Source organism: Xiphias gladius, chromosome 16 (genome assembly GCF_016859285.1).
Source record: "Xiphias gladius isolate SHS-SW01 ecotype Sanya breed wild chromosome 16, ASM1685928v1, whole genome shotgun sequence".
NCBI classification, from domain to species: domain Eukaryota; kingdom Metazoa; phylum Chordata; class Actinopteri; order Istiophoriformes; family Xiphiidae; genus Xiphias; species Xiphias gladius.
In genome coordinates this window covers 21,637,520-21,781,698 of record NC_053415.1, presented here as the reverse complement: position 1 = coordinate 21,781,698, position 144,179 = coordinate 21,637,520, and the positions used below count along the sequence as shown (strand labels likewise).

Sequence of the window (144,179 nt, the reverse complement as noted above, 5' to 3'; positions counted from 1 at the left end):
TACAAACCTCCTGATTTAAAATGCCACTTTAACCGCCTTCATTACCATAATCTTATTTAACGGGAGTAAACACGCGGACGCGAGGGACAGAGGAAGGAAAATACAAGCAAATATAACGATGAAAAAAAACAAAACAAGGGGGCAGTGTGTGTGTGTGTGTGTGTGTGTGTGTGTGCGGTAGTCGTCGCCCCCCCCCCACCCAACGGACTTGATTTTGTGACATCTTTGACCGACCGATGTGGATGTGACACCTGACTGATAGTTGAAACCGAATATGCCCCCCCCCCCCGAAAAAAAAAAAAAAAACGTAGTTCCGGTCAACTGGTCACCAACGCGCTAAATCAGTCCGCAAGGTGTACTAAGCTGAGGGTAACCATGGCAACAGCCCGGAGTCTTGATTCTGGGCACAACTAACTACAAAATGAATGAATGAATGAATGAATATTTAATTCATATTTAAAATATTCGATTGTTAAAGAAAAAAAAAACACTTTCCTGCTTTTTCCCGTTTTAAAAAAACAAACTGTCACTTTCTTCCAAAGTCAATGTTTGTTTATTTATCTATTTATTTATTTTTCGTTTTTTTTTTTTTGTTGTTGCCCCCCCCCCCCATACACACTGTTATTTCATATCCCAGAGCAGTGCTGTGTACTGGTGTGTTTTCTTCCCCCCCCCCGCTTCCTTCGTGGGAAATAAAAACCCCCACCGGCAATCAAGTAACACCGGTCAGTGGTTGAAATCAACCCCCCCCCTTTTAACTTCACCCCACAGGCGGCTGAGTCGGTAGAACAAGACATTAACTGATGAAAATGATTAGGGTCACCTCAGACATTTTGTTTTCACCCGCAGCCCGAGCGCACGGAGGACGTTCCCACCTCCGTGCTACGAAAACGGATAAACTTGCAGAGGCAATTAGCGCAGGATTAAAGTTTGTCATATTTCGGGACAATGCCGCTGTCAGATCCGGTTAGGTCCGAGGGCGAGTCGCCGGCCCGGGCCCTTATGCCGGCCAGAGGCCCTCTCAGCGCCAGCAGCGGGCCACACCGCGATCGCTCGCCGCAGACTAATTGAAATGTTACAGATCATAACCGTTAAAAACAATTTTGCACACCTCATTAATTAACGTTAAAGACGCACTTTAACGGCAGCTGCTGGCCGACAGCGGGGTAAAAACGGAAAACACCACATTTAGTCCCGAACTGCGAGCAGGAAACATATTGCGCCGCTTATTAGGCTTCGACCCGTTGCTGCTGCTCGTGTGAGGGGGCGACGTGATTTCACGCTCGGAGAGGTTGTTGGCAAAAAAAAAAAAAAAAAAAGAGAGAGAGAGACGAGGAACGAATATTCGATCCAAAAAAATTAAAAAAAAAAACCAAAAAACAAAATTTAAAAAATGGCGCAAATTAAGCTGATAGGATGTTAAATTAAAATATCTCTATTTATTTAGAGATTCCTTTTTAGTTATTTAGTCGCGGTTTCGGCACGAAACAAATCAATCATAATTCGTGTGATTGATTAAAATGAGGTCTGATTTATTGCATGACTGTTTCCGGAGCCTTGCGCTGACAGAAAATGACAGTTGACTCCCGAAGGCGCAAACTGCGGCTTATTCGGTGCGTCATGACGGTCAAAATCCGTCCGCGCGCGGGCCCAGCGTTTTCACGAGAAAGGGGGCCATGTGCAGGAGGAAGTGTGTCTGATTTCACTTAATAGTGATGCTGTGTGTTGGTAATTACATCAGGCTGGAGAGGACCCCCCGCCCCCCTCCCCACCTCCCCTGCACGGAGCTGATTGGTCGCAGGGTGGCAGCCGGCACAGAAACTGCGTTGTCCCGGTGAGCCGGCCTCTGTGCGCCTCAGCCCGCTATAAAAGCCCGCGGTCGCACGCAGCCGTGCCAAATGGGCTGTCACACGCGCTTTGGAGTAACAAGTGGATCCGACGTTTAGGTTTTCTCACCATCGCGCCTGGAAACACTCTCGGTAAGTGGTTGTTTTTATATTAACCTGCTTTAATAATTACTGGCGTTTTTACCAGACTTTATTTATGAGTCAAACGGAAATAAAGTGTAGAAAAGGACAAGCTGGGGACACTCATTGATAACTTGTCTCTTATCCCCTACCTGATGACCCAGTGTCAATATAAAGATGAAAAGGGATAAAAGCAGTTTCGCCAGACATGTTCCTGTAAGTGGAGTTTTAATTCGAGGGTCCTGCAGCATTCAGGATGAATCTAATCAGAGGCCACGACGTGTCTGTACATAGCAGCCTACTTTTAATGATCTATTCAACGGATAAAATGGCAATAACCAGTCACCGTGTGCCCAGCAAATAACGTGGATTATTTTCTGTGGCGGTGCTATGAGATGTGGATTCTGGGGTTCATTAAATTAACTAAAAAAAATGATTGCTTTTTTTTTTCTCTCTCTTCAGACCACCGTGCTGTGGACCAGAACCATGGACTCCGATACGAGCCGCGTGTCGAGCAGACCGTCTTCCCCCGAGGTGGACGACATCTTCATATCCACCCTGAAGAAGTCTGTGCACGGCTTCTCGGGTGCCGTGTCGTCCACGCAGAGCGACTCTCCGTCAGAGATCCCCGGCCTGCGTGGCCTCTCCGCCACCGACGAGGACTCCCTCTCCCTCCGGATGGCGTCCAAGAAAGACCGTAAGCTCCTGTCAGAGAGCGAGCTCCAGACGATCCGCCTCAAGATCAACAGCCGCGAGAGGAAAAGGATGCACGACCTCAACGTGGCCATGGACGGGCTGCGGGAGGTCATGCCCTATGCGCACGGACCGTCGGTGCGCAAACTCTCCAAAATCGCCACCCTGCTGCTGGCGCGAAACTACATCCTGATGCTGAGCAACTCGCTGGAGGAGATGAAGCGGTTGGTCAGCGAGATCTACGGCAGCAGCGGACACCACGGCGGCTTCCACCCGTCGGCCTGTGGGACTATGACACACGCGGGGCCCGTGCCGGGACACCCGGCGGCCTCCCACGCCTCCCACCCGGGGGTGCACCACCCGCTCCTCCCGCCGGCGGCCGTCTCCACCGCCTCTCTGTCCGCGCCCGGTATCTCCGCCGTCACCTCGGTCAGGCCCCATCACGGACTCCTCAAAGCCCCCGCCGCCGGCGCGGGGCCGCTGGGCAGCAGCTTCCAGCACTGGGGCGTTGGCACCGGGATGCCTTGCCCGTGCAGCATGTGCCAAGTCCCGCCTCCGCATGTGTCCGGCATGAGCGCCGTCACCATGCCGCGGCTGGCCAGCGACTCCAAGTGACTCCGAACCGAGTGGAGACGAACTTTTCTGGGGTTGTTACAGACTCTCTCCCCGCACTGTTACTCTCTTAATTTATCTTTGTTGCCGGATCCGGTAAAGACCGATGCATTGATTCCCCTCACTTCGGGACTTCGGGGGTTTGCGACTAACTTAGTGTCTTACGATGATTAACCTCAGTTTGTAACAGGTGTTCCTTCACAGAGCTCCTAGAGCACAACGAAATCCACCTTATCCCTGGAAATCTCCGACGGTCCAGGCATCTGTGTGTCTCTACAGTTATTTAAAGATCCAATTTTAATCGCCGGTGATCAGTTGCTTTTCTGTTCTGTGGGGGCCCGCTGAGGGGAAACGGTCCCAACCTCGAATCAAACCACAAATATAGAGTGTAAATATGTAGATTGATAATTCTGTTTAAATATAGTCGAAGATATTATATATTAGAGTCTTGTTAATGTGCGGGAAGACTCCCCCACCCCTCACATGTTGCACCTGCTTTATTCTGTCCATCTAATTCAACGCATCTCTCCTTATTTCTTCCGCCCAGTGGGCTGTCGTTCAACTGCCCGGCCAACACAATGACCACTTCTTTATTTTTTTAATAAAAAGAAAAGGAAAAAAGAAAAAAAAGAAAATGATATTTATTTACTTATTTTGAAGGGGAATTTCAGTCGAATCTCCGATTGTGTTGGGGTTTGAAATGTAAAATAAAGACGATTAATTGAAAAAGGGAAAAAAGAAAAAGTCTTTGGTGATGTCTTTGTTTTTAATCCCTATATTACCTTACACGATACAAAAGGGGGGGGGCGTGTTGAAGTGAGATTTAAAGCGGCACTGATACACATCATCAGGTTTACAGATCACTGGACGTCGACATTATTACAGGGGGAAAAGCAGATCACAACATCAAACATACAAAACACATCTGATCAGTGGTTTTATAACAGAATAACTGAAAAAAAAAACCTTTAAACGGTTTGGGAATCGGTCTTTCGTTTAACATAATGAATAACAAATTTAATGTATTTTAAGCTTTTAAAAAGACAAACACTAATCTGAAAAGTGACTTCTATCATGATTATCATACCTTTGACTTAGGCAGACCACTGCCTAGACTTTAATAGCCGGGCATGGTCAAAAAGGTTCATCTTTTTTTTTTTTTTTTTCACCTTAACTACAACCTAATGGCCTCCATTAAGTTTTTGTGTATACCTGCCATTCATGACAATAAATTAAAAAAAAAAAAATTGCTAAACCTCATGAACCCTGGCTCCGTGAGACACTTTTGTGAGTTTGAGGGATGTAAGAAAATCCCTCCAACAGAAAACAAAAATATCCGGGCATCCGCCTCACGTTTTAATAACTTTACTCTCAACCTATTATGATGAGTCCCGTGTCCATGTAGATCTAATAATGATACTTTTTATGAATCAAATTCATGATGTACATCACAACAGAGGCCGTTTTTTCGTAGATTTAATAAACAGGATTTATTAAAGCGTGATTTAATGAACACGTTTTATATAACCTTAATATTTTATGACAGTCTGGCGTTTGTGTCCTCGTGAAACGCGCTGGTCCGGAGCTCGTCTCTGCTGCCGGATGCCACCCCGGACCACAGCACGTCCAGCGCTCGCGATCGCTCACGCTTTACGCGCCAGGTGACCTCGGCTGGTCGGAGATTGGCTTCGTCTCAGCCGCGAGCCACCGTCGCCGGACGGTGGACCGACGTTTTTGTAGGCACCTGCGCGTCCAACCGGACTTTCGTCCCGCGGAGTTGATCTGCTTGTAACGAGCTTAAAAAAAAAAAAAAAGGTGGTGTGTGTGTGTGTGTGTGTGTGGGGGGCACTTTTCTCTCACCTGCATAACGAGAGGGCGTCCGCGAGAGAAAACTGCATTACGGAACCGTCATCTTTGCAAAAGAGGCGTGCAAACAAAAAGTTCTGGTGGCAGAAGGAAGCCAGTGATGAGTAAAGGCCGGTACACTTGAGGAAAAGGTAGCAGCTGCATAGCAGATTGTGCATGCTGTTGCAACGTTTTCCAAAGGCTTCTGAGGCTGGAACGATACGAACTGAATCTCTGAATATTCATGCAGGCATTTGTTTATTCGTCTCATTACTGGAATTGAATTATTCAGAGTCCTTCAGCGTTTTTTTTGTAGGACGTTTCAAAGAGGAAGGGGTCATTCGGTGCCATGCAGCAAAAATACAGTCTATTCACAGGTGAGCCATAAGACAGCAGCTCTCTAAAAAGCCTCAGCCTCTGGAAACACATCAGAAAAATAGGAGATATAACCCTGGCATTCCTTTACTCTTAAGTTCACACTTAGTGTACTTCATACTACCATTTTTAAGGTCATTTTGTGTAACTACAGTCATGTGCAGTCCTAAAAGCTGTTAAACGTTCGTCCCAGCATTCAGCATTCAGCTCGACATCGCATCACTGTTTAACTCTGACTCCCTCTGCAAAACAGCCAGAGGGATCCACAATGAGGACAGAGTGACAGCTTAACCGCAGCTCGCCACAAAAAAGGGGAGCCATTTCCAGCTGCAAGCTGTCGCTCATGTGCTTTCCAAAGAAAGTTTGACTCACACTATGGCAAAAATACTATCTGGTTTTGTATGAGCAGGGGGGCAGTAAATAGGAAAAATAGCTTAGGAAGATAGTTTGGATGTTAGTCACATCACAGTCACAACCTTTTACGTTGTAAAACAATTTCACGACATAAATATGGACATAAATGAAGTGGTGTATTTGCAGCAAATGCTTTTTTCCTTGTTTTGAAAAAGACATCATTTTGGTCTGTGGCAGAACCGTAAAACAGGCTTGAAGGTTTTCGGTTACTCTGGCTGCTTGCCCCTCCTCAGGTTGCAGTTGGTTGCTGTCATGCTGGCGATAATGCAAAAGGTCAAAGTCAGCTAGGTGAAAAAAGGTTTGCACTCTTAGAATTTAGTCTTCTCGGTGAAACAAAGCTCCTATGAGTCAAACCTTTACTTTTCTTTAATTTTTCAGACGGTGTCATCGTTTGGATATTCAGTAACTTGACTAAGTTTTTGCATCTGTGTTTTTTTTCTTCAGGTGAATGTTCATTGTGGACTTTTTTCTTTTTCCATATGTGATAATGCCAGGTCACCAAACTCCATTCACGAATAGGAATCTTAGAGGCGTGAATTGTCCCACTCAGGGAACCACGCGGGCAGGAGATTGAGGGACGGTCTGAGCACGTCCACTCAGGCCTGAGAAGAGGTGCGGGCAAGATAAGGGATAACACCTGTGTGAGTGGGGGGACTTTCAGCCCTTCGTACTGTCCATCAGAACTCTGTTTGTCATCATCCAACTCATTGGTGAGCTCCCTACTGTGCGTAGGCCTTTTTTCACAGCAGACACCTTGACTTTTCAAAGCACAGGTGTCACTAATAAGACTAACGTTCGCCCCGTTGGGTTCAAGTGTCCCTGTGAACTGGATTATTTAGCGCGCCCACTTACTCTTTCAGGTTTTGAATGGTTACATGAAACGCTATCAATGAGAGAGAGAGAGAGAGACGGGAATAAATGTATCCTGCAATATACTTTGTACACTTTAAATCTAATGGCAGAATTAGCCGATTTGTTGCTCAGCTCAGGTCGGATGTGGTTTATGTGGACAAGAAACATCTTTCAACTGATTACGAAGTTTTCCCTCACGTCATTGCAGCTCGCAGCAGTGTTTTGTCTTTGTCCTGCCGTTTAGTGTTACAACGCTGACGGTATTTGTCATGCCATTGAGATTTCCAGAACGGCTCCAAAAGAGCGTGACGTTGGGCCGTTTTCAGCTACTTAGAACATCACAGCAAATACCATGAATCGAACATCAAACAACCAATTTGCATCCGCAGAAAAATCCATTATAGAGAACACTAAGACCTCAGATACTCACCTTACAGAAGCCTTGACAGTACACAATTCCAGGCAGTTGCAATGAACAAATTCCCTTTTTCTCAACCTGAAAGTTTTATTCTCTCTGGCTTTTGGTCATTTTTGCCAGCTGTGCAGCTATGTACGGCTGAGTGCAACATGTCTGAGTCATTTTTGCCAGGGATGCTGAAAGCTATCCTGGAAAAATGAAGAAAATAAACTAAAGTAATAACATAATAACACGTGGAACAGAGAGATTGATGACACTGTACCAAGTGAGGTTTTACACAAGATAATCCACCGTCTACTAAAGAGTTGAAAGAGTCTGATAGTTGAGTTCTACACACGTTCCATCCGCAGTCTACCGTGGCCTTCACCTCTGATTTTGGCATACGGCTGCTTTGACAATTAACAAACCATTTTGATGGCACATAAAGGCATAACTTGAACGATTATTTTGTCTTAGAACCTCTGCTGTACCTCAGGTATCTTGTCCCCAGAGCCATCCAAGCACCATTTTGTCAGTGCAAAATGTAGTTAACGTGGATTACAAAGTATCACATTGCAAAAATAATTAGACCTCCCTCTCCCCCATGATTCCCTCTCTTTAGTGTAAATTTCCACAATTATCTCTTCTGTTCTTAATAACTCAGATGTGCAGGGACCTCAAATTCTAAGCTTCGCTGGTCAGGAAGTCATGATTACACGACATACTGCTCCCAGTCGCAGCTGCAGGTGGTCGGTCGATTAAAGGAAAAAGAAATAGCACCTTAGGAAGGTGTTACCTCATCGCAATTAATTCTCCAAGTCTCTGAACTCTGCTTGAGAGATGAGCACCATTTTTTTTTTTTTTTTAAAGATATTGTACAGACTAAAGTGAAATAAATTTTAGAGGCAGTGCAATTTAAATTCAATGGAAAGACACGGGCAGACGCAAATTTGCGCTGGATGACGCACATTGAGGCGAAGATGCATGTGTGTGAGTTGAAAATGTTTCCACTGGAGGAAAAAACTCATGCCTTTCCGAAGGTTTTATGACTACTTCACAAATATTCAGAGACAAGAAGAGACACTGGAAAGAAATAAACGTTCACCTGGAGTAAAAGTTTTTAATCTGCAAAATCACCAAATGTTCATGCACATTCACCAACAGTGTATTTCATTTGTTTTTCCTACAGATATGCTCACGGTAACTAAAGCATTGATTATCGTTTAATGGTTATGTTTAGACCATCACAGCGCTTGGTTAGGTTAAGAAGAGATCATTGTTAAATATTCAAAAAGTCGGTACTGACTTGAATCTTGAGACAGGGCATGTTAACTTTTTCAATATTTGACCAAAACTATTTTTTTTCTATAACTGCAACCAGAGTGTTTGTCTAAGGCCAGATGATGTCCAATCTCTCTCAAACACTTTGTATGCTTTGCCCACTGCGCACCGTTACACACTGGTCCAAAATCAACCATACGTTTTAAAGTGGGTTGAGATCTGGTGACTGCAAATGCCTCAGCATATGAGCTACATAGTGTTCATACTCGTCAGCCCCTTAAGTGAGCCCCTTGTGCCCTGCGTGGAAGCATCTGCATTCGGTCACATTTGTCCACTCATTTGTCAAAATAAACTCAACGTAAATAGCAGTCGTGGCTTTTAAAATAAATGACTACATTAAACAGTTGCCTTTTTAGAACAGAATTTTATTGAGGGGCTCATTTAGTAAACTAAAAATTACTTAAGCTCACAGTGATTAATTGGTATTAATAGTTACTTCATTCAGATGGGGAAGAAAATAATTAAGAAACGTCCTTTTTGTGGTTGGTTTATTTAACTATCAATGAATATTGAAGACAATTTGTCAATGCAATGACGCTGATGAGAAAGTTTTTTCTACGATACACCCAGATAAACATGGTGCTAAAGTTAAAAGAGAAACTGACTGAGTAGCATCTTTTCAGCTCTGCCTTGATGATCAGGCCAATAGCAGCTGGGCTTCACATCCCTGTGACTGGATTTGAATAAACAACTCCTTATCCACTGTTGGTGGCAGGCTGACTTATCCATTGACGCTGAGAGTCGGAGGTTGCTTCTGTGACAGTTTAAATATTCATAACTTTGGACAGAAGGGGAGCATCAGTCTTACACTGTTGTAACTGGATTTAAACCTTCCTGAAAACACTGCACAGATGTACACCCTTTCAGCTCCGTGCATCATGTTGTGTTAGCCGAAAGGATTAAAGATCGGTGGGATGCATCAAAGGTGGCGGAATAGCAGAAAGAGAAACTTAGTCTATGATGGAGCAAAGGAGGAATAAGCGAGAGAAGATAAACAAACAGAGAAGCTGTCAGAGACAAAGGCAGGATTTAACACTTACAAGGGAATAGATGGAGCTCTAAGGTGAACATGAGACCTCAGAGTTCACTCTTTCCCATGGGACCGGTGTTTATTTCAACACAGCTCATCTGCTCACTCTTTACCAACATTAAACACTGCGGTGTACTCTAACACACACTAAGAAACACTGACTGTATTGGATAGATAAGCAACAAGTGGTGGCTTAGCTAAGAATTTAGCTATTTTTGCTGTTCCTCACAACAATTTGATGATGCCTCTTTTATGTCGCCTTGTGCCAGTTAGAAGACACGGTTAGACCACAGCCGTAAGTGCTTTGCGGGTGGTTGGCAACCGTTAAACCTAATCCACACTATGTGGGAGTTATGGTAATTACCCCTTTTTGACTCATAAATAACGCTCACTTCAGCATACAAGTGGTGACTTAAACTGGGAAACTTCGTTTTCCAACATCTGGCTTTGCACAAATATTAATGCCATGTCAGCAGAATGGGAAGAACAGGAAAATGTCCCATTATTCAAACTTGAAATGTTATGACATTATCCCAAAATGGTCACCTCTGTATTGTAGTCCCAACAGATGAAGGAAAATTAAGTATATATGAGATATTTTTGTTATGTTACAAATTTGAAGGAGTTCATTAATACATAAAAAATGATACAAGCAGTGTATAGCTCCTCTCTAATTAGCTGAGACAGTGCTAATTTTAGATTTAGATTTTAGATAGAACTGCCGGTGATATTGGCTTTGCAGCCACTCGGACACTGGTTTTGTTGATATTATAACATTGTTTTTTGGAGAGTGTGAAATATTCCTGATATCTACAAATTTGAATTATAACTAGAAATCTGACATGAATGATTTTTCCCATTCGGCTGCTCGTAATTACAGTCTGTACAGTATGAACTGAATGTTGCATAAGTCCCAGAATAAGCAAACATTTTTGGTTGCATGATGTCAACCAAAGTCAATCCATGAAAGTTGTTAAATGCTAATTTAATAGATATATTGCTACACTGAGCATTAACAGTATTTTCTCACATGACCTCTGCTGTTCAAAATTAAATGACTAGCTATTTATAGTGTTTAAATTACACTTGTTCCTAGTAGCCATTAATTGTATAATGTTAGCAAATATGTTAGTAGGTTGTATTATTACTGATGTACTAGGTTTGTGTTTGACTTCCTACTTTGTTAGAGCTTATAGATGGCAAAATGGGGCTGTTTTAGGATCAAATAAAGAAGGGGAATGCTGCACAGTCATAACTCTGATACAATACTTTATTTTAAAATAAAATAAAATTATTAATAAAATATTTTTGAACTTTGTGTCTTATTCAGGATAGGACTTGCTCTTGGATCAAAAACACCGGGGAGCTGAAAGAAAGTCAGTAAGACTATAACACAGCTGGTATTGATGAGTAAAAGCAGAAACATACCAACATTTGAGTTGTCTGATGACTGGAAGTTCCCAAGCCATACCACTATCTGTATATCAGGTTCTTTGCTGACCGAGTTGGCTCCATCACTGTTTTGGTGATGTTGATAGAGAGGTGTCATTGTGGGAATCAAGGTTGAGCTTTAGGTGCTGAGACATTTTCCACGCAAGCAGTGATACATGCCTTCATCCGAATGGAACAGCTGGGTGTCATCAGCATAGCAGGGGCACAAAAAGCCATTCAAATGTATGCCATAACCTGTGTTTCTGTGTTGGCTGAATCATGTGCCAATCCTGACCTCAGATTCCCCAAGCCTGTTTGATTATTGGTACGGGTCAGGTTGCTGGTCTTACATGAACAGATCAGGTCCAGAACTGACAAATGGATAGTTATGAGTAACACGTTTGTTATGTGTTTGCAATCTGGGCCACGTTTGAGACCTGCAGCCTCAGAGTGATTTGTGCTGTACCAGGCAATTGAAGTTGACACTGGGGCAGTCGCAGGAACTGTTGAATTTCATAAAGATTTCCTCTGATTCAGATTCTTTTGGTGGTCTGAATTCTTTTCAACAAGGAGATGTCCGCCACTATTTTAGTTTAAACTCAGATGTGTGTACCAGCTTCCCTATGTGTGCTGATGGCACGAAATAAGAAGTAGAGGTACTCGTTGGCAAAAAGGAGAGGTGCAGGAACTCCATAGCATTATATCATTTATGCAAACTAAAGTTAAATACTTAAAACACCCCTGATTGGTTTGTGTGTATTTGTGTGTCTGCCTAATAATCTATGACGAGCAGCAGATGAACTACTCGATCGGGTGGATCAATGTGTTTAGTAAAAGCCCAGAGGGACAAAGACAGAAGGGAGTTAGAGAGAGAGTAAAGGAAAATGAAAGAAACAAAGAGAGAGAGCAGAAGATCCATTGAGTGTGTTTTTGTGGCTGAAGAATTGTCCCCAGTGGCTTTGAAAAGAGGGATAATCCTGTCAAGTAAGCAGACCTTTGGATATTCATGACTGGCCGAGCGGCTCCGTGGACTGAAGGAGGACACAGTCAGGATGGGATTAAACATCAAAGTGAATCTGAGGAGCTCAGGACTGGGACGTGAATCAACCAATGCAGAAACACAGAGGTATCAGAGGGGTGTGCTGGGGGCCAGCGGGGGCCAGTGGGGACCAGTTGTCTGGTGGGTGGACAGCACTTTGAATGATTCCAGGATGAGGGCCTCCTAAATGCCATTCAGTAGAGTGATATTGTGTGTTCACCTGCCCCCCCAATCTGAGAAACATATCCATACATAAGCATCCATTGTAGTTAGAAAATAGGTTCTTGTCATCGTCATCTTCAAGTCTGTTTGGTAGCTGAGGAGGAGTGTTAAAAATGTGATAAAAAAGTGATAAAAGTGATAAAAATGAAGATGTGGACAATCCCGTCCACATACTCTTTTTTAGGTTTAGTCCAGGCTTGTTCTTCATGGTTTGGACTAGACTAGACTTAATTCCAATAAAAGTACATATTAATGCTACAACAAATCATCTTTTTTGATCTTTATGGCAACGGTTTGTGTTTGGCGCTTGTTTCAACATAACAGTGCCCCTGTGCACAAAACCATGTCCATAAAGAAATGGTTTTCCCCAGTTTGATGGGTAAGCACTTGACTGGTCTGCACAGAACCCTCACCTCCGCCTTATCTAACGTCATTGGGATGAAGTGTAACACCAGTTATTACAACCCATCATCAGTGTTGGAACTTACTAACGCTCCAGTGCCTGAATGGGTTCAAATCGCTGCATTCAGGTTCCAAAATCTGGTGGAAAGCCTAAAATTTAGAGGAGTGTAGGCTGTTATGGCAGCAGAATCATGCCCATGCTTTATAAATGACACATTCAACAATCACCTATGGGTGTAATGTGCTGAGGTCCACGTAATTTTAGCCGTGTGGTATATATGGCCTGGCAATTGTTTTGGTTTTATTTGTCCAAGTCTAGAGATATCTGCCATTGAGATCTTTGCTTCCGCTGCAATATTTTGGGGGCAAATAGGATTTAGCTTGTGGTGCTTGTAGCATTAAAAAAAATAGTATTTAAATAATTCACTAGCAAAATGTCTTTCCAGAAATGATGTTGTGGTACCTCTGGATAATCGACAGATCTCACTGTAAACAGTTTTGTTTGGACCTAAATATGAAGAAATAGTCCCTATGAAAGCAGTCCACATTTTTTTAATTGCAAATTTTCTGCTCAAGTTGACACGTTCAACTTGCAGAGCTGGGTCTTCACCTCAATTTGCACCATGAAAAGTGAATAAGATGGTCATCTTCATATCTGTAGGCCCTCCGTGACTTTGAGTATGTAAGTGTTACAGCACTATCAGATACCTTGTGAATGATGTCCCATATGGTTTGTTGACCATGTCACGCTCATGTCTGTCCCCTGGCAGTGGCCCTGCCAGCTCTGATTGCTGCTGCCAGCTGGGACGTTTGGACAAAGAGACTCAACCTGACAGGATTCAGGGAAACACACACACACACACACACACACACACACACTGGGTGTCCTGCAGTTTTAAAAAAGAGTTTGAATGGGCCTTTATGACATGTGTTGCATTAAGTGAAATGGATGGATTGATGTGTGCTCACACTTGAGTCACAAAAAATCTATTTAGACAGGAGTTGTATTCAAATCTCTTAAACACACAAATCAAACATATTTAAATCTGAAGAGCCAAGATGTAAACAAGATATGATGTAGGTAACGTTTCCTTATTATATTTTATAACTGAACATTTCCATCCTTAGCAAATAATTAAAGGAACACATGAAAAAAATATACATAGATCAATAAGCCTCTCATTATGGATTAAAAAATATTTGACTCTATGAGAGAGCTACAGCCCTTACAAAAACCTTCATTTATGAACTGCTTCCTGATCTGCCACCGCTATGGTTAAGGTTTTGTTAGGTTTTGGCAAAAACTGCTTGATTAGGGTTAGGGAAAGATCATTTCAAAATAAATGCCTTGTCAATGTTAGGAAGCGATTGTCGTCATAGTTAAAAGAAACCCTTGTTGACTGTCGCTACAAAACAGAAAACGGTTTCACACTTTGGTGACTCAACCATCTACTGAAATGTTAGCAAATACTAGCATGCTAACATACTAAACTAAGATGCTAACCATGATAAACCTTATACCTGTACACCTACACCTGTAGCGCAAATTTTAACCAAATTTCGAGAAAACCCGCAAAAGAAAATGCCAATTAAAATTTGTTTCCATCGACTACCGTTATGTGAATATTATGTCGAGATAAAAAGTTGATTGTGCCAATTTTCCAGTCAGTGACATCAAACCATTGCAGGTGAAGACGGCACAACGAGATTTTATATAGACAGTGTAATGGAAATATGGCATTTCTGTTTCATGTATTAATTTGAGGAAGGTCACAGTCTCCTGACCATTCCACACAGATCTGTTTTGGTCTGTCGCTATTTTCTCCTCAGTGGAGCAGAAGCTTCAGTGGACATGTGGGTAACATGCTTGATGATGTCTGTTTCTATTGCACTTTGTGGCATTTTTGTTTTATAAAGACACCAAGTTTTCGACCTCAGCCAAGAGTAAAAACGTGCCATGGTTCAAGGTTTTTTTCAATTTTTCAAAGTTCCAGCTCAAGTTTTTCAGGCGCAAGTTGTAAATGCACATAAAAACAGTTTGCTGGAAATAATACTATCATAACCCTTTGCTCAAAGACTCATGCTGACATACAGCTTCACAAACCCACTAGATACTTTAGAGTTCAAGGTGTCATATTATTAGCGACATACTTTCTGTCTTACCACATGTATTTTCCAGTTGGTTTTTAGTAGCCAGAAACGAACTTTCTTTGGTTTGAAATTTAACCAGTTCAGTGTGGTTAATTCTGCCTCTACAGCAGCCATACCACCATGAGATGTTTTAATAACTACAACCCCAATTTGTCAAGTTACTGAAGCCTGCTATCATGTTGCGCTGCAACATATGTCTGCTCTCTGAGTTGTTGCTTCCCCGGGGTCTGCTGTTTCATAAATGAAATTAGCACCGCACTCAGAATGGCTGTCATCTGATGTGCAAGTAAGCTGGACAGAGGTAACCCAAAATTAAACTCAGTAGTTAACAGCCCTCTGCAGGGGGGGCAGTCACGATGTTGGCAACATCTGTGATAAACCTGCTGCAGTTTGATCAGAGTGGAGGGTGAATAGAAAGGGAGAGTGGTGGCTGCCTCAGTCTGATCTGTCAGGTCTTAGTGTGGATTTTAAATGTGCCGAGAGTGTGTGAGGAGCAGGAGCACAGTGGGAGGTGAATGAGCTGAGGAGGAGGAGGAGGCGGCTCTAAGGAATAGAGGAGAGATTCTGGGTTGTCTCAAGGGGGAGGGGGAGGTAACTGTGTGTGTGTGTGTGTGTGTGTGTGTGTGTGTGTCTGTGTGTGTGATAAAGGGTGTAGGCTGACAGATGTGTCCATCAACTCCTGAAAGAATCATCTTACATCCACTGCATCCATCTGCCAGCTTAGAGTGGCAAGATTTTGTGAAATCAGAACAGTGTGTTGAAATGCAAAATGACATTTTCTGTTCATGAAACAAGGGGAAGAAAATATTTTTCACCACATACAGATAACATTAACCTGTTAATTCTGCCAACGTTGCCAATGGCTCCATCTGCAAACTCGTGTCGTGCAAATACAAACAAGTAAGAAATTACAAAATATATTTACGATTCTACTCAAGGCCCCAAAATTTCCAGAGATACCCAATATGTCAAGCTGAATTTTGAGAAAATGTTAACAAAATGCTGCACAAGCCGTGTTAAATATTTCTTTTTTTCTGGATTGATGCAGCCAAAAAAAACACAGTTTCTTGAGGTTTAACATTGCAGTCACTATAAGCATCACATAGTTGCCGTGAAGTGTTGTAACACAGATAGTGAACATATATTCGTCACTTTCTAATAGTGCAGTTTTTTTTCTAAAAAAAAAGTTCTAAAAAGGCAACCCCTCCTGGAGGATCCCCCAGCGCTCCCCTGTCAGCTGGGAGACGTGATCCCCTTGTCCAAAGGGGGGCTTCTCTGTCCAGGGACCATCCCTGGGTTTTAAATTATTGCTCCTGGTCAAGCCTGAAAATCATACATCGGCATTTTCACAGTGCAACAGGACCCTAGCATATTCAAACTCACCAACTCAGGAGGGTACTCCCAATATTTATTCCGAGATTGGAAAATGCCGCCTCTATTTGGATGGATGGCCAAAACAGAAAGAGGCATTGTCAAACGTAGACATATTAGCATGGATAAATTTGTGAAGGACTAGTGGATGAACATTCAAATCTTGCCAAAACTCTGAACCTCTCTCTGTATCCTGCATTGCGAGACCAGACACCCACGTATGGTGTCTGATCTGCTCCATAACAAGATTCAAAATCACTAAGATTCTCATAGGATAATTACTGTTTATTAGAAATTGGTCATATGTTCATAATTTTGGCCATAGTTTCTAACGCTTAACGTAAGAAAGTACCATCCAAATTAATTGCTGAGATCTCAGCTCATTTCATGAAGGCAAGAAGGAAGAGCAGTCAAATGATCAGGCAGGTTGTAAATAGTCATCAGTTTATCCAAATTTTTATTGGAACAGTTTGTTCGGAGGTGAAACAGAAAATTAGTGCATTGAAATATCGCAACTAAAGCAAATACAGTAGGTCAAAGTAGAAATTATGATGAGAGTTTCGGCAATAATTTTACCGTTCACCTTAGATTTCTCTTCCAAGTATGTTTGGCTAGCTTGGAGGTTTGTTTAAAACCTGTCCGATTGTGTTTCTTCCATCTGATTTCTTTTTATGGATGTCGCTGCATTCCCAGATCTCAGCGATTAACTTGATAAGTACATTGTTATTTATTACTTTTGGAAATTGAAAATAATTCATTTATCTTTTAAATTGAGAGGAAAAGAGGTTTGTCAGTTTTGGTAGAGATTGAAGTCAACTCTTGGTCACTTGATTAAACATTCAAATTCAGAGTGTCCAATGGCAGAGTTTCCTTTGCTAAAATAAATTTCCACCAATAGATTACGCAGGTAAACATCAGTGTTTAAGCCGGTCAGCCAGCAGAGACACTATGACAATGTCTGTGCCTCTTTTGCTCACCGAACTGCTTCACTACAAGAGGCCTAATTTCTGGGATGTGTATCCTCATCCATCATACTGCTATCAGCTTTCACTTTAACAGTGACTTTGGTCTCGCTGCACCGCCCTCCATACAGACGGGGATAACCCCTGAAAACCCACCCTTGGCCTTGTACCGCTAATAAAACCCGAAAAGAAACATTGCAACCCGCCCCCACAACGTTTGGACTTTAACTGGGGTGCCCCTGGCCTTGATTGCTTGGTGAGAAGAAGAAGAAGCTCAGTGTTTGACTTTGGATAAGGATTCCTGTAGAAGTTTAGTGTCCGTGAATCCATCATTGTCACGGTTAAATAGGATCGGGGGTTTTAAGGGTACTTTGTGGGGGACGGGTTAACTAACACTTTCCTATTAGCAGTCACCATGCAAATCCCTGGTGGCATTGTTTCAGAGAGGAACATCTGCTATAACAATAGATAATCACTGAGTTAGATTTTGTTTTGGGTAATTTAAAATGACCACAATGAAAGGTTAGAGCAGTTCAGTTTGACTTTTGCAGAGAAATCTGGGAAAAAAAATTTAGAGAACATTCAAGAATATTCTTAAATATTGTAGAGTTTTCAGGCTTTTAATTTGAAAGTGACAACATATATATACCATGCAGGAGTACAGCTATCAGACACAAGCAAAAGGGAAAAAAGCAAAATGACAGAAAGTGTCAGCGGAGCAGTTAGCAACAGGAAATATGAATGTGGCAAATGTCCATCTGTATTTAAACAACTGTGACCAACTGAGCGTGTGCAGCTATTGAGAGTGAAGCATTTAGGCTCTCTTTCACAAAGGGCCCCAGGGCTAAAACCTTACACCCCTCCCACCTTCATTATCCCTGCCACACTATGATCAGCACCAAATGCTGACTATCCCAGGCCAGCGCGCACAAAGCATGCTGGGAAGGACAAAAGCAGACCTTCAGCAGATCGGTTCCACCTTATTAACAGCTTGTAATCTTCTCATGTCTTTGGCCAGGCCTCACAGAGCAGGAGTTAGGACGAATAGACAAGTATGTCCTCCGTCCCTGCTTTGATGCAGAGCAGTCTTTTCCCACTGAAAAGTCCTGCTCTGTTATATACCCATTGTTGCTGCTGCACCTGTTTGCCTGCGGGGACACATGGACAAATTCAGTCACTGGCAACTGTTAATTTCTCATTAGAGTCTCTTTGCACGTCGTAAACAGACAGTTTGGGATGTAAAGCCTATGGCAGGTGCACCTCCTCGTTTATCTTCCTGGTTATCTAATCTGTCAAAAACCCTGGAGAGAAAAATGACCACAAATACTGTTTATTAATGCAAACAGGATTTTGCAGGGTTTGGACATTATTATTGAGGCCCAAAATAAACAAATTACCTGTCTCTCTGAGAGAATCTGATGCAGTTTTTTGGATGTTATTTGAACATTTGACTTGCGCTCTAAATAGCGTTCTTTCCACTTGACCGTTTTTCGTCAAAAAACTTGCAAGAAATTGGTAGAATTTCTGTACAACCTTGTCATTCCTTCGAATTAATACATTTTTCATGGCTCTTCCCTGGCAGGTTACAGTTTCCCATGTGTCATTTTATGTGGGGTTTTTCCCACTGAAAATTATTTGTTTTAAGATCTTTTTGCACAGTTATAGGATCCAAGTAAGAAGGAGTAAAATGAAGATGGAGCAAAAAAAAACTTTATAGAGCTGGGACAGCGATACTTGTGAGCTGGAAGACTGGATTAACCACTGAAACAGTGTGTTAGGGCCGTGTATCGCGTCACACGTGTGCAGGTGCGAGCGTGCGTCTCCCCCTTGCACATGCATGAGATAAGCAAAACCGGGACCCGCTCATAGAAAAACGCCCCCTGACTTCTACTAGACGAACCTTTAAGTCCCACAACATGTCTCCAACATAACCTGCTTAATCCCTAAACGTTTTCGGCTACCTTGCCTTCATCAGGGTGGTATCTGAGGTGGTTTCTGGCTTCTTTATGTCCACCAACTAGTCATGTGACTTGATAATCATCCATATTTAAAACAACAATTCAATTATCATGTTAAAATAGTTATCGAAGAATACAACATTTTCAATTGTGCATAAAGCATCAATATTGTTGCAATGGTTAACTACCTACCTCTTAATATACCTGAAGCAATCATTTAAAACAGTGGTCATACTGTTAATCAGAACTATGTCTGAAGTGACCTGACATATGACATTAAGTGCTGTAATTAATTAATCATTTAAATAACTTTGTCTTATTCGGGAGCTTTTTTCACCACAAGCAAGACAGTCAGTGACAAACAGATGGGGACACAGAGGTAATTGTGCCAATTTGGGGGATCAGAACGCCTCTTTTAGACATTAACAAACATGATAAGTCCTCCCGCAGAGGCAAAAAACACATCGACACACCATCAACTGACACACAAAAGAGCTCAATCAGACACCTGATGTAAATTGACTCCATTAAGTCAAGATTGTGTCCGGAGCAGCAGCAGCCAGACTGTGGCTTGACTTAATTTGTGAAACTGTCTCTTTATATCAAGTGAGGTGGATATATAATTATGCCAGTTTGTAGTCAATTAATGAGCCATTCGAGGTTTTTTGTGTGTTTATCAGCAAGGAAGTGTCTACTCCGCTCTTTAAGAAAAAAACCTATTTCCTCTGGGTGGTCCAAACTGAGGATTCAGTATTTTCAGTTTTTACTTTTCCCCTCAAAATAATATGTGAATTATTTAGTAATATCTAAGATTATATTTAAAAATTTAATAGTACACAATCCAGGATAATATTTTGAAATTCATTTTTTTAATAAATGGCATTGTTTTGTTTTGATTTTATTTTGTAATTACTAAGAGTGAATCTGTTTATTAGCTTTTTTTTTTTTTTTTTTTTTACAATTTTCACTTCAATTCCTACCACGATGAAAGTTGCAAAACCTTATGTTCTTAAACCTTATTTTCTGCAAACTTTTTGATGCAAAATCTGGGTTTAAATCCGCTTGACCAGATTGGATCCATCTAAAAAAGTTCTGCTATTATTCAGTTCAAATCAATACAAAACACAAAGCAAGAAAACTTAACTATACTTGAACAGCACCGAAAATCATACAAAGAAGAAAAAATAAAGCAAATGGAAAATGCATTTTTAAAACTTTTGTTTATTTCTTTCATTTTTTTACATTAGGTTCTTTGATTTTAAAATCTTTTGCTGGTGTGCGAGTTCCTAGATTTGCATAAGAACCTTCAATTGATGAACGCCAGGAAGAAAGAAAAGAATTCATAACCATTTTTTTCAGTGGTATCACTCTGGGTGTACTTTTCATCCTGTATTGGTGGATAAATTGACCCAGGAGTTTGGCTGAGGTGTCTTCCTGTCTGTCAGCCGCAGGAAGTGTCTCAACACAGACGAGGCATTTAGCCCCCAGGTGCAGACCCACCATTGGACGGCCTTACCCAGATGGATAGTGCTCCTTCCACCATAAAGACACTAGTCTTCCCCCTGCCCTGAAGCTACCGGTGCTCCTGCCCTGGTCCAGCCTCATCAAAAGGAGCCTGGAAGCTGGGAGGCGGATATGCTGGACTGCAGCCCCAAATCAAGCTCACTTTTCTTTCCCTTGTGGATAAAAAGTGGGGGAGGTGCACTTTTCTGGTAGACACCAGCGTCTTTCTTTCTCCTCTTTTCCTACTTCTGTATGTGTGGCTCCTTGCAGGTGTCCTTTTTTTCCTCCTGACACAGAAACCACATCCCAAAATACAGTCAAAAGCATCGCGGCTCGTTTTCTTTCATTACTCAGTTTATTACCTCTCATTGTTAGACAGGCACTAGAAATCAAATTGAGCTCACAGGCACGCACACAAACAGACACACACGCGCGCGCGGACCCCCACACACACACACACACACACACACACGCACACGCACACGCACGCACGCACGCACGCACACACGTGCACACATACACACACATGCACACATTCATCCTGGCTGCCTGCACTCTGTTCTCCTGCAGGTGCGAGGGCCATCCGCCTGGCCCTTTTCATGGGGCCCTCCCTTTCCTGTCCGTCTGGAGTCCGTCCATTCAGCTTCAATCACAGCACCAGCCGAACGCCACCGGACCACTGGCGGGGAAGGGAAGCGCCTCCACACACATCTTTCACTTGTTGAACGACAAGAGAAGAGCGGCTGGGGAAGAAAGAAAGGGTCTTCCTCCTCTGCATCTCCTTCTGCTTTCATCGTAAACAACTTGCTTTCTGTGTGTAACTGTGCTGTCCTTCCCCTCTTCCCCCTGCCTTCCTTTTCTCCCACTCAGATGGGCTTTACAAGGAGGAGGAGGGGAGGGAGTGCAAAAAGAGGACGGCCAGGCTCACTGCGCAACAAAGTGACGCTGAGGTCTTTTTGTGGCTCATGAATGGCACATCTGAGGTTTCCAGCCTTGCTCGGTGCCCCAAGCCAGCTTCACCTGTGGTTGGAGTCAATTGGCCTGTTGTCTGCTTGTCTGGAACCATGCCCAACTCTCTGCCAGCCAATTTGTTTAGCGTAGCCGCTCAGAACTGAGCAACAATAACCTCCACCTCAAAACCATCAATTAACTCCCAACACACAATGATGTATCCATTGACTGTTTGCCAAAACTGTTCTTTGACACAATTAATACCTTTGTTAATACTGCTAATACCTGCTCTCTGGCACATAACAAAGTACTGATGATTTTAAAGGCTTCCAAATTGTAAAATGGCTGCAGCGGTACATTCCATTAAGCTCAGAGTGTTGTCTTTTCTATGTGCACTCTCAGTTAAATTCACATAAAGAAAAAGTAAAAACAATGTTAGTCATGTTGACAGGTATTAATAAGAGTCCCCAGCTTCGCTGTTGGTTCTTTGAGGCTTCATTTAGGCACAGCAGTGCATTGAGCTAAATGCTAACATCAGCATCCTAACATGCTCACAAAGCAAAACGCTAACACGTTAATGTCTAGCAGCTAATGTTCACCATGTTTGCTATCTTATTTTAGCGTGTTTGCAGATTGATATTTGCTAATTAGCACTAAACACAAGGTGACTGATGGAAATGTTGTTATATTTGCTGGTATTTGGTCATAAAACGAAAACATCAGTCAGGGGATCACCAAAGTCATCGGGATTCATCCTCTGGGGACCATGACTGTCTGTAGAAAATTTGATGGCCATCGAATATATATTTTAAATTCTGACCAAAGTGGTGGAGGGACCAACATTACCATAAAAAAAGTCAAATTGTACAAAAACAGTAAAACTTATCTTGTCATGCAAACAACTTGTCAGAGCTATGACAATGTCCTTGTTTACCATTATTCACTAACTTCTCAAGCAAAAACCCACCTCCTGTACTGAGACTCTTAAGTGTCTGTCATTCCTGAACACGTTTATATTTATTTTTCGTCCAGTACAATCTGCAAGGAAGGGATTATCCTCTTCTGTGCTTGGAAAACTGCTTCATTCTGATCCCAGTGATAATGTACCCACTGGATTAACTAAATAATTCACTGATTTTTTTTTCTAATGTTTTGCCTTAAATTCTCCCAGTTTTCAATAGGATTCTGCTGGTGTTGTCACCATCTACCACTTGGCTTTCATTTCACTGTCAGATTTCAAAAAGTCAGACATGCATACGTGTGTTTCTAAAGAGCACATCATGTGTTGGGGAGGAGTTGAGCTGAGGTGGGTGTATGTGAGGGGAGCATTTAGCTCACATTTCCACTGTGTGAGCTGTTATTCTCACCGCACGCAGCTGTGGAAATGAGATAAAACTGAGCTGCCACTTTAGGAAGCTCTCACTCACTCACTCATGCTGCCAGAAACCTCTGAAGCCAAAAGTAAAAACGTTCGGTGACTCATCATTCGGCTGGATGGAATCTGTTTTCTGCAAGCAAAGAGGAGATCAGCAGGTTGACGGAATAAATATCTGATTTTTGCAGTTTGTGGATTTTTTAAGAGTGGAAGTCTTTGTCTTTGACTGAAGAACAATTTTTGGTTTGTCTCTCAAACTTTACCTGCTGACGAAGACTACTGAACTACAACTCTGAGGAATAGCACACCTCTGAGGAGACTATGAACGTGTTGTCAAACCCAGTGATCAGGGCCCAGGAGCAGTCTCTACCTCTCTGTGGTCCCGGGTCCGTCCAGGACTTACCCCACTGCTCTCCAGGGTACAGCCTGAGCTCCCGCCTCAATCCTACACCAATGCTTGGCCTGCAGAGCGGCCAAAGATCAACCAAACCTCAGAGGGAGCTGAGCCCTGAGGAGCAACAGGAGCTAAGGAGGAAGATCAATAGCAGGGAGAGGAAGCGGATGCAGGACTTGAACATTGCCATGGATGCCCTGAGGGAGGTCATGGTGCCTTACGCCTCCTCACCTTCCTCTGCCTCCTCCTCTCAGTCCCACCAGCCTGGAGCTCCTCCAGGCCGCAGGCTCTCCAAGATCTCCACTCTGGTCCTGGCAAGGAACTACATCCTCCTCCTTGGTTCGTCTCTGCAGGAGATGCGGCGGCTGCTGGGCGAGGTGAGCATCGGGATGGGTGTGAACACAGGGCCTGTCCCGCGGCTGTTGCTTGCTGGAGGGTGGCCCCTCATCTCCGGCCCCGGTCAGCTCCTCCTCACCCAGGAATCCCTTCTCACCTCAGCAGCCTCCTCCTCCTCATCTTCCTCCTCCACTTCATCGTCCTCTGCAGCTAAATGTCCCCTGCTGTCTACAAGCCCCATGGACGCCTCGCTGGCCCCAGTGCAGTGGAGCTCTGCAGGGGCTTCAGGTGGGCCGCTGTGCCCCTGTGGAGTCTGCAGACTGCCCAGATTCAGCCATTCCACTCCGGTTCCCAGATTCCCAAAGTGACACCTTGAAGTTGAAGAGAAGAAGAATGGACTTGATGACTGTTACATGTATGCAACATTTTTTTTTATTGAATTGTTATTTTTCTAACTTTTTTAACATGTTTATAATATTTTACTACACTATATACTCACAATTATTCTTTGATCTTTTTAAATATTATGCAACTATTCTGTATTTGGTAAGACAGGCGCCTTAAATCTAATAATGCCCTTTTGTTTCTGTGTCGCAAAACATTTTATGACATTTCTTATGTCAAAAACAGAGAAATAATGAACTACTTTGGAGTTTGTTGCATGATAAATGTAAACTGTAATGACCTTGTGCATGTTGCATATGACTACAGTGTTGTACTGGAGCTTGCTGGGTGAAAGTTGGTGCTAACTTTAGGGGCCCACAGTTGGAAAGGGTCCAAATAAAGGGCTCTTGTGAAATAAAAAATATGCTAGTTATTAAAGGCTCTGAAAACCAATTTCTCAATCTGCTTTCTACTATGACCAATAGAGTCCTACATGGACACATCATTTTCTCCAAAAGTTTGAACGATTTTTGTTATTTCACAGTTTCTGAATTAAGGTTTTTGTCTGTGCTCTAAACAGTGGTTTGAAGTGGCCAGGGCTGCACACCACTGTTGTCAAACTCAGAATTTTACTTATTTGAACATTTAATATCAGACAAACATTAAGAAATACTTAAGATTTGAAACCCAGGTTTCAGGAACTTTCAGGAAGTAGAAGAACGATGTGAAAAACACTGTTTCATACTATATAGTAATCCTAAGCAGGGCTTCTGAAGTTCACACTGGGAAAGACAAAACTGCGTATACTCAAATAAAAATCAGTATCCATAATAAAAAATAAAAAATCCCACTTTTGAAACATTTTTGAGTTTGCTGTGGAGATGTGGTGTTTTATGCCACAATGCAATGCTGAAAGGAAATAGGAGATGCAAAATACTGAACAGCTGATCTCCTCTCAGAGTTGCTGGGGGCTAATCAAGTCTCGCACGCACTGCAAGCATTGTATAATAAAGCAACCACTTGTCTTTCTCCAACAATTTATGTGACTTTTTTTCCAAACCCCATCCTTTTTTTTAATGTACCAGTAATTCCTGGAGCTAAAATTTGAGTACTGATCTTTGCATCCAGAGATTTTTTTCACAGTGAGTAAAAACTAAACTTCCATGTTAGCATTGCTTTTTCTTCGTCGGTTAACTGGTATCACTCTGGATTTTTCAGGCAAATTTTGCCAAAATTTGCATACAGTTTTCTAAAATTTTGCAACTCTCAACCCCTAGCTTTTCTCACGCCACTGTTAAATCCTGCATTGCCGTCTATCCCATGAGGCACTGAGAAAAGATCCTCTCTCACAAAATGAAGAGGGGCAAACTGCTCCTCACGCCGTACCATGTTCGTTTGGGTGTTCAACGTTGTAATTTCTGATATTCTTCAGACTCTGACAAGATGCTGAGCTGAAAAGGTCCTTCCAGCCTCCTCACCAACTCAAAATAGTGAAACAGTCCTCAGCTCTTCCCCCATTCACTGCTGCAACAAGCAAAAGATCAAAACCCACCCGTGTAATTACTGCTCCGCAGAAAGGAGGCCTTTTGATTATTAGACCCCTCTTTCTCCTCCATCCTCAAATTCTTGATGTTTCTCTGTGTTAAGGAGCCAGGACGGGTGATTTGGTGCTACTCATTACACTCACTCCACAATATGTTCAAACGCCCAGAAAATGTGTCTCCCTGAATGGGGTTCACTCCTGCAAACTTGCCACCCCTCTGGAAGAAAGCCGGCAGCCTCATTCTGAGTGAGAATAAGAGGCGCTGATAGGAGGGAGGATATTCTCAGTCACAGCCTGGCCCTTAGCGGGACCTGCATGAATAATAATAATGAAAATAATCATAATCATAATGCTGATAAAATACTCAAAATAATTGCGACCGCGGAATAAGAGGATTATAGAGGGTAGATATGTGAATAGTGGTGAGTGAAAGGAAGGGAATCTGTTAGCATCGGGGAGGACAAAAGAGGAGCTGGATGCCATTAAGTGAGATTAAGCTAAATAAGGCTTGATTTTCTTACAAGGAAAAAGGGGGAAGGAGAAGAGGGTGAGAGTGAAGGAGGAGAGAAGGGGGAGGGAGGGAGAGCCTGATTCATAGATCAAAGTGAGATGGCCAAACTTCACGTCTTTCATTTACATATAGCTGCTTTATGTCTCTGGAGGGATTAGCTACCTTGCTATTTTCTCCGGGCTCTCCTCTATTCTGCTACCTTTGCCCGCCATCCACTTCCTTCTGCTCTCAGGAAGGTTCAGCCCTTCTTCTCTTCTTTTTTTGTTTAAGTTGGGCTCCTTAATTTCTCCCCCCTCTCATTCTCTGCTCTTTCTCTCTGTTTTTCCAAGAGGCTCTCACTTTCTCGCATTTGGTGGTTTCATTGTTGCAGCGACGCAGGGGTCTGGTCATTCTTTGTGTTAGCACTTTAACTCATCTCCATTTCATCACTGTTGTTCAATGGGGCGAGGAGAGCTCGTAAGACAATGCAGGCAAGCACACACACACACACACACACACACACACACACACACACACACACACACACACACACACACACACACAGTTCACTGCAGACTAAAACCAGAAAAGCAGATTTAGCACTGAACTGGTTCTTACTCTCGTTAAAGGCATAGCACATCATAAACCTGTGCCATTGTTTTCTGGAAATGTTACTTCTTTCTCTATTTAACCGGATAGAAAAATCTCAGTGAGATTAAAATCTTTTCAGAAACCTGGCCAGCGATAAACACGATGCACACATAAACAGGCAAAGACAACTGGCAAACGGTACAAAAGAATATAAATAATATACCCAGTTAAGATTCACAAACAGCTATGACTTTCCAAAGCTATATAAAGTAATATAAGGTATATATAAAGTAAACAGACTGCATTAGAAGCATTGCATTGCTCTTTTCCACATCCTGTAATTTAAATTCACCAGTAATCAGCTCTGCCTGAAGGATAACAGTTTTAAGTCCTTCTTTGAGTTATTTAAGGAAAAGTCATCTTTGCTCAGCTGTATACAGGGGAATAGGATGTAGGACATACAGTTCTTCTATGACTGACAGAGCAAAACAAAAAATATTTAAGTTTAAATGTTCACCATTTATCATGTGATGGTGCAGCTATGAAGTGATACAAAAACAGGAAATAAGACAGGATTATGGCTCTTTTGAGTTTAGACTGTCATCCGAGTTGGCAAGTGGAATCAGTTCTCAAGGTTGTATTTTAAGTTTAAGGTTTTACTTTTTAGACAATGTTTTGGGGGTATTCAAACATCAAACTTCAAACAAAGTTCTTCTCCCTTTTTCAAATTCTAGATTAAACACATGAAAGCGATTAGGCGACATTTTGTTCACATGTTAGAAAAAAAACACAAAAAATAATCATCTAGGCTAAACTTAATTTGAAAATCTAACTAAAAACAAACTTTCCTTCAGCTAATAGCTTTTAAATCCATCCTACAACAATGAAACGTATTGTTCATGTATGTGTTGGAAATCCGGTGTGGTTTAAAACACAGGGGTAAAATCCCTGCAAATATAGCCATGTAGAAGTTGTGTAGCAGGACTAGACTGTTTCCAGATCTCCGGTGTGCTGCAAAATATCAGATTTTTTTTTTTTTTTAGAAGATCAAATGACATGGTCATTCAACCTGATTATCAGGCTATAACAGGACACCTAAACGGTTAAATTAGCATTCCAAATCTGTGCACCTACGGCACAGTGGGTGCACAATGTGAGACGGTAGGTAATCGTAGCGGCTGCGTCTTACTGGTGAAACTGACTAAAAAACAAATTGAAAAAAAAATGGATGAATAATTGGGCGCAGATTCTCTTCTTGCCTGTGGTAAGTGGCCAAAGCCCAGGAATCCCAGGAAGAGACTGTTTGCATCAGTTATTTCACCAAATGCCCAGAAAAGGCATACTGTGCGTTTACATTCAAGCGACAAAGCCCTCAACCGGCCGAAGGAATTATGAATCGTGTTTGTTGGGAGGAAGAAGGAAATCAGGGGAAGTTATTTTAAAAATACGGAGGGAGAAGGTCGGGATGGATCACCAAAACCTGGGCCTTTATAACGGGAGGTCACTTTTTTCTTTCCGTTTGCATCGAGACTCAACATTGTTTTTCGTTTTTTTTTTGAAACCATGGCTGCGGTTGTTCTCTAACCTTAACCACGTGGTTATTATGTTTATTTAGATGACCAAGGACCCCTCACCCGAACCAAGATGTTTTTCTAACACTACACAAGTCGTGTTTGTGCCTACACCTAAACAAACCTTAACCGTTGCGATGTCGCATCATATAACTGATTTATTTTTCAGGCAGTTTTGACAGGCACTCACAAAAGATGTTCTCCTGCTGATAGGGGCATCAGATTAGAAAATGCTATTATGTGTAGTTCTGGGTGCCAATTCCAAAAGGCGTATTTTGTCATTTAATTTGGAGGACTTGTTACGAATGATGTTCATATTGCATATTAAAATTTGCCTTTTTATTAATTATAACCTGTCTCTAACAGTTTTTTGCCTCACCTTAACCATATTGTATGTTGTGTAGAAAGAAAAACCTTTTAAAAACTTTGTCACTGAATGCAACTCAGGATCTTCAGAATCATCTAATATCAACCTTCTCATGAGGCCTTTGTAGAAGCGTGATAAAACACTCTGAGTTTTCCTGATATTGAAAACTAATAGACATTCTTTGCTTCCACCTCATCTGTTTTTTTTTTTTTATAGCACCTCGTTGTGTAATTGTATTACTCACATAAGAAAGACTGAAGCGGAGCTATGTATTGAACTTGTCTGACATAGGTCCGTGCATATACAGATTTCTACCATTCCCTAAATGATCAACTATACAGAACCAGCAGGGGTGCAGTTTTGTTCCGACACTCGATGCCAAACAGCCTTTACAAAATCGGGGTTTTTAGACTTGCACATATTTGCTAGCACCCATGTTGCTAAATTGCTACGCATTTGACCTTTGAAAAAAAAAACCAAAACATACATATCAAGTATTTACATATCAAATTGGACTTTGAATCGGATGTTGTTGTATACCCAACTAGTCACTTTATACTTCAACATGTGTCTCTAATGTGGATCGTACACATTGTCTTCCACTGTCCCCTCTCCTGCAGCCTCTCATCTCAGAGTGTTGTTTGCCTCCAAACGCCTTTGTCGTACTGTTTCACAGCACTTAACCAGTCAACGTGGGGAGTCCTTGGCTTAGGAAGTCCTGAGCCATAAATTTCATCTCCACAATGAGCGGAGCACAGGGGCTGGTCAGGACCCCCATTTACTTTCTAACCCAGCTTTTATTCATTCCCTCCCTAAATAACATCAGGCCCTCTTGTGCTGTCCCACCCTGAAATTCCTGATCCCCTGTGTCACCCCTTCTGTCTCAGACCGAGCCGATACAACAGGGTTGCTGCTGAGCCCGCCGGCCCGCTCATTAAGCATCGTGTTCTCTCCCACCCATTCCAGCCCTCTGTCCTATTCACACCGCAGCCCTCATTACAACTTTACAGGCCACCATCAACCGTCACCTCATTATCCCAATCGACCAGCTAAAAGACGGGCTGAGATGGTGTGTGGTCACCGGAGATGTATTGTCTTTACAAAATCTGAAATTATCTCTGGAGCTTTGCAAATTTGTCGGTTCAGGGGTGATGTGGGGCTGATTTTAAGTCGAATAGGTGGAAAAATTTGTGTTCATGTGTTAATAATGCAGGTGGAACAGTGAAATAATTGACCCTGAGCAGCAACTCACACTGACACACTATGGTCATAGTAGAAATTAAGCTCTGATTTTCCTCTCCATTGCGGCTTCATGTATGTATTTAGAAAACTGCTTAAAATTAAATTAAAAAAAACACGCATTTCTTTATTAAAAACATTTAACTAGGACAGAAGGTGAGAATCATTGGTCAATATGAAAAGCACTATGACATTACTGAGCAGATGACCAGAGGGAACATTAATAAGTGAGAAGGATTTGGGCCCGCAAATATCTGAACGTTCGAGGCGCTAAAGAGCACTGTAACAAAATCAGGATGTGTGCAGTAGTAGATAATTAGATAAAATTATAATAAAAGTTGACACAGGAGCACAAAGAAAATAAACGTTTTTTCTTCATATCGGGGCCCCCGGTGGATGAGGAGGTCCTCTCTCGACTTACCCTGTTTAGAGCACTTTCCCAGCATGATACAAGGCAGGGTACAGAGTGCACCAGATAATTGATCCTTTAGTGATGCACAGTTGTCCACCACCACATATTGAATCAGAAATCCACGACACAGGCAGGATCAAACGGGAGGACATTCTTCCTCATTGTCCGCCACATCAAAATAAAAAACCCTCACGTGGACCCTGTAACGTGATCTCTGAACCTGATGAACGTGAGTCACTCCATTTTAAAAGGGTAGCACAGTGTGCAATAATGTCGTTCATAGCACTACTCCCGCGGCAGACTGCTTCGTGATATTTGTGACAGTGTCAAAGAGAGCAGGCTTCGGTTACGTTTGTGATATTAGAAAAAAAAATCCAGTTATTTGTCAGTACACGTGTAGTTTGGGACATAATATTTGGAAGGTGCTGGTATGCAACAACTGCATGTTGTGTCCAAACCTAATTCTGGTAAAACTTGGCTATTTTGAATCTCCACATCCCTCAGACATGTACGTGATGTATGTCTTTTTTCCTTAAAGAGGGTTAGGCATTTTGATGGCACATTATGAAGGTGTTGCAGGTATGTTTTCGGTCCATAACCATCCGTAAAAATTCACTACTGACTCTGTGGATTGTGTTGCATGATCTGACACCACACATATTGGTCTTCTTTGTGACCATCAATCTGTTGTTTGCATCCATGATCTCAAACTTGCACTGCCTCTGTGATCAATTTTGAGTCAAGTAAATGTTGGACTATACTACCATCAGTTACTCTCTCTCTCTCTCTCTCTCTCTCTCTATATATATATATATATATATATGTAACATTAAAAAGATATTAGTATTTATTTGTTTTAGTGCTTTTTTAAGTGTGTTTTAGTCTGTTTTAGAAGACTTTCTCACCATTTCAGTTTATCTAAGTTTTACAGAATATATTAGTTTGTTCTTATTTTAATTAACAAAGTGAAGCTACGATAAACTCGATTACCATTTAACGATAATATACGCAAGTAGCTTCATTTTGATGATTGACCACGCTCATACAAGTCTGCAACTGATTTTAATATACAGCGATTTAATGGAACTTGGAGGACACCTGGAAAGTGGGAAACAACATTCAAAAATCTAAAACACTTCTTGGTAAAACGGACAGCGGTTATAAATAGGCTAAAACACGCAAAGACACTAGTATGGTCCTTTAAATGTGTGTGTGTGAGTGTGTGTCTCTGTGGTAATGAACCCCTGGCCCTCAGTTTGCCCTCTGAACCCACGGTGGCCTTGGAAGCAGGAATTCCAGTTAACACATCACAGATCGGGCTTCTTTTCTTCTTGTTTTGTGTTTCTGTTGCTTCTCGCCAAACGTCGGCTGGGTGTCGACGAGGCCTGACAGCCACCAGCCCTCTCCCTCTTCTGTTTTCCTGTCCTCTTTCTTCCCTTCCTTTCTCTCGCTCCTCTGTTTGGGCTCCTCTTTTTTGCCTCCTTTTCTGCTTAATTGAGTTGTTTGGCAGGCGGGCTTGTCAGACAGCACCGTCTATGTGGGGAGTCTGAGGGGCAGGGGGGCACCCGCCATTGTGCTCCCAGAGACGGGTTAGTTTTTCACTGTTACTGCTGCATGAGTGAACATGGCCCAGATTAGGACCAGGAGGGAGCTGGAGTTCAATTTATGAAATATCAAGAAGGTCGTTGTTTTTTTGGTTTTTATTAAATATTTGATTATATAAAAGAAAACAAGTTTCTGATTTAGTTTAATCATGTTGCAAAGTGAGTAGTGGCTCATAAAAAAATATATATATTTGGTGTAAATTTAATTTCTCTGTTCAACCCAACTCAGTCTGTTTGTAATCATATTTTACAAATTATATTACACAGTTCATATAAACAGATGCATCAAACACATTTTCCAACCTCAGACATGCTGAAAAATATTGCAAGGACAATTTAAATTTAAATGTCATTCTTTTGTCTTTATATTATTAAATAAAATAAGTCCATTATTGGGATTTGGACCATAAAGAGACAAGAGAGTCTCCTCAGTTTTAAGTGCTCAGCAAACCCATAAATATCATCCCCATACGAGAGAGTAGAGTGGTCTGAAGAAGGCAAACACTGACTGTGTGTGAAGTCATCAATCATCAGGACAGAGCGGAGGTAGAGAGCGAGAGAGACAGAGATGCAGAAAAGGATTCACATGTCACTTTTTTTTTTACGTTTCACGAATATGTTAGTCGTGCGATCCCATAACCAGCTACAAAAAAATGACCCACTGAGGATTTAAAAAAACCGAGACCTCTGGTGTTTAGGATCAGAGGATTTTATTGTCCCACAATAGAAACAAAGTGACTCATCCTAGCTAGTGGTTGCTGCAATAAAAATACAACTTGTTTGCTCCATATGTCTTGATCATATAATACAATCATGATTCAACTTCTTCCCAAGCTGCTAGATTTGCCATTTTAAAGAATCACAGCAGTTATACCAGTGGTTTAGAATTTTTTAGCCCATTTACATATGGACTTTACATGACAGCCGATCACTTTCCATACTTAGTGCTGTAGTGTTTCTGCTTTTTAATGTGTTCTTTTCTAGACAGTAATTTGCTCAATAGGAAAAGAATAAGCTAATGGTAGTTAGGATACAGCACAGGCCTGAATTGCCTTTATTTTAAGCCTTTTATTTGGCACTTTTTAGTCAGCACTATGGGGAAAAAACAGAATATCTCTTTTCTGTAGGATTACGTATTATAATTTACTCCACTCAGATGTTGTTTCTTAAATATTTAAACTATAAATAAGATGTAATACACAATATTACCCGTATAAAGCTTTATAAAATGTAGCCTGGTGCGCTCTTCTCTCTGTTATCATTATTAAAATGTAAGAACAAAAATAGTGTGCTGCAAGTTGGTTGCTCATTTATAAAACTCATTTTTTAAAAAGACAGATTTTGATGACTTGTAAGTCAGCAGTGTTAACATGTTGTCGTTTATCATTACATTCATTTTCCTGATCAGATTGCATGTTCTAGTAAGGTTGAGATAGTAGTATTTCAAACTAACACTATTGCTTCTATTGTTTTAATTGTGTTATTATTCTTTAATCTTCTTGTTGTGCGTTTGTTTGTTTTTTGAGACTGCAGGAGGAGCACACTCTTCTCTTCCCTCAGGGTCCATGAACCTGTCCATCTGCTCACACACACACACCAAAACAGAAAACCAAGGGCAAAGGGGAGAGTCTTGGTGTTCGTGCGTGCATGTGTGTGTGTGTGTGTGTGTGTGTGTGTTTGTGTATGTTGTAAATATGAGATTTTTGGAAGGTTGGGTGTGTAGTCAGTTCACATGGTACAAGGTCTGGACTAGAGCCACTAGATTTCAGCTCCCTCCCTGAGGTTGCCCCACCTCTCCTTACTTTTAAATCACACATGCGTGTGCACACACACACACGAAATCACACACACACACACACACACACACACACACACACACACACACACACACACACACACACACACACACACACACACACAGGGCTGCTCTGACAGCTAAGCCCCCCCCAAACACACACACAGACACACTTGTGCCATCAGACAGCCGTTCTCTTTCTGCTGACCAGCAGAAACCCTGGACACCTCAACCCAAGGACAGTCGGTGTGTGTGTGTGTGTGTGTGTGTGTGTGTGTGTGTGTGTGTGTGTGTGTGTGTGTGTGTGTGTGTGTGTCTGTGTGTGTGTGTGTGAGTGTGTGTGTGTGCATGGGTTGCTGGGGGCCACAGCTCACTCCTCCACTCCTCCAGCCTGCCGGAATGCCAAAACCAGCCGGCAGGGTCAACGCAGGAGTCAAAACACTTCAGAGAAACGAGGAGAGGCCAAGCAGTGTTGTGCATTTTTATCGTACAGGTACATGATTTTGACCTATTGAACAATAAATCGAAATGACTTTACTTTTAAGTCTGGAAAAACCTACACCGTAAGTTAAAAGGTGGAGAATGCGTGTTGGCTGTTCTGCCTTAGAAGCCAGTGATGAGGGAAAAACTCACCTCCATGCTCTTGAAGACTGATAAACAGTTTATGTATCTTACAGGAGTTTAACAGAATTTTCCCAGTGATATTCAACAATCATACAAGGAGAAGTCCAGCATAGAAGAGTGTATTTCTAATCATCACTGTCTCCACTCAACCATAACGCAATGCAGGCACCCTCATCAGGGTCTTTATTGAAATTCAACTAAATCATCACAGTAAATCTGATCCAGACTACTGATGCATTCTTTTTACTCAAATCAGATATTAGAGAGTTGAGTGAGTGACATAATTTCATGTTTTGTCCGCATAGTCACAGCTAGAAAGTAGATATGGACCCGGACCAGTGGAACAAGTGTGTATGAATTCACACAATTTCAGTCACTCAGTCAGTCCGGACCCTAGACTGGATATGATCTGGACTAATTCTGGTAAGACGAGAGCAGCGTGGACACAGTAAGCCGACAAATTCTGGTCACATTATTTAAGATCTAAAACATGATGCTTGTGATAGTGTTTTTGTGCCTGTTAATAATTTGTGAAAGTTTTTAGTCAGGCTTGCACCATGGCACTAAAGATGGGAGATCACTTAGTCAATCGGTTGTTCGGTCTGCCCATCTTTTGGTTCAGCGCTTGGGTCCAGGGTGAAATATCTCGAGTCCTGGACAGATTGCCATCTACTGTGTTTTAGTACAGACATTCATTGTCTGCACAGGAAAATTCCTTGATTTTTCATCTAACACCACCAACAAGTTCAACACGCCAGTAAATGCAACCATGTCTCCTAGAAACTCCATTTAGATAAAGCTGCGACAGGAAATATGTTTTGTAGGAAACATAATTTCGAGCTAGATTATGTTTTCCATACAAAATGTTTTCCTTACAAATTGAGGATATGTTGTATTTGGCAAGTCGCAAGTATGTTGATACTTAATGTATCAGTAAAATGTTCACAGACAATGTGTTTGTTTTCTGCCAAAATATCCAATCTTACAGTTACAGTTACACTTTTGACAGGTTTTAATGATATATATATATATAAAGATATATATATATATATATACATATAAGCTTTATATTTTGGACCATAATTTTGATTGAGTAAAAAAATTAAAAGCTCAGCGTTAAGACAGCAACTGATGTGTACTGAAGGATCATGGTACGTGTGTGTGTGTTTGCGTATATGCATGTGTGTGTGTGTGTTCGGCAGTGTACCCACCATCCTGAGTCCTCTGTTGGGAAGGGCATGGTCCATTCCTCCTGTGTGCAGGTGTCATGGCTGGACCTCTTCATTTGCATACATTTGCATGCTGTCAAACGGAGCTGCTGCTGACAGCTTCCAGAGCCGACTGTCTTCCTGGACCCTGGCCCAATCCTGTCGGCATGGTTACACGGGATGGCGAAACGTGGCACGGCGGGCTCATGGCCAGGCCGATGAGCCTCGATGAGAGCTTCACTGAGATGTCTTTCAGTGGACAGACATCAACTCCAATGACCTCCAAATGTCACTGCGTGAGGGCAGAAAAAATAGGTTGAATGTATGCATATACGTATGTTGGTACACAGAAATGTAGCAACATATTTGAGCCTTTTCAACCAAACTGGACCTTTTCGTCCCAGGAACTAAACCAGGAACATAAAGTCCCTTTTGAACATTCCTGTCTGTGGTTCCACCATATCTGAGGGACCATGAAGATTATGTAAATTAAACCAATTATGGAAAGCACTGTTTTTGTTTTTGGATGCATTTCGTTGCACACAGAGTCATCACATAGTTTAAGGTTTTGTGACTCTAATGATTGAAATCATGTTTGAAAGGAGACATGCTGAGGTGGAACGGGAGAATGAAAACCCCAGAAAGGGGAGATGCCTTTCTTCAGTTTTTTCTGCTTAAATATGTAACCAAAATTTAATAAACTAGCAAATAAAGTCATTCATTCATTCTTTTGCCCAGTCCTTTTCATACGTACCTTACATGGGTTTATTTTTGTAATCAATAAATATTCCAAGAAATGTCCACCCCTCATCCTAATATTGATACTACTGGCAACCGGTGCTTATTTGCTTTGTGAATGCATGCTATAAACAAGCTGCAGCAGCCTCTGAGCTCGTGTTTGACCAATCAGCGACAGTACAGCAACCTCAAACATGATAGTTCCTGGGCCGTCTGAAAGTACCTCCACCAGGACAAGGACTATGGCCCGGGAATGTCTAAGAAGTAACCTGAGTTCACAGTGATACATGACAGCACACGTGCTGAAAGAGATTTGGGATTCACAATTTGGGATATGAACTTAATTAGTTTCTGTTCTGTCAAGCAAGAACATCCATAATACACTCAGAGGTGTCCTGATACAGAAAAAATGAACATAATGAAGGAAATGTCATTCCATGCATTTGTCTTTTCCATTATTTTCCTATATATCAAGATACCTCTGGAGGTGTTATCACTTAACTTGTCTCTTTCTCATTTTACCCTAATCATACTGAAAAACAAGTATTTTCATTCACAGAATAACATCTTTGTTAAGACATCCTCTGGAAGACGAGCAGCAGAATTTGGTCTTTCTTACTGGGAATGAATTTCATCAGAGCTATTTCTCCTGTGTTCCACTCCCTCCCTCCTTTCAACCTTAAAAATTAAAAAAACAAACTGAAGGTGAGTCCACTGTCCAGTCTCCCTCTCTAAAAAAAATTGCCCTTTACCCCCCTCCTCCCTCCTCCTTCTGTCTCCATCCTTTCTGCTTTTGGCAGTTGTGCCGGGACCTTTCAGAACGATGTGTTTGGCCCTAGATTTCTGGACATTAGGCGCCAAGAGACACAGAAGCCAAAGAGTCAAAAAGAGTTCTCTCTTCGGTTCCTCCCACCCTCTCATCTCTGCCTCCTCGGCGGGTGTTTGTCATCCCCCGCTGAGCCAAACAGACGTGTGTTTACCAGTTTACTGTAGCTGGCCGGGGAGGCTTGTCGGTGTGCAGGCCAGCGCTTTGTCTCTCACACTGTGAAACACAACAGCAGTTAGATTTCTCCCTGACAGCATGCTAATCGTCTGATTTAACTCTCCCATGTTTAATCATGAGGGGAAACGGAGGGAGAGAGAGAGAGAGAGATTATGATAATTGGTTCAAAGTTCTTTTGTGTTGGATCCCATCTGTACACTTTTAAAATGGGTGTCACTTTCAACATGTCTGTTTCTTTTCAGTGCAAACAAACATACAATAGACTGTGGCTTCATATTTTAGGTTTTGGGAAATAACGGAAATGTTTTTTCACTTTTTTTCTTTGAACCTAAAATGATGTGCCCATCTGTGTGGGATGCTGTTGTCGGAAACTTCCACAAGCATTAGTTTTATGTAAATCTGTCAAGAAGTAAAGGAAGTATTGTGATCAAGCTGTTACATTTATTAAGTCACATTTGTATAGATCTCTTTTCTGGTTACCTAAAGATGTTTTAAAAACACAAAAGAGAACACACCTACAAGATGAGGGAGATGATGAAAGACCTTGGCATTACTGGATCTGATACAACAAGAGGGGGTGGACTGGAGGAGGAGATCAGAGAGGTAGGGGGATGTAGAGTTATCGAGGGTCCTGTAGATCATGAGAAAGATCTTATGGTCGATTCAGAAAACAAGTGAAGGTTTTGGAGAACTGGTGTGATATAGTGTATTGCGTGGGCACAGGTAAGCACATACAGGAGTTTGTTAAGGGCTGTTGTAGTGTTGCCACAGAAGATACCGTTGCATTATCTGAGTCTGGATGTTGTGAAAACTTGGATAAGTGATTCTGTAACAGTAAATTACAGTTTGGGTCAGAGGCAAACAACGCTGCAGAGTTGGAAGGAAGGGTGTTTTGGTAATCTGGTTTGGTGATGTGGTTAACTCCAAGGTTGTAATGTGAAGCCATTTTTTCTTCTTTTTTTAAACATCAGTCTAGGGTCTCTGTGGAAAGGTAGAACTGGGAATCATCAGCAAAGAAGTGGAAAATGAAGGATGTGGAAATGGAGGATATGACCATGTTTCACTTTTTATTCAAAAATTGTCTAACTTCTTAAATTAATTTAAAATGAATGAATGTTTCCCATGCGTTAGTCCAAACCACAGAGATGGCAGATTGTGGAGGTGGCAGATAAGAAAAATGATTATTTTTAAGAATTATTTTTTTATTGCATTTTGTCTTTATTGGAAGGTGAACAGTTGGAAACAAAAGTAAACACAGGGAGAGAGCAAGGTGGACTAACTACCAAGGATACTTGGCCAGAAAAAAAAAACAAATATGTTGCAACCGTGCACATAAAGCCCGACACGATAAATCCTGGCTCGCAGCCAGAGTTGCAGTACATCCCAACAGTGTTGGATGGGGTTGAAGTCAGGGCTCTGTGCAGGCGAGTCCACACCAAACTGGGAAAACCATTTCTTTGTGGATCTGGGTTTGTGCAAAGGGGCACTGTCATGTTGAAACAGAAAAGGGGCAAACACAAACTGCCGCCATAAAGTTGGAAAAGCACACTGTTGTCTAAAAGATCGTTGTATTCAGTAGCATTAAGATTTCCCTTTCACTGGAAACAAGAGGCCTACAGTCTAAACCAGTGGTTTTGGAATGAGATATTTAACAATCATATCCCCTGATACGGGTATCATATTCTAGTGTTGACATATTAAGTTCAGGTACTCCCATATGTTTGACATATGTTTCACACAATATGAAACCTATTGCATATCATTTCCCATTATCACAACGTGATCATCTGGTTTTGACCACTTGTGTTACTTGCCCTATTGTCATAACAAACTGTTAAAAACTAAGAAATAGCAAGTAGAATCACAAGAAATCTATTAATAACAGGTTCTGTTAACCATAGAGTTATGGTTAATATGGTTAACTGTATGTCAAAAATAGGGTTTAGTTTAATAAAGGTTGGCTTTGGACGTAAATTATCTGTCGAGATGCCAAGTCCTTTGTTGGCTGACATGATTGTTCAGGAGGTAGCAGCATCAGTATGGGAGTCAGAGTGAGTTGTGGTGCTCTGAACATGTGAGATTTACAGACACTACAGTGTGACGGGCCGCCACAACAATCCGCTTTCTCTGTGACACAGACAATGGTGGGACTGTTTCACCACAGACGTACAAGTGTCCCAGCCATCTGTCTGCATACCCCCACAGTACAAACATTGTCCTACACACACACACACACACACACACACACACACACACACACACACACACACACACACACTAGTGCCACCCCCAAAACACACAGCTACCCCACTGTCATACAGGCACTAACTCACACAATGCAGAAACGTTCATCCCATGCACCACGCGATTTCAATATTAAAATCTTATTTTTATTTTAAAAATGTGAAATAAAATCAGCAAACATAATTACAGGCGACATTATGTTCATACCAATGGCATGGTTTACATATTTAAATGTTCTTCAGAAAATAAATTGGAAATTTATGGCACAGTGCTTTGTTAGAGTTATTTCTTTATAATATGCTAAATGACCGTTAATTAGAAAAATTTATAAAAAAAAAAAAAAAGTTTATTCACCTGACAAAATTAATCAGCAACCAAACTGTCAAACTGTGACGGACGATTCATTTTCGAGCAAGTTGTCAAATATAACTTTGTTTCAGCCTCTCAGATGTGATGATCTCTATTTTTTTACCACTGTGATTTGAAAATCTTTGGGGTTCTGACTGCTGGTCAGGCAAAACAAGCAATTTGAAGACGTCACCTTTGGCAGCTCTATCTCATCCACAGGGAGACTGACATTAAAGCAATGACCCAGTGGCCTATATTGTAAGACAAAGTAATTCTTCTATTAGCAATGACGTGGCAAGGATCAACTAAAAGCACTGTCAGGGGGCATCCCCGTGCTCTCCTATTGACACACACACACACACACACACACACACAGCTTCAAATCTAAAGAGACTATATAAGGAGCAGAAACAAAGAGTGTGTGTGTTTGTGTATGCACGCGTGTGTGTACAAGCAGGGTCACCATACAGTCTCAGTGACAGTTGAGTATTGAAAGGCTGCTGCAGAAGAGAGATGCCTCTGTGTTTTTGTGTGTGTGTGTGTGTGTGTGTGTGTGTGTGTGTGTGTGTGTGTGTGTGTGTGTGTGTGTGTGTGTGTGTGTGTGTGTGTGTGTGTGTGTGTGTGTGTTTGTGTGTGTGTGTGTGTGTGTGTGTGTTAGCAAGAGAGTGAGAAAGCGATAAAGAATAAAGAAAGAAAGTCTGTAGACTTCAGACACATCCTCCCTCTCTGTCTGAGGCATCACATTGTGTGTGTTTCTGAGTGTGTATGGTTCAGTATTTGTATGTCTTTGGTTTGGCTTTAACAAGATTGAAAGGGATTTATTTTGTTCATTTTCATTGCCTTAACTGTGTACTTTTTGAATATTCCTTGAAGTCAGAAATTTTACTTGTATTTGAATTTATTTTGACACAGGCAAAGTGTTGTACTCTGGTTGTACTCTGAACTCATTTATAACATTTATTGCATCCACATCTACACAAAGTCAAATCAACTAACTAACTCCATTGCTGTAACGAGGCATCCCCCAGGGTTCAGTTCTTGGTCCTCTTCTATTCATTCTCTACACGCTAACGTCTTACGTCGTCATGGTCTCCACTTCCACTGCTATGCTGACGACATCCAGCTCTACATCTCCACCACTGCAACTCCCACCGCTCTGACATACTGTCTCACTGAAATTTAATCATGGATGCAAGCCAACTTCCTCAAACTAAACTGTGATAAATCCAACATGATCATTATCGGTCCCAAATCCCTCACCAGAACCACTCACATCTCCTGCCTCACCGTCGATAACTCCACCCTGTCTCCCTCCCCACACATCCGTAACCTTGGAGTCATTTTTGACAGCAACCTCTCCTTTCGAACACCACGTTAATCAAATCACCAGAGCTGCCTTTTCCCAACAAAAAACACATAGCTTGTCTCTGTCCATTGCTCTCCTACTCTGCTGCCGAAAACTTTGATCCGTGCCTTCATCACATCTGTCACCCCTGTCCTCCAGAAGCTTTACTGGCTTCCTGTCCCACAATGGATCCATTTCAAAGTCCTTGTCTTCACTTACAAAGCCCTCCATAACCAGGCCCCATCCTGCCTTACCAACCTGCTCTATCACCACGCTCCTTCGCACAGCCTCCGCTCCTCTGATGGCAAACTCCTGTCTATACCTCTCAGGGGCTAAGTTCTGGACCTGGGGCGCAAGAGCATTTTCCATAGCTGCCCCCTCTCGCTGGAACTCTCTCCCGAAAAACATCTGAGACTGTACTGATCTGTCCAAGTTCAAATCACTACTCAAAACCCACCTTTTCAGAACTACAAGTGTAAATTGCTCATTTTTTGATTGTTATGGCGCACCCCAGTCTGACGGACAGAAAAGTTCTGGCACCAAATAATATGTCAGTGAAGTAAAATTATTACTAATGTTGGAAGGAAAAATTGATCGACAAAGATATCGTATGATTGTGAATCAATTTTACAGGTTACGGATTTGAAAAATCAGTTTTTGCATGTCGTTAAGAGGCAAAATTGGTCCCTGAGGGCTCAGTGCAGCATTTAACTGTGTACAGCATACAAACACTACAGTTCATAAAGAGTTCATCTTCATCTTCAATTAAAGCCGGCATTGAGAGGCATTTTAGATTTAATAACCCAATAATTAGCCTTGCAAGACGAAGGTCAGTTTTGTTTATGAATACATCATACACCTTCAACTGGAGGCTAAAATTAATTTAGTAAACCAAACGAGACTGCACCACGCTACAAAACTCAAGAAAAAAGAAAAAAACGTGGTCTTGAACGTTTCTATATCAAAAGACCTGCTTTATTTGTTTGCTCAGACAGTGACCTTCATCAAGATCACTTAGCTTAACTGACTGTTATCTTTCATATTGCAATCCAGTGGACTAAAAACAAGAGGGAATGGTTTGGGTTGAGTGTTTGGCTCTGTATACATCTACTGAGTTTGTGTATAAAATCAAACTTCTTTACACAGACATTGAAAAACAAACTGTTTTTGTGTGTGTACACGTGTGTCCTTATTCAGTATGTCATGCAAAGACAAAGACAGACAAACAGCCTGGGAGACCAAACACACACCTGCATCCCAACCCACAGAGGAGACACTCATGTGACAGTCTGAATGGTGTCACTTCTTTCATTCTGTCTCTTTCTTTTCTTTCCCTCTGTCTTCATTTATTTATTTCTTCTTTATTGGACTATGAGCGACAGGCTGACCACTATAATCTGTGTACCATCGGCATACAGTACACAAAGACGTCCCTGTTTGCAGTATGAGAGACAGTTGGCGATAACAGTGTAATTCACAGTGAGTGCTGTCACAGTGAGGGAAGCAGAGACACATTCACTGTCTAACAGATGGCTCATACATACTGCTGAGCCTGAAAACCTTCTCTTCCCACACTCAGATGTTTCAAGGAGCAGCAACTGTTTCAATGTTCGTTTGTTTTGCACAGAACTGACAGAAAACACATTGTCAGCTGGAAAGTTTAAATAAATATTTTACTTTCACAAAAAAAGGAAACAGTTGGAATTTGACTATTCCAATACTCACAAATCCTGTAACATAACAACAAAAACTATGAAACGATGAATTCATTTTTCATTTGACAGTGGATTTTATCATTCATGGCCAGGATTCCTGCCTGACACGATTTCACGTTGAGACGTTTCTTCTGCACTTACAAGGACATGAAAGAAGATGGTTGAATAATCTGCAGCTTCAACACTAATCATCGCTCGTTTTTACCAAACTACCCACACTAACCATGGTGACACTTGCATAAAACAGTAACATGTGTTATTTTATGCATTTGAACTGTCGTTTTTCTGATGAGGACTGTCTCTCCAGACAAAAGCCCAATGCTTCATTTCTAGGAAACACTGTAAAACATTAATTTAAAAAAAGGTGGGCAAGTGGAGATTGAACTTAATAGTGAATTTTAGGGGGTTTTCCTTTAAATTTTGAATTCTCCACTTTCAGTTTTCCTACCAGTCTCCATACCTGGTGAAAAAAAATTACCTCAAGGTCAGAGGATGGGATCTGTTTAGTGGAGGTTACACTGTAGAAGCTGCTTATTTTTCACAGTTTTTATTCTCTGTATATAGTAAGTAGCTGTGCAAACTGCATTATCTATTCACTATGATCACTGTGTTTCTGTGTTTTCACCATTATAATGCTCTCTTTTCTCCCTCTCTCTCTCCAGGTTTCTGAAACCTGCAGACACCCAGGTGCTTACCACTGCTGAGGAATGAATACCAACAGAAAAAACAGACCAAAGTTCACCGCGCACCGTGAAGAGTGGCTCTGTGCTCTGTGGAAACTCTCACAATGTGATACTGGTCAAGGAGAAAAGCTATTGATCCATTCAGTCACTGATATGAAAAATATTTTGTGAATGAAGTAAAAAAAAATAACCCATAGTCTTCTTGTAGGCATCATTTATACTGGGGATACTTGCAAAGTATTTCCATCTTGCTGCAGATTGAACCAACTGGTGAAGTCCGGTCCTATAAATACTGTATAATTTTGTCATCACTGCATCATTCATTAATGTTGCTGTGTTGTGTTATGTCACTATCTCATATCCATATAGCGTAACATTGCAAATCACTCATTTGCCTCAAGGGGCTTTGCAGTCTGTACAGCACACAGCGCTCTCTATTCTTAGACCCTCAAACAATAAACAAAAGTTTGTCCTGCAACACAAGTACTGCGAGAGCACATTTGTTCACCAAAGCTGCGCATAGATAATAATACTAGAGCATGTATGAGATTTTAAATCTTTGACCTGGATCCCAATCTGTACCAAAATACACAAAGAGAGAGAGAAAGTTAGCCCATGCTAGCAGCATGGCTCTAGCCTATGCAATGCTAGTCTGTTGGTTGGTCCACCTCTTTGATCCAGACTGAAAGATCTCAATAGCTATTGGATGGGTTGTCATGAGATGCTGTTCAGAGCATTCATGGTCCCCAGAGGATGAATGCCACCAACTTTGGTGAACCCCTGACTTTTCCTCTGGTGGCATCATCAGGTCAAAATCTTAATTTGTCCAATACTTTGGTTTTTAACCAAATACCTGCAAAAGTAATAAAATTCAGCCGCAGCTGTACTTTGAGTTACTGCTAATAAGCAAATTGTAGCATGCTAACATACTTAACTAAAATGGAGACCTGCTAAACATCAGCATGTCAGCATTGTAATTATGAGCATGTTTGCCAGTGACTATAGCATTTAGCTCAAAGCACTGTTGTGCCTACATACAACCTCACAGTGCTGTATGGTTGTGGACTCTTAGTCGTGTTTTAAATCTGGTAAATTCGTTGGAGAAAATGTTTAAATTTGTTTTAAAAAATTTGGATCTGCATCGAAAGTCCGTGGGACTTTTCACCAAATACAATAAAATTTTTGGAAATTTTTTTTTCAGATATTTTGTTAACAATCAAAAGTTAAATCTAAGACAATGTCAGGTTTTTATGATCATCTCAACATGTAACTGACAGATCCGCACTTCTTCTGGAAAAGACAGAATAAAACTATAGAGACCCACGTCTGGGTATTGTTTCCCAATTAGCTAGAACGGCAGTCATTTCTACAGAGACTGTTGCCAACATCTGAAACAACAGCCAGTGTATTTAGCAATTAGCTGCAGTGTGGCCCAATGGGAGTGGGAGTGTCCTGGCAGAGAGAGAAAACATCAGGGTCGAACCTGGAGACAGAGCAGGGTAGAGACGACTAATTTCCCTCAGGAGGACCCAGACGCGCACACACACGCACAAACACATGAATACAAAATGTATACGCACATACAGACGTATGCACACAGACATGCATTCAGCCACACACACACGCACGCATGCACACACACACACACACACACCACCTCTTTCCATCTCTGGTAAAATCCCAGGGGATTTCAGGATTGTAGCCAGTAGCTGCAAACTGAGTGCTGACCGGTGTGTTGTGTTCTCACTGTGTCGTGTATCTCTTGTCTAATGAGGAGGTGCCAGTTAATTTACCAGAAGACAATCGCACACTGACTCACACTGACATTTATAGGCAATTAGGACCTGCCTGAGAAAAGTGTGTGTGTGTGTGTGTGTGTGTGTGTGTGTGTGTGTGTGTGTGTGTGTGTGTGTGTGTGTGTGTGTGTGTTTTTCTATGTGCATCTGGGTATGTTAGTGTGTGTGTGGTAAGTGCAGCAGTTAGGTCAACATTTTTATCAGTTCAAAACTGACAGAACAGCCCTGTAGCTAATTTTTTTTGCGTACAGATAATGGAGATACATTATTTTAATTTCATACTGACTTGTAGACATTAAGTTCTGTGTTTTTTACAGGGCTTGTGACCAGTACAAGTATAGTACACAAAAATGTGACTTTTCTGTCAGGGAGTTGTCTAGTGTATTAATATAAGATTACTAGGAATAATATTAATATTATTTGATTAATTATTTTGTATTTCCTTTTTATAAAGTCTGTGTTCAGTTACTCTAGTAATTTGCATTTGTGTTTATGTCATCAGTTTATTCTCTTTTAACAACTAACTTTTATCTCATAGCATGTAACTAAAGAATCAAATTAGGTTTATTTACGTAGCCCACAATCTAATATTCAGTATATTTTGTTTCTAATTCATGCAGTCACATTCTCACTGTCTCAGAAATACAGCATATTGAAAGAACATTTGCAGACGAAAAGTCCCGTAGATGAACTCATAGCATCTCTTACAACCCATCGCAGGTCACCGAACAGCACAGAGCGCGGCGTCGAAGCGATCGCCTGCAGGATCACATGTGTGATGTAATGCTGCTTGCATCACACTGTATCTCCCCCAGCTGATGACAGTCAGGCCTGTTTCCCCTGCCAGCACATCCCAGCTGCTATGAGGCAATGTAGTCTGCCAGGCACAATACGGCGCGTCAGCCCCTCAACAATGGAGGACTTGTGGTCCCTGGATGGCATCATTGTCACAGTTTTTTTTTTCTTTTCTTTTCTTTTTTGGAGGGAAGGCTTTGTGAGTTGTTGTTGTTGTTTTTTTGTTATTGTTGTTTTAGCTACATGTCTCTCTAGGCTAGCCAGTTATTAACACTTGCATTGTTGGCTGGGAGACAATAGATGCAGTACATGATGATGCACGGCTCATACACAGACTGGATGTGGGTCATGGGAAGAAGAAGGGGTATAGTGGTGCTGTGGGATCGCAGAGAATCTGTATTTTAGTAATGCCAAACCAGGTCAGTACAGTCAGACACAGTGCACCAAGGTGAAGTTCAGATGAAGGGTAAAACAGAGCCGGAGATTTCACTTGGACTTAATTTGAAGCTACATAACTTTTGAAAGAGGAAATAACACAATCGTCCCCTCTACAAATGAAAAGTTGAATTCATAAGAAATAAGTTATAACCTTGCCCAATTCAATACACTTAGGGATTTAGTTGCTGTATTCATACTTGGTCTGGTATGACCGGTAGCTTAATTTTAGCAAAATATAAATGGAAATTGCTTTGAGATATTACTAAGTAACTTTGGTGACTTTAAGACATTTTCCTACTTATGCTATTGTTGCACTACATTTTAGCATTTACAATAATCCCGTAATTGTGGCCACAACTGCCAGTGTTCAGCAAAAGTTACATATACGCCCCTTTAAATCGGAAAAATTAGGACTTCAGACTTAACTTGGACTCCTCTTGACGTAACTTAATTAAGATTTGCTAGCCTTCAAGGATCACTTTACTTTATTACAAGTTAGGTCTTATTTTTGTACTGTGGTTCTGTGGATAAAAACAATGGACATTACTCACCGTGTTAATCGCTGAGATTTGGAACATAGCAACATCACTAAAGAAGTCCAATGGGCCAAAAAACACACACAGTCAGACAGTAAGACAAGCAATTACAGTGTTATCATAGCCGACAGAATTAAGGGACAAAACTACAAAAATAAGACCAGTTTTAATTTTTTAAAAAAATCTATCCTTTTATATGAGGGAGCCTCGGTCACCAGTGTGGGATTTGTTGTGGAAGGAACATATTTCTTAATGTTGATGAGCTGTGTTTTAATGGAGCAGTGACTGTTGACATGCCATGTCAGCCTTTTGTATAATTATGGGTGTGTTAACACTCCACAGAGAGTCTCTGCCAGATAAACAGGTGCCTTCTCAATGACACTGGTGATTGCCCCAAGCCAAAATGTTTGCAGAGTCTCTGCGCCTAAATGATTCATTAATACTTGAGGGAAATAGTCCCACAAGTGTGAACTTCAGTGCTTTTTAAGTTAAAGATGCACCTATACCTCTTTTTTGGTATTGCCAGTCTTATTATTATATAACCTGCAAACTGTTATATAACTTGTATTTTGTGTCAATACAAAGTTTCACATGATACTCACTGTAGTTTGAAAAGTAGTCTATAGATATTATGGTGTTTATTTCAGCGTTCAGAGTTGGAAATTGAGTCATGTTAGGTGTGAGGTGATGGATATGGTTAATATAAAGTCAGAAATGTTACCTTTAAAGGAGATCCTGGAGTTATCCACTGAAAATAAGGAGTTAAGAAACAGCAAGTACAGCTCAGATGATTGGTAGTGAGTTGGCAGTCCAAAGGCGAGTTCATAGTTTCGGTGTCCATGTGGCCATGATGGTCCACGTGACTCCTAGTCTTGTTAAGCATTCGCACACACTGTTTTCTGTTTTTGACTTTTTCATGTTGTTAAATAAACGAACAAGCTCTTCTGCTTGCTGTCAGGACATAGCCATCATGTTTTCAGTGTACATGTGTGAAATGTGACCACACGTGCATACCCCGATTGTAGTATGTATACGAGCTGTCCATGTGCGAGTGGAGAAGTATGACCAGGGATTCAGAGGGCTGATATACTTGCTTTTACCTATGCGTTTCTTTATATCCTGCATTCCTTTGGAGCGTTGTTTTATGCATACCCCTCCGAAATTAACACTATGAGCCCCACAAAATGTAATAAAGACCATGAACGGTGGGGGGCAGTATTAGTATATCAACATTTGAGGAAAGACTCGTTTCACCAGGACGCTCTGAACAAACAGCCACAATGGAAGAAGGTTTTGAGGGGAAACTGCTACTTTCTTTTTTGTTTTTTTTTCTGCCATGATCTGCACGGTACTAATGAAGTTATGTTTGCATAATGCAAAACTAAAAGTTCTCATGGTAGATATTCTAGAGTTGGCAAGGGATGATTCAGCCCTCATCCGCCAGCTAGTGGGTGTATATTTTAATAATAATAAACGGATAAGACACTGTGATCTTAATATGTTTGCGAACCTTACGCTATTCTAGCTAGATGGGTTACTCTAGCTAGCTAATCAGTTCATCTAATGTTTTAAATTCTGATTTTACAGTATATGCTGATCACATCTATTATGTAATGAAAAGCAACCAGTTTCATGCACATGTTGTAGGCGGTCACTTAGCCTTAGTTTATTGTGAACTGTACATATTAGGTCCTGGGTTAATAAAATTTCATAATTTTTGCACCAGAATCAGCAGCAGACAGTTTCAACTGCAGGTGCTGGTGGAGAGCAGGAGAAAGAGCCAGAAAGTTTAGAGGTGAGATTTACATACTTGAAGATGAGGAATCAGAGCAGGAAGCCTTGCAGAAGAGGAACAAGGGGAAGCTGAGGCAGAGCAAAATGACCCTTTGACTGAACCACATCAGCCTAATCCCAAATCCATTGAGGTGCAGAAGTTGGCCAACAAGACACTACGATTTTCGAAGAGCTGGTTAAAGGATTTCCTTTGGCTACACTACTGTACTTAGTTTTGCACTAGTCTTGTGCTTTATTGTGCAAAAGGGTTTTCAGAGCAAACATTTTCACTAGCCAAAAATACAGAGCCAACATTGATTTTCACAGGCTTTAGGAATTGGAAACAGGCTGTGGAGGGTTTTGAGCAACACACAAGCAGCAAAGAAAAAAACATTGCATTGACTATACACACTTATATGAACCAAGATTAATAACTGTCCAATTATGCAGTGGTTTGGGATCTGCACAAGAGGAGGCAGGTCAAGCTTAAAAACATAGTAAGTTCAGTTAAGTACTTGGCCCAACAAGACCTACCTTTAAGGGGGCATGGAAATGAAGAGGGAAACTTCCACTTCCTTCTCCTTCTCAAGGCAGAGGACAATCCTGCACTCGGACATCGGCTGCAAAAGAACCGCGACATCGCAGGGGAAATCATGGCTTTACCAGTGGTCCAATATTCAATAATAATTGATGGAACACAGGACATAAGTGGCACCGGGTGGCGATGTTGATTCCGACTTGGAACAGCAAGAAGAAATAATTTGCCTGTATGAATCCTCTGCCACCACAGGTGAGCAAATTTCAGAGATTGAGTTCCTCAATCAAAAGCCAAACCTTTTTTTTAACACTATTAACAGTGCGCACCCCAGCCATTCATTCCATCCCAAGTCAAAATGAAGCAGTCTTGGCTGCATTGGAAGAGATGGCTTCGTCCAGCACATTCGACACAGCTTCTACGGCTAATGGCCGTCATGAGCAGTTCCAAAAGGGCGACACGGTCCTTGGCCTGCTTCTGGCAAAAGAGGTGATGATGGGGTAAGAGGGCCTGAGCACTTCACTGCAGGGGAGAAGGAAAACAGTTGGAGGCACGTTAAGTGCAGTTGAGTGTGTGAAAAAACACTTTCAGGGCTAACAAACGGAAGAAACAGTCAACAAGGTCTACACCAGTGCAACTGAACTGGGTACGTCTTCGGACATTGAACCAATAAAGATGCCACGCTTACGAAAACTGAGCCCCATGTTCCATCCAAAGACCAGGAGTACTTCTGTGTAAAGTTCTTCCAATTACTTGAAACTGTAACAGCACAACTCACAGAGCAGTTTGAACAGAAAGGGCTAAAGCACCTGGTCAAGATGATGTAAGTCCTACTCTCTGGACAAGGTGATGACATGGTTGACCTGTACGCAGAGCTGTAGTTCCAGTCCCTAAAGGTGCAGCTGGCCACGTTCAATGCCAATTACACCTACAAAACCTGCATAGTAGTGTCAGAAATCATGACAAACGGGGTACCTGAGGTCCATGGCCTCTTCAGGAAAGTTGAGGCAATTGTGCATTTGCTGTTTGTCGTCCCTGCCTCATCTGCTGAGGCGGAGAGAAGCTTCAGTGCCTTAAGACGCCTGAAGTCCTGGCTTTGCTCTTCAATGTCACAAAGCCCGACTCAACAGTGTGGCTGTTTGTCATGTTCACAGAGAGAGAATGGAAAACTTGGAATCAAGAATTTATTGAATTTACGGATTCGTGCATGTACTTTTTTGGGTCATTTTAGAATCAGGAGCAATTTTTTTTCTAGGTTACATTTTTTTTTTTGGGCAATGTGCATTTGTTTCTTCTATATTTACGTTGTGTTGTATGCTTTCTTATTGTGCAAATAAACCCTTTATCCAAGTGTTCTCATTTATTAGTTAACTTTTCTTGGTGCGAGCAATTTTTTCAGACCATTGTTAACAAATTATGCTTTTAAAGAGTGACAGGGAAAAAATGGGCCAACTTCAAAAAGTGGTGGCAACATGTCCACAGCATCCCCAGTGTAAATGACACTTATGGACGGTCTCCATATCTCCTGCACTTCACAGTTCATGCTCTCTATCTTGCAATAAAAACACATATTTATCTCCTGTGATGATGATGATGACATACCACATGATCAGAGCTTGTAACTGTGTATTTATGTCTAATGGTCGAGTCAGATCCACTCGACCATTAGACATATTGACACAGACCTGAGACCTGCCACGACACACTTTACCCAACCCAATTAGACTGAATATAATTTGGAGCCGGCCCAGCTCGAGTCACAGATCAGGTCTCACGTACCAGGCACTGAATGGACCTGTGAAGACCCCTGTAGATCAGTATTTGTCCTATTTTAGTCTTTCGGCCTCACACATGTTGTCAAAAAAGTAACTCCTCCTTTCCCCCCTTTCTCCCCCCCTGCTCCCCTGATGTAGGGTTAAAGTAATAATCCCTCCTTCCCTCCCTCACCCCTCCATCTCACCAGGTCCCTTGAGCTTTGCCTATCCTCATTAGCAGGTATTTTTCCCATGTTTGTTAATTGTGTCCTGCTTTTTGCACCACCTGCCCCTCCTCCTCCCTCTTCCTCTCTTTGCCTCCTCCTGCTTCTCCTCCTCTTCCTCCCGTCTCTCTCTCTCTCTCTCTCTCTCTCTACTGCCTCCCCTGCTCATCTGTGCACTCTAAGAGACACTAATTGTCATCATAAGGATGCGTTCGCTGTCACAACTGGAGAACAGACTGCCGACCGACAGTGTGCAGCCTGGCTCCTCTGGCCCCTGGAGGCCTCTGCACTGGTGTCTGGGGGCCGGGAGGACCTTGGCAGGCAGGAAACCTCCCTTGGCAAGTGTAGCTAATGAAGACAGGATGAGAATTTTACCAGGCTATGGGAGAGAGAGGGGTAGGGGACTCAACAAGGACAAACTGGGAATTAACTCTAAATAAGAGTAAGGACAGATAAGTACAGTGGCTGCCTAACGAGATATGACTATGTTTATAACAACACAGTACTACGGTACACTGTTGATGATTTCATTAGTCAGGCTTACCAATACTTACAAGGATCCCCATTTGATTTGTAACTTTCCTCTAGTTATTTTCATTTTTTTCCTTGTCTTTGTACATTCACTGAGTTAAATCATACAACTTTGGGATAAGACACAATCATAATTTTCATACATCCCTTCCTTTTTCTGCAATTACACTTCTTCACATTTCTAGAAATTTAGAAAAAACAGTGTTCCACAGTTGTATGACACACACTGTATTTAGTATCTGTTTGTTTCGAGATTTAATTTATTATGAGGCTGAGTGAAATATGTATAACCACAATGCCATACATCAGAGGGAAATATTCTTGAGGTCTTGTGCATTATTTTATACACATTTCCCCCAAATTCAGCCTTATCTAGTTACTATCTTTGGAAAGATTGAAATCTTCACGACAATTTAAAACAAAATTTTGCAGGTTCGAATAATCAGATGGTGTTTCTGGGAATTTAAAAACTTGAGAAGGCAAGAATGTGCACAAATTTAACTGATCTGTAAGAGCTCGCATTTTTTTCAAAATTTTACAACTTTTCAACAAAAAAATTTGAAAAAATTTTTATTTGAAAAATACTTGCGATGTGACGATTATTCATCTCTGTTGCATTCATCCATTCCTGCCTGTCTGTTTTGCGCTGCTCTAACTCTTCTTGTTTCGGCCACTCACTTGCCCAGCTGATGCTGAAGCATTTGTTCATGTTCCCAGTCACCTGATTCTCCCCATCCACCAGCGCACTGGTTTCCCATTCCCCGAATTAGTCACATTTCTTTTACTGGTCCAGTTCCCTTCACTCCTTGCCAGGTTGTCTCATGTGCCATTCTAGCCATAGCTTTCCAGCCTTTTCCTGCCTATAGCTCTGCCATCCCTCCTGACCCCTTTGCCTTTCTTTTTGGACTTTGTGCCTCAGCCTTGCTCCTTGTACCCATTTGCCTCATTGCCTGCTTCCCCATTGCCCCCTTTGCCTCACCCCGATGCTTTGTTTTTGTCCTTTGCTGCCTTCATTAAAGGTGAACTGTTACATGGCATTTTTATCACTACAATTTTTAGATTAAAATAAACCAATACAGAACTACTTTTAAAAAACACGGTTGAATAAAAATCTAACTTTAATCTACACACACAAACTTCTTTGTAGCCAGTGGAAATTACTTTTTCCCCTGAACTGGTCTTCTCTTGCAGCACATGCACCCTGGCCATGCGTCGTCATTTGTTCTGTCACTGGAACTTATTAAATATCATGATTATCAATAAGATCTGAACAGATTTTAAAGCAGACTTTTTAATACTGTAATCACAAAAGTTTGAGACCCTGAATGGACTGATTAAATGACTCAAAGATGAAATACAGCTCAAGTATTTTTCAGTTTATGTAAGGTTGACAATTGATTGAGATACTGAGATACCCTTGTGTTTTTCTTTTAACTTCAGTGAATGATTGAGTACACTTCAGATTCATGTTCGTATGTCCGTATACATGTTTGTGTCTATGTGCAGGCAAGCATGTGTCTCCGTGCATGCACATGTTATTGTATGTGTGTGCGTCTGCAAGTGGGAATTTGTGCTTTGTGGCATGTGTGCCCTCAGCATGGGGCCGTGGCGGGCCCCGTGCCGACCAGCTGGAGGCTCAATCTGTTGAGGGGGTCCACTGCTCAGTGGTGGGAGGTCGGCCGGACCCACAACGACGCCCAGACCATTTGCCCCGGCCTCCCCTCTGACCAGGACGTGCAGCTTGGCAGGCCCAGCCAGGGTCTGACAGCTCCGCACAACCCAATCCACAAGACACTGTGGAGAAAGAGGAGGAGCAGGAGGAGGGGGAGGAGGGCTAGATACACATGAGAGGATTTAAGTGATAGGAGGGGATGTGGAGGTGGTGGCAACTTTAGGGAAGGAGGAGAACGGGATGGAGGGGGGGGGGCTCCTCAAAGCAAGACAGCAAAGACAGCAGCAGAGCAAAGAAGAAGAGAGCGGTAGAGAGAAAGGTGAAGAAAAAAATGACTGTATGAAGGAATTAGATACAACGGAGAGAAGAGACTGAAATAGGGTAAATAGGATGCAGGTCGATGTCCAATGAACTCACAGAGTAGACATCAAAGTGGGCAACAGAAGCTGAAAGGTCACAGAATATGTGTGTTGTCGGAGAACACATAAGTTCAGCAGTAGTTATGACTTTGTACAAAGTAGTTTTTAAGCATTATCAACTTTTTACCAGGTATATATCTAGATACGATGCTTTACAAATACATTTATACTTTTTAAAATACATTTTATTGATCCTATGTTGTTTTAACCAGCTCAGAATTTCATGTTAACTCATGGTTCAGTTTGGCGAAGTCAATGTGCAAACACAGGGCAAATTAATACCAGTGGAATTGCACAGAATGAAAACTACACTATCCAACGTGTAATTGGGGCTTGAAACCTTATGAAGATGGTAGACTAGCTTTAGGGTAGGCAGGTTTTTGCTGAAGTCACTGTTGACTCAAAATGGACATGCAATCCACTTTTGGAATACAGCCCATCAGTTTGGACATTGTCCTACTGCCGTGACGATCACAAATTTAGAGTTGAATTTATACTGTTTCAGTTCAGTTTTTTTAGAGTCTTATTTAATTGAGCATCTTTTGTTTTTTTTTTTTTCATCAACAAGCTGTGTCTTTACTATAATAAGTAAATGCGGTGAAACTTCTTGTGCGGTGAAATACTTGAAGAACAACTGACCTAAAGGGCCTTTTCCCTAAGCTTTGTCCACATCATTTTGTTGTGTAGGCATGTGTGTGTTTTGTTTCTTTCTGTGTGTCTTTACCAGACTGGTTCTCTGCCCTCTCTGACAGTTTGATGCAGGGCACCGGGGTTACATCTGAGGGAGTGTTTTTAGCGGTCACCAGTCTACAGAGGGGACGCTAGCTGGCACCATCTGGTCATGAGATCCAACGTTTATCTGGCACAGTCTTGGCCACTGTCCATACCTGATTGTTCTACACAGACACACACACACACACACACACACACACACACACACACACACACACACACACACACACACACACACACACACACACACACACACACACACACACACACACACACACACACACACACACACACACACACACATATTCTTACCTTGCCAACAGTGGATTGTTGGACTTTGCCGACCAAGTTTGGACCTCTATTTCAAGTCATTTTGAAAAAACAAAAGAGATGCAAAAATATTATTTAAGGTCTTTTTAACAATATAACTGCTGCGGTTCCCCCTGTTCATGTCATGGAAAACCATGACTGGTTAGCATTTTGGTGCAACATGGAGGAGAGGTTGGAAAGATATAAAGACACCGTATAATAATAATAATAATGTAGTGCTGGCCTTGCACTGTGCTCCCACACCTCCAAAAGGTCCCTTGTTGGCTCACCGGTGCACTGTTGGTGAGTGTGTTACATCTGGGAGTTCCACTGTTGGTTAGGTTCACAAGCACACACACACACACACACACACACACACACACACACACACACACACACACACACACATACACTCACATGCACTGGGGTGCAAGCTACCCTAAACGACAGGCTGAGAGCAGATGTCCGTCAACCCTCCCAGTCCAGTTAATTAAGCAGCATCACAAACACCAACTGACATGCACATGCACGCACACACACACGCACACACACACACACACACACACACACACACACGCACACTCAAAATGTACATGCCTGGACAGTCCAACGACTGTTTTTCCTTGCTGGAGGGCAATAGATAGTCATATGGATAGTCACAAGTACAGTACAAATTTGTGTGTGTGTGTGTGTGTGTGTGTGTGTGTGTGTGTGTGTGTGTGTGTGTGTGTGTGTGTGAGATTTATTGCTTGAAACATTTTGTCACAGGAAAGCTGCAACCAAAGAAGTGTCAAAGTGATGGTTAAAGCTGGTCTGAGGCATCAGCTGTGACAGTTTAATGAACTGTGATTCTGGGTATTACATGATACTGTTGTATTATATAGATGTTATGGTCTCACAGACTGACAGGACGAGCTGCTGCTCTGAAGGCTCCACAGTATTCATAATTCAGAGGTGATGAGCATGATATATTGATGTGATAGGTCAAGTTTAGCCAAAGGTTTGATTCGAGGATTTTGATGACTGCTACTAGATACTAGTGGCCCTTTTCCATCTCACAGGATGAGTGGTGAAATCCAACGGGGGCTACTTAACCGGATGCACAGACGTGGGGGTTTTTTTTTATTGTTTTCGACCAAAGCCAAGTTTGGCTAGTTCTCGTATTTGTAGATACCAGTTAGTTTAGCTTAGGTTTGAGGCAGAAATTAAATGTCATGATGTATCAGACTAACTAGTGCTTGATTAATTATGTAATTTATCATGTTGTCTTGAATACATCCATGCCACAGTTCTTTCAGTTATTCATTCATTCTCTGCCTGTTCATGTCACCCACTGTCTTTCAGACCCTGCCACTCCCACTTCCCATGAAGTAACCGCAGTCATACCTGCCTTTTTTCAGTCACCTGGTTCCCCCCCACGCCCACATACTCATCTGTTCCCCATTCCCTCATTAGCTCCCTAGTCTATATATACCGGTCTACTTCCACTTGCACTCTGCCAGATCGTCTATTGTGCCCTTCTAGCCGTTGCTGTGAGTCCTGTGTGTGTGTGTGTGTGTGTGTGTCTGTGTGTGTGTCTGTGTGTCTGTGTGTCTGTGTGTCTGTGTCTGAGCTGTGACACATTCTCATGAAAGTACCTGGTGGAAACATGCACTAGGGTCTGTTTCACAAAAGCAATTTGTGAGCACTGCGAGTTCTTGGGCTGTTGGCCTCTGTGCTTGTTTGTGGCATCATGTCAGGGCTTTTGAAGAGCCTCAGTGTTTCCCCCCTCCATTGTCATCACAGCAGGCCATGGGGTAAAGTAAGGGATTGTGTGATCCAATGAAACGTGCTGTTATCAGAGACTTCAGCCCCGGTCATCAAGCTGACATCACCCCATTGCCTCAGTTTGGAGCGGCATGATGCACAAAAGGTCACTGAGGACAGGAGGGAGAACCCCAAAATCACTGCAAAGACTGTGTTTTCAGTTATCAAAGTCTCCTTCTGTTAGGAATGGCTCTTCTGAAAGGTAATTTCTTTGTAGCAAACTGAGCTGCAGAGCTTGAGCCTTGGACTAAAACCAGACATAAGTCAAAAAACTGAGAATTTGAGACTTGACTTGAACTTGATTGCTCTGACGCTTGATTGACTTCAGACTTGACTCTCTAAAGACTTGACTTGAAAGCAAAAACATTAAAGTCAAGTTTCGACCCGATAAAATCCTGGAACAATATAAGATTAAGACAGCAGCAGGCAGGCCTTGCATAGCCACACAGCTTGAATATTTAATTATTAGGCCTGTGCACTGAATGTTATGTTGTAGTTTCATGGTCAACATTCAGAAACTTGAAAGGCTTGAATCTTGCAATTTGAACCTTAGATAACATTGAATTTAGGAAAGCCTGACATATTATCATCTCAGATTTTAACACTGCCTGGCACTATAACACCAAAGAACCACTGACAGACACTTCAGAGTTTAAGAAGTTAAATGATTAGCATTTTTCAGAAACATGCACAGAACACTTTAGCTGCTTAGGATTTATTCACCAGCTGGAAAACTACAGGTTTCTGTCGACCAAATATAGTTGAACAGACACCTTCCACATTTCAGTGTAACATCAAAGCTCCCTGTGGTTAACTCAAATCTCAGTCTAAGTATCTTCCTCCGAGGAACAGGATGCTATCACACCTGCACAGACTTATTTGTATTGCTCTCCTGGAGAGAGGAAAGCCAAAAGGTTTATTGTCATGACTATCTAGCTGGTTCCTGAAATGGAACTCTTGTGCCCTCTACTGGATAAAGGCCAGAACCAGTGCTCGTTCTGACAAGGTAAAAAGATGATCAATGTCCCATTCAACTCTATAAAATATGTTCAATCAATTCACTTAATTTATTAATTCCTATTAATTGCTAAGCGAAACTAAAGTATTTTAGTCAGTGCTCAGCAAGAGAACAGGGAAAAATGTACAACCTACAGGCAAGCATGCAATTCAACAAATATAAATAAATATATATGTATATATATATATATATATATATATATATACATATATATGTACAAACTGGGAGGATGGCTCCAGCAGATTCTGGGTAAAACATCTGTCCAGAGACAGAGATATACAATATAATGATATATTTGTATATATACATACATACATACATATATATATATATATATAAATATATATATATACACACACACATATATATACATACATATACACATATATATATACATACATATACACATATATATATATATCACAAACAGGATTGGTGACAAGGGACAACCCTCGCAGAGGCCAACGCCCACCAAAAAGAGAATACAAACACTACTCTCACTTCAGTTATATAGGGACCAATTGACTTGTAGCAATGGCCCCAGAACCTGGACCCCAGATGCCAGCATTACCCCACACAAGATAGGCCTTCTCAGACTCAATAAAGCACATGTAGACTGGATGGGCAAACACCCATGACCCTCTCAAGTAGCCTTCTAAGGGTAAAGAGTTGGTCAGCTGTTCCACGGCTAGGATGAAATCTTCATTGCTCCTCCCTAATCTGAGGTTTGACAATCATTCAGAGCCTCCTTTCCAGCACCCTGGCATAAGCTTTGCCCTGGAGGCTGAGCAGTGCGATACCCCAATAATTCAAGCACACCCTTCGATCCCCTGCCTCCATGTGACATTGAAGAGGTGTGTCAGCTAAGACAGCCTGACAATGTCCAGAGACTTCTGCATTTCAGCGCAAATCTCATCACTCTTGGTGCCTCGCCAGTGAGGAGCTTCTTCACTACATCAGAGGCCTCTGCCAGAGATATGAGTGACGCTTCCCCCGAGTCTTCATACTCTGCCTCTTCCTCCGAGGACAAGTTGGTCGGGTTCAAGAGTTCCTCAAAGCATTCCTTTCACCGCCCAATGATATCCCGAGTTCGAGTCAGCAGTCCAAGCCCTGCTTTCGCCTCCCCAAAAGACTCAGGTTTTGGGGGAGGGCTTGTGAGTCTCCCCACACCCAACTGGCGCTTCTCACCCAGCAACTTCAGCAACTTCAGAAAAAGATCGAGTCCAGCCCCTCTCCAGGATTTTGGTTCCAGAGCAAGTGTTGTGGAGATGAGCCCAACTATATCTAGGTGGTACTAATTGACCTACCATACCAGCTCAGGCTCCTTCACCCTGAGCAAGGTCACATTCCACGTCCCAAGAGATAGTCTGCAACACCAGGTAACAGCATGCTCAGGCCCCCGACTCAGCCTGCCGCCTGGCTCATAATGCACCCCAACCAGATGCCTAACCCTGCAGGTGGTGAGCCCAGAGGGTGTTGGGTCCATGTAATTTCTTCAGGCTGTGCCCGAACAGACCCCATGGACCAAGGCCCAGGTACCAGATGTTTGCCAGCGAGCTCCCCTTCCAGGTCTGGCTCCAGGAGGATGCCTCAGTCTCTCTGACCAGGCAAGGTGACACACCTCAGAAGTTTGCCCTTCATCTGATTGTCATTAATCAGTCTTGGTCTGGCCGCTCCCCTGGGATCAGTTTGCCTTTGGAGACCCCATCAAGGGCTGATGCCCCCGACAACACAGCTCCTAGGATCACTGAGACACAACCTCCACCAAGCTGAGGTGGTGATTTTCGGATACTATTTATTTATTTATTTATTTATTTTTATTTATCTCACTGTGCATGGGTGACTAAACTAGCTTCCCTCTGGGGATCAAGAATTATTTAATGTAATATTAAGTCAAGTAATTGTCTCAGAACAAATCCCTGTGTGAACAAATAAGAACTTATAAAAGGAAATGCCACTAAAGAACCCCTGTAGTGTCCCACCTTGCTCGGCAAAGTAGACTCAGTATTATTTGTTGCTTCTCTTCTTTATTCACAACTACATCATACAAAATGAATCACAGAAAAACATGTAGTACCCTGTAACTTCTTAGTAGCACACTTTGCATAGAGGGCTGCTAAGCTTAATTATGAAAAAGGGGACACCTTCCAGAAATAACTAAAACAGAAGGTAAGACAGAGAAGAGAAACAGCTAGTATAAAATATTGCATCATTGTCAGCTTGGTGACTTGTTGTTAGAGGTCTACTGTGTGATATTGCTGGTGAGGTCATTTTTCTATAATTCACTGTGTTGTATGTGACGTTCTACACAATCCATGCAGCCCTGTCCAGCAAGCCTCTTAGTGATCACAGCCAAACAGCTCCAGGGATACCTTTTGTTGCTCAGGCAGGATCTTGCCAGCAACAAATGTCATGGGGCTGTAAAAGTGGTAGAATTGGTTGCCTGCGATCAAGCTAACTCCTTCAGCGCGGCACATGGCAGCATCGACCTTCTTGAAGAGGTTAATTGGATACTCTTTGCCTACAACACGAGGGCTGGCCTTCATTTCCACTTCATAGAGCTTCAGACCTGGAGGACAGCAGGCAGGAGGACATGTTAGAGGTTACTATATCTATTTATCAACTGTGGAAAGCTCAAAAAGGGTAAAATATCTAAGTAAGTACATATTGAAATTCGGTCCTCTACAGTCATGCTAGTGGCTTTGTGAGGCTGTTTGAGCTAAATGCTAGTACAGCTGAGGCTGATGGGAATGTCATTAATTTTGCAGATATTTGGTCATAAATTAAAGTACTAGGCAAATTTTGACCTGATGTTGGTGCTAGATTAAAAAAAAATCGTCACCAAAGGTCACTTATTACATTTACTAAAATTCATCCTGAGGGGGGCATGAATGTTGTACCAAATTAAAATTTTGACCTGTTGATGCCACTAGAGAAAAGACAGTGGATCGCCAAAGTGATAACAAGTGATCTGAGGGGAATTTCTTGGCAATCCATCCAAAAGCTGTTAAGACATTTCACTCATACCAACAAATGTGAACCTCATGGTGGTTGTAGAGGAAGTCAAGGGATCAATAATGTCATTAAGACATATAGTCTGGGAGCCATGAATGTCGGTATAAAATATATTGCCAAGCCATCAAGTACATGTTCAGGATATGTGAAAACTTTGACCTCCTGGTGGTTCTAAATAAAAAGCCAGTAGGATTCATCCTCAGGGGATCATGAATGTCTGTACAAAATTTCATGGCAATCCATCCAAAAGTAGTTGTGCTATTTCAGAGGAAACAAATTGGTGGACTGACTGAAAAACCAACATCATCATCCATAGAGCCAAACATGCCGCTTAAATGGGTAAAAAGACCTTCACATTTCAACTATATTTAACGTCATTTTAAACACCGCTTTCTGACTTGTTAATCACCACATCAATCCTTACTTGGTAGCTCTTGAAGGAACTTATTGGTTTCACTCAAGTACAGGTATTATAACCTCAATCACACTCAGTGGCCAATGTTGTTCAAGTGTTGCAAAAACACACTACATTTTCAAAAGCTTTTCAAGGGTTTGTGATAATAAGAGAAATTTAAAACTGCAGAGTTTTTTGGAAAAGAGAGGATTAAAAACAGATCCTCCATCGGTGGTTCATTCATCAGGTGCTCGGCTACCAGCAGACTGTTAACATCCTATTCATACAGGTGTACAGCACGGCCATCATAACCTGACATTTCTCACTGTTACACTGCTGATACCAGTTAACAGCTCCCTTTACCAACCCCTCCTTTCCCTTTAATAGTAAAATTCTGTTATTGTTAATATAACTAAGATTAACGTTCATGTGTGTTTATTAACGGGGGAATAGTTCTCTCATCAGAATTCTTGCCTTTCCTGTTCGAATTTTTCGATCTCAAACAATCTTTTATGCCAAATTTAACTGTTGGAAAAATTCTTACCATTTATGCTCATGACTATGTAATCACCTCGTATTGACTTCGTGTTACTACTTTTGTGAGAGTCTGTGCAACTATCTAATGATGACAGAGGCTGTGCCCAGGGGAGGAAGTGAATACCAGAGAGGAAAAGGGCATTCTTGTTCCTCACTTGTCTATTCCTGTACGATAAGCAAAGAACTATCTTCACCATGTGTGCGATATATGTCAGCGAGAATGCAAGCCTCTGCCCATCTGGCATTATAAAAAGTCTCATGTGAACTCTGTATTTTTGAACATTTGCCGAAGCCATAAGAACAAACAACCTACTCTTGTGAATTTCAGATGGTGTTCCTGAGTTTGTTTTAGAAATGTTCCTATCAACTTGGTCCTTCGAGCCGGATCTCAACAGCCTCTCCACTGTCCAGACCAACAGGACCTGAGAACCGTGCATGGGGGAGTCCGGGACTCCCCAATGAAAAGACCTCCAGCAGAGAGTTTTGCTGTTAAAAAGAGGCCAAGAACTGGTGGACTATGGAAGGGTGACGAGATCCACGAACAGTGCTACCAGGACATCTTATTCATAAAGTAGGATTTTAAAATAAGATCAGGGATCTTAAAAATAGAGATCAGGGATCTCCCCAGGGGTTTGAGTCCCCTGGTGGCGAAAGAGAGGTCTGCTACCTCCCCAAGTGGCTGAAGTCCCCCGGTAAAAGGGTCGAGTAGGACCAATAGTCCATAGTCTATGTGAAAAAGACTACAGGAATAAAAAGCTCTGTGCGCACGTTAAAAATAGAGAGAAAAAATATGGCCTAAAATAGTTCAGGGAACTATAAGTAGTAAACTAGGTTTACTAAAAGTATTTTCTGAAAATGTGGTGTCTTAATGAGTAACAGAGAGGGGAAACCTCACGGTGTCAACAAACTCTCTGGCCTTGGAAACCTGGCGGTGATAACTGAAGCGGCACTCATCAAATAGGACCAGTTGCTCGGGTGAACTCCATACAAACTGGTTGGCCACAAGTAAGAAAATGGGGAATTGCAGTAGTTGTTGTTCTAAAAAAAACAGTAATAATCTCACTGGAGAAACAAAATTAATGTTCACAAGGCATCAGGATAACATAAAATTCTTAAGAAAATGGGATAAGAAGTACAGGTTTTCAGGAAAGTTAGTAACAAGCAACTGTCAAGAGTTGGTAAAGGAAATAGAAGAAAAAACTAAGGGAAGGCATAAAAAGAGTAAAAAAGGTCTTATGCAAGCAAGAAACGGGTTACCAGAAGCAAGGAGAAGGCAAGGAGGGATAAAAAAAAGGGTAAAGAAGATAGAAAGACAGAAACAAAGACTGAAACAAAGACTGAAGTAATGGCCTTCACTGACAGAGAAGATGACAATGTAGTAAGGAGAAGTCACAGACCAGACCCCCCATTGGGACCAATGCCAGATCCTCCACCCTACCCAGACCATAGGCAGACACGGTCTGCAGAATATCCTGACTTGAGACAGTTAGAACAGACAAGTCCAATGAATAGTTGCAGTACCGGCACCCGCAGCTGTGCCCACAGTTACCCCAATTAAAAATGAAGTGAGTGGATGAAGGAAGAAATTTAAGATCGGGACAAGCAGGGTCTGTCTGGAAACTTTTAAATCAAGATAAAAGTCTACGAACTTATCATGCAGAGGAGACAGAAACACTTCCACTAATCGAAGTGCCAAATCCACATGGAGATGATCAAAATCTAACAATGTTTGTACATAGACCCTGGACCAATGATGATGTAGCAAAGGCGACTGAAGGCATACCTCATCCAAAAACAAAACCAGGCGAATTTCAAACACAGATAGGAAATCTACATACAAGTTATAGATGCAATGGAGGATGGGCAGTGAGAAAAGTAATGGGACCAGACTGGTGTTTAATCTGTGGAAACTGGAACCCAAATGCGGCAAACGGAACTCCGTTGCAGCATAATTCAGCCGAATTGAGAGGAAGAGTGCGAGATTTAATGCAAAGAATTGCAGCTAAATATCAGGCAAGAGCAGACTGGACTGAAGTAAACAGATGTATTCAAAAAGATGATGACGACGTAGAGCATTATTACTCTAGACTTAAAGAAGCCTTTGACACACATAGTGGAGTCATCCCACCTGCAAACATGGATAATGACAGTCCGTATGAAGAACAGCTCAAAAATGCCCTCCTCAGAGGAGTACAACCTCAAATCAGTAGCTTTGTGATGAAACATAGGATAGATTATCGGACCGGATGTTTGGCAAGTGTTCTAGAGCTTTGCAAACACGCTGAAAGTCATTTTAAAAATAAGGGAAAGACAAAAAAGGCACAGGCTTTTGTGTTCACTGATGAGGAAGGAGAGACTGTGTATTTTCAGGCAGAATGAGGCAGGGGGGGTGGCCGGAGGGGAGGAGCTGGTGGACGGGGAAGAGGACGTGGCCGACCACATGGTGATTGGGACGCCTGTTACGCCTGTGGCAAGCAGGGCCATTGGGCACGTAGCTGCAAAGAAAGAAAAGACCGACTTCGAGGAGGGGGAGGAAATAGCGACGACTGGACAGCATGACCAGAGAAACCTTAGACAAAGCTTACATCGCACACAGAATCAGAAAGCACGGGGCAAGACAGTGAAGTGCTGAGCTTACAACATAATGATGTAATGTTAAATCAAGAAATAAGACCAGAAGTTACTCTGATGATAGGGAAAAGCGAAGTAACAGTTTTATATGACACTGGAGCCTCACGTTCCGTAGTACCAGACGTAGTTAGATCCTCAGACGTCATCTATGTAAAATCAGCAAAGGGTAAAATTCATAAAGAAATTCTATCACAGACAACACCAGCAATGGATCCAGAAACAAATAAGCAAACTCAGACCAAATTAGTCCTATCTCACATCTGTCCAGTAAACCTTTTGGGAAGAGATTTACTGGCAGAGTTAGACGTAGCAGTGTTACCATGTGAGGGTGGGCTAGTTGCACAGCGCATGACTAAACATACAGATGCAGTAGTTCTACAAGGTGTGATACTGGTATAGCCTAGATCTAGCAGCCTCTATGGCTGTACAGGCCTCAGCCTCTGTGGTACTGTTCCATCAACTCACACTGAAAGTACCACATGCAGTAGCAGTAATCTTATTAGAAAATAAAATTTCTTATCTCTCACCGTCTAGACATCTATCACGCATGACAGTTTTGTTATCCCAACCACATTTAACAATAGAGAGATCCACAAAATGAAACCCATCTACTCTACTTCCTACGCCAGTAGAAGGAACCCCACATAACTGTTTACAAGAGATAGATGAAAAAGTTCCAGACACGACCAGATCTTATTGACGTCCCATTTGAAAATGCTGACATCACTATGTTTGTTGATGGCTCAAGCAAGAAAAACCCAGATGGTACAAATGCCACAGGCTCTGCTGATGTAACCCAGGACTCAGTGTTGATGGCTAAAGCATTACCCAGGCATTACTCAGCACAAGCTGCAGAATTAGTAGCCTTAACTGAAGCATGCAAATTAGCAAGAAGAAAATCCACCATCATATGTAAAGACCGCAAATATGCTTTCTCAACAGTTCATGTGTTCCATGTAATTTGTTCAGATATGCTGCATTATTGAGCCATGGACAATGTCGTGTCTCAGGGCACTCTTCTTCCTCTCCTCAAGGCCATCTCACTTGTCTATTCCTGTATGATGAGCAAAGAACTATCTTCACCATGTGTGTGATATATGTTAGCGAGAATGCAAGCCTCTGCCCATCTGGCATTATAAAAGTCTCGTGTGAACATTTGCACTGCAGGCTCTCTGTGTGTAACTTGCTCCCTTGCCGCAAGAATAAACAACCTTCTCTTGTGAATTTCAGACGGTGTTCCTGAGTTTGTTTTAGAATTTTCCTATCATTAACTGTAATAATAAAGGGGTCTATCCCTTGATGCCCTTGGTGGATGTGACTGTAAGTGACTGATTGACTGAAATCAACTGTTTTAAAATTCTGAAATGAATCTTGTTTAGACATGTACACTCATACATTTTCTTAAATCTATTTATTTAACTTCCAGTTTCAGTGCTTGTAAATGCACAGGCTAGTGTTTTAAAAATTACCCTATAGGTCCTTCATGGATTATCATCAGCCTTATGTATTATTTTAGGTACTGTCTGTGTCTTTACCTTTGATAATGTAGACCACTGGACGAGCCTCGCAGAAAAATGCAGCATCAATGGGACCCTCGATGCCCAGCTCCTCCTTCACAGGCTTAGGATAACCATCCAGGGGGGCGTGGGGCTCGCCAACTTTGTAGACAAATACCTGGTCATCCTGAGGGGAAAAAAATAATGAATGAGCTTTGTTTAAGCCTTGAGTAAGCGATGATCAATATGATGTGTGTTCACTTGTTTTTTGTTGTTTACCTTGATCATATAAATGTGATCCTCATAAGAGAAAACTGCATCCACCTCACTGTGCAGCTCCTTGAAGGCATTCTCGATAGTGTCAGCCGTCAGTGTTTCATTGCCCTCATCTTTATGGATGAAATGGTGGCCTGCGAAACAAGGGAATCAGTTACAGATGCTGCAAATCGTAACACTGCAAGAAGATGGAAAATTAGCACAACCAAAATAATAAACAATTCGCCTGCTCCCATCTCTATTAGACTGAAGAGAAAGTCGTGGTTACAAGGAACCAAGTGAGCCTGTGACAACCTCATCTGGCTAGTGACCGACTGGCTAGTATTCTATCTACGTAGCTGGTGTAGAGTAGATTTGTGGCTGATTGGAGAATAGGTTTGTCTTTAAATCTGTTTTTTGCCAAAATATGAGTAAATACACAAGTTCTATTTGTTGCTATTGGGATTAGCTGTTTATGTTTGTCATTGATGAGCAATTAATAGCTTACCATGTTAACTTGACCACTGTATTTATCCATATTTTCCATATATTTTGGCGAAAATATGTGTGTTTTGAAGATACTGAGCATATGGTTGGACAGAAGAGAAGAGGCTGCTGGAAAGTGGCTTCTGTGGACATTTTGATACCTTGTCGCCATGAACCTGGGTCATTGTTAGAATCTGTCCTGACTATTTCGATTCTGAGCAGTCTACCACTGCTGTCCTTCAGGTATTTGATGTTGAAAAGGCAGGTTTACAGTGGAGTATCCCTCTAACTTAATATCCTGTTGAGGCAAAAAGTGATGTGGTTTGTTTTGTTTGTAGTGAACCAAATTTATGAAATCAGTGTTGTAACTGCATTTCCAATGTCTTCAAAAGTGCAACAGACTGCAGTTGTAAATTCTGTCCTTCTCTCTTCTCCCTTATTACATAAGGCTTTAAATATGACTATTAGAATTTTTTATTTGTTGTTGGCATAATGTTATAGATTCAGGACTGTTCTCACATGATGAAATTGTTTCCGCTCGACTCATAGGATCCCCGGAAAACCCGTATTTTAGTTTAATGTTAGATATCGAAACCATTACCTGACCCCTTTTTTTTTGAGACATTAACAGATCACCTGAAATCTATCTCAGATAGTTGTTGGGCCAATAAACAATCCTCCAGCCTGGTCCCAAAGCAAAGCAATAAGGAACCATCTCTGAAAAAGTAGTCTGTTGTCAGATCTTACTTCTGAAGGCATATATGTTTCCGGCACTGTCAGATGTGATGGCATCAAGGTGAACACGGCTGCAGCGCTCTCTCTCCACGTGGTCACTCTCGTCACCTAGACGGTGAACAAGCATAAAGTTTATGTAGGTTATTTTTCAGGTTTGTCTATGCTCAGCATGGAATCCAAACAGTTTGGAGATGGTTTGGCAGAGTATTTTATCATCGCTTCATATATTCTGACCTACTTGGAACATCATCTCTAAACAACTGAGACCATTCCTGGGAACACTGACATCTCTTAGTGATCTTTAAACTGCATTTTGACGTGCCACTGTGTCAGATTTGGAGCGAAATCTGTTGGATTGCTTTACAGTCGAAGATAGACCAACCGAAACTTTACTTTCAAAATATTTATCCCCTTTAGTGAAGGGAAAGACATTAGGGAGATGGAAGGTGGAGAGAATCTCATGGTCTCATGAGTTTGCAGTGATTAGCCTAAGATATGACACCAATTTGGCTGTTACATATTTCGGTAACATCTGATCGATGAATTTCTGACACTGATTTTTCACTTACTGAACTTTGAGCATCTCATGAAGTAGTCGCGTGCCTCTTTGGGGTATCTGCCGTGCACGGCACCGGTCTTTGGGTCAAACTTGGAAAACATGTGTCCGTGAAAGCAGTAATAGCTAGTCATGAAGCGGAAAGCAGATGTGCAGTTTGGCATTGACCTGAACTCTTTCTCATCCACAGCCTTGGTTCTGACGTTGAAGTGGTAGATCTCGTCTCCTACGGCGAAAAATTACACATGATGTTAGAGCTATATTTTGAGGTTATTCTTCAGACTGGTCTTGAAGCTATGAGGTTAAAATGAGCATTCAGGTAGTTAGCAATACTGACATCCATGATGAGTTAACGTTGTAGGACTATAAGCTCTTTTCCCCCTTCAGACTGCTGTGTGTTTAAAAAGAGGTACAGTTCTACAATGTTCATCTGATGTCATATAACACCTTCAAATTAAAGCTAAAAGTCGCCATTTTAACCTCATATACGCTATTTCAGTTTAAATACAATTTACAGGAAAGGCCAAGTGGACTTTACCCCACATTTACAAGCATGCTAATAATATAAGTAGGGCTTTACAGTGTGTATGCAGTAAATTAAATATGTGCAAAAAAGTTTCAGGGAAATCCCTTTACATTATAGATAAGTAAGCAAACAGAGAGCACAAATGTCTCCCAGGGCTGCTGAATTCTCTATATTTGCTTTTATTGTAAAAAAAAAAAAAAAAAAAAAAGAATTGTAGAAATTTTTAATTACCATTTTGACCTACTTAAAATATAACAGTCTTTTTCATTCATGAATGCGCAGTAATTGATGAGAATTTGGCAAAAATGTTCCAAAACATCCAAAGTTGCAATGTTAAGAAATCTTGAACAAAATATAGGATTCACACCAAAACACTGTTCACTTGATCCTTAGGCCACGGTTTAAATTCCCACCAAATTTCATTAAAATATGCTGCTACAATAACAAACAACAATAACAAACAACCTCTTTAATGAAGGTAAATTTTTAAGGTTTTCGTACAATGAGGTGCTAAAAAATGTGCACTAACCCTTGAAGAAGATGACGGAGTCTTCATCACACTCTAGCTTGGGACACTCCACAGCAGCGTCCAGGTGGTCAGGGATTCCAGGGAAGACCTCAGAGATGTCCTTGGGGTAGCCATCCTCCAGCTTGTGTTGGTAATAGCTGAACACCTTGTTGTCCTGCATCAAAGCACCACCATGAGTACCAGTTTAGAATGACAAGTTGTTTTCCATTGTGGGTTTGTGTGTGGTTGGAGTGGTGCCATATGTTTGAACAATCAAAATACAGAAAATGTATGAAACTATGCTGACACTTCCATAAAATTTGTATACAAGTGGATTTGCAGATTTGCAAAGGTGGCATAGTGAAAGCAAGTTCATAATTTTCTGCAATTGGGTCTGACAGCCTCTCTTTTCAGAACCTGCAATTCCTTCCTTGTCCAGCGGTAGTCCCCACTTTGTTCCTGACCTTCCTCATCACCTGACCTCAACACCCACCCACCACACCTGCTCATCAGCTCCTAAGTGCATATACTTGGCCTTTATCCGTACTACTCTGCTGAAGGTCTCTTGGTTTATTGAGCCATCTCAGTGCTGGTGTTCCAGCCTTTGCATCCTTTGTTTTTCTCTTGTCATCCCACTTGCTTTGGATAGCTTCTTGGATTTTTTTGCATGCCAGTTTCTGCCTGCTCTGAATGCCTGCCAATGTTACCAGTGTAACTCAATGACCTTGTAAACTTTGTTTTTACCTTCCCTGTTCTCATTGAGAGACATGTATTTGTGTCCTCACCTTATGTCACTAAAAATTAAGGTATTCTTACATCATTTTATACACGAATGAACTTAACTTTCTTAATTTTGAGCTATATAATTTAAATTCAGTCTGGACTGATTGTTTTACAGCAAAGTGGGTGAATCTAGGACATGAACCTCTGCCAAATAACCGTTGAGTACTCTATGATGCGATCAGAAAATATTCAAATCAGTCTTTCATTTCCAAAACACCTTCATACAGTTGTTACGTACAGGCCATTATTGGTATCACTAGAAATTTTAGCCCCCTGACAGCACCTGAAAAACTCTGACACAGTGAAGGTCTCTAATCTCAAACATGTTCAGGTTTCACTGCAGGTCCTCACCGGATCAGTTAATTTTTACAAAGGAATATTTGTTCTGTAAGATCAGAAGAGTCAAAGACTGGACCATACCAAGAATAAGAACATATGCTCGTGGTCGGAGGGGTTGTCCTCGTAGTGCATGAAGAAAGCAGCATCTACATGGCCCAGGTGGTGATGGGCATCCAACTCTGCAAAGGTCTCATTAGACAGCTCTGCACTGCCATGGAAGCCCTTGAACAGATGGTCACCTGAGAGAAAATAGAGGATAAAACCTTTAGATAGGACAATACACATTTTCTTCCACAACTTGTGAATTGAAACTTCATGCAGTGAACCAAAACATGGCATGAGTTCACAGAAAGCAACACTTAGTGACTTAGTGCGCTGCAAACAACTGACACATTATGTTATATACTGAGCCAAAATAGATCATCTGTTGAATGCTGCCCATGATTCCTCAATATGTAGGGACTGACCCTTGAAAAAGTACGGGACTCCCTCTTCGTTCACTGCAACAGCGTCCATCTCAAGGCCTTGACAACGGTCAAGGACAACTGCAGAATATCATGGCCATGTGAAATTGGAAAGAAAGTTTTAAATAAAGCAGTAACATTTATGATGAGAAATGTCAGGTCAAGATGTCAAATTAGTACTGTCAAAGTGAGTGTGAATGCTTTCCATCAACTCACCTGATGTGTGTGCGTCATGCCTGGATGAACAGAACAGAAAAAGAAAATTATTCTCATTTCAGAGTATGAGGCTCATGAACAGCAGCAACGTTAAAAATTAAGAAATGCACTTTTATCATCTTAGAATTTGAAAATGTAGTTATTGTTGAAAAACTGCTATTATTTCACTGATGATGACTAAAAATATAACCATCAATCCTCTTCTCAACTATGCCCCCTTTTTTGTTTTGTGCTGAAACTCAGATGATGATGAGTGAAATATTCAAATTCATGAAGCCACGATTTTAAGACCGCACCATCATATTAACTGGAATTACTGCAGATGTCTTGTGCATTTTTCCCTCTAAAATTTATAAAATGTATACTTATACTTTATACTGCATCTAAAATAAAGTCGCCTGGGGGTTAAAACTCATTTGTACAGATGGAGCCTCTAATGGTGGGTCTGGCTGGTTTGAATGGTTAAAAAAGTCATGCCAATGTTTTTGTGGGTTTTTTGTAGTCACCATATTTACTAAAAATCCCTTGTACTTTACAAGACTGTTGACCAATTTCCAAAGTATGCAGTCATGTTTTTTTAATTCTTATTATTTGTAGTGTTATTTTACTTCCTTTGGGCCAAGTATTACTTTACTTGAAGCCTTGCTTGAGATCAGTTATCTATTTGTAGTGAAAATCTTGTCTGCAGTTACTGCTGGCGGAGTTGAGTTACTGCAGTACTGTCTATTCAAATATGTACTTCAGACTTCATCAGCAGGCAACAATGACATAATATCATATTCACTGTGGCGGATTATATAACAGAAGCAAGAGCATTAAGTCTCTTCACTGAAAAAAGTGAAAAACAACATTTCACCCATTTACAAACTGCATTGGTGTTGACCCTTCTGGTTAAGTGCAAGACTACTTACGTCTCGGCCCATGCCAGAGCCAGGGCCAGGCAGAGACACGGGATGTGGGCGAGCAGCTTCATGGCAAGCAGTCCTCGGGTCCAGGTGAGACTGGAGAGGCCTGGAGAGACAGCAGAGCTGGGCAAAAGGTATCTTGGCTGCTGCTGCAGCAACCATTTATATCATAGCCCAGTTTACACGAGCCATGTCCCGTTGTGTACCAAAGGAGGAGGAGTCGACCCCCCCGGGTTAATCAAAGAAGCCCGGGATGTTTGACGTAGCCCAGAGCTGTGCCCATAGGGCTCTACCCCATTCATCCCAATTCTCAGATCAGCTACCAGGAAAGTGCGTCACTATGTCCGAATGCATGCATGTTTCATCACATGTTTGTCGCTGTTATTGATTGCTGACTGAATAAATCTCAAATTGGAATACGTTCAAACTAAAGCACTTTTTCTGAAGATACAGCAGCTGTTAATGCAGCATTGATATCCTCTGTAAACTCTGTTGCTGTCCCATTTTAACAGTTTGAAGCCAAATCAATATTAATTTTCAATGAATGTAAAGCGTTATAGAAAGACCTACTGTTAGTACCACTGAAGTTTTCCCTTGCTTCATATGTTTGACTAAAACTAACTACATTTTCTCATAATACCAAAGACTGACTCACAGTTTTAGTTGGTGTGATATGAAACAGTTTGTAAAAAATTCTGCTATGCACTAAGTAGTAGAAAACATTTAAGCACAATATTTCCATAAAATCTGAATATGGTTTTATTATTTTGCATTACAATTTACAATATGCTCAAAAAAATGTTTAGCCTTATCTGTAACAAATATATTCAAGAATATTCCTTGAGACTGATTGAGACAAGATTTGCATCCTGGACCTGCTACAACTCTGAAGGGTAACCAACCCAGGGAGCCAACAAAAATAAAATAAAACCTGCTGACCACTGCACTTAACAATCCTTGAATCAAGTGTTATACAATATTTGTATGGTGAACATTAACAGAGAGTAGTGGGTTGTCCTCACTGTGTGTAATACTGCAGTGAAATTAAAAGTGCTCCATTCTGTGTGGCCTGCATGCACAGTTAGGTACATAAGTATTTGGGCAGTGACACAATTTTTTGTATTTTTGCCTCTGTACACCAACACAATGAATTTGAAATAAAGTCATCAAGATATGATTGAAGTGTAGACTTTCAGCTTTAATTCAAGGGGTTTAAAAAACAAATATTGCATTAATTGTAAAGGAACTACTGCCATTTTTATAAACAGTCCCCCATTTTCAGCGCTTCAAAAGTAATTGGACAGTTAAGTGACAGTTTCAGGGCGAGGTGTGTCCTGTTCCCTCATTATTCTGTGACAAATTAAGCAGATAAAAGGTCTGGAGTTGATTCCAGGTGTTGAATTTGCATGTGGTAGCTGTTCGTGGGAACTCTCAATATGTGGTCCAAAGAGGGGTTGATGCAAATGAAGGAGGCCATCATTAGGCTGAAAAAACAAAAACCAAAAAGACAGATGGCAGAAAAAACTTTATGAGTGGCCAAGTCAACAGTTTGGTACATTCTTAAAAAGAAGGAATGCCCTGGTGAGCTCAGCAACACCAAGAGGCCTGGAAGACCACAGAAGACCACTGAAGTGGATGATGGTGGAATTCTTTTCTCGGTGAAGAAAAACCCCTTCGCAACATCTTGTCCGGGCCAAGAACACTCTGGGGGAGGCAGGCGCATCATTGTCAAAACAATGGGTCAGTTTTTTTTTTTTTTATCACTCAACAGCTACACCTCCCATGAGGAAACCTCATGGTATTTATGTAGTTGCTGAATGTTAACAAAATAAACTTTTGTTAAATCTTTGTTTAAATAAAAAGCACAGTAATAGATACAAAATTTAGTTTAACAACTGTTAAGTCAGACTGACAAACATTACTGGCAGATAAGCAGATTTGCTTTCAAGTCATAGTTTCAGCGTTTGAAGAGTCAGTGCCTCATTTGTCACAAAAGGCCGTTGACGCTGCTGCTGGAGCCACTTTAGCACCAGAGATTTTACACCGGCAACATTTGAGGTGGCTCTGATGGACGGCCTCCTAATATATGAACTGCCAACCAGCAGCTCACAATGTCGAGACTGTCTGTCGTTCTACTCGGCCTTAGTGGCCAGCTCGAGTTGGTCCACCAGCATATGCTAGTTTTTGATTTTTGATGACCTGGCTGCTCCCCTTTTTGGATTATTATTATTATCATTATTTTTGCTCACACTGACTACCTACATGTTGAACCTTTTTCTGAATCAAGACCAGATTTATTTATTTATTCGTTTATATAACCCTAACTGTTCTGCCTCTGTATCCTGCTTTTGGCTCCATACAAAGAACGTTTTAAAAACACAAAATGGAGAGGAAAAAACGTGGGTTTAAGAGGTCATTGATTTGGCATCTCTGACCATGTAAATTTCACAAGACTATTGGTTATTATTGCCCTGTGTTGCTCACAGCAGTTATCTGGTGCATTTGTCATATTTCTGTTGGCGACACTAAACGTGGTTGATCCTGGATCATTGGCCTTAACTGCTGTTGACACTCATGAGCCAACAAAAGACACCAACAGCAAGGCTGTCTTTGCCTGTGTGTCCAGAGCAGAGTTATGTCTGGCAGGGAAAATCTGGAGTATGAGCAAAGATCTGCAAGCTGGCTGGCAGAAGTGTGTCTCGCGTTCATTCTTCACCATCTTGTTGCCGTGGTTTGACTAGCAGAGAACTGGTCTGCAGGGAGTGCTCAAAAAATGCTCCTCTGACCTTTTGCATGAGTTTCAGATTTCATCAGACAAGACAACAATAAACAATGTTATTGACTCAGTTGTGAAAGATTCTGCCGCGTCTGACTCACCTATAAGAAAACAGCGATAGACTTCAGAGGTCAAAATCCTCTCATCTGAAAATGATTTGTCATTGTTTTTCTGAATTGTAAAAAAAAAACAACTATGTTACATAGTGCATATTTGTTTTATGCACATTCACAGATAGAATTTAAAATGAATCACTGGCACAGACGGGGTAAGGTCTTTCCCTTCACCTTGAGTCTGTTTTTCATCCTCAAAATCGATGCTGAGCAATCTGGAGTCTTAAGTGTACCATGGGAATGATTATACGCATTTTGCAGATGCACCTGCCCGTTACTGTGTAACTGTTCCTGGCATGCCGTGTTCACTACATGACTGCCTATGTGATGTCAAAAACTGGAGGTCACAAAATTTTCTGTAGCTCAACTCAAGCAAAACAGAGATCGCCGTACCTGGTTCCCGCACAGAGCAGAACGAATCCTGCCGTCTGCCGGTTCCCTGTTGGAACACAGTAAGCCTGCTGTGAAGAAGCTTGGCGTTCGGCTTGGTTGCATTTAAAGCTCCGAGCAGCGCACCGCAGAACTCGTGCGGCTTTGTTTTGATCATCTTAGAAGTATTCCTAAAATGTGATCAATTTTATCTTTGAAAGACACGGAGACCATTTTACACGCCTCGACCAGTGAAACAGCCTCTTCACCTGCCTCAACCGAAAATCGATTACATCGGCTCCAGGCCGCACAGAGCTCAGCCGCCAGGCTTTAAACAAGATCCAAGAGAAGTGAACAAAGTCTCGCCTCTTCTGACGTAGAACATCAGGAGCACATGAATGTGACAATGCGTTCAGTGGATTACTGTTACTAAATAGTGTCGTGCATTTTCCCCCTATCCCCTGATGATACCTAAGTGCATCATAGACGGTGGAGACAGCTTGTGTTGACATTAATAAATGATCAGATATGACCGCCCAAAAAAATAATGCATTTAGTCACAAGAAGACACCAGCAGAAAGGAGGACGAGAAAGTAAGAGCATAATAGGAGTGTAACTATTGATAAAATAATGTATATATACAGTACATCATTTTTTCCTATACACACACACACACACAAATCATCTGTACTCATTACAGGTGTTGCACATAGTATACAATATGTGTAGCTTCCTTTTGTGATAAACAGAACTTCTCACCAACTCAAACACGTTGTCCTCGTCTCACTGAATTTCAATAATGAAGAAAATTTCTGATAGAAAGTTCAAAAGTGGACCAAAGCTATCAGACTCTGACTCTGTTACCTTTTGTGTTTGTTTGTTGTTTCCAGGAAGTGAAATTTTAAATATTGCAAACAGAGAACACTTTCACCACGAGATCTGCTGTGTGCAGTAGCCGTTCTAGAGCTTTCAGTCATGCCAGATGATCTTCCTCAGCGTTAAGATTAGGGTTAGACACAATTTGCCCGGCTGACGTGCAATTATATAAATTTAAGTTTCCATTTATTTCTGAGCAGTTTCAGGATCTCTTGTCCATTTTGACAGATGGCAACCTCCATCTGCTGATGAAGGTCATGTGATGAGATTTAAAGCTCCAGAAAAGCTACTCATCATCACTGCGTTCAGAATGTTTACCCAACTGCTGTTTTCCAAGGTCACAAATTAATTTTGAACCCGAATAAATATTACATTTTCTTCAATATCATGGATGTAGGTTAATAATATTAATTATCCAAACATTATAATAATAAAAACTCATAATCAAGAACTGTTTGTTGTTTAATGGACTAAAACTGGTCAATATACTGCTGTAAACCCTTTACAAGATGCAGTTGTCATTACCACAAAGATCCAGTAGAGGTCTCTCCTGCAAATATAGTGACGGAGAAGAGTCTCTGGTTGACCTCTACATAGCAGAGATACAGTATCATTGGTAAAAAAAAAAAAAAGTATCCTACACACATAGTGTTTATTTTGAAGTATGTCGCAGAATTTCTGAGGTGAAACAGCAGCACACAGAAGGTCAGAAAATGGAAAAGATGCTCCAGTGTTACTGCTGTTCGTTTAGGTCCTCCGGTTGAGGAAAGGTGAAGGCTTGTCAAATGTTGTGATCAGTTTTTTAAATCTCTTATGTTTTAAATAAGGTTTTGAAGTAGTTTTTCTAATTAACAAGACTGACTGAGTGGGTATAAAAAACTAGTGTTTCTATTGGAAGTTTCTTTGTCGTCTCTTTCTTATGTATCCTTGCACAGAGACGAGCTGCTCTCTTACCATTCAGCATCTCATTATGTAAAAATATATTTTAACGAGGAAACCTTTGGTGGGAAATTTAAAAGTCATGATTTAAAAGAGGAAATGTTTGGTATTTATTGGTCTGTATGTTAGAATGTAGAGAGTTGGCTAACAGGGTGAAAAGGTCATTTCTCATTTCACTGTGAGTTCAGTTGTGATCGTGGGACAGTTCGGGGCCATTACAGGTTAAAGCAGAGTTTATCTGGTTAAACGGTAATCGGGACATCTTACTACTTATACCTTCCCATGTTCTAAAAACACTTCTCCCCTCCCATGGCTCACGCCACACTTCACATAAGTCACACAGCAAATCACAAATTAAGCCACATCTTCCCTATATTGGTCAGCAGGTGTCAGCAATTTAATATCCTGGAATAACCTTTTAAATACAGAGGCCCAATGGGTTTTTTTTAAATACAAATGTGAGGCACATTCACGCATTTATTGACTCTGCATTTTTGTGACTTTCGATGGATCAAAAGTTCAAAATATTAGCCTGCTTCGCTGTTTTTTATACAAATGTAAACAAACCTACAGCATTACAAAACAAAAGTAAAACAGAATTAACACATTGTTGTAACTTTACTAAAATACCTGTAAGAGGTAAAATTTTTGGTGGTGGCACTTTTGATTATAGTTTGGATCATGGATTGTGCCTCTAAAATCAGCAACGCTTTTTAAGTTGTCTAACTCGCAATTTTTACAATTAAAAAGAGGAAAGAATGAAAATTTAGGGATTATAAAAACAAAATTACACATCCTAGATTAAAATGATGAGAGACTAAGTCAAAATTTTGACTTACTATACCCCAAATTACAACTTAATATCTGGTGATTTTTGATTGAAAGAAAGAATTATGTCTTAGTAAGTTAAAATTAACTCTCAATTCAAACTTTTGAGGTACTGTTTCATGATTTTGGACATATTAGCTCAAAATGTTAGTAAATCAAAGTTTATAGAATATAAAGTCCAAAGTAAGATATATTAAATCAAAGTTTTATGATACTAAGTAAAAATCAAACAGTAGAAAAAATGACTTTCAATGTCAAATTTAGAAGATAGCCCACTATGCCGTAATATTCTACTATAACAAGTATAGAATTTTGGATTTTTGGGTAATATTAGGAAATTTCAAGTCAAATATTCTGATTTACTGAGTCAGAATTATTTACTAACTTTAAAAGTCAATATTTTATCAATTTTTGAAATGTTAGAAGTATTTCAAAATTAACTAAGAAAGTCATAGTTGACCTAGTATTTCCTAATATTGACTTTTTATCTCATCATTTTATCAAAAATTTTGACATAATCTTTTTTTTTTTTTTTTTTACTTTGTCTCTTTGTATTAAGTATAATAACTCTGCATAATTTTGATTTATCGTGAGCATTTTTATTTTTGTCATTCTTTCAATCTATTTTGGGCACCTTTATTTGGCACAACTGTGCCTCCATACACTAGTCTTACAGTAGAACTAAGACCACAGTCTAGACCTGTTGGCCGGTCTGACATAGGCGCGTGAAACCAGCCCTGCGGAGGATGTCCTTGTGTGACTGAGTCCTTCATTTTTCTTTTTCTTTGAAATGTACAGAACATCCACAGCAGAAACAACAGTGAGTACACATTTACTGTGAGGGTAAAGAGGATTGTGGGAGAGGATTCACGTGATTAAATCCGCCGGTTTTGGTTTGTGTCGGAGAGGAGCGTCGAGGAGGGAGATGGAGGGATGGAGCGCGTTTCTCCCAGGTAAGATCACGTCCACTGCAGGTGACGCTCGGTCACATTATGTCGGGGAGGGAATAAATGGTATTCGCGATTTATGGAGCTTTCTCGGGACGAACTGACAAAGTCGGCTCTGTGTGGGCAGCGCTTTGTGTTGTTTTGTTTTTGTTTTTTTTGTTTTTGTTTACAATGGCGTCGACCTCTGGCGCCTGATTAATGAGTTCAGGCAGTTACACATCAGCACGATGGGTTTTCATCACGCCGGTGGGGACATATCATCACATTGCTGCTGTGCCAGCAGACGGTGTGTGTGTGTGTGTGTGTGTGTGTGTGTTTGGGCTGACAGCCTGCAGCGGATCACCTGTAGATTCCGACAGCGACACAGATGAGACCGGGGGTGAAGCCGCCGATCGGCTGCAGCGTGAAGGTACAGTTAACGTCGTACCTGGGCTTCGGCGAGCTGAGGGGGTTTATGGCGAAAAGCACGGAGCGGACGAGAATCGTGTGGAGGCAGACAAAAGGATGAGACATGGGGGAGAGAGAAAAAAAACGAAAACAGTTGGTAGTTAGAGAAAAATAAAAAAAAAACAGACCTACTTCATCCCATCATGATTAAAAAAAAAAAAAAAAAAAACTTAAAACCTAAAAAATGCAATAAAAGCGTCTTAATCCATGAACACACTCCTTACTGTAAACTAATAGTTTTAGTTCTTTTTCCACAAATGCCATTTTGTTGTTGTAGGGGGAGTTTTGTTCTGTGTCTATTTACTCTCTGACAAGCAACAGCTCAGTCTGAGCAGCGTCTCTGCTCGTGGCCTGGCAGCATCGGTGGACTCTTCCAAAAGTCGCTGCGTCCGACAGGTAGTTCCAGCAGGTCCCTTTGAGTCTCCATTGAAACAACACCTTGTCATTTTTACTTTTTTTTTTTTTTTCTTTTTTCTTTGCGGAAGCGACAGACGCGATAACGAGCGAGCTTTAGAGTTGTTAGGAGTACGTTGCGAACTGCTTACCGCCGCTTCCGGTCTTCATGCTAAGCTAAGCTAAACTAAGCTAAGCTAAACTAAACTAAACTAAGCTAAACTAAACTAACTAAACTAAGCTAAGCTAAGCTAAAATAAACTAAAATAAACTAAGCTAAACTAAGACAAACTAAGCTAAGCTAAACTAAGCTAAGCTATGCTAAACTAAGCTAAGCTAAGCTAAGGGGCTAAACTAAGGTGTTGCACCAAACTGTCATTAAACTAATATCAAATATTTTTGATTAATCAATTAACATTTGTCTAAGCTGACGCTAAACTAAACAAAACAATGCTCATGTCCTATAATTTCTGATGGCCCACTGTGACGAAGATAAAATATTTAGTTTACTTTCATTGATGACGGAGAAAAGCCTAAAATTCTCACCTCTAAGAAGCTGGAACCGGAAAAGGTTCGGCATCTTTTTGTTTTATAAAATGACTGAAACAATATTCGATTATCAAAATTGCTGCCAATTAATTTTTTCTGCCGATTTGACTGTTTGAGTAATCGACTAATCGTTGCAGCCCTAGTTCAGTCTTTTAAAGAAGGTGAGAGAAATGCCAAGTACCTGATAATTACTGGATGCAGTTTTTTTTTTTTTTTTTTTTTTTCTCTAATTTCCAGGCACAGGTCAACACAGCGACATTAGAATGAAGGTCACAATTTCTGACACAGTGTTTTTCAATATTCTTATTTAATTCTCGTTAAAAAAAAAAAAAAGGAAGAAAAAAAAATGGGTTCCCAAAATGTCAAACTCTTTTTTTTTTAAGCACACAAAGAAATGTAAAAAAAAAATGAAAAACTGGTGGGTTTCAGGGGGAGTTCGGTTGGTGTAACTATTTCTTGAGGAAACAACAATTCATCCATCCTCCCACTACTCCTGCGCAGTGTCTCGGCTGGTTGCCTGGTAACTTCGTCCAGTGCATTTACAATCAGGTTACGGTCGGGTTTCTTCAGTAAGCTGACGTCTTATACGTCTTATACGTCTCGTGAAATGAGAAGCCCGGTTTCCATTATCGGGATCAGGGAATTAGAGCAACCTTATGTCTCCACGTCGATGTCTCCTGGAGAATGCGAATTTCTTGGCCACGTATACGCGTCGACAAAATCTGAGTCAGACGGGGAAAGTATTGCTGTGACAGCGGGGCGGTAGAATGAAAGTAGAGGTCGTTACGTGCAGCGATACGTCAGTGTACTCAAGATCAGTTGTAATCTGAAGTCGGACTTAAGTAGAAACCAACACAAAGTAGCCTCCAGAAATCTATATAAGCCGTTTTCCAACACCGAGCGTTTGGCTCTTTTGTTAAGTGGAGACTCATTCGTGCTGTGAGGACCAGGAAAGCAGTGTCTCATGTCACTGCCACAGTTAGAATGACTACCGTAATATGAATAATGCTTCCAGATCAGAGTCTTGGGCAGGGGAGAAATCTGATCGCTGCCTTGAAGAACAGTACAGTACATAGAAATGCGCTGTCTGATTTCCTGCTTAAAACGATTTTTCCAAAGACCCGGTTTCCTCCGTGCTTGTGAACGCACACACTGTGGCTGTTAGACTTCAAGACGTCACGGTGCCTGGGTGCTGTTTAGACTATATAAATTAAGCCGACTTGACTTGATTTAACTTTTGCTCAGACAGCATGTCAGTGAAGCGCTATAAAGACGCTGCTGCTGGCCTCGGTTGCTGCACCGGTGTCTTCGCAGGCCACACGCCGGGTTTAGAGGGCTTTGTAAATACCGCAAGTAATGACAAGAATGTAGACAGCTTCAGTGGCTTGGTGCCACTTCTCCTCATTACTGTCATCAGTGACTTGCTAAAACACACATTTCTTCATTTTTCCAGTTCAGTTACAATATTTGGCACTCGTCAGCTGACAGTGTAAGTGTACAACATGTGTCTTCCGAACGTAGGAGGGTAAGTTTTGCTCCGCGAGTGGCAAAACCATAGAGGGTGAAATGTCGCACACGTGATAAATGCATGAGCTTGTAAGAAAATCCGAGGGCTGTTTATTCTTTGTTTCCATTTAGCTCTCTGAATCATACCATCACCAAGCTTTCATGCTGTAGATGATATGCACAGCAGCAAGTTTTTGTTTTTTTTCTGCTCATTTCAAATTGTTAAGTCACAGTTATAATCTGACAGATTCATCTTAGTGCAGCTGGTGTTTGATGTTTAGTCATTGACTTAAAATGCGGAGCAGTGTGCACTCTCATCATCATGTTAACTTTGTCACAGAAACCTCTGACATTCCTCATCTGGATTCCTTCAAGGTTTTTATCAGAGGTCGCACCATCTTGTAAGGCTTTTCCCTCTCCGTTCGTTATATTATATAGTTTTTTTTTGTATTTTTTTCATTAATTGAATCTACACTATAAAAATGTCAGGTTTTTATTACATCCCCTCAATTTATACTAACCTCATTCTCGTACATAACAGAATTATGTGTCACAGTATTTATATATGTGTTATGCGTAGTCGTGTGCACACTGGATAAAAGACTAAATAAAATGTACTTTAAAATGGTGTCATTTAGACTAAGATTGGATTGACTTTTGTGTGTGGTGTTCATGGATGCATTGTGCAGTGCCTTAAAATGCAGCATATGGTGGATATTGCTCACAACTACTCACAGCTGTGAGTAGTTACTATTTGTGAACTATTTGTGAAGTTTTCAGATTTGATATTGGCAGCAGCTGTCTGAGTTTTGTTGACATTAGTTGCCTAGTATCATTTCCTTTTAATACAACATGTTACTGTTGGGGCAGCTGTGGCCCAGGTGGTAGAGCGGCTTGTCCACTGATCGCAGGGTTGGTGGTTCGATACCCAGCTCCTTGGGCAAGACACTGAACTCTAAGTTGCCTCAGCATCTGCCAGATGAGTAAATGTAATGTAGTGTAATGTGGCCCCTTTGTAGTAGTAAGACAGAGAATTGTGAGGAAAAACACTTTGTGCAAACATCAAATTAAGGCAATAACAAGGATTTCATGTTGTTTAATCTAATTAAATTATAATTTTTTTTTTAAATCCAGTAGATGTTGAAAGTAAAAAGTGTTTAAAATTCCAACAAAATTTTAAAATAAATGCAAATAAACTTAGTATGTCTTAACGTGGAGTATTATATATAACGTGGTATATTATATATATATATATATATAATATATTATATATATATATATATATATATATAATATATATATATATATTATTTTATATACATATATATATATATATATATATACTTTTATTTATATATATATATTATACATATATTATATATATAATGATATTGCGGAGGCGTTCCCGATTCGAGGCTTGTCTGAACCGATTATCTGTGCTAACGATCCTGTAATGTGAGGGGTTTACAGACATAATCTTAATGCTACTGACTGGATCGGGGTCTCCCCGATTCCAAATCGGAAATCCTGTAGTGTGAAAGGATCAGCAATGGGCATATTGAGTAGAAACCCACAGTGAGAGCGATGCGACTGGGAAACATCACCAACCGGGTGTTGTGTACTAACAATTAAACTTTATTTCCGGCCCGCCTCCAGCTCGTGATGCAAAATGTAAAAGCCTTGCCGATTAGGTCTTCTCCGCCGTGACCTCATCTCGTATTTTGTCGTTTGGCGTAAAACATAGCACACACACAGGTGCAACAAGCTGCTGACGACAGTACGCTTCCATATTTGTTTTGGTCTGAAGCAAGGTTTGATCACGCGAGTTTCGGTGGGATCCCAAGCCCCTGGAATCGCCACTCTGAAATAGTTTACTATAAACGCCACGTGTGTGGTCCTGCATCTTGACTCAATCATCTGGCGTGTGCGCATACGATTTTAAATTTCGGTTAAATCTTTCCTTATGCCTTTGTTCTCCTAAGTAAAATCGGTTAAGATTTGAAAAACCTCCAGTGTGCACCAAGCCTCGCATGGATAAGTCACCTAAAACTAAACCCTGAGGTGTAGTATTGCCCTGTGACTGAACCTTGACCCCAGGTAACCCCTCCCACCTGTCAACTGTGGAATCACTCACAGCCACATGAGTCCTCCCTCTCTCCTCCCCTCTCTCTCTGCTCTGCTCTCCTGTGCATGTCTCAACATGCCGAGAAACACCAGGGGAGGGAGGAGAAAAAAAAAAAAAACAAGAAAAACCGGAGAGCATGAGGGACAGAGACACAGTATGCTAGAAGTAGGTGTGAGGTATGAATGGAGGGCTGGAAAGAGCTTAGGGCATGAGAAAAGGAAAAGAGAATTTCATGCCAAAGGTGCAGTTTGGGATCGATGCTTGAAATTGTAAGAGACGTGGGACAGAAACTCAGAGGAGGGAAGAGTTGAGCTGTAATTGGAAGACGGAGGATGACTCAGACGGGAGGGATGAGATACAGTGTCATTATATTTGTGAAAAACATGCTGTCAGTTCCTCTCTTGACTCATTCCTTCTCCCTCTTTCTGATTTTTGACAGAACAGCTCCAAGATCTCCAGGACAGGCAGGATGAACGGTGGTAACGACGGATACTTTTTCACGCTTTTGTGATTCAAACCCCGCAACAAAAAGATCAAGACAAATGGAGAAAATGACAAGGTGAACAACCAGCTGACTTTATCTTTGTCTGACTCCTCTTTTTGTCGGCGTTACACCTCAAGAACTGCAGGGGAAGGACAGCAGCTGATAATGATCGCCTGATGCAACACTTGCAGGAACTGCCGGTGTGATAAAATACCCAGGCATTGCCCAGAGCTGTCACGAACCAGAGCTGTTGCCAGCTGCAGCTCAACCTTGAAGTCAGAGTAAATTTGGTGAAGGAGCATGGGAGGTGGTGTTCAGAGCAGTGAGTTTTCCCCTGGATGTCAGGCAACCAGGAGCAAATGAGTAGCACTGGAACCGGCAGCAGCCGCAGCTTGCTCCAGGGCCGGCATTTCTACTGCCGGCAATGGGCCCTGGACAAGCTGCGCCACTGCCTGAACATCCGCTCCGTGCCCGGGCAGCCGCCGGGGCTGCTGGTGATGGGGGGCCCTGGCGCTGGGAAGACAGCCCTGTGTACTGAGGTGGTGTGGCCCACCTCGAAGGCAGGGCTGGCAGTTGGGCTAGCGCCACGCTGCCTGGCCTCCCACTTCTGCCAGAGGGAGGACCAGAGGAGTACGGTGCTGTGGAGGTTTGTCCTGGACTTGGTGGAGCAGCTAAGGGCCTCGCCTCTTCTCTCCCCCGGGTACAAAGAGATCCTCAACAGCCCGTCGGTATCCTCAGCTCTGGAGCCTCTCGTCTGTCAGAGAGACCCTGACGACACTTTCAAGAGGTTTGTATCACATTATTTCAAAATTTTTCCTATGAAGAGTCTCAGAGTGAGGATGTCATGGCAGAACTTTTTTGATGTGACAGTCACACGCTTGATCTGAAGAGGGCAACTTTTTACTGAACCATATTTAAGGGAAATTTCAAAGATGTCAAATGAGAGGGAGTGGAAAGTTGCCGAAAGGTAACAAGCATGGAACCCATCCAGATGCTCGGCGTGTGTGTGCATGTTCGAGAGCCTGGTTCTTTCCCAGCTCAACCCAGCAAAATTTTTTTGTGTGGGATCACGTACTGTAAATGGTGATAGTGTTGATGAAAGCAAGAGCTGCTGAACAAAATTACATGTGTCAGCAGGCAAAACAGTGGTTTATCAGATTCAAACATCAGTGAAAACAACCTGATGAAAACCTGTGCCACAAGTTTCTTGTGTTTTGTAAATGGTCAGTTTCAACGTGCGGTTGTTGTGACCAAAACATCTGTCTTATAGCTATTAAAATAGTTATAACTCCCTAGTTATAGTGTTGTCATGTGGTCTATTGTCAACCTGACAAGTTTTGATTTAACATCAGAGACACATTGATTATCCATTTTGTGTTTTGTTAACCTGATGATCTTAATGTGAATCTTGTGAAATTTTATTTGTAGCCTGTTGCTCAGTTGATTACAGTTGGAACAAGGGCTGCAACTAATGATTATTTTCATTAGAGATATAGATTTTAGAAGTGTTTAGTCTATGAAATGCCAAAAAAGAGCAAAAAATGCCCACTTTCTAACTTTCAAATTGATTGTTTCATACAACCGATAGTCTAAAATCTAAAGATATTTATTACAATACAATGATAAAGCATGATAAATGACTTAAACAATTATTCAAATATCAAAATTGTTGCTGATTAATTTGTCTGTTTTGCTTTGTACATGATTTTTGCATCAACGGGATGAAGCACCTTGATTTGTCAGGCGTTTTATTTGCAGGATTAGACAAAAACAGATATTCCTGTTATTTCATTCATTAAAAGTTTAATGTTGAAAAAAAAATGCATTACTCAATATATCTATTGACATCACAATATAAAATTCCGTACACCTGATAGAGAACATTAAACACATCACCTACTCCTAGATATCAGTGAGGTTAATGACAATTCATGTTCCACTGTTGTTCTTTATATCATGTAAAACTTTTGACTAGTGTAAAAGTGTTAAGTGTAAAACACCAAATAATTGATTTTGTTAGTTTTTAATTATTGTTCACGTGGCATCGTTAACGCAGACAACATCATCTTGATGCAGTTCCACCGAAACGGGATAAATACTGATACTGAATTATCTGCCCAGGCTGCAAGGTCAGCAGCACTGTAACGAAACATCAAAATACGTCATAAAAAAACCCCTCCCCACTCTAAATAGACAAAGAGTGACTGAGTGTCAAAGACAGTTGTGGGGAAAAGATCCGCGAAAGCTTTGAGTCTGCATCTTTTTTTTTTTTTTTCCCTAATAGGGGCGATTCTCTGCAGGTGTTTGGGCTAACAGTATCTCAGAGGCCTGTAATGTAAAATCATGTGACCGTCAGCGAAGCAAAGAGAAGCCAGGACAGTCACAGGAAAAACACGGCAGTGGCCATTCTTCCTCGTCTTATATTTATTTCTCGTCTCATAATGCAGCCCATTCACAGCACTCACAATGGGCCTCCAGTGTGAATGAATGCTACAGTGTTATTTACGACACCACATCCTTTCAGAGAAGGGGGAAAAAAAGAACAAAGAGGTAAAAAATGCCTCCAGTGCCCTGGTGACCATCTCAGCACCAGTCAGCGAGGTCTCTCTCCTCTCCAGGACTTTTTCGCTCTCTCCTGGTGTGTTTGCTCAGCGATGAGTCTGAGCACTTTCACACTCCTCCTGTGTTTGCGCTCCTCCGGTGTGAAGTGCCGACCTGGATTCCACATTCCCCCTCAGACTGGCTCAAGGCCAGCAGCTGTTTTGTGTTCGGAGCTCTCGTGAGAGAAAGCGGCCTGCGGGCGAAACGCTGCCATGTGAGAACGGCCGTCGACAAACTGATGAAACACGGGCTTGAATTTGGGGCTTGCGTAGGACTTATGAAACCGCTGATTTACACGTGTTATTGTTCGATACTTTGAGGTCACTTTCACACCTTTAGTTTGGTTCAATTGATTTTTTTTTTTTTTTTTTTTTTTTAAATCCATTGCCGCTGTTTAGGTCAGGTCCATTTCCTGCTCACACTAACTTATTACAGACGTGCCAAGAAGAGTAAACATAGCATATGAGTCATATGGACAGGCAGGTCTCTCATTCATTGGGCATTTGAGGTCATGCTTGACTTTGGTGGGCTTTACCGCTCCATCTTCTCTGGAGTCACAAAGCGCTCACGAGAAAATAACTTATTACGAGCAATGATATGGCATGAATAAACAAACAGGTACAAACAGGACGAAAAAGAGGCATCTTGTATTGTAATGCGGTAATGTGACGGTGTATTCATATTTATATTGTTTATACAGATGGTCTGCGTGACAGTCCACAGTTAGTAGATGGATGAAATAGTAGTTAGCTTTTGAAGTCATGCTGACATCTACTAGTATATAGTGGCATCGGGCAGTTTGTTCCAGAGAAGAGGGCCAAAGTAACCAAAGGCGCTCTCACCCTCACCAGATTCTGGATCTTGTTCTAGGTTCAGTTAGAGAACCATCAGCTGAGGCCCGGGAGGAGGTCAGATAGCCAGTGGAGTAATATGATCGCAGAGGGGCAATCTCCGCATTACTGCTCCCGTCTTACAGGTTCATTTAAAGCTGAGGGTCAAAGGTCACACACAGACCAGTTACCAGGACTATGCGAGCCGAAAACCTTACGCAGCAACAGAGGGTTCATTGCACTTCCTCTTTCGCTCTTGCTTTAATCACATGATTAAAGCACACAGAGATAAGCTCGTTTTAACCCAGATGTACAGTAGAGTGTCACCCAGGGCAGAGTCTCATAATGCTTTTAATGGCAGGATATGCTCAGTAATAAAGGTCAAGGCTACCGTGTAGTTAAGGTAATGAGATGATACGCACACATTATGGCTTGGTCTGTAAATATCTTAAGACAAAGACATAATGTGAAACTACGACTAATGAAATTTTCTAGTTGTGAACTTCCCCTATGTATGATTTTTTTCTATATCTGATACACAAGGTTTAGCTTTACTGGCAAAAATGCCAAACATTTGCTGCTTCCTGCCTCTCAGATCTGAGGCTTTGTTGCTTTTCTCTGTTTTAAATCATTGTAAATTTAATATGTTTGGGTTTTAAAACAGTTTGTCCCACAAAATAAGCAATCTGATGATGTCATTTTGGGATCTGGGAACTTGTGATGTGACTATTTTTTAATTTAATGATTAATTGGAGAAAATTTTTTTACATTGATTGATGATGAAAATAAGCTTTAGTTGCGGCCCTAAAGAGGTTTTTAAAAAATCCAGACGATTACTGGAAGTGTGAAATAACTAGTGGGGTTACCGCACTGTGTTTTCTTGTAGTAGAGGTGGGCTACCTCGCTCAAACTATTGCCTCAACTAAGATCATAAAAAATTAAAATTCCTTCATGATATATACCAATAACCTTCGGGGAGAAAGAGAACGTGTTCTATTTCACTCAGCAAATGCTGCATATTTAATGACTTTCAGTAATATTAAGGTTGTTATCTACTAACTAATATAATGTGTTAAGATGTGGGTGGGTTACCTCCTCTGCTGAATGGTTTCCTGGGGTGAACGCTGAACTAATGTACATGTTGTATCACTAATAAGTGATACAACAGTTCAATGACAGCAGCTCAACAAGGCAGGTTTGTTTGATGCATCATTTGCCAAAGTCTCATCATTGTGAAAGTCTAATTTCACCCCTCGCTCCTTACGCATATATTAACCCTGAGACAGATATTGTGTTGCTGACCCCCAACACTTTGAGTCAGTGACCCCTGCTGCTTTTAGTTACTCATTTAGCTCCATATTGTCTATATTATATTTCAGTAAACTGAAATTTTCATGCAGTTCCGGCATAGCGTCTCTGTTTACAGCTTGGCTGACCTCTTACCAGTGTTATGTAAACATTTCGGAAGCCGTTTCCTTCCTGGTAGCAGCACATTCCGCTTTTACAACGTTTGGAAACGTTACTCGATTTGCTATTGTTAGGCACAAGAAGCACAAGCAAAATACCCACAGGCTGAAAAAATGTAGATTTGTTTCTGCGATTTGTAAGTTAATTTTTTTTTTTTTTTTCTTTAAATCTGGTTTAAAGAACCCGTTTGATGACTAAAGGTGACTGGACCTTCTGGTCATTCTTAATCATAGACATTAAGACTAATAACAGCACACACACACAAACACACCCTGTGTTTGTTGCAGGATCATTGACTTGAGTTAAGCCTCTGCGTGACCCATTCATAACAGACTCCTGTCACAGGTTAATCACTGTTTGTCACCTTTAGAATAAGCCCCCTGAATGCATGTGTAGCTGTGTACAAATCTCTGCAAAGTAAAACACAGAATTAAACCAGACCTGATACAAATATATTAAAAATAAACTTGTTGTTGACTTTCTGGTGATTAAATGTGGTTTCTTTTTTACAATGGAGACTAAGATTCCGTCTTTGCTAGGACAGGGAGAACATAGGTTTCTATAATAACTTGGATTACTATGCAGCTACCACACCATTGTAGTTGCCAGGAAAACAGAGTTGTTTTTTGTCTTTTTGGCTCAGGCATATTTTTGCTGCAGGCACAGTAGCCATCTGGAGCACCAACCTTATTCCTACGTGCCCTGGCTTCCTTCATACAACTTTCACTTTCACTCTGAAGTTTTCATTCTCCAGCTGCACTTCAACTTGCGTCAGGTGTTATGTCTAGATACTGGAATAAGAGATCAAAAACACCTTTGCTATCGCTGTCTTTATTACATATTATTTTTTTAATGTCTTAAGGTTTTTGAACTATTGCTGACACAAGAACAATGACAACAACAATAATAATAATAAATAATATGAAAATTGGAATCAAAGCGCGGGCATGTTGGAGTGAGGAGGTGTGTGTGTGTGTGTGTGTGTGTGTGTGTGTGTGTGTGTGTGTGTGTGTGTGTGTGTTTATAACCTGTGTACACATATCAACCCACATGTGTGTGCAAGCATGTCCAGGGTGGAGCAGGAAGGTTCCACAAATCTGAGTCACCATCAGATCAAAGTAGGGTGTGGTCGCTGACTGTGCCTTTTTAAAGGACAGTTACACTTTGATTTTTGGTTTTTGCCCAAGTTCTGAATAGTTTTACTGTCTAACAATGTGTTTCAGTGTTTAATCACAGTAGAAGATGAAGAAGTTTTCTTTTGATCTTGATGAGCAAACATCAGGTTTTTTTTTTTTTTGTACTGTTTTGAACTGACTGTGAATCTTAAAGCCTGAGAGCTAAGATAAGATTCTAAAATGTGTGAAATGGAAACAAAAGCAAAAACTCGATAAATAATTTCCATGCTTGAACTGGAATTGCCTCAAGTCATGGCAAAAAAGCTGCCTGCATGATAATGCGAGTGATTTCATTGACTTTGTATGTGAAAGGTCTGACCTACTGTGTTTATCTGTGATGTAATTACACTCCAGTCAATATAAAAGAAAATGCTCACGCTGTTACTGTCGCTTTTGAACTCCCTCATACACCCATGAGTCCTTCAGTTTTTACACTGCTGCCTCTTCCTTTGTGTGTCTGTCTCTGTCTCTCTTAGAGCAGTGTTGGGACCCCTGTTAGACCTTCCTCCTCCTGCCCAGACTCTGATGGTGGTGGTGGACTCCCTGGATGTGGGATATGGGGTGGCTGCGGGAAGTGGGAAGAGTGGCTCCATCGCAGAGCTCCTGGCCACCAATCAACACCTGCTGCCTGGCTGGCTGCTGCTGGTCTGCTCCGTCCGCCGCCACAACAAGGCTGTTTGCAAGATGTTCTCAGGTATAAAGAAAACGTCACTTATCAGTATGTTTCTAAAAGATTTTTTTTTTTTTTAAATTGAACCTTTATGGGGCTGGACATTAAAAAATAAATCACCTCAGGTACATGTGATCTCCACTGCCGGATGACTATTTAAGAGACTTTTATAAGCCAGTTTTATTAGCCAGCTTTTCCACCAGTCAAGTTTGATGTATACTTACTGACATCTTTACCAAAATGCTTGTCTTAAAGTCTTAATAATCTGTATATTTTTTTTAATCCTGTGATCATTTGCAAAATTACCATGATAAACTGAGGATCAAGCATTTTGCACCAAAATATTGTCCTCCTAATCATATACCCTGCATTTTGAATAATTACTCTTTATTTTTATGCATCATGACAACATTATTATTGCTTGTAACCTTGACATATGCATCAACAATGGATCCAGTGGTTGTATAAGAGAGAAATAAAAGAATCTGTTATGTCTCCTACAGTTCTGTTCTTCTAAGCACTCAAAGTCTGAATATGAAGTGGCCCTAATAGGATGGGAATGTCAGCCAAGATTTTTATGTAACTATAGGAAAAGGGATCTTTGACTGTAACGCTTGTTAAAAGCTGGTACTAGCTTGAGTGCTCTGGTTATATGTTCCAGCTTCATTTTATCAACAAATTATGAATGAAGGGGGGAGGTGTGTTGTTTTGTAGCAATGGTACCTGATGACCAGCTTATACAGTGGCTGCAACTTATGATTATATTCATTTTCAATTAATCTTCTGATTATTTTCTCTATGAATCATTTTGTGAATCATAAAATGTTAGAAATTAGTTAAAAATACTCGTTATAATTTCCTAGAGCCCATGGTAATGTATTCAGATGTCTTGCTCTGTCCAAGCAACAGCCCAAACCCCAAAGGTATTTAATTTACTATCATATATGACACAGAAAATAATTAAATTCTCACATTTAAGAATCTGCAACAAGCAAATGTTTGGCATTTTTGCTTAAACACTGACCGAAACGATTATTAGATTTGATAAATTTTCTGCTGCTCGACTAATTTATTGATTGAGTAATCATTGCAGCTCTACAGTACAGTACGTATCTCCTCTCTTCAGAATACTATAAAAATCTTTAACTAAGGTATTGTAAGGTCTTTACTATCATAAACACTTGTGCAGCGTAATACATTTTATTTTTTTTAAACAAGTTCCTAGAGTGTCACACGATAATTATCAGTGGAAGACAGAGGGATAGAATAACCGAAATAACATAACGTGGGATTGATAAACACTCTGCCAATCAGTAGAAAACCCGCATTATCTCTTTCTGTGTTGCAGGTTTTCGTAAGCTTTGTCTGGATGATCTGCGGAAGCCCCCGCCAGTCCATGATGTGCAGCAGTACATTCTCTGCCGCCTGGATGAAGAAGCGGCACTTCGCCGTCAGCTCACCCCTGACACGGCTGATATGCTGAATTTACTGCACATCAAGAGCGGCGGCTGCTTTCTCTTCCTCGAGCGTGTGCTGGATGGTGTGGCAGCTGCACTGGTGGGTCTGCGGGAGATTCGGGACATCCCCGGGACTCTCAATGGCCTCTACCTGTGGCTGTGCCAAAGACTGTTCCCCCGAGGGCTCTTTATGTACGTCAGGCCTCTCCTTAATGTGCTCTTAGCTGCCCCGAGGCCCCTCACGCCCCAGCAACTGTTCGCAGCAGCCTGGACTCATGACACCTTGCTCAGCCTCCAGGACTTTCAAAACAAGCTACGTACCCTCTCTCCTCTCCTGATAGATGGCCCTGGGGGCACCAAACTACTTTTTCATGGTAGCTTTGCTGAGTGGCTGACGGATGTCAAGTATTGCACACAGAAGTACCTGTGTAGCAGAACAGAGGGTCACAGCATGCTCGCCATGGCTTTGACTCTGCAGGGACCCCACTTGGACATTGAGGACACTTGCCAGCTTGCCACACATTTAGTTTGCTCAGGTCACCATAAAGATAACCCTTCATTTTTGGCACTATGGATGCTGTGGGCAGGCGTGCCTGCTCTTACTCCTAGCTGCAGCCATGCTCTCACCACATCCTTAAGTCAGCCTGCTGTTCTGGTCAGTCAGGAAGTCCTTCAGCTGTTAATGAGGACTGGGCTCGTCTCCACAGCCTGTTTTTCAGATGCAGACCCAAGTGTTGGATTGCATTCTATAGGTGAAGAGGGAACTAACTTACGAAAGGCATTTGAAAAGGAGGTGTCTGTAAAGAAGCTGCTAGACAGTGGGGAGGCTGTTAACCAGCTATGTTCTACAGATGGACAGACTTTGCTTGTCAGTGCAGCCCATGAAGGTTCTGCAAATGTAGTTGAACTTCTCCTGACACACAGATCTGATCCAATGATCAGTGATCTACAGGGTCAAACACCACTGTCTTTGGCTTCCAGGCAGGGTCATGTCAAAGTGTTGTCTGTGCTCCTGGAATGGGCCAAGAGCCAGGAGCCAAAAACTGCAGTACAGATGATGGAGCATGTTGACAATGAAGGCTGGACAGCACTGCGCTCTGCAGCTTGGGGAGGACACAGTGAGGCTGTTCGGCTTCTTCTGGATGCAGGAGCAGATGTGAATGGATGCGATGGCGAGGGCCGCACTGCTCTCAGAGCTGCTGCGTGGGGTGGTCATGAGGAAATTGTACGAACCCTGCTGGACTATGGGGCACAGGTTGACAAAGCTGACAGCAAGGGCCGCACGCCACTTATCGCTGCTGCCTATATGGGACATCATGAAGCTGTGGAGATTCTCCTGGACCGCAATGCAGAAGTTGACTTAGCTGATGGAGATGGGCGCACTGCTCTGTCAGTTGCTGCCCTCTGTGTCCCTACAGCAGCAGGGGTCAAAGGTTATGGTGAGGTAGCAAGTCTGTTACTGGAGCGTGGAGCTGATCCAGGACACAGAGACCGTTATGGCATGACACCACTGCTTCTTGCAGCCTATGAGGGCCACGACGAGGTAGTTGAACTTCTGTTAGAAGCTGGTGCTGATGTAGATGAGACAGCTGGCCCAGATGGCAGTGTCCCTGCTGCAGCCGCAGTGACTCCCCTACTGGCGGCCGCAGCAATGGGCCACATGAAGACAGTATCTCGTCTGCTTTTCTGGGGAGCAGCTGTGGATGCCATTGATAGTGAAGGCAGGACAGCACTCTGCCTAGCAGCAGCAAGAGGCAGCGCTGAGGTAGTCCGTGCCCTGCTGGACCGAGGACTGGATGAGAACCACAAGGATGACCTTGGCTGGACTCCACTGCATGCTGCTGCTTGTGAAGGCCATCGGGCTGTTTGTGCTGCTTTGACTGAGCGAGGCAGCATGGCACGTGTCGGAGAGATGGACATTGAAGGACGCACCCCTCTTATACTGGCTGCCCAGGAAGGTCACTGGAGCACTGTCAGGCTGTTGTTGGACAGACGTTCTCCCATTGATCACAGGGCATACGATGGACATTCTGCCCTGAGTGCCACCCTTCTGGAGGGCCATGCTGAGGTGGCAGAGCTGCTTATGAGGCGAGGGGCTGATACCGATGTCCGCGACGCCGAAGGAAGGCCTCTGCTCTACCTCCTGGTGTTGGAGGGACGCCTTGGCATGGCTACTCTCCTAATAGAGAAAGGAGGGGTGCCCCTGGAGTCCCGAGACTCTGAGGGCCGTACAGTGCTTCATGTCGCTTCCTGGCAGGGATGTGTGGAGATGGTAGACCTACTTTTAAAGCATGGGGCAAACCCCAATGCACAGGATACAGAAGGGAGACCACCAATACATTCAGTGGCTTGGACAGGACACGCTGAAGCAGGACATCGGCTTCTAGAAGCTAGTGGTGTCAATATAGACCTTGCATGCCACCAGGGGGCAACAGCTCTGAGCATCGCTGCCCAGGTGGGTCACGTTAACATTGTTGCAATGCTTCTGGATAGAGGTGCAAATCCCGATCACATGGATAAATATGGCCGTAGTCCAGTCAAAGTGGCTGGGAAACACAGGCACTTTAACATTGTCCGGCTCTTGGAGAGCTACGGAGCCAAGCCATATCCAGGCCTGTTGCCCAATTCTAGTACTGTCTGCCCGGCAAAACCGAACAAGATCCTCTCTTCAGGCATCTCAGAGAGTAATGGAGGTGAAGTCACAGCTCCTACCTCTTCCTCTTCAGTTTCTTCTCCTGTCTCCACTGCAGAGCGATTCCACTCCATGCAGAGCTCCCAAACCTCATCTACCTGCCACTCGCTGGCCACGGTGCAGACAGTACCAGCTGACAGCCTCAGCTTTATCCAGCAGATCCAACAACACTCACTGCCCCGCAGTCGTAGCCGGCCCTCCACCCTCCCTCCACCAGGGAGCTCAGGCATGGGCAGCCTCCATGGAAGCATCCAGAGGAATCCCAAAGGCAGCCCTGCCACTGTTTGCACAGTCACTGCCATGGTGCACAACTGCGAACTGCCTGAGAAAGGCTTGTCTTCTGGACTTGAATATCACGACAAAATGAACGAACAAAATTCACACTTGATAAAAGCAGACAGGACTACTTACGGTGGTGGTAAATGGCACTCAGTCATGGCTTCCCTTGGGATAATGCCAGGGCAAGACAGTCCTGCAGTAGGTGCTAAAAACAGAGAGAGCCCTCCTCTAGGCTACCCTTATAGGCTGCAGAGCCCACTTCAAGGGGAAGCTTGGGATTCTCCACCCCAGAAAAACAATTTGTCACCTGCATGCTACAGTTTTACCCCAGTCCCACCATGTAGTGCCTTGCCAGAGGATGTTATGGTCAGGATGACAACCACAGACCCGCAGCTTAATCTGAAACAGGCCATCAAACTGCAGTTTGAGGGTCCCACCAGTGCAGCCTTATATAAGAGAGAAACACCCCTGTGACTGGTGCTTCACTAAGAGACTAATGTTAGATATTGCTACACTTCTTCCCAAACCCTTTTCTTTAACTTTGTTTGTTCATGTGGATAAGTGCAGAGATGATTAGTTTGTTGACAGTAAATATAGTACAGAGCCATTCTTTAAGCAAAACTGCCAAATACTGTCTGGCTACAGAATCTCCAACATGATGATTTGCTGCTTGTCTTTGTTTTACATCATTTTAAATTAACAAATTAGGGTTCAGTCATTTACTCATTTAGAAAAAACATTGATAGATCAATTGATAATGAAAAATAATCATTGGTTGGTATTTACAGGTAATTTTGTGGTATTAAAACAAAAAACAATCGTCTGTGGTGACATAAATTCTGAGCATTCGCTGAACTCTACATTTTAATGACAACATCTTTGATTTAGGTAGAGTTGGACATTTCTGCAGTTCAAGGAGCAGGCAGTTTTCACTGTGTGCAATGACTGTCTAGGTTCAGTTGGGAGAGGAAGTTATCTCTTTCTCCACCCCTCTTCAGAAAACCAGAGGAAGAACTAACTGAATAACATCAAAGCTTACATTCCTGCCTTTCCGATGCCTGTTATTTGTGTTGAGCAGGGCTCTCACAGACAACATCATAAGTATTCAATTAATGCATAACTGTGTTCATTTTCAACTCTGACCTTATTTTCCTATTGTGCTCATAGTTTTGATCAGCACAAGTCTGATAAAAAGGCTTTTATTATTTACTTTATCTTTCCCTATAAAACTGAGTCTAGAGTCATACATAGATTAACAAGACTTTATCAGCTCTACAGTGAATTACACTCACTATTGTGGAACAAACGTGTCTAGGTTGGGTTATGTTTTAAATTATTTTTTGCTAGTAAAGATCCCTTTTTGAAGCTGTAAACAACCTTGTTTAAGAGCTTTAAGCTTGTGGCCTTGAGCTTCATTGAAGCCTTTTATATTTACTAGAAACTGGCCTACATCCCCCATAGGTCCATTGCTGACAACCAAAAACAGTTTGCATAAAAGCAAGCCTGCCAAAGCCTGACCCAGTGCGGAGTTTATGATACCAACTACAAAAGACAGCCAAGTTTTCTGAACCAGCTTGGTGCATTCACATTGTGTCGGTACAGGAAGGAAAATTAAAATTTGACCATAAAAAACTGAGGGTCAATGTGGGAGGGATGGCTGTAATTTCAAACTTGTATGTGGCCTAAAGAAATTTCTAGTTCTTTATCATTTTTCATTGGATTAATATTTAATTACGTTCATTAATTAAAATGGCAAACTTTGTCTACCTCTGCTCTGTCTGCTTATTTGTGAATGTGTATTTAAGCGTGTAGTCCAGTTGTATTTCATGCATTTATGCACTACAACTAAATGTCATGGATAGCGTCTGATGTGGAAGCATCATGCAGAGATGAAAGTCTGGCAGCTGCCTGATGGTGGCCACCTGGGATTATGGAACCAGGCACTTTTGGACTGTTTTGAAACTGAAGAAAGGAGGGCTCTGCAGACAGGTCCAATAATAATTTCTTCTCCGTTTTTTTGATATGTTGTATTTGTGAAACCTTTTAGGTATTTGGACCTTGTGAAATTCCATTTCTCAACTGCATTTACCATGTGTACTTGCATATAAATGCACAGATGTGCTTAATTTGATGATAGGTACTCTTTTTAAACATGTGCTCTGATGAATGAATGAAAGTTTGGTTTTATCGTTTAATGTTTGCATTGGACCTAAGTGTGCAGGGCCTTGCTTTGTCCACATTTGATGTTTTTGACCTTTGTGCAAATTAGCATTGTTTTCTCAAAGAGACTATTTTGAATCCTGTCCTAGAGTCACAACTCATATCACTGAGCTACGTTGAATCTACAGCACAATTAATGATGTACTAGAGTTTTTACAGTCATGTGCACATATGACATGACCTAATATTAAGCTGGGCCTAAGCAGGATAAACCTCTTTTGTCACCACCTACTCTCTGTGATGACTTGTTTTGTGTTTCAGTATAGAGAGCCAAGCCAACCCTATTTTTAGCTACTAGCTGTGCTCTTTACCACTTGTAATTCAGTGCGCTTACTCACAGAGCGTTTCTTTCATCTGCTTTTTGAAGGCGCGTTTCCTTAATCAGAGCTAAATGTGTATCTACTAAATTACTGGGCAGTAAAATTTGAATACCTCATCATTTAACTGACATTTCATTTGTTAATATTCAGTTATCATTCACCAAGAGCCCTAGCGATTGGTTCATGTTAGCTGTTTTGGAATGTGAAGAAAATTTTCATTATTTTCTGATGAGCTCAATTCTTTCTATCCGGTAATCCACTGGAAACTCATATAGCTTAGAATATGGACGCAGACCCTTACAGATATATTGAGTTTTTCAGGAGGACTGTTCTGTGAGAAATGTAGTGTAACAAAAGCTTATCCAGATGTTGGGTGGGACTTTGGCTCTCTACAGCCAAACACACAATACAGGTGTTATCACTGACATACATTTCTGTTTCCATTGTCAGACAACTGCAAAAATGGGCGTTAACAGAGAGTTGGAGGCTGAATGTTGCTGTTTGTTACACTGAATTCTTGACCATGTCTGTGAATATTGACAGCCACGCACAAGTATTCTCAAAAAAAACTAATTCTCCCCTGTCCACAAAAGCTCAGTTTTCAGTGGTGGAAAATGTCAGCTTGGTGTGGCAGGATGTGGAAGATGTGCTTTGAAATCATACACATTAGTGTAGACAGGGTTTTCTTGAAGTGTACTGGACTTTATCTCAGTGCCATAGTCAGCACTGTCACCAAGGTGACCAACAATGAGATAGCACTGCGTACGTGCTGTACACTCATTGAGCACTTTATTAGGAAAACTATACTAATACTGGGCAGGGCCTCCCTTTGCTCTCGAAACAGTCTCAGTTGTTCGTGGCATGGATTCCACAAGATGTTGGAAACATTCCTTTGAAACTCTGGTCCACGTTGACATGACGGCATCGAATATTTTCTGCAGATTTACCAGCTGCACATTCATGCTGCCATCTCCCGTTCTACCACATCCCAGAGGTGTTCTACTGGATTCAGATCTGGCGACCGGGGAGGCCGCTGAAGTCCACTGAACTCACTGTCATGTTTCATGAAACCAGTTTGAGACGACTCTTGCTTTGTGACATGGTGCATTATCATGCTGAAAATAGCCATTACAAGATGGTCAATTGTGGCAACAATACTCAGAAAGGCTGCAGCATTCAAACCGTAAATGGTATTAAGGGGCCAAAGGAGTGCCGAGAAAACATTCCCCACACCATTACACCACCACCACCACCACCAGCCTCGACTGTTGACACAAGGCAGGTTGGGTCCATGGAGTCACTCTGTTGATGCCAAATTCTGACCTTACCATCTGCTGCCTCGGCAGAAATCCAGATTCGTCAGACCAGGCTACGTTTTTCCAGTCTTCAACTGTCGAGTTCTGCTGAGCCTGTATCTGTATGATTTTATGCATTTAGACTGCTGCCACATGATTGGCTGACTGGTCAGTTGCATGAATAGGCAGGTGTAGGTGTTGCCAGTAAAGTGCTCGTTGAATATATGTTTTTAATCAAAGGCAAGTTATGCTGACAGCTGTTTTTCTGCAGTTGAAAGGCAGTAACCTTCAACTACTCTGCTCCTCTTGAGTCTCTCTGAAAGAAACATGAGTCTACACACTGTCTTCAACATAAAGTACAGTAAGTAAAAAAGCAAAGTTGTTTTGGAAATTTGAATTATTTGTGAAAAGGATCTCATTCTTTGCTTTGTAGACAGGATCCAAAGGTAAACACCAGGTGTGCAGAAACTCAGAAAAACATTACTGGGGGAATACAGTAATATATTTGATCTGCTTGACATTATGAGAAACCGAGACTATGAACCTGTTGTACTGTAAAAATTCACTTTACTCTGGTACATAATCTGGTACATTTATGTTGCTGTGTTGTGCATCGGAGTCCAACAACTCACAACTCAAGTCTGAACTAAAGCAACATCAACAAATACATTGAGCACAATAAGGATGCTCCTATACAAATGGATTAATCTTTAAATCTTACATTTAAGCAATGCTTGCTCCTCACAGACAGGTAATAAGTTTATTTGATAAGTGTATCAGTTTTAAAATCCATTACTTAGGCAGCTTGTGAGAGAGCTTTGTCCTTGGTATTGGTTTTTCAAATTGTTCTCAAGAAGTGCTGCAACTATGCGGAGTCTTGGATGGTTAGAAAAATGCTAGTGTATGATTTTAAGGTTTTAAAAAAAAATGATTCTATTGTACAATTGTAATTTTGGGTAATGTTAGGTGATTCAAAAAGAAAGGCTAGACTGTCTGGAAGCATGCAAACTGTCTACAGTAAATAAAATATAAGAGCTGACTATAGAATTGGGCAAGTAAAATGGGGAACAGAGGGCTAGTGAAATGGAAAAAGGGGTTAGCTCAATGAGTAACAGGAAAACTGAATGACAGACTGAGCAGCTGGCTAGGAAACAAGGCGGCTCACTGACTGGGGAACAATGGAGAAAACAGGATAGGAAACAGCTGATGGGGAAACAGGTGGGCCTGCTGAGACAGAAACAGGAAGATTTACTCTCTGTGGAGAAGGAGATCAGTTCACAGTGAAGGAAGCAGAATGAGCCCAGACAAAAATGATGATTGAGGTCAACTGCAGGTCCATGGAGACAGCCTAGGGTTGGCTTCAAAGGTACCATTAGTATCTAGTCACAATCTGAACAAGCTGAGTCTGATGTTGAAGAGTATCCACATGTCCACCTGCACAAATTCACTCAGGTGAGGTTGTGTCACACTGCTTAAGCCGGCAGTAAATACTAAAGTTAGCATGCTGAACATTCAAAGTTTGTGTTTTTAATTTATGAATCTGACACAGTGAGTGTATCATTGGACGTCTGTATAATGTTTATGAGATTCTGTAGAAGCTCTACATTAGCCGTGTTTCATCAACAACAAACATTAGCTTGCTGGCCTATGCGGCTCATGTTGGCTACTTCACAGTATGGGTTGCCTGTCCACCAAACATAAATCCAACTCTACCAAGTGAGGAGCAATCAATGAGTACAACAATTCCAGCGAATACACACAGCCACTAGGTATTGTCCGGGGCAGCCTTGTGGTGCAGAAAATTTCGAGAGCTTGGGGAATAGTACAGGTGAGCTGAGAAATGTGGAGAATTACCAGGAAATAGACATGGCCAATTGAGCTTCCTTTCTTCAAAATTTGAAACTTGAGCTAGCGGAGCAATAGAGGAATGTCTTGATTGATCAGCACCTAAAAGCCCCCTTTAATATGTTAAGGTTGTTCTGCTCAAAGAAACGGTAAAATATTACTTCATGTATCTTTAAAAACAGACTTGTCTTGACTGAAGGTGTGGTAAGCAAAGTGACAACTGATTGTAATTCAGTGTTGAGTACATGTTTGAACCTACAACTCATTGAAATACATAATTTTGTACTTATCTAAACATAGCTGTAGCTTATAAGGTTTTTCAGGAAGAAGACTGTAATGAATTTAATCTTGATTATGCGCTACTTTGTTTGCACTGCAGCTGGTTTGATATGATAAGAATGCAAGTGACCAACTGCAATACTGTTTTTGTTTGAGGGTCATACAGTCATTGGGTCAAACTCACTTGTAATTAAGAAGCTTAATTAAAAAAAAAAAAAAAGTCTAAAAACCACCAAAGAATTACTTAGTTACGCGTATAAAATGTTTTTGTACACCGAGGCCTTTAAGCACACTCCTCTCATTTGCCTACAAACAAACTCCCAAGGAGGACTGATGAGTGTGTGGGTGCAGACAGAGAGGGAGTTGGTTCTGGGACGCTGGGAACACAGTGCCAGGCCTTCTCAATGTCGTGGGCCAAGCTCCCAAAACCCTAGTTATTGAGAGGGTTCCCTCCTCATGATCCTGTGGACTTGCCTGCCTTACAAGCACACACACATTCATCCTTTTATTTGGTAAGACAGGTCAAGCGACTTTAGACTTACCAGTGGGATTTGCTAACTAGTGGCCATACACAGTGATGTTGGCTGGACAGCTGAGTGGGCCATGGCATTCAGATGAAACTGCAATTCAGGCCAGCTGGGCCAACCACCGTAGTTTGGTGTAGTTCAAGCAGATACACTGTAGATATAGTGCTGGGTCATGCTGCTGAGTATCTGCTCTTTGCTTGGGTGATGATAGGATTCAAGGATGCCTTCAAGTTCTAGAGGATGGTGTGGAAACGTGGGCCTTTCAAAGGGCCCAGTACATTTATGTAAGCACAGCCTGATACCCACTGCAGAGCCTAATTTAACCAATCAAAGCGTAATTTAACATGAATACTGGGCTGCCAACTTTAGGCACATTTTACCACGCATTGACAACTCTATCTATGCTATGCCCTCAAAACCGCTTCCACGCTGTACAAAATATATTTCAGCAGGCAGTGATTGTGTTGTGTTCTGCTAAGCACATTTTCGAGCCGTGTAGCTAGCACTGAGAGGAGAGTGCTGATTCAATGCTTGTTTCATCTGTGAAGAGGTTGGTATGAATCTCTCAAATGTGCAGGAAATGCACATTTAAAATGCAGACAAAGCCCTTATGCCATACTTCACTTGACAATAGATAAGAGTAAGTGGGCGGTAGAGGCAAGAGCTTCTTCCTTCAGATGTTTCTGTGTGCAAGTACATTTTGTGGTTATTAATTTTCACCATTGTTAAATTCTAATTGTGGTTGGTGTACTGCAGAACTGAACTTTTTAATGTTTTGCCACTTGTTCAAGAGAGAGCTTTAACACAACATGCCAGATGCATGTTGTGTTAAATGATAAATGACTGACTGTTAAGTTAATATCAAATAATGCTAATGTGATATGAATTGTATAAAACAGCTAATTATAATTTATTGAAAAAAATTAGATTTTCTTCATTCTATAATTTAATTTGCAATACTCATATATGGAAATACTCAGACAACTCCATACACAAATTAATGGTTAATATTTTTCAAATACCCCAAAACACATTTCAAATATGTCTGTTAGGTTAGATCATAATTGTTACAATTGATACTGGGATATGCTTAAGCTACTTTTTTAGGTGGTTGTGGCTCCACCATTGTATTTCTGGAAAGACTTGTAATTTTGTTTTGGTAGGTCTTTAATTTTGCTGACACGCCTGATGATAAGACTTGATAAAACAAGGATTCACTAGACAAAACAAGCCTAATGATTATAAGATCACAATAAATAGACAAAATTCCAGGCAACATTTTTTTAAAATATTCAGTTAACAAGTGAACAGTAATCACAACCGTAGATTTTCCAGGAATAAACATATGTATAACATAATAATCTGTCCTTATTCTGCACCACGGTCTTGAAAACAAAAGTGGTAACAGATGTAACCAGCTTGTCTTTTCCAATCATGGCTCACACCCACATTTGTACACACTGCTAAGACATCAGGTCTGTGACATGTCAATGCTCAATTTGAGAGAGAATGAGAGCACTGGAACATTGTGGACGTAATCCAAGTGGTAGAAAAAGCACCACAATTGTTAACTTAAGTAAAAGTAGCAATACTACGATGGAAAATCTTCAAAAGCTGCATTTCATGAAAAATTCTTGATTTCAAAATTTTATTTGAGAAAAAGTAGCAGTAAAAAGTATTGATGCATCAAAAGTAAAAGAATGGTCTCTGTCACACTTAAATTATTGATGCATGGACATCCAAGCAACATTAGAGGCTCTTTTAACTATTTTATTATACTGTTAGGGGTTTAAACTACAGCAGTATGACATATTGTTGCTGTGTGGGGAAAAAAAAATACCCCTCATATCTCACATTTTAAGGATTCTTTTACTCTCAGATCTGCTGGATTACATGTTCTTCCAGAGGTTTAAAACTGTCTTAACATATTTCCAATGTTATAACTAATTAGATCCTTTCCAAAATGCATTATGAAGCAAAAACAAGGCTGACATACTAAGGTTTTTACCTGACAGAAGGAATTTTACTTTATGCTAAATGTAAAATCTCGATCTGAAAAGTGATTAAGAACCACATCTGTCAGATATTGTAAATGTAGTGGAGTAAAAGGTACAACATTTCTTGAGTGACAGTTGAGTAAAAATAGAACGTATCCCCAATATGAAATAATCTAGTAAAGTACCATTATTAGAAATATACTATACTTGTATAAATGTATTTTAATATCCTGACACTCCTGCCTGATCCCAAATAAGCAATGGTCTCCTGAATGAAACATCTGCTATTACACACATTTCACAGAGGAGAATTTGGATGGCAGTCTGGTTTCACTGCTGACGATTAAAACACCATGTACTTTCTGGCATCAGTGTATTACATGCAGAATCCATCAAAGAGTGGTGGATATACATGGCAGACACTGCTGGTGAAAGAAGGGAGTGGGAGGACTGAAAAAAAGCCACCAAGCTCCACTCATCAGTAAAGAGCAGTGACAGCGTGAAAAATTGTAGAATTTGCAGGAATTACTGAAACCAATCCTGAAAAGATTCCACTGAGACAGTCAAACCATTCTCGTTTCGACACATCAAAATAAAAATTCCACACTGGAGAAGAAAGTAATCTCTGTTGCTCCACTTGAAATTCTCTTTTTAACTGTAATAAATTATGAAAGTGGATGTTTGTGCATTCATATCAGTATTGGATCTTATGAACTTGTGGGATTTATTACAAACCGGCAAACAAACAAACTGAAAAACAAACACAGGTGAAAACATAACCTCCTTGGTGGAGGTAACCGATGCAACACTGAGCACTGTGTTTGCCCAGTGTAGGACCAGCTAGTTTTTGTCTTTATAGCTTAGCTTCATAGCTTTCACCTTTTTAATGATTAATCGGCTCACATATCCAGGTGGATACCTGGCTCCGCTCTTTCACAGCTTTTGTACCGCTAGACCAAACACCAATAGCACCAATGCAGCTGATTGTAGTTGCAGTTCAGCAGCAAAGTCGCCCAAACTAATTTTATTTAGAATAAATACACACTAGATCTCAGGTGTGATTCATTACTTGCACACACAGTTTTCTTTAAACATTAACGTGTATCTTTACACGTCAACTCACTCCCTCTAGCCCCGGGTGGCTTTGTACTGGTATATCTTAATGCAATGGTGCATGCTATCTGACACAGCTAGTTGGCCCTCATGGAGTATTGTCAGGCCACGTGGACTACTCAAGCCCTGGGTTACTATGGGCCACCCCATTCCCTGTGCTGGGTATAACAGGACTCTGTGCTCCTCCCCCCAGTCCGCTACCAGCACGTTACCATCTGTATCTATACAGATGCCCCAGGGGCAGACCAGGACTGGCCCCATACCAGCACATACACCCAGAACTCTCAATGTGTTCCAGCCTGGCTCCAGTACTTTGATACAAGGCACATGACCTGTTTCATTCCCTCTTTCAGACACAGCTACCATACCTGAGCTCAAACAAGCTGCCACTAAATAGGGCCGGTGGAATCCAGTCACCACTGTGCGCTCAAGACGGGAGCCTGTCTTAGGGTCAAGCTTTAGGGCAATGAGGGTACCTTTCCGGATATCAGCTATCAAGAACTCATCCAGCCTGGTTACTGTCACACCCCTGGGAGCTTCCAGTTCATCTTTTGCAGAGCCCAACACTGACCCTCCAAAAGTCTGGAGCAGGCGACCATGCCTGCTGAACACAAGCAGGGCTCGCTCTGCCGCACAGCTTAGTGCAATCAAGCCCTTAGCATTGACAGCAATGTCAAAGTAGTTCCGACATCGTCTGGCAGATCCATCTGAAGTTGGGGAGGTCACTTGCTGGAGGACATTACCCCGAGGGTCAGTCACCTGTTTCAAAATTTAAATTTAGTCTTAACATAATTGGCAACTTCATTTGTTATAGTAGCCTTACTGTTTGTTGTATGAAAGATGTTATCACAACACATACCTGAACACGTGCATTTCCGCAGTCAACTATAAAGAGCTGACCCTGTGGTGTGGCATGGATACCACTTGGCAGGGTAAGATCAGCCCGACCCGAACCCTGCTTTCCAAACTGCCTGATCAGATGAACTCCTCTGGGGTTGAATACAGTAAAGGATGGGTCTCCCTCCTCCTCCAACTCCACCAGGGCTGGCTCTCCTCTCTCTCCTCTGCCTCTCTTTGGCTCTTGAGAGGAACCATCTATGACAGACATGGATAAAGACCTTGCCACAAGGGGTTGTTTTGACCCAGCCACTGTGATTTTTTTCTGTGGCTCGTGCAGAATATTATGACCTTTATATGACGGGTATGAAAAGGTCTGTCCCATGTCAGAAACCCTAAGCCCCCTACTGAGAGCTGGCGAGGCTGAGGTTGAGCTTGACATGGAGTCGAAGTTGCTACACTTCACCCTCCACACGCCCACTTGCTCATTCGACCCATCACTGATCAGCGGGCGTGTCTTGCGTGTCAAGTCCACTGCAGACTTTGATAGACGGCATTTGTAGTTCAAAGAGCCCTTGTTCATGCTGTAGTCATGAGATGGGCCAACGATGAAAGTATAGCTGGAGTCAAGGCTGTCTGTGGGTGATGGTGCTCGGCCAGAGTCACCAAGCGTCCCTAGAGAGTGTTCATCAGAGGACTGGCTGAGTTGAGAGTGAGGTCGGCCCCTGGAGGTGAGGTCTAGGCAGCTTTGGCTGGTCATACGCCCTCTTGGAGTCATCCTGGTAGATGTAAGGGCACTGTTGCCATACCTCAAAACTCTACTATTGGAATTGTGACTGACTATTCCTATATCACCTTTCTGGCTGTCTAAACTAAAGAGGGGACTCATCTTAGAATGATAATGTCTTTGTTCTGGTGAGGGGGACGGCTTCCTACCAGACACCACAGAAACTGACCTCCTCTGGTTCCTGGGAGAATAATGTTTTCTATTACTATTCATTCTGTACACCTGCTCCTTGCCTTCAGTATCCATGTTTTTAAGTACGGTAGGGACAGCCAGAAGTACATCCTCCCCTTGTGGCTGAAAGGAGGCTGATTCCATCTCATCATCTTGGGATGATTCCCAGTCAGACAGTTCACACTTCGGAAGCCAACGACATATCTTTGTTGAGGCGTACTTCTGTTCCTCCTCTAATTCCAGATCACTCCGGGTAGAGAGGCTGATCTTTCTGACAACCCTGCCTGATGGTGAGGTCCACCCCTGTCCTATGGCTCTTTCTTCTCCTCCAGCACCTTGATGGTTTCTGTCTTCACTTTGCATCTCCTGTGTATGCAGAGCACACATCTGCCCCTGTGAACCACAACCACCAACATGCAGGCACAGACTTTGTTCTTGCACACGGATATCTCCAAAGGTAACAACATTTGGTTGGGAGCTTGGCTTGAAGTTCACTTTCTTTAGTGATACAGAGATTCCCCAGGGCCGTAAGAACTCTGTGACCTCCTTCAGCAGCAGGTTCTGATTTGGCCCATTTTGATCCAGACCTGACTGCTGACCCACTTCCTGGATCTGCTGCTGAAGTTGGGCTAGTTTGCGGAGCCTTTTGTCCAACAGGGACTGGCTAACCCGGGCAGCTGCCATGTTCTCCCTCTGGACCTGCTCCAGACGCTGCTGCGTGTCCCGATGGTCTTGCTCTACCCTCTCCAGCAGACGCCGCTCTTCTCTGCATGCTCCCAGGATGGCCCGCTCTATACCCCGCTTCACAGATTCAGTCTCAGTTGCATGATGCTCTTGTAGTCGACGCAGCTCTGCCTCTGCCTGGGCAAGGTCGCACTGTACCTGTGTTGCCCAGCACGGAGGGGACTGAGGTAGGAAAGCAGGGGAAGGACCATCTGACTGACAATCAGGACTGGGGCTGTTGGCTGGGTTAGGGGAGGGGGCATTGCTACCCAAAGGAGTTCCCAGCAACATCGTTAGGGATGGATGGATCGTTACTTCTTTTCCAGCATTTAATTTGAGCTCCTGCAGAAAGACATAATAAAAGAATAGGGAAAATAAATAGACACATATACAATAAAATCATGAACATAATAAATGCCTGTCATGTAATTAAGATTTTTATCATGGAGATTGATAGTAAAATTAATCTGTGCATAAAAAAAATAATTTTTATGCAGTGTAGGCTCTTTACTGTTTACATTTTTGTAAATACTCAGCTGAACCAAAATCAACCAAAGGTTTAGATAATAAAACCAAATAAATATGGTTTTAATACAGAACTTTCAGTATGGCTTATCGATTCATGGTCCTCAAGACCATCAGTGTAACATAAACATCAGTTATGTTTTTGTGATGGCCATTAGAAAAGGTGTTCCTCTAACACTGTATTGCCTGAACATGACACATGGTCACCAACCTTTTTGAGGCTTGTGGTGTTGTAGTATTGGAGTAGTTTGGTGTGGAGTATATTGTTTGGCGTACCTGTGCTAACCACTGTGGCGATGACATCCATAAATGTCATCTCTCACTACATTACAATGACAATAACTATCATCAGACATGATTTTCCTTGTGGGGAAATGTGTGACAGACACTTAATCAAAGAATGTAGCTTAATCAAATTCAGCACACTCCACTTCAGCCTGGCAAAGGCAACTGAGGTACAACTTTTTTTTTTTTTTTTTAAACCAGATAGGTCTTTTATTTAGACCTATTATTATGTTTCCAAGTGAACAGCTGCTTATAGAAAGGTGATACAGCTATGAAGGACAGCCATAGGAGAGACAAGGTTGTGGGCAGAAAGAACTCGTGTAGAGGAGGAAGAAAGTTTCGAGTTTTGCGGAGAAAGCCATTAGCATTTCAGACGGCGTCTGACAGCAAGAAGCATCCGGAGTGAGGGCAAGAGTGGGAGGTAAAGAGACAGCTGGAGTGTCAACGCAACAATACTTCTCAACTCCCCAGTTCTGTAAATAGACCCCGCTTTGATAATTTATTCATGAGCAGTACAAAATGATGTAGAGAAACGCCAGTGAAAGATGTCTGTCCTCTGTGTGATGTATTGTGATAATACTAATACCCCAGGGAGTCTTCATATAATAAACAGAAAGTAGCATTCTTACCAGGAATAAATTAGGAAATTTATGGCCCCAAACAACTTTTTTCATTTCTAGAAATTGATACAGTTACCAGTCCTACGCATGAATACTATATAATGCTTAATTGCTGCTTTATATTTTGATAAGTATTTCCAAAGGGAAAAAAAAACAAGCTACTGTGACAAATAAGCATTTAAGACAGCTGTGCAAGGACTTTGTCTGTAAAAAATACAGTCAATATAATATTATTACTCAAATTGTAAAAATAACTATTTAAATTAAGTAGAATAGGTGAAAAAGTTTTCAGTGCCAAAGTTGCCACCTCACAATTTTTTTATCACTTTATCTCTTATAGTTATGGTTGATTCCACGCTACTGAGGGCTCATGTGTTTTAATTGGTATGGTGAAGCTCAACGAGTAGCTTCATTCATACGGCTTCAATAACAAGAGGCCAGTACTGAAAGGTAAGCGCTATGCTGTAATTTATATTTGCCCCGCTAAGCCACAGATGGTGATTGTGGGGTCAGTGAAGAGTAAATGCTGTCACTGTTAAGGTAAAGAAAGCTGGCTGGTGTGCCATAATGCTCATTTTGAACATGCAATGGAGATTACACAGTAATTATAAAACATTATAGCAGCATGATTAACTGAAAGGGGTGGGAAGTAATTGTTATCAATGTATCATTTAAACCCCTCACTATCAAATCTTATATCGTAAAAGACTGTCCAGCTGTAAGGTTCGAGTATACAGTATATAGAAATACACAGTGGTTGGTCTAGAAGATTCAGTTGTACTTCTCCTGTTTTCAGATCGCTGGAGTTGACTGACTGCACCGTCACAGAAAGTGTCCAAAGTTTTGGGTGTGCCGCTGACGACTCCTTGAAGTCTCCATGTGGGTAAAGTCTGAACTGTGCATCTTTCATTGTCTGTGCCCTGTTTAGCTTGACCTTGCGTGACCTTGAGCGACCTTGAGCGTGACCTCGGGCATTCTCTGGAACAGGAATGAGCCAATGTCCATCCCTCAGGTTTTGCTTGTACAGGAAGGAGCAATGTCACAGTGTCAGAAACGGGTGTGTTTTTTATTATGACAGTGCATAAGGTTTATCTTTTTCTTGTAGGTATGGTTCGTTGCCCCACAGTGTCTTGCAGATGCTTTCACCCATTGACTAAACAAGCTTAGCAGCTACAGGAAACTAATCAGTTCCATCAGATCATTTTACCTTAACCATAGCTTTAATTGAGGTGGCCAAAGTTGTACATTTGAGTTCACAAGGTTCACATTTTACCTTAGCGTTAGGGTTTTCGATGGCTGAACTTAGCAGCTGCTGTTCCTGACATTTTATCTTTTTGTTTTTAATATTAACTTTTTTAAGGCTCAGGTTAACTAATTAATTAATTAATTTTTTTTCTTTTTTTTTTTAAATTCAGGTTAATGCTTTCCTTGTGATGGACAAATACACACCTACTGAAATACTGAAATGTTTTCATTTCACCAACGACATCGGCCTTCGCAGCTAATATAACTGAGACTGTAGAATTAAGAACATTAGACTTGTGATAGTCTGCGTTAGGAGCTACCTTGATATTTTGATGATTTTACATTAACTATTGGATTGTGATAGGCACTTAACCCTAATGTTACTGACGTATCATTTTTTAAAAATTTTAGCCACGTGAAAGCCGGCGACCTCCATTGCGGTCCAAAAACTATTGAAAACACATCAACGCACCACACTGTTGCACTGGGTGACGTTTTCCTCCATTACCGTGAACGTGCACTTAGTAGTGTAGTGTAGTGTATTTTGACTCAATCCCACACTCACCATCCCGCTGATGTAAATAGTCCCCAACAAATGCACTATCTCCTCCTATTTGAGTAACGTCCACTAAAAACTGCAGTGCCCCAGCTGTTTTAGGAAATTACAATTTACTTCTTCGGCAGGAACCACTGGGCTCGGGGCTGAGAGCCACAGCATAGCACTAAGGACCAACACGTTTGTTGGTTTTGGGCTTTCACGGGATTTTGTTCACCACAGCAAAGTGAGGAATATCACCAGCCCTGTCCGTGGTGAAAATGGACACACATCAATCAATGTAATTGTCACGGACAGCCTAAATCAGCCGGAGTTTGACAGTTTGAGCTACAGCATTTGTAATTGGGGTACACATATTTTGAATTGAAGGGGCTACAGCGGATTTATGTAAGAAGTAGCAGTTGATCTAGTAGTTAAGGGAGTGTATTTAATATTTTTGAACTGGTGTGGCATTTGTATCAGGGCTACGGATAGTTTAAGAACTTAAGTAGCCTACTGTAAGTTTACTTGCCGCAGTATAAGTTTCCAAACACGTTAATAATTAAGTGCTCTGAAAGAATCTATTATTCATATGCTTTACTTGCACCTTAGATACTTGAGGACATTTTATTGACTTGCACTTGGGTAAAATAATGAATGTGGAACTTTTATTTGCAATGGACTTTTTTTTCCCCCCCATTGTCGTGTTGAAGGAAAGTATTCCGAGTACTTCTTCCAACGCCACTGCCAGTGAAGTCACATATGTCGGAGATGAGCGACAGGCGAATCTGAGGCATTGTGCCGGTCCCATCTCTTTGTGTCACAGACTAGGTTTCCACTCAAATTACCAGGCTACATTATAGATGAGGAGGGTCCAGCTGCTCATCTCGTGAGCGCTCAGGATAGCTGGGTCAGATTGGGAAGACGGCCAATGAGCAACCCATTGTTACTACTACACGTCTGTCTCAAATGATCCAACTTCAGTAAACTAATTTAAAGACTGACAAAACTGTGAACAAATTTAAATTGGTTGTCAACAATTATTCTTTTTATGTTTGCATTTTCATACAAAACACACAGAAAATCAAGGACAGATCTTAATCGAATTGTACTTTATAATAAAACCATGTAAATCTGATTTTGTATGATTAAAAAAAAACAAAAAAAACAACACAAATCAATTTCCGTTTCTTACCTGTTGTCAGGTACCAGTGCTTCTATGACCTCGAGCTCCACTCCTTTACCGCATCTCACCGCTCACTTCCCTTTCACCATCGACCTCCGGCCGTGCCTCTGTGCCGTTTACCCTCTTTTTTGGCTGTTGCTAGGAGACCACAAAGCTGACTCCAGTTTCATCTGTATGCAAGCTCAGAGGCGTGTGCATCTACACGTGTCATTTTTCTTGGTCTTCGAGCCGTCTGCTTCATACTTAATTCAATTCCTGGTGTGTGTTTTAGATATAAGAGTTAATAAGAGAGAGAGAGAGACAGATAAAGAGTCCGGGAGGGGAGCAAGTTTACTACAAAACTCGTGGGTTCATGTCTGAGGAACCGCTACATCTCTCTGTTGGGATACACACGTATGAGCTTCTGTGTAGACATGCTGTATGATGAAATGTCATGGAAATGTTCCTGTTATGGTTAATTGTAGGGGTTCACTTGGTCGTCTGCATTTAACATAGATTCTTAGGGGTCAGTTCGCATGCTGTCGGAGTGTTTGGCTCATGACCAGGTCTGGGGTTAGGCCAGTTCTTCTGAGGGCAGGTGACTAGGGCTGCAACTAACAATTATTTCATCAGGAGTTATTAATTCATTACCAGTGAATTGATCAATTGATCATTTCATTCATAAAATGCCAGAAAAATAGTGAAAACTGTCCAACATAAGTTGCCCGACTCTATGGTGATGTCTCTAGACGTCTTGTCTTGTTGGACTAATGGTCCAAAAGCCAAAGATCTTTTGTTTACTGTTACAGAAAACCAGCAATGTTCCCATTAGAGAAGCTGGAAACAACAGACTTTCATCATTTTTATAAAAATTACTTAAACTATTAACTGATTACCAGAATTGTTGCCAATTTATGTTGTGTTGGTGCAGGGATGGGGCGTAGGCCAGGGAAAAACACACTACATTACAGGGCAGATCCGGATCAATTACTATGAATTTGATTATTTTTTTTTCCTCTGAAGTCTTTGCCTTTGGTCTTTGATGGAGGTCTGCGCCCTACTGAGTGCCATTCTAGCTGACAAATTGATTAACTGAATAATTATTTCGGCTCTACTGGGGAGCAGTCCAGGGTGTCTTATTGTGTATGTTTATTATCCTGGTTATGAGTCTTATGAGTCTTATTGCTGCAACTAATGGTTGAACAATGATGAACAATTTTATCTCCAAATTATTTTCTCAATTGTTTTGTTCTGTAAAATATCAGAAAATAGTGAAAAATGCCCATCACCTTTTTTTCAGAGCCCAACGTGATGTCTTCAGATGTATTGCTTTGTCTAATAGTTCAAATCCCAAAGATTCAATATTGTTTCTCAGTTGCTGATTATATTTCTGTCGATCAACCAATTGATCGTTCAGCGCAAAACATTATCCCGGTTTCTAATACTAAGTGCATCAGTGCAGGTTGTCTTTGACTCCTCAACATCTCTGCCATTTCTGTACTGACTTAAGTTCCTTCAGCAGTTGAAGATGAAACTAGTTTTGGTTTACGGTTGCTTAAACACTGCTCCATTTATCGCCCCTTCAGTTTTTCCTTCTCCATCTCTTCACCAGTAAAGGAATATGAGAACCAGAGTGACGAGAAAAATTACTAAATCACTTCATTACTGGTGTCAAGATGTCTTCATTACATTCATTATTCTACATGGCTTTATTTTACTAATACAGACCCGGAGTCGAGATACACTGCAGGCAAGGATCAGAAAACCTGGGTAAGGTGTTTACGTCACACAGTATCTGGGTTTCTATCAGATTAACCTTGTTTTTCAAAAGTGGGCTACGGGCTTTTCCATGTTTCTGAGACTAGGATGTGCAGATACATAAACAGGAAACTCCAAAAACCTGAAATTAAGACAACTGTGCAGGCAAACATTCAATACATGTTGGAATGGGCTCCAGCCCCCAGCCTGCGTAAATGATAAATGAACACTGCTTAGTATTTTTTGCACTGAGCATGTTAATATGCTCACTTGTTATGAGTGGGCTCAGGCTCAAGCTGTCCCAGGAAAAATTTGAGGTGCCACTAGATGCTTCTATTTCACAAAAAAATGTAACACCTTCATAGTTCTTGCGGTTAGTGTTTCTATACACACGAACCGGTGGTGAGAGGTCACCAGTGGACATTACTAACTGCATGAAACAAAGAACAAAAAGGCCGGGAACCACTGTTTTACCTTACTGGAAATATGACGTTTACGTGGAACACGGATTAACACTCTCCACCACTCAGGGTTAAGTTCATACAGTCACAGGACATTAAAGAAAGGACACCAGGACAAATGCGATATTGCTAGGCAAAGAATTTATAAATTAATAAAAACATTCCCTTTGTAGTGTTCTTCCGACAGCTTTTTCCGACTTTGTATTTTTGTCCTTTTTTCTAATGATTTTAAAATATAGAAAAATATTTCTAACAACATTCATCGTTACATTATTTTACCATGATTTTCATTCTGTCCTGTTGATTATTTCACATACCTCTGCATTCTAACCCAATGCTTTTTTTTTTTTTTTTTTTTTTAAACAGTATTTACACATGAAATCAGTCCACTTCCTCTTTTCAGCTTCAGACAGGGGACATTAGAGCATGTTTTGCATAGATCACAGGGGAGAAATGTTAGTGAAAAGTCAGACGTTAAGTCAAAGTTTTCCAAAGAAAGAAGAAAAGTGAAAAGATACTGTACATCCCATGATAAGCATTACAAATTAAAAAAAACCAAAACAAAACAAACAAAAAAAAAAAATCAAAAAACGTGGCACATAGTGTACATGATGTGTTGTGAAATCAGCTATGAAAACAAATTCTAGCTTCAAACTTGAACATTGAAGTTGTAGTATTCATACAGTCGAAATCGTTTGCAGAAATAAACCGTCTCATCGTTTGTGCATTTGCAGCAAAACGTGTTACAAAGTTGAAGTGGAAGCCTCATCTGGCACACAGCTTCGCCATGCGAAGCTCAGCTGCTGTTGGTTGCGTTGCTGCTGGCGATTTGAATATATGAGTTGTCTGTGTTGGGGGAGTAGAATAACCATAACCCCCCCTGGGGGGGAGTGTCCTATATTTCCAATTCAAATGTAAGTGAGTGACAGTTGAACACTTTGGCTTGCTGTTTGCAGTGTGTTTGCGCGTACCCTTGAATACACAAAGCACAGAAACTCAAAAACTATGAATATTCAACTGAAAGATTCTATTTTTTAACTGTGTTCAAGTTTTAAGTGTTCAAGTACATCTGCCTGAAACACAGCAGGAAAAAAAAAAAAAGAAAAGCAAAACAAAATCTGTTTACCACTCAGCACCATCTACGTCAGTTTACAGTCAAAAAAAGAATCAACATTTTTATCAAGCAGACAAGCTGGAGTCTGAGTAGAGCTGAGTGAGAAAAGGAAACGGCAACCACCACGGCCGAGACGCCTGTTTATCAAGCCAACGCATTCACAAACATAAGACTCGCTACATTTTCAGGCCCAAACTTGTAATGGTACACAGATTATAGATGTCACTATTTTTAGTAGAGTTCATTAACTTGGTTTTCTCTGTCACGTCATTAAAATAACATTTTTTGGTGACCGTTTTTTTTGGGGACCATTAGAAGAACTGCAGTTAGAGATTTCTGCATTGGCTTCGGCATCCAGCTGTGGTAGTTGCTGCATTGCCAGAAATTAAAATCCCTTTCCCAAATGCAAATTTGTATCAGTGTTGTTGTTTCTGCATTTTAAAAAACAGGCTGTCCCCCCGTGCACGATCCCTACTGGTGTCTGAACAGTTGGAGGACCCACTTCTCTACCGGCTGAGGAAACCATTTGCTGTAATTCATTCTTGAGGAGTACGAAGAACAACTACCATAAAGTGAGGTAATCCATCACAGTAACCATGAAGCCTTGATCATACTTGTCAAACGCTCTGTTTTATTTCGTCGTGTGAGAAGTTGTTTTTCCATAATTTTATTGAGCTCTGCTTTCGCTCTGTCATCTGGCAACTCTGGGAAGTCACAGTCAGAGTCCCTGGTAGGAAATATTCCCTTATAAAAACCCATTACAAACTTTGTCACAATTATGTCTTTTGTATTCTTAATAATGAAAAACAAGTAAATATTAAAAAAATAAAATAAATACAAACAGTAAGCAGTGAAAAATGACTGTGGGAAATGCAGACATATAAATGGGCTAAAATCCCAAATCAGAAACATTTTCAGTCACAGAGGATCAATGCCGACAATTTAAGTTCTTCAATTCAAGCTGGAGGGAGGAAAAAAAATAAAAATCACCTCTTTAAAAGATATTTCTGGGTTATTACAGCTCGGGTCTTCCTTTCATAGGTTTGGCCAGTGGTTCTATCATCTGACAATGTTGTAGCACCAGTAAACCTGATGAGTACAACTTTATCATGAGGTTTTCCGTCCTTTAACATCTTCCCTATATTTGTCCGTGTAACTGTTGCCGTATGAAGTAACAGGTTATTATATAATTATTTTGGGGGGTTACTGGAAAGCACTTTCGACACATAAAAAGTGCTACGTAAATAAGCGTTCAGACTGTGTACCATTGAACTGTCTGTGATTGCTTACACAGAGACCCTGGGAGTTTCAGGTATTGTCAGAGAGATTGTCTTTGGTCTCCAGAAATGTCTCACAGAAATACATAAAACTGACTGTAACTGCTCAGTTACAATGCGACTGACCAGCTGAGTGCTGTTACCGAGAAGCTGAACATCTACCATTTTGCTCAAAATATGCCCGATCTTTAAACAGAACTGTTTGTAAAATTAGTTTTGTTTAACCAACACAATCCTGCGTGTACAAGTAGAGGAACCTGTTGTACAGAGAGAGACCCTCTGGCCTTATCTTTTCTGTACAAGGGACACGTGAATCTCGTTCTGAACACATGGATGTACAACGGACTAGATGAACAGATGGATGGACGGAAGGCAGTTGGTAAAATACAGGAGTGATTTCTCTACCAATTTAATTATCCGAGCAAACATTCAGTGCGAAACATGTTCTTGATGTCGCTCTTGATCTCTGCAGGCGCGGGGATGACTCACTAAGCACTAAAACCTACTGCACGGGAGCTAATTTAAGATCAGCACTATTGCACAAACCAAAGAAATTTTTTCTCAACACTATTTAGTTTTTATTTAATTATGAACCTGACCTTAACTGGCATGCAGTAACTCTTAACTAATTGTATTTAAAAAAAACAAACAAAACAAACAAACTGTGGGGTGTTATAAAATGTGTCTAGAAATTCTGTAGAAAAGTGAGTTACAGCAGTGATGAAGTGCTAGTACATTTAAACAAACAGGAGGACCATGGCTATGGCTTTGACAAGTTGAGGAGGTTTCAACTTGTTGAGAAAGATGAACGTTGTCTCAAAAAAATGATGTGGTATTCAATTTCAGCGATTAAGACTTTTCAGGATGGCAGGCAGTTTCTCCACTGCTGAAAGTTGAGAGAGAATGGCTAGTATGTGCAAAAAACAAATTACTTCACAAAAAGCTGGGCCATAGTTAGGTGGATTTTTCTATGCAGTCATACAGGCGATGCTTCATTTTAGATTTTTTTCCTAATAATTTCCTCATAATTTCCTGTGGAGTGTACAGAAAAGAACGATAAAATCATTTTAAAAACTGAAGGACCTGTAAAATGAAGAACCACCGTCTGACAAAAAAAAAAAAAATCCCAACACTCAACAATTCCAAGCCTCAAAAGGTTACTTAACGTCGAAAGAGATTTTTACTTGGCAAAAGCTTTTAACACCGTGACTGCAACTTCATTCAATCTCAGACAAGAAAATAAATTAAATCCCAATCACAACACTGGCACTGACTCCTCCACATCCTCACATACGCATTTATACTTGGTACCTAACAGTGAAATGAAGAGATAGTAGCTATTACACTAATAAAAATGGGTGTTAGTGTTAAAAAATAGCAGCATGTTAAGTTCCAAGATGAACGGTTTTATGTTCAGTTTGGCCTCAGTCAAAAGACAAAAACATTTTGAAGTTAACTAAAACCAAAATCGAAAAACTGAAATGGAAATCACTTCTTATAAGCTTCATTTTTAGCTCACAGCTCAAACAAAGATCTGTTTAAAAAAAAAGAATTCAGTAATTGCCTCATGAGGACCTTTTTCAAGTGTCAGTTCAAAGTAACTGGAAATCATGCCACTGCTCCCTAGAAAAAAAAAAAAAAATGTCTTCCCTTTTCCCCTTTTCGACTAAGTGACACGCTAAAAGGTATGAATTGTAAAGCGGTGCTGCCTCTTCAGTCCCACAGCCCCTTTTATGGCAACAGGTGAATGGCTTACCGATGGCCTGAAGACTTGACATCACCTTTTGGAAAGGAGTCATTCTTTTAAATAAACTCACGTACGCAAAGACAGACACACCTGCTCCCACACGTTGCTGATATGTCTAGAAAATGGTGCAAATGCAAAAGACAATCACATTCAAAACAAAATATTTTTTAAAAATGGCATTAATTACCCAAAGTTTTCCAGTACATTTGTGGTGGTCGTGCTGATGCACAGGAGAGAAAGTGGTATTCTCACTTCATCTCTTCCAGTTATCACCTCTTTAACCGATGACTAGTCTTTGCAGCAGTGGAGCCTTTTAAAAACAAAATGGACACTTGAGGTGCTTGAATGTTACTGGGAGCGGTTTTTCTGTGAGCTTTCTCTATTTGCCAGTCCTCGATGGAGGACCAAAAGCTCTGTGAGGCCAACAAACTGTTTTGTTGTGCAGAGATGGGCAAAGCTGATTGGATGACTGTGTGTTTAATTGCTTAGTCTACACTTTCAATTTTTTCCTGCCAAACAGCTTTTGGAGTTTGTCATAATTCTGTTGAGGAAAAAACCTTCTTCTCCTCTGTGTGCCGCCTGAGAGCACCCTTTCAGCGTAAAAGATAAAGAGCATCGACTAGCACCTATTTCTTTTATCTGTGGCTTTACTGTGTTTCATCATACCATGACATGGTATGTGTATGTACAAGCTCCCAAATCTCAAGCATTTACTGAGATTTTCTGTGTATAGAATGTACATATAATACATGATATGCACAATATAAGTTTACAGATGAAGAAAATTCTTCCTATAGGTATCCTATAATGATTTTGGTACAAAAATGCCACTGTTTTCCTCTCGCTTTTGTCTGTGTCATTGCAGACGATCCACTTCAATGCCACAAGGGTTTCAGTGCTCCAGTCTGTCATCTGGTGATGGGAGAATCCTAGATAACTCTTTTTACAGCCTAAACAAAAAGAAAAGGGAGGCTAAGAGCTAGATTTGAGGAGTCTGTGTTTACTGTCTATTCCTCTGCCTCCTGGCTGTGAGGGAAGGGCAGAATGACGGCCTGCTCTTGAGCAAGGGCAGCCAGCTCCTTGAGGAACTCACAGAAGATAACGGCACAGTAGACGGCATTCTTCACCCGCAGCGCCTCAGCTTGCTTCTCCAGGCCAGATGCCCCTCCCCCTCCCGCGCCCCGGAACAGAGCGCTGTGCAGTGATTGGCCGCCGTCCCGTACGTGCGCGAGGGCCAGCTGAGCGGCATGCCGAGCCCGGGTCGGGCTGTTGGTGTGACGAAGGATCAGGTCTCCGAGAGAGGGCTTACGACTCTTCACTGGAAGAACATTAGTTTTAATGAGTCATAACAGTCATAACAGGGATTTGTGACTTGAAATTAACCTGAATTCAAAGTCCACTTACTAGGATTTTCCAGGCCTTGAGCTCAGATTTTTTTTTTTTTAAACAAATCTTTCCTCTAAACCTCTACTATACTGCAAACTAAGAAATTAACAAGTCTTTTCATCTAAGATTCAACCTTCAAAAGTAAAAAAATAATTTTAAAAAATTGCTAATGGGGTGAAATAAATTCTACTTCTTTCGAGTACAGTTTTCCTTGTTTCAGGTTTTTTTGAGACACGAATGTCAGCCTCAACAAGATGAAATAGGGAAATAGGTATTACAAAAGTGACATCTGTAGGAAGTTCCTAAAGTTGATCTGTGTTGAAATAAAGGTAAAATGTCATTGTGCTAGTAGACTGATTCTTCTTGGCTTTTTCTTTGCTGTCTATTGTTGTCTTACTTTACTTTTTGTTGTTTTCTTTTATATCAGGCTTACCTCTTACATTGCATGCATGTATATCCCTACGAACAATTTTTTGTTTTCACATTCTTTCTAATAATTACAGTAATGTGAAGCACTTTGACATTATCTATTTAAAATCTTTTTAACCTGTTAACAGACACACCCATTTTTGTGCACAAGCCTTAAAATAATGTACCCAAAATACAAAGGTTATGGTGATTTCAGTCATAATCCCTGGTCTCCTTTGAAAGGTAGCTCTTTAAATTTTACAACCAAAAGGTCAGAGTGAGTATAACAGATACTGAACCAAAATTACAGAGGCACAAACATGGAAGAAATGTAAATTTTAGCCTCACTTTGGAGCCATAGGCCCAAGTCTGACCCAGTTCTGTGTAAACAACTGTTGCATTGATATGGGGATCCTAAAATGCTTTGCACAGATAAAATCAGAAGAGCTTTCTCTTATAGCTTTCAAATAATGTATAATATGTTGAGGTTGTGTGAAGATTGAGTCCAGTACAGACCAAAACACACCTGAAGTATCACTATCAAGGCCAAAGCGTCCAACGGTGTATTTTAAAAAGGTTAAAATCTTTTCTTTTTTATCTTTTAAGGAAATTATTTGTCAGTAATTCTTCTGTTTTTAATTCCTTTTAAACTTAAATTGTATGTAAAGCACTTTGAAACTACTCCAGTGTCTGAGATGTGTTACATGATGAAACGTGCCTTCACTTTTTGAAAGAAAAGATTTTAGACTAATTAAGTGAGAAATAACTTGACGTGTGAAAATAAAAACTGACTTATCAACTCACACTTTTAGGCCTTGATAGTTAACTGAATCACAAATATACATGTAAAGAGGTTTGTTTTTGGTATTCTTCAAACTCTTAAGGAAAACGGATTCTGTTGCAGTACTCGACCATATACTGTCACAGTCTGTCTGAGCCGATATCGGCAACACGTGAAACCCTCACCTATGTGCGTAGGTGCAGTTTCTCCAGTTTCTATACTCACCTAGTGAATCAGAGCGCCGCAGGGTGGGAACAGCCGCGGGCGAGTCAGTCCAGTCCACTTTGCCTCGGGCCACGAGGTACTGTTGGGCTTTCTTCAGCATGGCGGGGAAGTCCTCATGGGAGGCTGCAAACGCCTCAATACGGTTCTTCACAGAACCTAGAACCTGAGGTGAATCGGGGGAACAAAAGGGTCAGAGTTTCAAAAACAGCTGCCTTGTCTTTGTTGATTACTGCATCAGTAAATTTAATTTTATGACTTTACAGATTCTGGCATTGAGGGTAAGACTAACATTCTTCCATAAGGCTCTGAGTGTGGAGCTAGAGAAAAGGCTATGGGGTCATTTGAATTGAGAGGGTTTACACCTCTTTGCGATTGTGAATGTGTTCACTGTCTGAATGAGTCGCTCACAATCTGTGGTGGTAAATTTTTTACTGACCAGTCCAGTATTAAGTATCCATTTACTGTATCTTCAATATGGGCAGCAAGAGAATAGAGAAAGAAACTCTCTATGCAAATATCATTGTGGGGCTGATGCTTTTGGAACCGGAGCGAGCACAGAAGTGCGGTTGGCTGGAAATGAACAACTAGGCCTAAAAACTATGCCTTAAAACTGTCATCACTTCAAGAGCTAATACAGAAACTATTTTTTCCAGTTTGTACTGAGTTCAAAGGAGGACACATAAGGCACTCCTAGTCCATTATATCCCAGGTGTTGCAGAGTACCTGGATCAGTGACTTGACACTGGGCTGGAAGACCATGTTGGTGTTGAGCAGGAAGGAACGTAAGAGGGGCTGAGGATAGCAGGCCAGCTGGGCCACGATGCCCGTGAGCAGGATGTTGACGTAGAATGAGTTTTGGAGCATGTTCTCCAGCTTGGCAAACAGAACCACCATGAAGGGACCTGCGGGGAGAAAGCTTATTGGATCACTGGATTGAAAGATACAGCAAACAACTTGAGCTGAACAGCATCTGAATAAGGTCAGGATGGAATCTGAGGCATCTTTGACAGCTTTTTTTTAAATAACTGAGATGGCGTGGAGGCTGTCAAACTGTGAATAATAGGCAGCAGGGTGCTTTAACAGCTTGTAGAGGTTATATGGGGACAATTTAACCCGACACCACTCTTCAGCACCATTCTTCCACTGTGAGTAAAAAAAAAATGTAATCTATCCCCTGTGAACTGTGGACTTAATGTAAAACAGGGGCTATAGAAACAGTTATCACAAAGGAGAAGAACAGTTTCCTCTTGGGGTGAATATTGCTACTAGAAATGTTATATAAGCACTAAGTCAGTACTCCTCGCTGTTTCAGAGATTTGACATGAAGAAACTTCATTCGAAGTGTCTAGCTTTGCTTTTCGGTACCTGAATTGGGTTCATATCCTGTTTGAAACATTATCAGTCACAAAAAAACAAAATGGTATGTCAGTGATGGGGAAGGATCAGCCCTTGTGCCAGGTAATCAGTGTGGTAGATTATACAGTATATCATTTTATTGTTATGTGGATAAGCAGCTTTCAGTAGAGGCTGACAGGGGCCTTTAGAAACCAAAAGACTTTGGATGAAAACATAAAATTACAATGGCAAAAAATGAAAAATGTGCTTCATAAACAGAAAAGAGATTTTCCACAAAAATAGTGGGGGTGTGAGGATTAAATGATACGAATCGGAAAACCATTGCAGTCAGAGAAACAGCTACTCAAACACAGAACCAATCCAAATTCTGCACTAAATTCAGAAAAAAGAAAAAAAAAAAAAAAAAAAACTGCTGCAGCTGTGTGTCTTGCTAACTCGCCGCACTCCACGGTGACACACCTGCTTCGAGCCACCCACAACATAGAAATCATCCTCCTTGGGGATTATGCCCAAAAAGTTATCCAATGTGTCACTGCCCCCAGGCTATTGTTTGTGTGGAAGAAGACATTTTCTGGGGCATTTTTGATTCAGTATTTGAAATAAAATTGAAAAAATAGATTTATTTGAGTCACTTTGATTATTGAACGGTAAAAATATCAAATCCTAATAGTCACTGAGTTGAATCTTATAGTTACAAATGTATCTATTATTTGTGTATCTACACATATAAATCAAATTGTCTGAGAGAGAGAGATACACGCCCCTCAAAAATAGTAATATACCATCAGTTAATGATGTCCTCATTCTGCACAAGTAGGCACTACTAAAAACTACAACCAATAAAGTTAGAACACTTTTAAAAATTAATTATGCAAATGACAATGTGAGCCTCACCTGTGTACGGCTGAGAGGCAGCCTGACTTAGTGGTCTGGTAGGACTACAGATGCCCACAGCAGACCCCTCTCCTTTTGTGTCACCTGTCAGCTTCGCCTCCAGGACCGAGGACAGCTGCTGTTCCTCCTCCTGCCGCTCCGCGGTCAGGGACTCTCTGGCTGTTTCCGCCTGCTGGCACGCTGCTCTGCTGCGCTCCTTCACGCGGTCTTCCAGCTCCCTCAGTTCCTGTGTGAAGGCCTCGATGCTGATGCCCTGACCGTTGGAGTCTCCGGGGAGCTGCGGGTCTCCTGGTGCCTGCTCCAGCAGCTCCTCAATGAGACTCTCTACAGATTGTTGCGTCTGGTTGGCTTCTGGAAGATCTGAGGATGCACTGTGTGGGTTTGAGGTGTCGCTGCTCAGCAGTTTGGTGTCAGACGCTGGCTGGGAAATGGAGCTCTGTGAGGGAACATGTTTAGGGCAAAGAGATTTTGCATCACTGATGTCACTGTTGCTAAAAATGGACTGTGGGAGACTGGTGCAGCTTTGGGAGGGGCGTGTGACAAGGGATCCATTTTGATTTGCATTTTCATCCAAATACTGCTGCTCTCCCAAGTCTCTCTTCACTTTCTTTACCTCCAGGCCTCTGTCCCGACTGTCTGAGCAACTGTCCCCCTGTGCCATCATTCCGTTATACATAGCCTGGTAGCTAATAGTGATGGCAGAGGTGGGAATGTGAGGAGCTGGGGACGAGGTGGCGTGGGAAGTTGACAGAGGAGTGGCTGAAGATGAGGAGGAGGGGACGAGAGGCGGTACAGGTTTTGGCAGGAGCTCCTCTCTCTGCAGGCTGCGTTTCTTGGACCGTGGTGTGAGGCTGATGCAACTGTTTTTGCCGATTGTAACGTCCCACTCGCCGCTGTCCCGCTCCGAGCTGCTCCACTCGGAACGTGCAGCAGCCACAATGGCCGCCCGCTGCTGGCCGGGAGGGGTGTTACTGCCTCCTCCCTGCTGGAAAGAGAAGTGCTCAGGGAACATCGCCATGGAGGGGTTGGAGGTAGGAGGAGGCGGGGGAGGAGGGGCTGTGTTCGGGGAGGGGTTTTCTCCATCATAGGGTGCCGACCAGTCACGGCAGGCCCAAGAGCAGAGCTCAATGCCGCGCCGGGCATCTTTGAGGTACTCCAGGTAACCCGAGTCCCAGTCCAGACACTCTGTGTGGGTCTGCTGCTGGTGCATCGGGCTGTCAGGGGACAAGGGGTGGGAGCTGGCAGGACCTGATTGTAGTGGCTCCATGCTGGTGGGGGTAGAGGGACCCCCTCCTCCTGATCCTCCTCCACTGCTCTGTTGGCGGATGAAGAAGGCTAAGCGGGACGGGGTGCTGGGTCTGGGCAGGGCCGGAGACTCTGTGCTCGGACTGTTCAGCACTGCAGGATAACAACATACAGATGTAAACAGGCGTTCGTTTTTGAACAACATTAGTAAGTTAATATCATATAAGATTTACTGGCTTTACAAGGCTAAAAAAAAAGTTTTTACTTAAGTTTGTTTTTATTCGCTATTACAATTATGTGTAGAAATTTGATCTTTCTACAGAGCCAAACAGTTGTCATGACAGAAAAACACTTAATAATTTATGCTCTTTAAATACTTCATTTGTTCACATAAATTAACAAAACATAACTTTACCAAATACTCTTTTTAGCACATGTTAAAAGGATGTCAGAAATAACATATTGTTGTTCAACAGGCAGACTACACTTATATGTACACGTAACTGATAGAATCTATACCTGGCAGAAACAGCGTCTCATGTAATATCACAAAACACAAAACGTTGTCAAGGCAAAACTTTAAAACACAGCTGTTCGCTGCTAATGCTCTGAGTGCTACTCCCTCACTGAGCAAAACTGTGACAATAACCTTTAATATCAGCTCCTGCTATTACAGCTACATGACACAAATTTAAGAACACAAATTTCTATTTTTGTGTATAGATACAATATTAATCCTGCTTCACCATTTTTGGTGTTTGTCAAATGGTCCTCACAAAGCATGGAAAAAGGGATGACTAAAGAGGCTGCACAATTACTTAGAAAAACACATACATTTCAACACAGTAGATGAAAACTAGAATTACTAACTTGTTCACTTCATGTGTACAACCACAGCTGTTAAGTGTGAATCGTTCCTTTTTCCAGAGGTGTTTGTTGCTCACCTTTGCCCCAGAATGCGTTGTCCTCATCCCGCTCAGCAGACTGCACGGCATTCAGCCGGCAGCACTCTGGGATCAGTGACAGAAACTTGTCTGCCGACTTTCCATAAATGTCAGTCTCCCTGATGGCACGACGCTGACTCAACATTACATGGGTACAGGGCAGTAGATACCTGGGAGCAAACACACAAACCACTTAATTTGCATTTACCTACATAGCCAATCCCTATTGAAGCTGTAAGACATAAAACCTTAACAGACACACAATTGGTGGCACAATTTTGTGTTTATTTGCCAAAATATAAACGTATTTCACAGATAAATAAAATAGCTAGTTTAAAGAACACAGATAGTACAACTAAAACCAGATGTCTGATGGGCAAAAATACTCTGTATTGTACCTTCCAATGATCACTACCAATACTGACTGTGAGAGACATAAATAAACCTTCAGTTAATAGGAATGCCTGAGTGCGGAGAAAAATATTTACTACTAGATTTGTGTTTTGCATATTAAATGAATCTATTAAAAATTTAACACTTGGGAAGAGATGCTCAGATGTGCAGACATACCTGAGAACGAGCTGCAGCATGATGTCTTCACAGTGCAGGGAGAGCAGGGTCCTGAAGAGGCTCAACGACACCATGCAGAGCTGCAGCACACACATATTAGAAAAGTAGTTTGAAAACGGCCATTATTCAGAGACAGGTAATATATATCAGTGCCAATTTACACATGATATGGCCAAAAAAATAAGAAAAAAAATAAAAAATTACATTTTCCCTTCAAAATTGCAGTGCTTTTATTTCCTGAAAACTTGTACATTTGAGTATGATTTAATACTTTAACCAGAAGGTATGAAGAAAAGTTTTTTTGATGTTGTGTTTTTACTGTTGTAATTTTGCCCATAATGACAATCAGTTATGGAGAAGGAAACATACTACATACAGTTTCACAACAAACCATCACATCAGTGTACAAAGTTTTTAAGATCTCTGTTTAACAATACGATATAAACCACGTGAAAATGACAGTTGATAAATAAACTTAACCACGTTACTGTTGCAGTGTCATTGTATTTGTTCTACCATTTTATCTGTGTCAAGTGTTGTTCATGCAACAGTTAGCTCAAAAGTGATGCATTCAGAGCATTTTATAGCATAACTAGAATGCTGGCCATTGCAGGATTTCTGACGGGCCAAAATGTTGAAAAACGACCTCTAAGATAAAAATTCCCAGATCCACCCCTTTAACTGGAACCACACCAAAATTTGATGGGCTCTTCCCTGGCCCATGACCCATGACCCATCCCTCCACCAAGGATGGTGCAAATCGGTTCTTTAGTTTTTGCATAATCCTGGTGTCAACCAAAAAAAACCAACTAGAAAAAGAGCTCAGTAGAGCACAGACCTCTGCCTCGGCCAATGTCAAACAACATTCACCAGACTTCAGAGGAAACATTTCTCATTCCTTGTAAATGATCCGGATCTGCCCCAAAATTTAATGGGTTCTTCCCTGGCCCATGCGCCATCCCTCTACAAAGTTCAGTGAAAATCAGTTCAGTAGTTTTTGCATGAACCTGCTGACAAACAAACAATCAAACAAACAGACAGACAGGGGTGGAAACATAACCTCCCTCCCTCAATTTTCAGGTGTGTTCCAGTAATGAAAAACAATTTTCCAGGGCATGTGGGCTCCCTGTATTCAATGGTGGGGCCACAGTGTAATGTTGGCAGGCAAATGATGGCCAATAACACAAAAAAAAAAAAAAAAAAACCAAACCCAAATCCAAACTGTTTTTATTGTTGTCCTCTACAGCCCTCGAAAACAAATGATGTTTTAACTACGACAAAGACGATAGCCATTGTGAAAGACTGTGGTTCCTGTCACAGATTTTTAAATCTCCCTTTCAAAGGGAGAAACTAACGACTCGATACAATGATGGAATTCCTGTTTCTTTTTCTTAAACACCATGATTGTCTCCCAGAGACCATAAATGTGTTTACTTTGAGGGATCAGAATGTATGAAACTAAAGATTATGTACACATGTCACTTTGGATTCCTCTACCAACTACAAACAATGTGCACCATGACAGTCAACAGATGCAGCAGAATTGATGACATTTATTTTCCGTGTTTGTTCTGAAAAAACAAATCATTCTGGATTCTGCTGCGTTTATTTTCAAATCAATTTTCTCTCTCAGCCCACTCGCCACCCACATTGCCTCGAAGCTGTATCTCACACACGCAAGCACACGCGCACGCGCACACACGTACACACACGTATACAGACCCGCACTCACACTTATACAGACCCTTGAATTGCTGCTGATGCGTGTGAGCAGTGTGTCCAGGATGGTGTCGTTGTCGTGGCGATGCAGCAGGATGAAGCGCAGGAAGGTTTTGAGGAGGGAAGTCTCTGTCACACTACGCAGGAAAAGGTCCAGGTAGGCGGTGCTCGCAATCATCTCATCCACCGACGACTAGACATTCACATTCACATGCACATACACACACGCAGACACAGAAATTTGGTATCAAAACTGAAAAAACGGCAATGACACAACTGTCCTCTGAATAATATGAAGTCTAAGAATAAAAACAGGCAATGAGACAATTTCATTATTATTTCAACATTGTTTGCTTCAACTCATCTGTTGAAGAAAGTCAAGCAAACAAATCAGTTCACGCAATTGTTCTACGTCTCCTGTTAATCCACTTCAAACAAATAACAAAAAATATCTTCCAGTAACTCATTGCGCCACGAGTGTTCAATTTCCATCTGTTACACATTTTGTTGGTCCACCTCAATCTGTTTTACTTAAAAGGGTCAATTTACCCAAATCGCAAAAAAAAAAAGAATAAAAAAAATTATTAACATTTTTCCACATACCCTCTATGCTCAATGGTATCCAGTCATGCAGACAGTTTGTGCTTCTAAATACCATGCAAAATAGAACACTGGGAACATTTTTCTAACATAAAAATAATTCCAATGTAAACTGGTGACAGGGAGGTCGGTCCGTGATTACCCAGCGTAACCGTGATCTTATGTCCGCCACCCATCCCTTTCCTACCTTATGCAGCGCGGGGCCCATGACGGGCACAAGGAAGCCATTGTGGAGGTAGTCCAGGAGCTGGTAGCGGACCAGGGGATGAGCAACTTGCACCACAGCGTTGCAGAACTCCAGCGAGTTCATGAACAGCACGAGAGACGACACGCCTATCCAGTCCTCCCGCCGCAGCGCGTGCCAGTCATCTCCTCGAACCTCAATCTTCCGGGGCAGGGACGAGTAGAGAGCGCTGAGGCCCGTCGCCAACACCTGAGGAGAGACAGAGAGGCTTCAGATGAGTCTGCTGATTCTCATCAGCCCCAGTGGGTCAGGTGGACTAAGGTGCTGGACAGCTCACAGGTAAAAATGTATGTATCCTTAAAGTACAAAGATTTTTAGCAGATTTTCACAGATCAATTACTTGAATTTTTAAAAATTAAAAAAACAAAAACAAATTAGTTTAGATTAGTAGATTGAAAGAAAATGACCCAGCACCCATTTTGATAACAGGCAAATCATTTAAGTCATTTTTCACACAAAGTATATTGGGTTTTTTGACTGTTGGTCCAACAAAGTAAGTTATTTCTTGATGTCACCATGGACTTTAAGAAGTTATGATCTTTATCAATTTGTTTACCATTTTGACATTTTATACAACAAATGATTCATCAATTAATCAAGAAAATGATCAGAATCTGAAGCAATAGTAACTTGCAGCTGTATAATAAAACCTTTGCATTCTAACCTTTTCATTAGGGTTTTGTCAAATGTTTTCTTGGACCAAAATAGTTTCATTAATGATTTAAAAATGTTGATAATTTCACACAATGACAATAAGACAGTCTGAAAATTTTAGTTTTAGTCACAGAGGTGACATGTTTATAATGTACATAATACTTGATAGCGTTCTCAGTTTGTTGTCTTAACACCACAAATGAATATGAATAGGTAGAACAGCTCACTTAGCTATCGTAGTCTCAAGAAATGGTTTGAATAAGCGTAATGACTTCCCACTATATATATATATATATATATATATATATATATATATATATATATATATATATATATATATATATATATATATATATATATATATATATATATATATATATAGACATGATGGAAAAGTTCCCATTTTACAGTCCAGGTAAAAATCCTCATGTTACTTAGTATTTTGACAACAGAGGACATTTATGAAACTTTATCTGTATCTTTTTTGATTTTTGCTTGCTTAACCGAGGCCAATATATGATGGAGAAACCTGGACCAGTTAGCCATGACTAAACACATGCAAACAATACATCAATCAAAATTCATCAAAAAAAAAACAAACAGCCGAGCGCTGAGACTGCAGGATGGGAGACCAGGGGAGTGTGTTTGTGATGAGCACTGCTTACAGTACTTAGAATGTGTGAGAATGCACCCAAACAGTGAGGCTCAGGCAGAGAGGAGCATTTGGTCCTGGATGCCACCTCCACTGCTCCTTCTAGCCAGTAAGTAGGTCAGACTGAAGCTACTGGAAGTAGGAAGAGTAGAAAATAGCCAAGCTAGCGCTCTAGCACCAACAGGCAGAGGACCAGAATCCTGACCACAGCATCAAACCACAGGACACAGACGTAAACATTACACAACACCATTCCCTTTCATAATGCGGTTTTAAAGCTAAAATGACGCTCAGCGGCTGCAATTAGTGACCAGAGTTTGGCAGTCAACACCGGATTTAGAACGATGGTGCCGACTTTCAAATATATGCACACATACCCTCAACTCGTACTAAGTCACAGTCAGAATGACGTCCGATGGTTAGGTACAACCCGATTTAGTAAATATGCATGTGAAAGTGCAATGAGTAAAATATGGCTCTTTAATTACATCTAGTGGCAGCTGTAGGAAACTACAACAACAAAAGCAGACGCAGCTTACTGGTGTTCCTTAACAAACTCCCCTTACTTTTTTCTTATTTACAGACTTGGTGAAAATACACAAGAACAGATACACTGAATGTTTTTACTATTTTACCTAAATTAAAAGTCCACCCCAAGTTCAATCTTCAAAAAATGTTTTAAATCATCGTAGTTCTTTTAAAATGTGACTAAGAAAGATCATTTTTGTTTACATCTGGATTGTTTTTTGAGGTGCCTGGCTCTGTGAACTGCTATGTTCAGTAATGTGGTTAAGTTTCAGTTAAATTTGCTGATTAGCCACCCTGGAAGTTTGGAAGTTACTGATTTGTGTAAAACAGCAGCAGCAGTAAGGAGTCTGTATGATACAGGAAGATTTTCAATGTACGCGTTTATCTTAAACAGTGTAAATGTGTGATGCTGGTTGGGGTGGTTATTTTTTCAGATGTTTCAGGAAGCCCGTGTGAGTTGAGACAGAGCTGATAGGATGTAGATAAGGATGAATGGTCTGTCAAAATGCATAGTCATCTCCTTCCCCTTCCATTATCACACACCAACTCTGATGCCTCAGAATGAGACAGCATGCGCGCGTGCACACACACATGCACACACACACGCACACGCACCCACACGCACCCCACACGCACCCACACAACCCCATACCTCTTTCTTAAAAGTAGTGTTGAAAACAAGCCACGGTCCCACATTATAAGCTGCACTCAACTATCACATCATTGAAGAGTAGGTTTTTTATCACACTGATGGCCCTTTTCTCTGAAAGCCAAAATTGACTATAAATAATGCAGTTGAGCCCGATATATTATGCACAGTATTACGCAGGAAAGTGAATGAGATTTAAGTCAGCTAAGCCAAAAGTTGAATTAAACCATTATAGCATCAAAGAAAGGAAAAGGTTGGATATTTCCAAATATTTCCTTTTGAAACAAGCTCAGTGGGATTTACCTTGTTGATAGAAATTGAAACTGTATATTGAGACTATTTATACAATGTCAAACCCAAATGATCAGATCTCGGCTTTTCTTTAGAATCATGAGTTAAGTTCTACCTCACTGGCTTCTTAGGTGCTTTGATTTAAGTTTGATTTCTCCCCTATCAACCATATGCTGTGTTCTACCAGTGTATTGTGGAGAAAAAGAATTGACCAAAACAAAAAGCAAACATCAAATACCAAGAGTAAGGACCAAACCCACAACACCAACAATTTCCAGCTGAAGATCTCCAAGAGGACAATAACAAAACTCTCCGCAAAACTCAATCTCACTAATTATCACTAAAAAAAAATTCCAAAAACAATGATGATAAACTGATTTAGAAAACAAACTGAGTAATTTTCAATAAATGTATCTGTTCTGCATTTGGATCAATCCTCATCTGCACATTCAGCCTATTAGGCTTACATGTATAAGGCCAAAACAAAAGGGAAAAAAAAACAAAAAAACAAAAAAAAAAACAAAACATGTTGCTGGAAATTAAAAAATGAGCGACCGTGCGGAGAGTCAGACATCCACACGAGACAAGCAGAGTGATATCTGTTGCAAGATACGTGGGCGACCTGTACCGATGAAGGTGGGAAACACAGCAAACCTTTTCCACCATTTGAAACGGTAACGTTACCATCCCAATCAGTATATGGAGAGCCGAAGTCAGCCGTCCCACACTGATAGCAGTCATAGCCAGATTCACAAAAATAAAGCCTTTTAATGGTAATGTTAGATCTCTCACACACACACACACACACACACACACACACACACACACACACACACACACACACACACACACACACACACACACACACACACACACACACACACACACACACACACACACACACACACACACACACACACACATCGATATGTATGAAAAAAAAATTACTGTGATAATATTTTTGGCCATTTTTCCCAGTCCCACCTACTACATAAAACATGTAAGAATCCTCAAACACTTTCCATGACAACGTAGTTTTCATGAGCAACATCACTCACCGGGCAGAAGTACGAGTTCTCAGAGATGTAGCGTGCCACGGCTTCATGGCTGGCTGAGGCCGCCATGACCAGCAGAAGCGCGTCTCGGGCCTGCTGCCCGATCGCTCCGTCCCGGTGGATGAATGGCACGAGGAGGGAGAAGATCAGCAGGTTGGTGGAGCCCTGCTGGGCCGGTGCTGCCCGGAACAACATCTCTAGAACCACTGGCTGCCGGGCCATGGTCACACAGACCTGGTGGAGATTTAAAGAGTCACAATAAAAAAACTCTAAAACTATAGAATAGTATGTCAAAAGTATGCCAGCTATCATTCCTTGGTAGGTTGTTATAAGTAACATGAAAACTCTGTGCTACACAATGTTATCAACTAAAATAAAAAACTGTAATCATAGTCTACCTCAGTTATTCAACATGTGCTTCTTTCCGATCGCCAAGACTAGAAAATCTACGCAGTAGTTGAAATAGTCAGTGTAGGGCATCTAGGCGTTCTAGGTCTCAATAATCTTAAGGTCTGTTCTCAGCTTTATATTACGTTCTGCAAATTTGTCTTGAAGGTAGAACGTGTCTATTGGTACCTATACACGCATTAGAAAAGTGTATAAACTGGAGGTGAGTTTACCTGGTTGAGCAGCAGTACCAGGCTGTTCTCCAGGACGGAAGGACAGCCAAGCTCTGGGTCAGCACAGGCTCCCAGCAGCCTCAGCAGGGGGTGGAGAACGGCTGTGTGCTGCAGCAGAGGCTGCTGGGACTGGCCGATGAGCATCTCAAACAGCTTGAGCAGCGCCCCCTGGCTGTCTGGGTCCAGGCCACGGCGGAGGTGCCACTGAACCAGGCACTCCAGAATATTCTCAGTGACCACCAGCTCCAGTATGGGGCCCATGGGTGTTACGCTGGGGTCACCCTCTGAGCTCTCAGCAGGCCTCTCCTCTGCCAACAGACATAACATCTGGTCTGTGTGATTCCTCACTGCTGTCAGGTCATCGCTAGAGGATGAAGGCTCGTGCTGCTCCAACACCCACGAGACCTGAGTAAAAGGAACAGTGTTTCAGTGTAATATTCAACTCTTAACATTGCTTTGATGAGGAGTTAAAAAATAACAAAAGTGTGGCCTCTAATGGGCATTTTATTCTATTTCAGCTGGCCTCTGAAAAAGTTTTGAATTAAGTGGTTTTATGAGGCTTTGTAAGACAATAATCTGGTCTTCAAGGATTTTGTTTCATTTGTTTTATTGGCCTTTTTCACAGCAGACATTCTGCCATGTCACAGTAGGAAAAGACCAGGTGTAAGCAGTAAAATTAAGGATGGCTGCTTTGGTCAAGGTCCTGTTATTATCTGTAGTTTCACTGTCACAGTGGCTGTGTCCAAAATCAATATAGGGAGTGGTAAATGAGTGAACAATGAAATGATTTGGGACACAGACAACATGGAATACAGGTATACTTTAATAGAACGTAGCCTCCATGAATGTCATTAGTAACAACTGTGCTTTTTCTACTATGACAAATCAAAATGTTTACTGTGAAAAAAGCCTGTTGTCAGATGCACTGTAAATTCTGAAGATCTTTGCCCCTTTTGTCATGCTGAAAAATGTGCAGGGTGTATATTCTAGCATTAATTATATATTTTTAAAAAAATTAGATATTATGCAAGCACACAAATTAAACTTTAACATTTTTACAAATATATTTTTATGCAATTTACTGAATTCTCAAATGTATTGACAGATATTAAACATGCAATAAAAAGTAATTATTTGCAATGCAACACGTTATGTTTTTTATTTTTATTTTTTTAGATCGAATGTAACAAAATTGTATAATAGGGGTGTAAAAAAAAAAAATGAACAAATCGACGAGCCAGGGTTTCATAACATTTATCAAGGTGTCTACCAGTCAGCATGACTATAGCAATGATGAATCTGCATATCTGTGAGCAGCTTGTGCAGATAAGAGATGTGCTTCTGCGTTTTAGCAGCTTGAAGTGTGTGGTAAATGTATGAGCTGAAAGCCAGAGCCCAGCGACAAACAATATTGCTGGGAACCAATTTGGTGAGTGTTGCACGACGCATACATGTGTTTGTATACACACACTTTCCTACAGAACCAGTCTCCTTTATTTTATTATATGCATTTACATGTAACTGAATAATAAACACATACACTTCTACTCTCTTCTTAAAAAGGATTGATTTTCTCAAAAAACTGACCGGTTGCTCCAGTTTCCTTCCAGTTAACACATGCATGTTATGTACAGCACTTGGAATCCTGCACCTACACGTAGAAGTAGTTTATTATCTTGTGGATCTGCTCCAACTGAATTGCAGCCTATTAAGACAACTGTCTGCTTCTTCTATAACAAACTTCTCCTTGAAGAATTAGTAAGTATCCAGGCAAAACGTCTGGTCTAGAAAGAGGACAGCTTCAAAGCTTCCACACATCAAAAACCTCCACTAACAGACCCGTAAAAAATCACTTTTCTTCTCATGCTTTCTCAGAGCAAATTCAACAGTCGGGCAGTGGCGAGGCTCTGTAACCTATAAAGTTTCAGTCAGTGATTGGACACGAGCCAGTCACACTGTTAAAGCAGACCAACTGACAAGTCACCAACACTGGCGCTGCGAACTGAATGTTTGTGCTTCCACACATGGTGTCTGGAGAGATAATCATTCACTAAAAGAGCCTTAAAATTCAATCTGGTCTCTCCCCAATTTGTGCTTAAGAAAAAGTGAACATTTAATTCTTATCTGTGTGAGAACGAAACATGCAAATATTTTCTCAACCATGGTAAATAACTTTAATTGTGCAAGGGTGTAAGACATTTAGTGCGGAAACGATTAAACAGTTAATTGATCAACAACAACAACAAAATCAGTTTTTGATGCATAAAAACATTATTTTGATTATCAATTAATAAAGTTATTTTCATCAAGCAAGACCATTCACTGATTGTAGCTTCTCAAATGTGAGGATTTTCGGCCAATTTCTGTTGTTGATCACTGTAAACTGAATATCTTTGGTGGACAAAATATCTTTGGTTGGTTGGTCAAAAAAAGCAATTTGAAGAAGTCACCCGGAGCTCTGGGAAACTGCGATTATTATTCTGACATTAAATAGACCAAATTATATAAAGAAATTAATTTATTTTTCTCAGCCCTGAACAGGTAAAAATTATTATAATATTTGAGGTATGCTAAAATAGCAATTTGCAGTGTTGTTTGTGATATAAATATCAATGCACTAACAACTATCACTGGATTACTTTGATACTGAAGAAAACTTAAAATTTGAAGGGCAAATGAGCAGATTTATTAACGTTTATTCATGATGGAAATATAATGAGATAAGATAATGATATAGTCAGAAGGGTTAAGAAACACTGTATCTAAAGGTATGTGTATCATATCCGTGTATTCAGATTTGACCCCAAGAAGAAGTAGTGAGATTTGTGACGCAAAGTGCTGCAATCGGGCCCTAAGGGATATAAAGTACCTTAATTGCCTCCATGAGCTGTGTGTCACAGCCAATGCTGCTGCTCCAATTGCTGACATAATAATCCAAACCACTTATTTTGAAGGGAAACACAGGTAATCACACCACGTTCTACGTTCTACGTGCACACACAGTTACATTAAGTACTTGAAAGTAAGTGGTTTGGATAAGATTGTTCAACTGAGGACTTTAAAAACCTTTCTGATGGCCTGTGTGCCTGCCCTGTATACTTTGCAGTTAAGCAGAGTATAGCAGATATGCTGTGTTTCCACATCTCAGATATGAAATTTGTGAGTGAAATCTTATTCAGGAAACTAATATCCACGTTGTAAAAATGAGAGGTTGAGTCCACAACGTGTACAAATGGCATTATAATAACAAAATATATAATATAATCAAAATTCAAGAGAAGAGTTATGTCTCCAGCTCACCTGTCTCCAGTGGTTCTCAAACACCATGAGGCAGGTCTCTGGGTCAGCAGTGCAGGGGCTGGAGGGGGCAGCGTTCCGGCCGGACCGACTCCCAGGACCCCGTGGGTTCAACCTGCTCAGCCAGCTCATACTGGACCCGGTTGAAGGCAGGTCAAAAGTCACAAGAACTCAAAGAAGAGGGAAGGAGTTCCAGTAAAAGGTCAGAGTACAACAGAAAGCAGAAAGAAATTAACAGGGAAGAAAGGGAAAAGATGATGTGGGAAGGAGAGTGAGAAGGGGAGGAGAGAATGGGGATAAAGGGGAGGGAAAGTGTATCCAAACAGAGAGACGGAGAGAAGGAGAGGAGGAAGCGAAAGAGGTCAGCTGTACGGACTGTCACTGCCAGTCAGTGTACATCTAGGAAAAGCCCACTGCTGCTTTAGATACTGTGTGACCCTGTCCTCCCTGTAGACCCTGTCATCCAGTCTGAAGCCAACACCACTCCATAGCCAGTCAGGACGGGCACTCTGTGCTGTGTAAACAAACACAAAAACAGAACATACACAACATGTAAACCTCAAAACATAATCAATGACATATTTTCCCAATCTTTCAAAGCCTTCTTTTAAAGCTCCACAAATATAACTGTGCAACTGTGTTTTTTTCAAATGTTCATTACCAAAACATCTTACTGTATATCCTTTGCTTTGGTTTCCTTACAGAATCTGGATCGGTCTGGGCTAGTGCAGTGCTTTACCCTACAATTATATAGGTCGTAGGCCTATCAGGTCAACAGAGTCGTCAAAGTGTATCATTAATGTCAACATTTCTCGGGAATAGACAAATATTCTATCAGTGTATTTAATTTCATATTCACAATATGTAAGTATATATTGTGAAACTGTATGTTTTCTTGAAACTCTGAACAAATTTAAAGATAAAATAACCAGATGGGAACGTCCAGAATCCAGTGCATTAAATATCTGAAAAATCAAGATACGTCATCACATTGATGAAAAAAATAATTAATTTTTGCCGTAGAGCTTCTGTTTTTTCTGTGTATTCCTAAACAAACATAAGTCGGCCTCTACAGTATGTTGTTCCCAGGGAACCCATTCAGTCCACCTACAGCAAGTCCACCTAAAGCTTGACATGGAAGTCACTGTCTACTAGGGATGCAAATTTCAACCACTTTTGCTGCTTTATTCATTGGCCAAGTTAATGGTAGATTAATCATTAAAAGCTTATAAACATTGTCAGTGTCACAGCAAGTGTCACCACATGTAACCCATGTCAGTCGTGACTGACATTGGGGAATTTTTTCCCCACAACAATAGTAAATTCAGTATTTAAATCAGAACTTAAATAAAAAAGTTAATTATTTATATCAAAAATATTGCCATCCACCTAAAATTGCTGCTCCTGTTCCAACTAACTTTGTTCAACAAACTGGCCAAAACATTAGGAAGCTTAAACGAAATATTTTTGCACAATTTATGGGCTTTACAGAGGGGGATACATTAGACGAGATTCTACATCCAGGAAACTTCAAAAAAAGCATCTGTTTTTGTATCAAGGTTGTAGATGACAAATGCTGACATCAAGTAAAAACTTAAAATTGTCTCTTAGTAGTTTTTTATTTGAGAATATGAGCGAATCTACATGGTCAGAGCACAGTTGTATGTAAAGAGTGTTCTCTGCAAGTCTAATAAAAACATTTGGTTGATCAGTTTTGCACAATATCACAAGGTAGCAAAGATAAAAGAGGAGGCAGCCAAAGTGAACTGATAAGGAGTTGCAGGCAACACTTGCATACTTCACTAGGCAAACTTAAACCGCCAATGTGTCGACTTTTTTTTTTTTTTTTAAATTAGAGACACCTTTGGTTTGACACTTTTCCATATTAAAGACATGGAATTTCAGCATGCAAGTCTAACTGACACCTGTATGGATTGAACCCGATTGCACAAATCCTCTCGCTCCACCTTTGTAGAAGTCTGTTACTGCATTCTTGATCCACTGATTATTAAGAAAGTCCCTATGCCCTTATTTTACTGCTCGCATAAATTATTTAATAGATGAGAGCCTCCATCTATGTTTTTCTTTTGTTTGTTTTCTTAAAAATTAAGTAAACGACATACTGGTTTCTCTAAGTGGGGTAAGGAACTAAGAAAATATGCTGTTGAAAATCTTCTGAATATCAAATAGTCTCCACCTGCAAGTCTGAAAAACATTCAGGTTTACCGCAACATACGGTAGCTAAATACACTACTTCCACGTTGCACTATCACATCCTCATAGCTCCAAAAATATCTGCCGGAAGTAGTGTATTTAGCGATTTATTGTGAGGATTATTTAGAAACTACTGAACAGATGGATCAACAGTTGAGAGGTGGATTATGCTAAAGATGTGGTTTTGATGTTGTGATGCCGTTTTTCTGCTGTGACTCTGGGTTTGCTGTCCTTCATGAACAAGAGGGCTACAAACTCTATAGAACCACATTTCAAGGCTATTTAATGCTCATCGTCGGCAGTGCATTCCTTTAAGAGAAACCGGACTATCAAAGTTAGATTTCTGCTGGGAAAAAACCTGAATTCACTTTAATGCATTTAGTTTAAAGTCAAATGACAAACACACTGCTTAACTGAGCTTGAAATCTATTTCTGAGAAACCTTTTGCTTTAATCTCCCAAGTGTTTGAATAAAAGATAATTCATGGGACCCCTCCGGTGAGTCCAGCGAGGTTCATGAGTTCAGTGTCCCCATGTTAAAATGGAAGTGTAGATAAGTAAATGTTAAAGGACCATGTGTAGGATTTTGTAGCATCTAGTGATGAGGTTACAGATCGCAACTAAATGAATACCCCTCCGCTCAGACCTTCCTTTCCAAGCGTCTAGAATAAGCTTAGGTGGACTTCAGGTGACGTAAAAACGCGAAAACCCCTCTCTAGAGCCAGAGTTAGGTTTGCGGGTTCTGGGCTACTGTAGAAACATGGCGGTGCAACATGACGGGCTCCATGGAAGAGGACCCGCTCTCTATCTAGGCATTAAAGGCTCATTCTAAGCTAATGAAAACACAACATTTCCTAGTTTCAGGTGATAATACGCTAATGAAAACACAATTATGAATATTATAATCCATTTCTGCAAATAGATCTGCCTAAATCCTGCACACTGGTCCTTTAAAGTAGATTACAAATTTGTTTGGTAGTATTATTGTGGCTACATGATATGGCTACATGGCTACAGATTTGACGACTTCTGGCTCGACTTCCCTAAATCGATAAGGCACCGTGCTTTTCTCCACTGAATTTCTCATACAGCAGCTGACAAAGTGTTTAACAGGCCGTCAGTGGGTGAGTCAAAGTTTACTCATGAGATAATTCAGCCTTTTCTTTTAAAGCACTAAATGAATCTATATCTAGACATGAACGGGCAACCCCCGAAGTGTCAAAACTTAGATACAGTATCTACAGTCTGCCTATGATTCACCATAAATGCAATTACTTTAAAGGCACGTCAGCCAGTCTGCCTCAGCATTTCCCACAAATATGAGCTATACCACATTTGGCAATTCAAAATGCGTTCTATTTTCAGGTCACACACAGAGCTTCATAAAAAACACCCATAAAATGAGTTCAAGGTTCAACTACAGATTCCACTAAAGGGAGGCTGCCTCTGAGTTTGTCAAAGGTTAGTGATCAAACACACCATACCACAGCCCGTCTTGACTGTTATAATCTCAGAGCACAAAGTCTAGAGGCCAAGATATACTCTCTCAAAAGTTCAGACAGACTGTAAGTTGAGAAAAGCTCCTTTCCAAAGTTTCTGTGATTTCCTGCAATGTACAAACTGAGAACCACACCTGCTTTCTGTACGAAATGTCCAGACATGCACATGTGTGAAAACAGGCAGGGCTCCAAGGTTTTTGTCAATTCTGTGCATCACATTCCTCACATTTCTACATCTGTCATTATCTGTTTTCAATGTTGAACCACAATGATCACATCTCTGTTTGCAGTGATAGAAGCAGTGAGCTTTCATAGCAGAGACAGGACAGATGTGACTGAAGTCTGTTCTGAACAGCTCTGACAGATGATACGGACACTTGTTTCATATATTTTAAAACCACTGGGGCAAAGCTGATCTTTAAAACACTGTTTACTGATCTCTTGTACCAACCAATACTTCCGCTCTGTAACCACCACTCCTCACTATCACAACCAGTTTCTCCACCAACCCTCAAAGATAGTTGGCACTTCACAAAAGTATGTACAACTGCCTTAAAGTACACTGTTATGGCAAAACACGATATAAGACACATGTAAACAGGGGATATATTACAAAAGTAGAAGGGTACTAAGAGAGTGCAGACCTCCAACAAGGCCAATGTCAAACAACAATCACCAGACTTCAGAGAAAAAAATTCTAATTCATAGTAAATGATCCAAATCTACCCGAAAATTTAATGGGTTTTTCCCTTGTCCATGCGCCATTCCTCCATCAAGTTCGGTGCTAATCGGTTCAGTAGTTTTTGCATTAAAAAAAAACAAAACATAACATAAAATGTAAGTAGTTTTGAGTGTTTTGAGTTTCAGCCCTAATATCATTTTTTTTTTCAATATCTTACATGATTTATAAAGAACTCTTCCTTATATTTAGAGTCAAACATCAAACTTCCCAAGCGCATTACTGCTTACATTTGTCTTAATACAGAGAAGCTGTATGAAAACTTTGCTTACATTAAATGCAGTATTGGGCTGCAAATAATGATTGTTTTCATTTTCATAAAAATAACTGATTGGCAATTGATCTTGTGTCAATCAATTAATTGGCTAATCATTTAAGATCTAATGCATTTTAGAAATAGCAAAATTTTATGTGCACTAAAGTTTATTCTTGAGCTTGGAAACAGTGCTGACTACGGCTGTAAAAGCCAATAGTAAGTGGACCTTGAGTTAAGACAGTAAAACTAGAAAAATTATGATTTCAATCCGGAAATATGTGATCAAAGAATAAGTAAAGAATACTTGAGTCTGGCCAAGCATTTGCTGACTTCCATACTTTAAAATTTTGGATGCTATGTGCTACAAAACACAATTAAGTGGATATTCATTTTCTGTCAATCCATATGTCCATCACGATATAATCTGTTTCAGTACCGTGCACATTTAGTGCAACTTCAGGCATTTGCTCTTGATCAAGAGAACTGATCAACTCAATTTTTTTAACTGGATTTAGATTACACATCAATGAAGAGTTGACCGATTTTGACAAATTGGGGAAAGGTTAAAGACAACTTCCAGAGCACTCCTTGGGCCCGAGTTTCAGGAAACACAATATTGCCGTGTTTAATTCAGGACGCTAACGTTTACAGACCGTAATCATGCCAAGGCAGGCATCAGTCACTGACTGCAGTGCTTTGGGTCATGTGTCCCCCTTCACTCTGACAGACTGTTAGCGCACCTTAATAGCTCTGAGCCTTGCAACCATCAAACAGCGACGACCTTGCCTTTAAACCCGACTGTATATTGACCTTCTCTCATTAACACTTGAGCTCTACATCTCATCTCGCAGGCATCACCCTGCACCAAAACCTCCTATTATCCAGGGCGGAGCGGTTTGCGTTGGATTCCGTCGGAAAACAGCAATCAATGCGCTTCAATTGCGAGATGATGTAGCAAGCTAGTTGATGGTACAAAGATAACTGGCTAGCTTCGAAATGTCAACCGTGTAGGTAGTTAATGTATCCAGCTGGCGTGCTGGAGCTCTTCAGTGCTAGGTAATTCAGAAGTGACTTACCTTGGGTGTTTATATTTGTCTCAACAGTTGTTTCGAGTTGCCGATGTCCGCGGATACCCGCTAGCTGGTTGCTAGTAAGTTAGCGCTGGTGGGCTGCTAACGACTAGCTGCTAATGAATTCCACAATGTCAGAGCAGTGAACGGATGAACAGCGCGGCAGTAACCTGGGGATGACTGGCGGGCTACAGCACACTGAGCCGGGGAAGCTGACAAATTAACCACTCCTTCACTCGGGCTGCTGTGCATCCTGTTAGCGACAAATAAACATCCCATTTGATGATTTCTCAAATACTCTTCCCTTTCCCGCAGCCATCTTACTTTAACTCCTCCTACACGGCTTCTCTGACTCACACCTCCACACTGCTGCTCCACACTGCCGTATGAAGGCTTACATTCTTGACCGTGGTGGTAAAACACGAGCCCCAACTGAAAGTCCGCTTTTTTTCCCTGACGTTTCAACTGTCTCGCACCATCTCCAACACTTTGCTAAGCTGTCTTGGAGGTGAACACGTTGACTGCATCCTTCTGGCTTCGGGCGTCCTGTGTTGGCCAGGGACACTGCAGCGAGGTCTATCCCACTTCCATAAAGTTGGGGGGACTCAAAGGACAAATTTTAAAAAAGGAGTGGTCAAAATCAAAGCAGCGGGGACAGAGAAACACAAACTTTTACTCCCCAAAAGCTCTAAAAAGGACGGATCCTATACATTTCCCCTAATGCAACATAAATACTGTCTTTAATCGAGAGCCAAAATGAAATCAGAACCTCTGGGTTCTGTTCCCGGAGTAAGAAAACTTAAAGCAGCTATGCTAATCACTAAAACTACAGCCCACAGTAGTATTTTGAAAAACCATCTAATATTGTGGTTTATTTATATTTATGTTTTGGGTGGCCTTTAACAAACGCTATTTTTCCTTAAGCAGTAGACCTTTACAGGCTAAAAAGAAGCTCAACAGAAGAGGCGAGCTCATGAGCAACTGAGAGATTGAATTGAGTTGCAGAAGCTGTTGAGAAAGTGGTTATCCCGGACCAGATGTCATGACCTCAGTTAAATGTTCCACCCTCCTTGCCTCCTACTGTAAATACTCATATCTTATATCCACACCCCACACATTCAGTTTGTAATGCAAGTCCTCTGGTAATAATTTCAAGCCTCTGACCCAAGCTGGAATAACCCTGATGCCATCACTATGGTATTGTCTTGGTTATTTTTTCTGAACTTTAGAAAGCCCTACCTCCAGAGCCCCAGAAGGCACCATACAGGTTTAATAGTACTCCATGTGGTGAGTCATTAGAACTTCATGTGTAAAATCTTTTAAAAGTTGAACACAACAGTTCATTCTTGACCTCGGAAATAGTTTGACAAACTGTTGTCTGCTCATGAAGACTGTGTGATATGGCTGAAAGGTCTGGAAAAAGCTAGTTAGTGAACTTTGAGTTGGGATTGTTTTGTCAAAGTGCTCATGATGGTTTCTTGTCATTATGAAAGGTTGGTATTTAATGCTCTATGTCAGTCTGTTAAGCTTCAATCTCTCTGTTCAAGGCAGTTCATCTGGGCAGTACAGAAGTATTACCAGCAAAAATATACTAAAGTTTTAATACTGTAGCTGGTCAAGTATATAGGGAAGGTGGAGGGAATTCTAACAATTTAATGTGGCATTACTGTTGGGTAGGCATGTGATATCTAATATATGTAATAATGAAACACCAGCCCAATGAAACATTGCAAATACAAAAGAGCAAAATGCAAAATATAATACAAATACAACTGTATTTTCAGTTCTTAAGATTTAATCAAAGGTTTTCATTCAAACTCGGATTTGCATTTTCAGTCTGACATGTTCTATGTTCCCAGTTCCTGTTTTTTCAGTTTCACTTTCAAAGTTTTTCTTGCAAATTTCCCATTTAAAAATATACATTTTTCATTTAAATATGATATTTACTTTTTTGTTTTTTGTAAATAATTAATTTGGCTAGATTTTTTTCAAAATTAGAATAATAATAATGTCTCTTTTGATTTTTAGTTCTCTTTAATGTGAAATATAGTATTTAAAAGTACATATAGGTATAGTGCACTGTGTGTATGTTCATTGACAGTGACACATTCTCTGTTGTTTGGGCTCTATACTCCAGTCATTGTTTGTTGGCTCTAGCAGCCTCTGGGATGTGCAGACGATGACCTCTCTGGTTTTCTAGGGGAGG

At 41.3% G+C, this 144,179-nt stretch overlaps 5 protein-coding genes and 1 long non-coding RNA gene across 13 annotated transcripts; 4 read left to right on the top strand and 2 right to left on the bottom strand.

The window, feature by feature from the left end:
• The first annotated feature begins 1,895 nt into the window (after positions 1–1,895).
• olig2 (oligodendrocyte lineage transcription factor 2) lies at positions 1,896–3,275 on the top strand. The gene is made up of 2 exons (XM_040149101.1): positions 1,896–1,979; positions 2,430–3,275. The coding sequence occupies exon 2, from the start codon at positions 2,454–2,456 to the stop codon at positions 3,273–3,275; it is 822 nt and encodes a 273-aa protein (XP_040005035.1). The 5' UTR covers positions 1,896–1,979; positions 2,430–2,453.
• A 19,937-nt stretch (positions 3,276–23,212) lies between these two features.
• On the top strand, positions 23,213–23,989 carry olig1 (oligodendrocyte transcription factor 1). The gene has a single exon (XM_040149245.1). The coding sequence runs from the start codon at positions 23,213–23,215 to the stop codon at positions 23,987–23,989; it is 777 nt and encodes a 258-aa protein (XP_040005179.1).
• A 34,241-nt stretch (positions 23,990–58,230) lies between these two features.
• Positions 58,231–79,390, bottom strand: hpxa (hemopexin a). Of its 3 annotated transcripts, XM_040147558.1 has the most exons (12): positions 79,229–79,390; positions 78,901–78,999; positions 71,716–71,805; positions 70,805–70,824; positions 70,592–70,669; positions 70,206–70,363; positions 69,024–69,177; positions 67,982–68,194; positions 67,425–67,520; positions 66,216–66,346; positions 65,976–66,123; positions 60,347–64,304 (listed from the first exon to the last, which is right to left on the bottom strand). In XM_040147558.1, the coding sequence occupies exons 3-12, from the start codon at positions 71,775–71,777 to the stop codon at positions 64,072–64,074; spliced, it is 1,293 nt and encodes a 430-aa protein (XP_040003492.1). In that variant the 5' UTR covers positions 71,778–71,805; positions 78,901–78,999; positions 79,229–79,390; the 3' UTR covers positions 60,347–64,071. The 3 variants fall into 3 exon arrangements, with proteins under 3 accessions (XP_040003491.1, XP_040003492.1, XP_040003490.1); XM_040147557.1 differs by lacking the exons at positions 78,901–78,999; positions 79,229–79,390 and adding an exon at positions 74,992–75,274 and having other exon boundaries at positions 58,231–60,432; positions 71,716–71,815; XM_040147556.1 differs by lacking the exons at positions 78,901–78,999; positions 79,229–79,390 and adding an exon at positions 74,992–75,274 and having other exon boundaries at positions 71,716–71,815.
• On the top strand, positions 78,315–97,219 carry ankrd50l (ankyrin repeat domain 50-like). Of its 6 annotated transcripts, none has more exons than XM_040147549.1 (4): positions 78,315–78,563; positions 84,017–84,848; positions 90,611–90,828; positions 92,153–97,219. In XM_040147549.1, exons 2-4 carry the CDS (start codon positions 84,400–84,402, stop codon positions 95,704–95,706), a joined length of 4,221 nt encoding a protein of 1,406 aa, XP_040003483.1. In that variant the 5' UTR covers positions 78,315–78,563; positions 84,017–84,399; the 3' UTR covers positions 95,707–97,219. The 6 variants fall into 6 exon arrangements, with proteins under 6 accessions (XP_040003483.1, XP_040003487.1, XP_040003484.1 ...); XM_040147553.1 differs by having other exon boundaries at positions 78,388–78,430; XM_040147550.1 differs by lacking the exon at positions 78,315–78,563 and adding an exon at positions 78,805–78,966.
• Positions 97,220–99,234: 2,015 nt separating this feature from the next.
• On the top strand, positions 99,235–119,044 carry LOC120801559. The gene is made up of 4 exons (XR_005709113.1): positions 99,235–99,428; positions 109,573–109,659; positions 115,504–115,631; positions 118,944–119,044. It is a non-coding gene; the product is annotated as an uncharacterized LOC120801559 (long non-coding RNA).
• An 18-nt stretch (positions 119,045–119,062) lies between these two features.
• On the bottom strand, positions 119,063–142,275 carry fhip1b (FHF complex subunit HOOK interacting protein 1B). Its single transcript, XM_040148687.1, has 12 exons — positions 141,980–142,275; positions 136,200–136,710; positions 132,900–133,304; positions 132,283–132,513; positions 128,394–128,639; positions 127,632–127,799; positions 125,888–125,967; positions 125,318–125,487; positions 123,129–124,526; positions 121,602–121,780; positions 120,879–121,041; positions 119,063–119,396 (listed from the first exon to the last, which is right to left on the bottom strand). The coding sequence occupies exons 2-12, from the start codon at positions 136,326–136,328 to the stop codon at positions 119,086–119,088; spliced, it is 3,480 nt and encodes a 1,159-aa protein (XP_040004621.1). The 5' UTR covers positions 136,329–136,710; positions 141,980–142,275; the 3' UTR covers positions 119,063–119,085.
• Between the last annotated feature and the right edge of the window lie 1,904 nt (positions 142,276–144,179).

What these genes read in the sequence shown, in the direction of transcription:
- olig2 (XM_040149101.1), top strand. Translation starts at nt 2,454, where the DNA reads ATGGACTCCGATACGAGCCGCGTGTCGAGCAGACCGTCTTCCCCCGAG.
- olig1 (XM_040149245.1), top strand. Translation starts at nt 23,213, where the DNA reads ATGAACGTGTTGTCAAACCCAGTGATCAGGGCCCAGGAGCAGTCTCTA.
- hpxa (XM_040147556.1), bottom strand. Translation starts at nt 75,145, where the DNA reads ATGATCAAAACAAAGCCGCACGAGTTCTGCGGTGCGCTGCTCGGAGCT. An exon ending in GCTCTGGCATGGGCCGAGAC is followed by an intron (nt 70,825 to 71,715) that starts GTAAGTAGTCTT and finishes CTGTTCATCCAG; the next exon opens with GCATGACGCACACACATCAG. An exon ending in AAACATATATGCCTTCAGAA is followed by an intron (nt 66,347 to 67,424) that starts GTAAGATCTGAC and finishes CTTGTTTCGCAG; the next exon opens with GCCACCATTTCATCCATAAA.
- ankrd50l (XM_040147549.1), top strand. Translation starts at nt 84,400, where the DNA reads ATGTCAGGCAACCAGGAGCAAATGAGTAGCACTGGAACCGGCAGCAGC. An exon ending in CCTGACGACACTTTCAAGAG is followed by an intron (nt 84,849 to 90,610) that starts GTTTGTATCACA and finishes TGTCTCTCTTAG; the next exon opens with AGCAGTGTTGGGACCCCTGT. An exon ending in TGTTTGCAAGATGTTCTCAG is followed by an intron (nt 90,829 to 92,152) that starts GTATAAAGAAAA and finishes TCTGTGTTGCAG; the next exon opens with GTTTTCGTAAGCTTTGTCTG.
- fhip1b (XM_040148687.1), bottom strand. Translation starts at nt 136,328, where the DNA reads ATGAGCTGGCTGAGCAGGTTGAACCCACGGGGTCCTGGGAGTCGGTCC. An exon ending in TGGTACTGCTGCTCAACCAG is followed by an intron (nt 132,514 to 132,899) that starts GTAAACTCACCT and finishes AATCTCCACCAG; the next exon opens with GTCTGTGTGACCATGGCCCG. An exon ending in GCGGCGCTCTGATTCACTAG is followed by an intron (nt 119,397 to 120,878) that starts GTGAGTATAGAA and finishes ATGTTCTTCCAG; the next exon opens with TGAAGAGTCGTAAGCCCTCT.